General features: G+C 38.8%; 4 protein-coding genes across 7 annotated transcripts in view; all 4 read right to left on the bottom strand.

The window, feature by feature from the left end:
* Nucleotides 1–42,230, bottom strand: part of arhgef19 (Rho guanine nucleotide exchange factor (GEF) 19) — a 79,995-nt gene extending 37,765 nt beyond the window's left edge. The window contains exon 1 of the mRNA XM_062054538.1: nt 42,004–42,230. The gene's annotated coding sequence lies outside the window, so the exon portion shown is untranslated. The remainder of the gene's footprint in view (nt 1–42,003) is intronic.
* Nucleotides 42,231–66,807: 24,577 nt separating this feature from the next.
* On the bottom strand, nt 66,808–91,924 carry plekhm2 (pleckstrin homology domain containing, family M (with RUN domain) member 2). Of its 4 annotated transcripts, none has more exons than XM_062054534.1 (20): nt 91,307–91,924; nt 84,166–84,272; nt 83,942–84,051; nt 83,775–83,874; nt 81,279–81,366; nt 81,028–81,202; nt 80,524–80,583; nt 78,011–78,287; nt 77,152–77,937; nt 76,995–77,064; nt 76,476–76,566; nt 76,174–76,238; nt 74,420–74,508; nt 74,124–74,256; nt 73,848–74,038; nt 72,768–72,833; nt 71,829–71,988; nt 71,551–71,730; nt 71,307–71,423; nt 66,808–68,718 (listed from the first exon to the last, which is right to left on the bottom strand). In XM_062054534.1, the coding sequence occupies exons 1-20, from the start codon at nt 91,364–91,366 to the stop codon at nt 68,581–68,583; spliced, it is 3,063 nt and encodes a 1,020-aa protein (XP_061910518.1). In that variant the 5' UTR covers nt 91,367–91,924; the 3' UTR covers nt 66,808–68,580. The 4 variants fall into 4 exon arrangements, with proteins under 4 accessions (XP_061910518.1, XP_061910519.1, XP_061910520.1 ...); XM_062054535.1 differs by having other exon boundaries at nt 78,011–78,284; XM_062054536.1 differs by lacking the exon at nt 80,524–80,583 and having other exon boundaries at nt 91,307–91,923.
* A 1,169-nt stretch (nt 91,925–93,093) lies between these two features.
* Nucleotides 93,094–110,116, bottom strand: ddost (dolichyl-diphosphooligosaccharide--protein glycosyltransferase subunit (non-catalytic)). Its single transcript, XM_062052246.1, has 11 exons — nt 109,855–110,116; nt 103,617–103,727; nt 103,452–103,538; nt 103,279–103,382; nt 103,088–103,182; nt 102,569–102,662; nt 102,213–102,361; nt 98,891–99,038; nt 98,699–98,819; nt 98,490–98,596; nt 93,094–93,611 (listed from the first exon to the last, which is right to left on the bottom strand). Exons 1-11 carry the CDS (start codon nt 110,069–110,071, stop codon nt 93,462–93,464), a joined length of 1,383 nt encoding a protein of 460 aa, XP_061908230.1. The 5' UTR covers nt 110,072–110,116; the 3' UTR covers nt 93,094–93,461.
* A 4,440-nt stretch (nt 110,117–114,556) lies between these two features.
* On the bottom strand, nt 114,557–134,442 carry zbtb17 (zinc finger and BTB domain containing 17). Its single transcript, XM_062052245.1, has 15 exons — nt 134,221–134,442; nt 131,524–131,754; nt 131,265–131,444; nt 126,753–127,085; nt 126,578–126,667; nt 125,689–125,936; nt 124,318–124,460; nt 122,363–122,663; nt 122,198–122,285; nt 120,499–120,615; nt 120,299–120,419; nt 120,051–120,181; nt 119,702–119,962; nt 119,461–119,550; nt 114,557–115,321 (listed from the first exon to the last, which is right to left on the bottom strand). The coding sequence occupies exons 2-15, from the start codon at nt 131,726–131,728 to the stop codon at nt 114,933–114,935; spliced, it is 2,697 nt and encodes an 898-aa protein (XP_061908229.1). The 5' UTR covers nt 131,729–131,754; nt 134,221–134,442; the 3' UTR covers nt 114,557–114,932.
* Between the last annotated feature and the right edge of the window lie 9,737 nt (nt 134,443–144,179).

Raw genomic sequence — 144,179 nt, 5'->3', positions numbered from 1 at the left:
AAAATGATGATGCTGTTACATGAACAAGGAGAACAGCATCTCATTTATTGCCATAGCAACCTCAAATCGTCTTGTTTAGTCTACTGTATAATACAGGTGGACAAGCCAGGACACTGTACACCAAGGTAATTACACTTTACAACTACAGGTGGAGCCCCGGTGAAATGACATGACTATTGTTTCTTATTTGTCCTTTAAATGGACACATCCTCTGCAAGGTGGTCTCCTCCCAAGCCCCTCTTACACAGCTCGTCGGTGGGTCAGTGAGTGCGGTGTGTGTGTGTGTGTGTGTGTGACGGACCGACTGGAGGGTCCTCACAGTGTGGTGAGAGCTGTGGTGTGTGTGTGTGAGATGGTACTTAAGTTGGTCACATCAGCACACTAATTGCTAAGCAGTGGACTAAAGAGCTCAGCATTGTCTGCACACAGCAGACATGACATCATTCAGATTCACGCGTGGAAACTCAGACCTCACCGGCTTTGAAAAGTGCCATTTTTTCCATTGAGACAGCGATGGGATGAGACGCACCCTTAAATAACAAGTGCACGTGTGCCTGCATGCAATATAAAAAATATACAGCAGGATAAAAAGTACTTGGCATGAAAACAAGCAAAGTGAATTGATATGAAATAAATTACAATGGAATAAAACAAACATTAGATTGAACTCAGTGATGCCATATGGACTCAATTATATATTTTGCATACAGTTAGAACAACAATATTGTGTTCTATATTTCATTTATATTGTTTTTAGCACACTGGCTGCAATCTAGGAATTGTTCCTTTCAAAGAGCCGTTCAAAAGACTGTTAGAGTTAATTTTTTTTAACTGTTTTTATTATAATTAAGGAAGCAATCACGAGTATCAGTTATACCATAAAATGAGATCAGGAATATTTAATTCACACAAATATCACTCTACTGGTGGGAATTATTCTGAAATATTGGCTATATATACTGTACATTTTTTAAATAGTTTTCATTTTAAACTGGAAATAAGGCGGTGCCATATTTCCATGCTTCGGCAGTGACAAGTTAGAATTTTCCCTCAACTAAACAAACGTGTAGCATTTTAACAATGTAGAAGAAAATACACAAATAATATGTTAAAAATAAAAGGCACTGGTAGATATAAGAAGTATAAATAAAACTACTAATAATGAAAAATTGTACTACCACACTGCAAAAACTGAAATCTAAGTAAGATTAAATATCTCAAATAAGGGCGATATTTGCTTATTTTCTGTCTGATAAGATAATTCTTCTAACTAAGCAGATTTTATGTTAGAGTGTTTTACTTGTTTTAAGGGTTTTGGTCCTAAATGATATCAGTAAGATATTACAGCTTGTTGCTGAGATTTGATGAGCTATATTGAGTAAAACATGCTTGAAACTAGAATATCAACTGATGCAAAGCTGTGTCATCAACACTCACAAGTATAAAACTACTTTTTTAAAGTAATAATTTCTTACTTCAAGCATGAAAAAAAAAATCATGGTGCCGAGCGCATATCATTATGTCAAGATAATGGCACTAGCATTTACTTCATTTAAGAATATTTTTCAACATATTGAGCAAAAAGGACCTTTTAATTTTTTTTCTACCAAGAAAAGTGCACTTGTTATTAGTGAGAATATACTTATTTTAATGTATTTTTGGGTTCATTGAGGTTAGCTAATTTTACTTGTTTTGGAAAGTCTTGACAAGCCAAATTTTCTTGTTCTATTGGCAGATAATTTTACTTAGTTCAAATAAAATGCCCCTAATTTTTGTATTTTTTTTTTCTGGTTTTTGAACACTGACTTTTTGCAGTGCATACCTGGTGTGTGTGCTTGAATACCGGTAACTACTATCCTTTGGAATAATGAACCCGAAAAGTAAATAAAAATAAATAGATTAAAAAAAAAAAAAAAGTAAATACAATTAAAAATAATTATAATTTTAAAATACATATTTGTTTATATGTAAAAATATTAATGTTTTTTTTGTTGTTGTTTTTTTTAGGTTAAAGTTTAGAATAGTGGACACGAAAAACATATTCAAACAAAAATAAAGAAAAGAAAAAATAAGTACAACTATTACATAATAATAGTTTTAAGACACATATATTCCACTATTTTTATATGTCTAAATATAGATGTTTTTTTTAAACATAATCCAATTGCTGTTCAGTTTTCTTGAACTCTGACTCCTTATCTAGTCCAGTTGCCAATGTGGGCAATTGCAGACGCAAAATATGCATGTGCATTAAAAAAAACGGCTCACAGCTGGGAATCGGTTGTCATCTATCGTTCACTTAAAAGAGCCGTTCAAAAGACTTGATTTGTTCGGGAACAACCCATCTGTACTGCAATCACAAAACTTACAAAGTTGACTGGACATTTACTTCTTTTTTTTGTGTTTGACCAACATAATGCATGTATAACAAAAAAACAATCCTTAATCCAATTATTTATGTACCATTTTTCATTTAGTAGCATTCCTAAAATTAGGGATGTCCGATAATGGCTTTTTGCCGATATCCGATATTCCGATATTGTCCAACTCTTTAATTACCGATACCGATATCAACCGATACCGATATCAACCGATATATACAGTCGTGGAATTAACACATTATTATGTCTAATTTGGACAACCAGGTATGGTGAAGATAAGGTACTTTTTAAAAAAATGAATCAAATAAAATAAGATAAATAAATTAAAAACATTTTCTTGAATAAAAAAGAAAGTAAAACAATATAAAAACAGTTACATAGAAACCAGTAATTAATGAAAATTTGTAAAATTAACTGTTAAAGGTTAGTACTATTAGTGGAGCAGCAGCACGCACAATCATGTGTGCTTACGGACTGTATCCCTTGCAGACTGTATTGATATATATTGATATATAATGTAGGAACCAGAATGTTAATAACAGAAAGAAACAACCCTTTTGTGTGAATGAGTGTAAATGGGGGAGGGAGGTTTTTTGGGTTGGTGCACTAATTGTAAGTGTATCTTGTGTTTTTTATGTGGATTTAATAATAAAAAAAATAAAAAATAAAAATAAAAAATAAATAAAAAAACGATACTGATAATAAAAAACTGATACCGATAATTTCCGATATTACATTTTAGCGCATTTATCTCTACTCACAAGTATAAAACTACTTTTTTAAAGTAATCATTTCTTATTTCAAGCATGAAAAAAAAAAATCATGACTTTGACACAATTGTGTCTCATAATTAAAACAGACGACAGCCAAATGGACTTTGCTGTTTTATTTTCAATGAAACAATAGAAAATAGGTACTCATATAGTAGTACAGTTGGCACAGTACAGTAAACTGACAGTTAATATTTAAACATTTAACATGTGACATTTCTAACAATTTTGAACAGAAATAGTTCATGCACATTCAGATGAATTCTTCAAAATTACTGGGGGCGGGGCTGTAAATATTGCACTAATTGACTGAAAGAGCACGCACTTGGCGCGATGATGTCATGTTATCCATGGAAAAATGCATTTTTTAGACCATATGATTTGCCTGAGCGGCTAGGAGACCCCGAGAGTAACAAGCGGTTGCCTTGTTGCCTTTCCATTAAGAACAATACATTAGTTTTTAGTGTAAGTTTGCTGGTTTCAAGAAATGTAATGCCGAGCGCATATCATTATGTCAAGATAATGGCACTAGCATTTACTTCATTTAAGAATATTTTTCAACATATTGAGCAAAAAGGTCTCATATTTGTTTTTTCTATCAAGACAAGTGCACTTGTTATTAGTGAGAATATAATTATTTTAAGGTATTTTTGGGTTCATTGAAGTTAGCTAATTAGGGACCGAGTCCCTTTGGGACGGAGGACCCTATTGAATTTCTAGCGTTTTATTATTATACCGCCGCCTCTTTGAGCTGTAATTTGACCCCCTTAACATGCTTCAAAACTCACCAAAATGGACACACACATCAGGACTGGCGAAACTTGCGATCTAATCAAAAAACCAACCCCAAAACTCCAAATTGCGCTCTAGCGCCCCCTAGGAAGAAAACAGACAAAAGTGCCTCTAACTCCCAGTAGGAATGTCGTACAGACATGAAGCAGAAACCTCTATGTAGGTCTCACTTAAACCTATATTTCATACACTGACAACCCCCAGCAAAAATGAACAGGAAGTTTGCAATTCCCCCTTCAAAACAAAAGTTGTGTAAAAACAGTCACCTTTTTTCAAACATTATCTCCTCTGAGCGCGTTTGTCGTGTCGGCTTCCAATTAGCACAGGAGAGAGATTGAACCCTTCTGATTAAAAGTTGATGAAAGAGTTTTAATTACTGCTGCGGTTTGGATTTTATGAGCCCTCAAAGTCGGTCCCGTCCATCGCTGCTTGCAGCTTTAAATTTTTTACTTGTTTTGGAAAATCTTGACAATCCCAATTTTCTTGTTCTATTGGCAGATAATTTTGCTTAGTTCAAATAAAATAACCCTCATTTTTGTATATTTTTTTCTTGTTTTTGAACGCTGACTTTTTGCAGGGTAGTTGTTATTGCATCATGTCTTCATGACTTGTCTTGTATTCCCTCGTAGTCAAGATGACAAAATAGTTGATGTACCGTATTTTTCGGAGTATAAGTCGCACCGGCCGAAAATGCATAATAATGAAGGAAAAAAACATATATAAGTCGCACTGGAGTATAAGTCACATTTTGGGGGGAAATTTATTTGATAAAACCCAACTCCAAGAATAGACATTTGAAAGGCAATTTAAAATAAATAAAGAATAGTGAACAACAGGCTGAATAAGTGTACGTTATATGACGTTTAAATAACCAACTGAGAACGTGCCTGGTATGTTAACGTAACATATTATGGTAAGAGTCATTCAAATAACTATAACATATAGAACATGCTATACGTTTACCAAACAATCTGTCACTCCTAATCGCTAAATCCCATGAAATCTTATACATCTAGTCTCTTACGTGAATGAGCTAAATAATATTATTTGACATTTTTCGGTAATGTGTTAATAATTTCACACATACGTCGCTCCTGAGTATAAGTCGCACCCCCGGCCAAACTATGAAAAAAAATGCGACTCGTAGTCCGAAAAATACGGTAATAATAAATCAATGTCAGAAGACAAGTTCAAACATGTATGCTTAAATTCTAAATTTGCACCCCTAAATCTGATGTTACTGTTGCAGTAGAATACAGAACATAGATAATAAAATAAGGTGCAGGTTATTTGGCAAAGCATTCAAAAAGTCCAATAAAGTATTTGAATGAGCTTCATTCGAAGAAAGCCTGCAGCTGCACTTGAGTTACAATCCTGCTAAATATATAAAATGTCATGTTCCTGCATTTTTTGTCGGATTAGAGTTGCGAACATGGCTGAGTGAACTCAGGTCGGTGGAGTGTGTGTGTGGGGGGGGGGGGGGGTGGCGGGGCTGGGTAAGCCCCTCTTCCTGCACTGACTAGTGAGACAGGTGAGGACCCCCGGAGGCTACAAGAGGAGGCGGGCAAGAGGCTGGGTTACCTAAATGTTCACACATGGCGCTGCTCTTCCCCTCGCAGCCTGGGGGAAATGTACCCACAACCTTTTCTTCCCAGACTGACACACAAGGAACACTTGATTGTGCGTTAAGTGTGTGTGTGTGTGCGCGTGTGTGTGTGTGTGTGTGTGTGTGTGCGCGTGTGTGTAAGTTGCTCTGTGGTTAGGACGGAGAGAGACAGGAAGTACAGAGACACTCCTTTGCAGCAGACAAACACAAATCTCTCATTTAGGATAGCCGGAAAAAATGGTGACCATCTCACGGGTAAACGACAAAAAAAAAAAGTTAGGACCTTTGACCTGAACACACACACACACACACACACACACACACACACACACACACACACACACACACACACACACACACACACACACACACACACACACACACACACACACACACACACACACACACACACACACACACACACACACACACACACACACACACACACACACACACAAGCCGGTCTCTTCTTCCACCATAACAGGAATGCAGACAAACACACACAACGGAGCTTTTGACAACCTGAGAGAGAAATAACCTGATCTTAATGGCGGTGCTTTGTCGTAAATCGCACAAATTCTACACACAAGTGTATACATTAAGATTTAACAGCTGTAAACAATTTTTTAAATTTTTTTTTGTAAAAGATCAAATTCCACATTGCTCATCCCTGAGTCATTCTAACTGGATGTCATTCATTTTACTGTAGTTTTACTCCAATAGGTGAATACTAGAGATGTCCGATAATGGCTTTTTTGCCGATATCCCGATATTGTCCAACTCTTAATTACCGATTCCGATATCAACCGATACCGATATATACAGTCGTGGAATTAACACATTATTATGCCTAATTTTGTTGGGATGCCCCGCTTGATGCATTAAACCAGTGGTTCTCAACCTTTTTTCAGTGATGTACCCCCTGTGAAAATTGTTTTAATTCAAGTACCCCCTAATCAGAGCAAAGCATTTTTGGTTGAAAAAAAGAGATAAAGAAGTAAAATACAGCACTATGTCATCAGTTTCTGATTTATTAAATTGTATAACAGTGCAAAATATTGCTAATTTTTGGTGGTCTTTCTTGAACTATTTGGAAAAAAAGATAGGTTTTTATTTATATTTATAAAGGATTTATGAATTGTTGCTATTTTCAGAATATTTAAAAAAAATCTCACATACCCCTTGGCATACCTTCAAGTACCCCCAGGGGTATGCGTACCCACTGCATTAATCAATGTAACAAGGTTTTCCAAAATAAATCAACTCAAGTTATGGAAAAAAAATGCCAACATGGCACTGCCATATTTATTATTGAAGTCACAAAGTGCATTATTTTTTTTAACATGCCTCAAAACAGCAGCTTGGAATTTGGGACATGCTCTCCCTGAGAGAGCATGAGGAGGTTGAGGTGATGTATATTGTAGCGTCCCGGGGTTCTGGGTATTTTTTCTGTTGTGTTTATGTTGTGTTACGGTGCGGATGCTCTCCCGAAATGTGTTTGTCATTCTTGTTTGGTGTGGGTTCACAGTGTGGCGCATATTTGTAACAGTGTTAAAGTTGTTTATACGTCCACCCTCAGTGTGACCTGTATGGCTGTTGACCAAGTATGCTTTGCATTCACTTGTGTGTGTGAAAAGCTTGGTGATTATTCAGTCAGCTGTTTATTGGTGGTCACTTGGTGGTCACTTCTTTCAGTGCAAGGAAATTGTATTCTTTTTTGTCTTTTAATATCCTTATTTTTACACGTGTTTCATTTTGTACATATGTTATTTCAATGATCATGCTATAATGCGATTGGAAACACTAAATTGGCCCTAGTGTGTGAATGTGAGTGTGAATGTTGTCTGTCTATCTGTGCTGGCCCTGTGATGAAGTGGCGACTTGTCCAGGGTGTACCCCGCCTACCGCCCGAATGCAGCTTAGATAGGCTCCAGCACCCCCCGCGACCCTGAACGGGACAAGTGATAGAAAATGGATGGATGGATGCTATAATGCAGTGTTTTTCAACCACTGCGCCGCGGCACACTAGTGTGCCGTGAGATACAGTCTGGTGTGCCGTGGGAGATTATGTAATTTCACCTATTTGGGTTAAAAATATTTTTGCAAACCAGGAATTATAGTCTGCAAATGATGTGTTGTTGTTGAGTGTCGGTGCTGTCTAGAGCTCGGCAGAGTAACCGTGTAATACTCTTCCATATCAGTAGGTGGCAGCAGGTAGCTAATTGCTTTGTAGATGTCGGAAACAGCGGGAGGCAGGTTGCAGGTCAAAAGGTGTCTAATGCTTAAACCAAAAATAAACAATAGGTGAGTGCCCCTAAGAAAAAGCATTGGAGTTTAGGGAAGGCTATGCAGAACGAAACTAAAACTGAACTGGCTACAAAGTAAACAAAAACAGAATGCTGGACGACAGCAAAGACTTACAGTGGAGCAAAGACGGCGTCCACAATGTACATCCGAACATGACATGACAATCAACAATGTCCCCACAAAGAAGGATAACAACAACTGAAATAATCTTGATTGCTAAAACAAAGTAGATGCGGGAAATATTGCTCAAAGGAAGACATGAAACTGTTACAGGAAAATACCAAAAAAAGAGAAAAAGCCACCAAAATAGGAGCGCAAGACAAGAACTAAAACACTACACACAGGAAAACAGCAAAAAATACAAAATAAGTCACGGCGTGATGTGACAGGTGGTGACAGTACACCTACTTTGAGACAAGAGCTATATTGATGCATGCTTGGTTATGGTTTAAAGTCATATCCAACAATTGCGACGACGACTTTTTACTGTCAACTGAGTTGAGTTTTTTAATGATTTCTGCTGGTGGTGTGCCTCCGCATTTTTTCAACGCAAAAAATGTGCCTGGGCTCAAAAAAGGTTGAAAAACACTGCTATTGCTATAATGTATGTCAAGTTAGAACAAAATGAAAGAATGTTTTATTGAACTGAATAAAAGCATAGGCAGACAATACAAGTGGAGCAAAGCCAGTGGAAATGTCGAATACATTTTCTACTATATTTGCTTTACTTGAATTATTTTGAGATAATGTTGCCTTGACTCAGTAGGACAGGGCTGTCAACTTTGTTTTAGTAAAGGGGCTGCATGGAGGAAAATCTATTCCCACGTGGGCCGGACTGGTAAAATCATGGCATGATAACTTAGAAGTAGAGACAACTCCAGATTGTTTTCTTTGTTTTACTTTGGCCAAAAATAGAACAGGCACGTTCTGAAAATGTACATATTACAAATAATCCTCTTGGCAAAACCCTTTAAGTTACATGAAAATTCTGAGGGAAAAAATGGTGCAGTTTCAAAAACACCATGAAGAACACAATGACCTTAGACTTTGCCTCAGTGTGTTTACAAAGCCAATAAACTTTTCTGTTTAGCATTCTCATGTTGGCAGTTCACCATTAAAGACGTGCTTGGAAAAGCGATCGAGTGTTTCCTCGAACCGCTGAATTGGTGACATCCGCAACTGCCACAACACGTTAATTTATCATCTTTCAATTATTACACTTATAATATGAACAAAACAATTATCAAAATGACACCATAGCCGAAATCAAGGTAACATAACTACAAATATTACCAATGTGAACATGGTAGATTTAAGCTTAAAATACAAATAGAACAAACAAATGTAGAAACACACATTTTTACAATGGAGTTCGGGGTGCGCATCGCACCGTCAATTAATTGCTAGCGTTGCATGGAACTCTAACTACAAAGATGATGGTCATGTTGACTTAAAGGCCTACTGAAACCCACTACTACCGACCACGCAGTCTGATAGTTTATATATCAATGATGAAATCTTAACATTGCAACACATGCCAATACGGCCGGGTTAGATTAGTAAAGTGCAATTTTAAATTTCCCGCGAAATAACCTGCTGAAAACGTCTCGGTATGATGACATTTGCGCGTGACGTCACGGATTGTAGCGGACATTTTGGGACACCATTGTGGCCAGCTATTGAGTCGTCTGTTTTCATCGCAAAATTCCACAGTATTCTGGACATCTGTGTTGGTGAATCTTTTGCAATTTGTTTAATGAACAATGAAGACACCAAAGAAAATAGCTGTAGGTGGGAAGCGGTGTATTAGCGGCCGGCTGCAGCAACACAAACACGTAGCCGGTGTTTCATTGTTTACATTCCCGAAATATGACAGTCAAGCCTTACCATTGGCCTGTGGAGAACTGGGACAACAGAGACTCTTACCAGGAGGACTTTGAGTTGGATAGCAGATAAATGTACATCAATTTGAGAGTGTTTTGAGACAATAACTGTCTCTCAGCTAATTGTCGTGTTTTAAGTTGCAAGCAAACATTTGAGTTACAGGCCTCCCCGCCATTAGTTGGCGCAGCAAATGTCACAGTGAACCCCGTAAGATCCGACCAACACATCAAAACATTAATTTATAGCTAGAAATCGACGGAACTTTGTTTTTCAACTGTGGGGAGGAAGAAAATGTGTGTGAAGTACAGTGATTGGAAGAAGGAACGGATAATATCCATTGAATTAAAGAAAGAAATCATCGAAAACATGACAGAGTGTGTAGTTGACTCGGTGAAGCAGTTGGAGCGTATCACTGCTCGTCTGCTAATGCGTCTAACGGCAGCCAAGTATATTAAATCATATCTAAACGGCGGTCGTTTATCCATAAAAATATGGAAAAGCTGCTGATGGTGTGTTTGACATATTGATAAAGATACACTCTCCAAAGTAAACTGTGTACATTATTATTACATTACATCATAAAGCTACTGTAGTTGTTTCTACTACATTTTATTGTATTGTTTATATACAACATTTCTTATCTAATAGTTGTTGTTTTTTTAAAGGCATGGTACGTGTGGAAATTGGGAGGTTTTTTAGGGGGGCATGCAATGATTAAATGGCTTTCAATTAATTTCTATTGGGAGACGTCGATTTGAGATACAAGTGAGTTAAGGGCTCCGTCACAGAACCAATTAAATTAAAGTTCTACTGTAAGAACGTATTTCTGGCTTGTGGGAAGACATTCCACTGCAGAAGAAATAAAATGTTCTATTGTATATCAGTGATACATTTATTTATTCCTCACTTGGTCTCAGTTCAAATAAAACCAAAGGAATGTCATGAAGCCGATGTAAAACACAGTCGTGGTATTGTGGTAAGCGTGTCCTGGCTGGTCCACAACCAAAATATTGCAAATGTCAAAATTGCGTGATGATGGGGTCGTCATGGCAACAACAGACCTGTGACAAACATCAACACAGCTGACAATTGAAGATCCCCTTACTGTTGCTTTAATTTGGATTTTTGATTTTTTTTTTATCCCGCTCTTTTTGCCTCAATAAAATAAAGGTTGGATGGATGGATGGATGAATGAATATTGATGTGCATAAAATGTGATTAGTTTAGCAGGAGACTAAAGAGAAGGGTTGTAGGATAGAACATTTGAAGCCAAGTGTCCTTAAACGCATCATATCATGACAACAATTACAGTCTATGACCTATGTGTCAAAGTCAAGGCCCGCGGGCCGGATCTGGCCCTTGAATAAATGATCTATGGCCCCCGGGATGATATTTGATTAGTATTAGAACCGGCCCGCAGGCCACAGCCGCCTGCTGCTGTTTTGCACGCACCAATACTATAATTTTCAAAATGGGGTCCCAGGGACACCATCAAGTCATAAAAATGGGGTCCCACAGTACATTTTTGGGGTCCCACTTTTTTGTAAGCGTTTTGAAAACAAATGATAAATGTATGCATTATCCTGTTATATCTCACATTCTATATTGTGTTTTGGAAAAAGGTTGTCATAAACGTTACTTAAAGGCCAACTGAAAGCCACTACTAGCGACCACGCAGTCTGATAGTTTATATATCAATGATGAAATCTTAACATTGCAACACATGCCAATACAGCACAGTTAGATGACTAAAGTGTAATTTTAAATTTCGCGCGAAATAACCTGCTGAAAACGTCTCGGTATGATGACGTCTGCGCGTGACGTCACGGATTGTAGCGGACATTTTGGGACACCATTGTGGCCAGCTATTAAGTCGTCTGTTTTCATCGCAAAATTCCACAGTATTCTGGACATCTGTGTTGGTGAATCTTTTGCAATTTGTTCAATGAACAATGGAGACAGCGAAGAAGAAAGCTGTAGGTGGGAAGCGGTGTATTAGCGGCCGGCTGCAGCAACACAAACACAGCCGGTGTTTCATTGTTTACATTCCCGAAAGATGACAGTCAAGCTTTACCATTGGCCTGTGGAGAACTGGGACAACAGAGACTCTTACCAGGAGGACTTTGAGTTGGATACACAGACGCGGTACTGTGAGTACGCAGCTGCGGCTTCCAAACATTTGATCGCTTGCCCTTACGTGCGTGCCGCTATGTGCATGTGACGTACGTAACTTTGGGGACTTTGGGGAAATATATGTGCTGTATGAACTTTGGGGAGGTGAACGGTACTTTGGGCTGTGGGATTGAGTGTGTTGTGCGGGTGTTTGAGTTGTATTGGTGGGTTATATGGACGGGAGGGGGGAGGTGTTTGTTATGCGGGATTAATTTGTGGCATATTAAATATAAGCCTGGTTGTGTTGTGGCTAATAGAGTATATATATGTCTTGTATTTATTTACTGTTTTAGTCATTCCCAGCTGAATATCAGGTCCCACCCGCCTCTCACAGCATCTTCCCAATCTGAATCGCTCCCACTGCCCTCTAGTCCTTCACTCTCACTTTCCTCATCCACGAATCTTACATCCTTGCTCAAATTAATGGGGAAATCGTCGCTTTCTCTGTCCGAATCGCTCTCGCTGCTGGTGGCCATGATTGTAAACAATGTGCAGATGTGAGGAGCTCCACAACCTGTGACGTCACGCTACTTCCGGTACAGGCAAGGCTTTTTTATCAGCGACCAAAAGTTGCGAACTTTATCGTCGATGTTCTCTACTAAATCCTTTCAGCACAAATATGGCAATATCGCGAAATGATCAAGTATGACACATAGAATGGACCTGCTATCCCCGTTTAAATAGGAAAATCGCATTTCAGTAGGCCTTTAATTCATTAACAAAAAATAATACAAAAGAAAACACATTTGTATGCATATGTAAATGTATTCAGTTATAAACATTCATTCACTTTCTTCTTTCCTTCATGGATATAAACTTTACCGATGTCTGTATTTTTTGTATATTTTTATTGTAATATTTTCAGAATGTGTTTGTTCTATTTTTGGTCAAAGTAAGACAAAGAAAACCATCTGAAGTTGTCTTTATTTTTTTGTTTTAATGCCATGATTTTAATAGTCTAGGGATGTCCGATAATGGCTTTTTGCCGATATCCGATATGCCGATATTGTCCAACTCTTTAATTACCGATACCGATATCAACCGATACCGATATCAACCGATATATACAGTCATGGAATTAACACATTATTATGTCTAATTTGGACAACCAGGTATGGTGAAGATAAGGTACTTTTTTTTAAAAATGAATCAAATAAAATAAGATAAATATATTAAAAACATTTTCTTGAATAAAAAAGAAAGTAAAACAATATAAAAACAGTTACATAGAAACTAGTAATTAATGAAAATTTGTAAAATTAACTGTTAAAGGTTAGTATTATTAGTGGACCAGCAGCACGCACAATCATGTGTGCTTACGGACTGTATCCCTTGCAGACTGTATTGATATATATTGATATATAATGTAGGAAGCAGAATATTAATAACAGAAAGAAACAACCCTTTTGTGTGAATGAGTGTGAATGAGTGTAAATGGGGGAGGGAGGTTTTTTGGGTTGGTGCACTAATTGTAAGTGTATCTTGTGTTTTTTATGTTGATTTAATAATAAATAAATAAATAAACCGATACCGATAACAACCGATACAGATGTATACAGTCGTGGAATTAACACATTATTATGTCTAATTTGGACAACCAGGTATGGTAAAGATAAGGTCCTTTTTAAAAAAAATAAAAAGATAAAATAAGATAAATAAATTAAAAACATTTTCTTGAATAAAAAAGAAAGTAAAACAATATAAAAACAGTTACATAGAAACTAGTAATTAATAAAAAAATTAGTAACATTAACTGTTAAAGGTTAGTACTATTAGTGGACCAGCAGCACGCACAATCATGTGTGCTTACGGACTGTATCCCTTGCAGACTGTATTGATATATATTGATATATAATGTAGGAACCAGAATATTAATAACAGAAAGAAACAACCCTTTTGTGTGAATGAGTGTAAATGGGGGAGGGAGGTTTTTTGGGTTGGTGCACTAATTGTAAGTGTATCTTGTGTTTTTTATGTGGATTTAATAAAAAAACAAAAAACAAAAAAACAAACAAAAAACGATACTGATAATAAAAAAACGATACCGATAATTCCCGATCTTACATTTTAACGCATTACATCTCTATAATAGTCCATTTGCACAGATTTTCCTCCATGCGGCCCCTGAGCTAAAATGAGCTTGACACCCCTGCTCTATGAGGAACTTTTTCTTAGAAGGGATTCAGTTTTTCCGTTCATATTCAGGCTCAGAATAAATTGTTGTTTTGTTTTGCACTTCTTTGCTTTCCTTTCCTCCCCAGCTCCACTTTCCCCATCCTTCCCTTACCAAGGTGAGCACTGGCGGTTCGGGCTAAGCTTTTATTATCTGGACAGGTAAGGACACGCCATCCATGGGGGCCGCTCGCTGTTTTGAAACGTGAGCGGCTAAAAACAAAGCAAAAGTAGAAGGCGTTATGACCAAGTCACGATCTAGTGAGGAGTGACAAAGTATATGATGTCCCACGCCAAACTCGCCCAAATTCCAAGGCTGAAACTAAACACCCCTGCCTGGTATGTGCACTGAGACTAAACATTTAGTGCAAAGAAACATTTCATTTCGCATGAGCGCAAATGTCAGACAGGTGTGTGCAGTCAGTGGCGTGACGCGCCATCGCCTCGGGCCTCGAGATGTGCAAAATATTCAATCAAAAAATAAACACCGGCGTGTGCTGAGGTCTTCGCACACCTCCTTACAATCGAAGGCATTATTAGCGCCGTGCTCACCGGGAGGGCCTTTCAAGTTCACGTCCTGTGTCCACGCACGAGACACTTTTCCACATTCCCGAGCTGACTCGGCAAACACATTCCTCTCAAATTGAGGCTAAAGTAGGACACAAACAAAGAAAGTGGCGCGCACGCGTGCAGGAGTGCTGCTGTTTAGGCCACACGCAGAAACCAGGAAAAATGATCTGCATTAACATTTCATGATTCTAGGATTGTGGCAGTAATGTGTGTGTGCGTGTGTGTGTGTGTGTGTGTGTGTGTGTGTGTGTGTGTGTGTGTGTGTGTGTGTGTGTGTGTGTGTGTGTGTGTGTTGTTGTACTTCTACACCTCTTGAGACATCAACCAGGAAAAGTACCTTCCAAATGAGGACAAGTTAGGACCAAAATCATGGTCCCAATCAGAGGTGGGTAGGGTAGCCAGAAATTGTACTCAAACCAGAGTACTGTTACTTTAGAGATGTATTACTCAAGTAAAAGTAAGGAGTAGTCACCCAAATATTTACTTGAGTAAAAGTAAAAAGTATGTTGTGAAAAAAACTACTCAAGTACTGAGCAACTGATGAGTAACCTGTTCGTTTAATGATGACGGCAACAAATAACGCACAAAAACATAAAGATAGCAATGAGCAAATTCAGAGCCAGGAATATCGCTTATGCCTGGTTCACACCAACGGCGCTTGCCGCGCTTTAAAGCGCCGTCATTTGGAAGAGGTGCTACGAACGTTTAGCAACTAAAACAATAATATATATTAAATAATAATACATTAACATAAAAAATTTAAGGCAAATTGAGCCATAATAACTTAACAGCTCCATAGGCTCAGTAGGCAGATATTACAAAGGAAAATAACAAGTTAGCCTTTACGAAAACCATAAACTGATAGGTGTGGACTGCACCTGGGAACACACTGATTGGTGTTTCTATGCATGCGTGTGTGTGTGTGTGTGTGTGTGTGTGTGTGTGTGTGTGTGTGTGTGTGTGTGTGTGTGTGTGTGTGTGTGTGTTGTTGTATTTCTACACTTCTTGAGACATCAACCAGGAAAAGTACCTTCCAAATGAGGACCGGAGAACAAGTTAGGACCAAAATCATGGTCCCAATCAGAGGTGGGTAGGGTAGCCAGAAATTGTACTCAAACCAGAGTACTGTTACTTTAGAGATGTATTACTCAAGTAAAAGTAAGGAGTAGTCACCCAAATATTTACTTGAGTAAAAGTAAAAAGTATGTTGTGAAAAAAACTACTCAAGTACTGAGTAACTGATGAGTAACCTGTTCGTTTAATGATGACGGCAACAAATAATGCACAAAAACATAAAGATAGCAATGAGCAAATTCAGAGCCAGGAATATCGCTTATGCCTGGTTCACACCAACGGCGCTTGCCGCGCTTTAAAGCGCCGTCATTTGGAAGAGGTGCTACGAACGTTTAGCAACTAAAACAATAATATATATTAAATAATAATACATTAACATAAAAAATTTAAGGCAAATTGAGCCACAATAACTTAACAGCTCCATAGGCTCAGTAGGCAGATATTACAAAGGAAAATAACAAGTTAGCCTTTACGAAAACCATAAACTGATAGGTGTGGACTGCACCTGGGAACACTGATTGGTGTTTCTATGCATGCGTGTGTGTGTGTGTGTGTGTGTGTGTGTGTGTGTGTGTGTGTGTGTGTGTGTGTGTGTGTGTGTGTGTGTGTGTGTGTGTGTGTGTGTGTGTGTGTGTGTGTGTGTGTGTGTGTGTCTATGAGGCTGCAGTGCGTTAGTAAATGTCGCCACACGATGTACATTTGACAGTGATTCATAGCAGGGAAGCTAACATCAGCCTAAGGTGACAGCCAAAATATCTACTAACGTTACTTACCGCGATGTGCTTCCTCAAATTTGACGTTGAGTTCATGTAAGCTTAAGCTTGTTTGCCGCTGAAACTTTATGTGCAGTTAATCATGTGACCGCCTGGCTCTGTTTAATTGGTGAAACGGAGTCAAACGTCACCAGTGACTGTATTTGATTGGTGAAATGTAGGCATGCGATAGATCCTACTTTGAAGGTCTGTCTGACAAACCAAAACAAACAAAGCGTGCATTAACAGATCGATACAAATCAGTAGCGAGTAGCTATGGAGCGGAGTAAAAGTAGCGTTTCTTCTCTATAAATATACTCAAGTAAAAGTAAAAGTATGTTGCATTAAAACTACTCTTAGAAGTACAATTTATCCCAAAAGTTACTCAAGTAGATGTAACGTAGTATATGTAGCGCATTACTACCCACCTCTGGTCCCAATACAAAAGAACCATTGCATCTAATAGAGAGCCAAATACTAGAGTCCGTGAACATTGCTCCAAAGTCAGGCTTTTTTGTTGATTTAATGTGCATACAAAAGTAAACATTTACAGGTGCAAATTAAAGCAGTAATATATGTTAAAACAAGACGGCAGCTAAAGAAGGACCTCCCTATTCATCCCCGAAAAAACCCGCCAGGTGAACGACTTCCGGTGAGGACGTAAGACAACCCACGTCCCATATGTGACCGTAGGATGAACAAATACACGACGGTACGAAGACTACGGTGACCATTAACAGTTAGCTTCTACAGCTGGGTTGCCCAAAGTGCGGCACAGGGCTCATCTGCGGTCCGTGACTCGTTTGTCATCGGCATTAAGCACATTACGAAAAATAGAGATCTCATTTGCACACCTGGTGGTGAAATCTATCAAAATTAGGGTGGTCCCAAAAAGGAGGGATTTTTAAAATTGACTGTGTGTCGGTTTTAAAAGTGCTCCCCCCTCTGGTCAACATATGAAATAACAAGTGTGTGTAACAAATTGAAATGTGCTCCCTTTGGCCAAAATGAATAAAAAAAAATAAAATAAAATATCTATATAGAGACATACTGTAATAACGAAGTAAATGATGAAGATTAAAAACCATCAATTTTCTACCGCTTATTCCCTTCGGGGTCGCGGGGGGCGCTGGAGCCTATCTCAGCTACAATCGGGCGGAAGGCGGGGTACACCCTGGACAAGTCGCCACCTCATCACAGGATTAAAAACTAATTACAAACAAAAAATTCAACAACAAAAAAACTAAACTAAAAGCAGTCTTTTTCTCACAATGTGTCGACTTCTTTCTTATAAAATTGGGAACAATTTCTCATGTTCTTTGTATGTCTGTAATATTGCAATATTTTCTCGTAAATTATTACTTTATGTAAAATTATTACTTTTTAATGCAAAATGATGACATTTGTCATATAAAATTATGACTTTTATCACAATGTTGCCCTTTTTTTTTGGTTCTTGTAAAATAGGGAAATTTTTGGAGTAAAATGATGACTTTTGTCATAATTTTGCCAAGTAAAATTCAGATTATTATTATAACATTGCCAACATTGTTAACGTTTTGTTATAAAATTGTGACTTTTGTCGAGTAAAATTACGACTCTTTTCCTAGTGGTTAGAGTGTCCGCCCTGAGATGGGTAGGTTGTGAGTTCAAACCCCGGCCGAGTCATACCAAAGACTATAAAATTGGGACCCATTACCTCCCTGCTTGGCACTCAGCATCAATTGTTGGGGGTTAAAATCACCAAATGATTCCCGGGCGTGGCCACCGCTGATGCTCACTGCTCCCCTGTGGGGGTGAGTCAAATGCAGAGGATAATTTCACCGCACCTAGTGTGTGTGTGACAATCATTGGCACTTTAACTTTAACTTAATAAAATTGCCAACTTTTTAAGCTTTTCTTGTCTGTTATTGAGTAAAATTCCAACTTTTATCATAATTTAAGACAAATGTTCCGTTTTTCTTGTCAAATTTTGACTTGCGTTGAGTAAAATTACGACTTTTATTATAATACCGCTAAAGTTCTACGTTTTTCCTTGTGAAATTGTGACTTTTTTTCTCGTGAAATTCCAACTCATTTTTCACAACAAGCTTTTTTATATTTGCATAGTATGTATATATGATTAATGTTGCAAATACAAATCTTTATATATCTAGAAAGGCTGGTCCCAAAGAGGGAGGCATTTTTGCGGAGGTCTCAAGAAGGTAACAAATACAGGAATGTGCGTGTGTGTGTGTGTGTGTGTGTGTGTGTGTGTGTGTGTGTGTGTGTGTGTGTGTGTGTGTGTGTGTGTGTGTGTGTGTGTGTGTGTGTGTGTGTGTGTTTTGCAGGCCCATGCAACATTAGCTGGGCTGGGTATGTAAGAGAGGTGTGCAATAAGGGTGCGGTTCATGATGTTGGATCTCTTCCCACCTGCACACACACACACACATACACACACACACACACACACACACACTTTACATACACACAGGAACACACACAGAGTGGCAGGTGACGAGGCAGGTGTTCATCAGACACACATTTTAAAAGGGGTGGAATAGTCTACGGTAGAATCTCCAAATTAGAACACAATCTGATGGGTGGTTGACTTCTGAGTCGGTCTAATTGAAAAATATTTTTACCAGAGGAATAATGTAAGATGAAACTAAAATAATAGAAATTAACGCTTTAAGCCAGAGGTGTCCAAAGTGCGGCCCGGGGGCCATTTGCGGCCCGCAGCTAATCGTTTACCGGCCCCCCACACATTCTGCAAAAATTGCAAAATTGATAGTATTGCAAAAATTAAGAAAAACATTAAAAAAAGTGGAATGAGGTGAAATCTAACGAGACAAAGTTGCAATGCTGACACAAAGCTGCCATGCAGGCTGTTTTTTTTCTTCTTTTGTCTTTGTTTATTTTTATTTTTTTTGCCATTGCTCAAAAAAAAAAGACAAAAAATCTCTGTTACAATGAATTATTACTTAAAAAATGTCACTTTAAAATGTTTTATGTGGAAAAAATATTGCATATATTGTGTGGTTGCCATAAAAAAAACATCAAAGTTTTATTTGACAAAAGAGCGTAATACAAACAAAATAATAGTTCAAACGTAAAATCGACAGATATATCTGAAGCTGATCTCGTAATTTAAGTGTTAAAAGTTAAAAAAAAAAAACTAATTAAAATGTATCACTTTATGAGTGGGGGACCTTTTGGATCCATAATATATTTAGTAGGATTTTATTTAACATTTCATTGTGATTACTCAAAAATATTAAAGAATTAAAATCAATGGTGTCCTGCATTATTGATCTTTTAGGGCTCTAATTACTAAATACTGCATATTTCAGTTTTACTATAAAAAACAAAGTTGTCTTTGACAGAAAAGGCATTAAACATTTTTTTTTTTTTTTTACTTTATATCAACTTGAAGTTGATATAGAGATTTACTGTAAGCGTTAAACAAAAAATAATAATAATTTGACTTATTTTTTACATTTTAATGACCGAGACCCTTTATGGTCCCCGGAAGCCCTAAAGGTTAAAAAAAATAAAAAAATCCATATATTTTGTTAAGGTTTGAAAATGAAAAATATCAAAATGGCCCCCGCGTGCTTAAATTTTTCCGTGTGCAGCCCTCAGTGGAAAAAGTTTGGACACCCCTGCTTTAAGCGCAGTAAAAATGTGTGTTGGCAAGCTTTTTATTTAAGACATTGTAAGTTGTATTTGTGGTTCTATGGTTATTATCATACCCTGGATGGTCTCGCTCTATGGCGCACAGTTGCCAAAGTTTAAAATGTAATCCTTTAGGTTGGGGGTATCTACTTTTTGTGCATTAAAGATGCTAAAAGCAGTTCAAAGTAGGTGAATAAATGCCAAAATATATGAACACATCCACTTCTTAGTTTGGTGTTGCAGGTGACAAAGCAAATTAGTTGGGACTAGGGATGTAATGATATCAAACTCACACGGTACAATATCATCATGATAGGGCAGGGGTGGGCAATTAATTTTTACCGGGGGCCGCATGAGCAACCCGAGCACTGCTGGAGGGCCACATCGACAATATTTCAATTAAATTTTGCTCAATATTATTTTTGATATATACCGTAAGATAAATAATAATAATAATAATAATAATTAATAATAATAGTAATACTTCAACATAGTGTGTGTAACAGCATTCCATGACTAATATAAATAAATTAACATTAATAATAAATGACAGTAAAATAAGCACATGTATGACTGAGGAGTCATAGTGTAACTTTGTGTGATGTTTGAGTTGTCCGACTTTTTGTGTGGCCATAAACGCACCAGTGGTTTAGTGCTATGCGTGTTGGTGACAGATGACAAGTTGGTTTTGGCCTGGTTTGTACGGCAGAAAATGACTAGTTTTTCGAGATAGAAGTGTTTTACTCATGTTTTTGGTGTGGTTATGTCCGAATATAAACAGTTTTGCTCAATAAAGTGATCGATATAATTCCTGTCCTCCAAGCATCTGGATAGACGTTACAATAATTGAACGGTGTTCAATTGAACGGTGTTGACGAACACCGTTAGGGCCGCTTGTTGTCACTGTCACTCAAAGTTGCATTGCAAAATTACATAGAATAAATGTTTATTTTGTTTAGAATTCAGATGGGATTTGATTTGGTGCGCGGCATATATTTGCTGTGCGCAGCGGACGCTTGAGCAGTGCGCAATTGCGCAGGCGCGCACCTTAGAGGGAACGTTGCTTGGCAGTCCATGTCTTGTTGGAAACACGCCATTCGTCATCAACTTTTCTCTTTTTAGCGTCTCGGGTGTAAACCGTGCATCACTTGTCGCTGCATGTGCACTTTCACTCGCAGGTTACACACGGACATACGCTCATAAATAATACTTTTCAAAATAAAAGCAGCACAGTTGTATTGCGTGCACGACATAGATGTTTTTTCAACTTTATTTTGTAATTTGTGATTGCAGTTGTTCACATTCACTCACAATCACGCACACGCATACGTCCACACGGAAGTAATACAAATAACAATTTTCAAAACAAAAGCAGCACCGTTGTATTGCACACTCGACATAGATACTTTTTTAAATGTATTTTGTAATTTATAATTGGCCTCACGCGGGCCGGAAAGGGACGCACAAAGGGCCGGATGCGGCCCGCGGGCCGCAGAATGCCCAGGTCTGTGATAGGTTATAATTGTGGTATTCAAATAAAATAAAGAAACCTTGGTAAAAACAAAATGGCTGAGTGTGTAAAAATGAAATGGCAGGAAGGAAAAACTCACTTACTGTAATGCAGTGCTTCTTAAATATTTTCTCTTACGCCCCCCCAAGGAAGAAGAAAATCTAACAAGGTTAATACAGTTCGCTTCTCCTTTTTCCCCTCCATTTATCTGCTTTCTTTTGTATTTCAAGTTATCATTACATATATGTATTGTTGCATTTGAACAATTGTATTGTTGATAATAGAGGTAATTACTGTTATTATTCATGATCAATACTGCTATTTCTATTGGTATTTGTATTGCTCCATTTGTAGTGTAATAACGTTCATTGTCATTTCTGTGTTATTAATATTTACTTCACTTACAGCTTTTTCGCTATCACTTTTACTATTTGTTAGGGGTGTAACGGTACGTGTATTTGTATTGAACTGTTTCGGTACAGGGGTTTCGGTTCGGTTCGGAGGTGTACCGAACGAGTTTCCACACGGACATATTAAGTAGCGTTCCGCACGTTGTGTAAACAATGCACACCGAGGCACAACACAAGGCATGCTAGCAGCTAACGGGCTACGATAGACTGACCATACGTCCTCTTTTCACCGGACATGTCCTCTTTTGCGGAGCTGTCCGAGCGCCGTTTCTTAAATGCCTCAAATGTCAGGCATTTTGAGTTACGGTTGCGTGTATTTTCTATGTACGTTCAGGGTTAAGAAGGGGTTAAAAACAAAACAAATTGTGCGCGCAGCAGCATTGGTGAGGGAGGGGCAGAGACAGAGAGAGAGAGAGAGTTATGATAAACGTGCATGCGTCGCCAGGCTCTGCTTTTTATCAATAGATTTATCACATTTAATTTTTTATTATCTATAGCAGGGGTGTCAAAAGTGTGCCCCGGAGGCCATTTGCAGCCCACAACTAATGCTTTAAAAGGCCCACGGCACATTCTAAAAATACTATTAAAATAAACAAAAACATAAAAAAAGTGAAATAAAAAAGCTTAAAGGTGAAATGTAATTTAGAAAAAGTTGCAATGTTGACTAATAAAACAAAGCTGTTTTTTTTTTTTTTCAAACTGTCATTGCTCAAAACATAATATTGAATCACAATCAATGTTATTATGAATTATTGACCTATCCAAGGTTCCGATTACTTCACATCAAATATTCCACAAAGAAAAATATTTTTGTTGGAAGATTTTGCAAATTTGGTAAATAAATAACCAGAAAATTTACACTACCGTTCAAGAGTTTGGGGTCAAATTGAACTGTCCTTATTTTCAATGAAGATAACTTTAAACTAGTCTTAACTTGAAAGAAATACACTCTATACATTGCTAATGTGGTAAATGACTATTCTAGCTGCAAATGTCTGGTTTTTGGTGCAATATCTACATAGGTGTATAGAGGCCCATTTCCAGCAACTATCACTCCAGTGTTCTAATGGTACAATGTGTTTGCTCATTGGCTCAGAAGGCTAATTGATGATTAGAAAACCTTTGTGCAATCATGTTCACACATCTGAAAACAGTTTAACTCGTTACAGAAGCTACAAAACTGACCTTCCTTTGAGCAGATTGAGTTTCTGGAGCATCACATTTGTGGGGTCAATTAAACGCTCAAAATGGCCAGAAAAAGAGAACTTTCATCTGAAACTCGACAGTCTATTCTTGTTCTTAGAAATGAAGGCTATTCCACAAAATTGTTTGGGTGACCCCAAACTTTTGAACGGTAGTGTATATTTTGTTGTTTTCTTACTGTACCGAAAATGAACCGAACCGTGACCTCTTAACCGAGGTACGTACCGAACCGACATTTTTGTGTACTGTTACACCCCTACTATTTGTACACATCCTATTTGCTGATGCTGTTCTGTTGTTGTTTTTGTTGTCTCTCTGTCTTGTCCCCGCAATTTCCCCCTCTGTCTTCCCTTTTTTCTCTTTCTATCCCCTCCTCCTCCCGCCCAATAATAATGTAAATCCATTTAATAAAGTCAAACACAAATAAGACAACAAAGAGAGGTATTCCACAATTCTCTTTTGTAAAGTAAATATGTACAGTAAATATGGGCATGTATGTCAACAATATGATTTGCCTGAGTAGTTGGACAGGACGGAAAAAAAAAGATCATTTAAGTATTTTTTTTTTTACATCGCAGAAAGTTTCCTAGACACCTATAGTGGCAGCTGGAATAATCATAGAGGATATTTTGCGGTCGGAAATGTCCAATGTCCTAGTTTTCTGGAATGCAGCATTATGGTGAGGGGACACAGCGCCCCCTGTCTCTCTGGCATATGCTGTGCGTGTATGTGGACGTGGCTATAATGTAACATACAGATGTGTCCGAGATCCAGATGCTGTGTTCAAGCCAGCTAGGAAATCAGACAATCCACTGAGGACAATATTTGCTCTGGCATTAACAGCCAGACGGCCCACAAACTTAAACATGACACATCATTTCGTCATCAACATGGCAGACAGTCATCTCGGTTGACCTTATCAAAGCTCGACTTTCAGGTAGCTGCTGATGAGTCACAAAGGTGTTTAATGACCCACAACAACCTCATTAGGCTGCCTGTTGAACGTGATACATGTGCTCATGAAGCCATGTCAACAAACCCACATTTCCACATGAAGCCCTTACTTGTGGATCCCCCTGAACTCGGTCCCCTATTAAAATATCACAGCGGCGCTGAGTGAGCCGCGTACAGTTTTTTAACAAGCGCCAGTGCAACATACCCCGGACATGCGCTTACCTGCCCCGCTGTGCTACAGCTCCTTGCTTTGCACTGTAACCATCACGTTGGTGCTGACTTTTCACACAGACGCTGCAAAAAAGGCGACACGTGCAAGCAGGAACTTCTCCCTCACATGGAATATATTACTGAGGGGAAGAAAAAAAGGGTGCACGCGTCATAAGGCCGACACTATTTTTTTTTAAAAGAGTAAATAGTAAGAAATATACAGACATTGTTTGTATATTGGCAGATTCCTGCAACTTTATATTGTTTTTGCTAATCTTTATGTCATAATAAACATTCTGTGTTGCATGTGCATCTCACAAGCACAAAACTGAAAAAACTATCCAACATACACTACCGTTCAAAAGTTTGGGGTCACCCAAACAATTTTGTGGAATAGCCTTCATTTCTAAGAACAAGAATAGACTGTCGAGTTTCAGATGAAAGTTCTCTTTTTCTGGCCATTTTGAGCGTTTAATTGACCCCACAAATGTGATGCTCCAGAAACTCAATCTGCTCAAAGAAAGGTCAGTTTTGTAGCTTCTGTAACGAGCTAAACTGTTTTCAGATGTGTGAACATGATTGCACAAGGGTTTTCTAATCATCAATTAGCCTTCTGAGCCAATGAGCAAACACATTGTACCATTAGAACACTGGAGTGATAGTTGCTGGAAATGGGCCTCTATACACCTATGTAGATATTGCACCAAAAACCAGACATTTGCAGCTAGAATAGTCATTTACCACATTAGCAATGTATAGAGTGTATTTCTTTCAAGTTAAGACTAGTTTAAAGTTATCTTCATTGAAAAGTACAGTGCTTTTCCTTCAAAAATAAGGACATTTCAATGTGACCCCAAACTTTTGAACGGTAGTGTAAGTCAATACAGTAAACCCCTTGTTTATTGTGGTTAATTCAGTTCAGTTTCAGTTTATTTGGAATATGCATACGATACAATTTAATGCATCACATATTTCCACTTGTTTCATTACAGCACGTCCAAAAAGGAGTAGGAAGAAGCTGAGCTTATTTAATCCTACCCCTTTTCAAACATAGCAATTTTATCCTATTTCCTTGTTCTGTGTAACAGAACAGTAAACAAATAAATAATAAATAAATATTATATCATAGGAAGTAAAGAAATATTAAATACATAAATAGAATAGAATAGAATACAATAAAATATATCTTTGTTGTCATTGTACAACGAAATTGCAAGCAAACTAATTTACCGTATTTTTCGGACAATAAGTCGCAGTTTTTTTCATAGTTTGGCCGAGGGTGCGACTTATACTCAGGAGCGACTTATGTGTGAAATTATTAACACATTACCGTAAAATATCAAATAATATTATTTAGCTCATTCACGTAAGAGACTAGACCAGGGGTCACCAACGCGGTGCCCGCGGGCACCAGGTAGCCCGTAAGGACCAGATGAGTAGCCCGCTGGCCTGTTCTAAAAATAGCTCAAATAGCAGTACTTACCAGTGAGCTGCCTCTATTTTTTAAATTGTATTTATTTACTAGCAAGCTGGTCTAGCTTTGCCCGACATTTTTAATTCTAAGAGAGACAAAACTCAAATAGAATTTGAAAATCCAAGAAAATATTTTAAAGACTTGGTCTTCACTTGTTTAAATAAATTCATTCATTTTTTTTACTTTGCTTCTTATAACTTTCAGAAAGACAATTTTAGAGAAAAAATACAACCTTAAAAATGATTTTAGGATTTTTAAACCTTTTAAATTCCTTCCTCTTCTTTCCTGACAATTTAAATCAATGTTCAGGTAAATTTATTTTTTTTATTGTAAAGAATAATAAATACATTTTAATTTAATTCTTCATTTTAGCTTCTGTTTTTTCGACAAAGAATTCTTCAAACTTATTATGATTAAAATTCAAAAAAATTATTCTGGCAAATGTAGAAAATCTGTAGAATCAAATTTAAATCTTATTTCAAAGTCTTTTGAATTTCTTTTAAAATTTTTGTTCTGGAAAATCTAGAAGAAATAATGATTTGTCTTTGTTAGAAATATAGCTTGGTCCATCCATCCATCCATCCATTTTCTACCGCTTATTCCCTTTGGGGTCGCGGGGGCGCTGGAGCCTATCTCCGCTACAATCGGGCGGAAGGCGGGGTACACCCTGGACAAGTCGCCACCTCATCGCTTGGTCCAATTTGTTATATATTCTAACAAAGTGTAGATTGGATTTTAACCTATTTAAAACATGTCATCAAAATTCTAAAATGAATCTTAATCAGGAAAAATTACTAATGATGTTCCATAAATTATTTTTTTAATTTTTTCAAAAATATTCGAATTAGCTAGTTTTTCTCTTCTTTTTTTCGGTTGAATTTTGAATTTTAAAGAGTCGAAATTGAAGATAAACTATGTTTCAAAATTTAATAGTCATTTTTTTCGTGTTTTCTCCTCTTTTAAACCGTTCAATTAAGTGTAAATATCATTAATTATTAATAATAACATAGAGTTAAAGGTAAATTGAGCAAATTGGCTATTTCTGGCAATTTATTTAAGTGTGTATCAAACTGGTAGCCCTGCGCATTAATCACTACCCAAGAAGTAGCTCTTGCTTTCAAAAAGGTTGGTGACCCCTGGACTAGACCATGGGGTTTGGTGGTAGAGGCAGGGGCGCCGAAAAGGGGGGGTAAAGGAGATGGATTCTAGGGGCCCATGATGGAGGGGGGCCCAGAGAGGCCCCTAATGATGATGAAATTATAATGTTGCCGCTGTGTTGGCGGCCCTGTAAAGATTATTTTCATGGGGCCCAAAATCCCTAGCGGCGCCTCTGGGTAGAGGGGTGTATATTGCAAAACGGAAGAGTTAGGGCTCCATGGGATTCTGGGTATTTTTTTTGTTGTGTTTATGTTGTGTTACGGTGCGGATGTTCTCCCGAAATGTGTTTTTCATTCTTGTTTGGTGTGGATTCACAGTGTGGCGCATATTTCTAACAGTGTTAAATATATTTATATGGGCACCCTCAGTGTGACCTGTATCGCTGTTGGCCAAGTATGCTTTGCATTTACGTGTGAGTGTGTGCGGGCTAAACCCGCACATATTTTCGGGCCGGCACGTTGTTGGAATAGATGAAAAGCAGACGTGACGACAGCTCGTGGAGGACAACTTTGTTTGATAATGAAGGTTGCCTCAGCTCAAAGCCTGAGCCCCGACATTAATGAACTAGCATCCAAGAAAAGATGGCAGGTATCTGGCTTGGGCACATCAGATTAGATCAGTGTGTTGCAAACTAAGCAGTTTAAAGTCCTGAATGGTTGGTTTATTCATTGTTTTATTTTCAAATTTAATTGCCTGTGGAAAAAGTTAATGTTGATATTTACCTCAGAAGGCTGCAAATAGAAAAGAGGCATTACATTTTTATTTAAATTGTATTTGATATGCCATTGATATTTTTTAATTATTATTATTGTTTGAAACTCGATTTTGCATGTCTCTATAAAGTTATATAAGCCTTGCTTGTTCAATATTCAATGCAAAAACTTGTTTGGGTCCCTATTAAAAGGTTAATTTGTTCAACCTTGGCCCGCGGCTTTGTTCAGTTTTAAATTTTGACCCACTCTGTATTTGAGTTTGACACCCCTGGACTAGACGTATAAGATTTCATGGGATTTAGCGATTAGGAGTGACAGATTGTTTGGTAAACGTATAGCATGTTCTATATGTTATAGTTATTTGAATGACTCTTACCATAATATGTTACGTTAACATACCAGGCACGTTCTCAGTTGGTTATTTATGCCTCATATAACGTACACTTATTCAGCCTGTTGTTCACTATTCTTTATTTATTTTAAATTGCCTTTCAAATGTCTATTCTTGGTGTTGGGTTTTATCAAATAAATTTCCCCCAAAAATGCGACTTATACTCCAGTGCGACTTATATATGTTTTTTTCCTTCTTTATTATGTATTTTCGGCCGGTGCGACTTATATTTCAAAAAATACGGTAGTGCAAATTCATTATGACACATAAAAAAACATAAAAACATGGTACTCGCATAAATAAATAAAAATAATACATACAATACCAAGCACACAGTCATTCGTTTTTATGCCTTGTGTTCAGCGACACTATTGCGACTAATAATCTTTATCGAATTAAAAAAAAAAAAAAAGGGTTCAAGATGTTAATCATGATTCTTGTTCTGTGTACTTGGTGAACACTTGTAGTTTGAACAGTCTCTTAAACTGAATCATATTGGTGCTTTGTTTGATTTCTTTGCCTAATCCATTCCATAATTTAAATCCACATACTGATATGCTAAAATAGGGTTCCAGATTTCTGCTAAATAGGTTATGAATGATATATTTTCATAGTTAGAGCATAAAAACATGTTTATGACCTTCTAAATACGTTTTTTTTTTACACTATAGACGTGAAATACCCTTTAGTCCAGGGGTCCCCAAACTACGGCCCGCATCCGGCCCACCAGCGTCCAAAATCAGGCCCGCGGGAAGTCCCAAGTATAAAAAATTTTTTTTTTTTTAAATAAAAAAATTCTGTCTTTTCTTATCCACTTGTACCGCTTGCTACTCACGGTGTGTCCTAGACGCTCAGGCAAATCATATTGTCTAAAAATGCATTTTCTCATCGATAACGTGACATCATCGCGCGCGCGGAAAGTGCGCTATACATATATATATATATATATATATATATATATATATATATATATATATATATATATATATATATATATATATATATATATATATATTAGAGATGTCAGATAATATCGGCCTGCCGATATTATCGGCCGATAAATGCTTTAAAATGTAATATCGGAAATTATCGGTATCGGTTTTTTTATTATCGGTATTGTTTTTTTTTTTGTTTTGTTTGGTTTTTTTTGGGGTTTTTTTTATTAAATCAACATAAAAAACACAAGATACACTTACAATTAGTGCACCAACCCAAAAAAACTCCCTCCCCCATTTACACTCATTCACACAAAAGGGTTGTTTATTTCTGTTATTAATATTCTGGTTCCTACATTATATATCAATATATATCAATACAGTCTGCAAGGGATACAGTCCGTAAGCACACATGATTGTGCGTGCTGCTGGTCCACTAATAGTACTAACCTTTAACAGTTAATTTTACTCATTTTCATTAATTACTAGTTTCTATGTAACTGTTTTTATATTGTTTTACTTTCTTTTGTATTCAGGAAAATGTTTTTAATTTATTTATCTTATTTTATTTTATTTTAAAAAAACAACAACCTTATCTTCACCATACCTGGTTGTCCAAATTAGGCATAATAATGTGTTAATTCCACGACTGTATATATCGGTATCAGTTGATATCGGTATCAGTAATTAAAGAGTTGGACAATATCGGAATATCGGATATCGGCAAAAAGCCATTATCGGACATCCCTAATATATATATATATATATATATATATATATATATATATATATATATATATATATATATATATATATATATATATATATACATATATATATATATATATATATATACATATATATATATATATATATATATATATATATATATATATATATATATATATATATATATATATATATATATATATATACATATATATATATATATATACATATATATATATATATATATATATATATATATATATATATATATATATATATATATATATATATATATATATATATATATATATATATATATATCTACACAGCCCGGCCCCTGACCAAATTGTTTTAACCCAATGCGGCCCCCGAGTCAAAAAGTTTGGGGACCCCTGCTTTAGTCAATACAAATTCTCCCTCTTCCCCCTTCGTCTTAACTCTTAGAACAGTGGTTCTTAACCTGGGTTCGATGGAACCCTAGGTGTTCGGTGAGTCGGCCTCAGGGGTTCGGCGGAGGTCAAGACACACCCGACTCATGGTGTAAATACAAACTTCTCCCCATCGGCGTATTACGGATACGGCAACAGCTGACTGGTTTGCAGGTGTGTAATTTGTTGTGAGTTTATGCACTGTGTTGGTTTTGTTGTTTGAACAAGGTGATGTTCATGCACGCTTCATTTTGTGCACCAGTAATAAAACATGGTAACATTTTAGTATGGGGAACATATTCACCATTAATTAGTTGCTTATTAACATGCAAATTAGTAACATATTGGCTCTTAACTCGTCATTATTAAGTACTTATTAATGCCTTATTCGGCATTGCCTTAGTATAACCCTAACCCTCTAACCCTGACCCTAACCCTCTAACCCTGACCCTAACCCTAACCAAATAACTCTAAATTAAGTCTTTGTTACTTAGAATATGTTCCCCATACTAAAGTGTTACCAAAAACATATAACTTTGTCTTGAATTTGAAAAAAAAAACATTTTACTTTTCACTAAAGAAGGGTTCGGTGAATGCGCATGTGAAACTGGTGGGGTTCGGTACCTCCAACAAGGTAAAGAACCACTGCCTTAGAATCTAGTGCCATGGCCAGGTGTTAAAAATGCGCCCCAAGGAATTTGGAGGGCGCTCGAGTCTCGCTACGTCATCAACCCTCGCCGTTTGCCGGCAGTGACGTGAAGCCGGTGCGACAAATGTTTATTATTAAGATGCCGTCGCACGAGATATTCGGTTTAGTTGGGTTCTTTGGCATTGTGACATTGTTTCTGAAGCAAGTGAGTTGACGCGTGTGCCGGTGGAAGAAAAATGCAGCCAAAAGTTCTGCCGTTATACGTTGGTCTCACGTGTGTTTCCACACACAAAAAAAGGGCAAATGGTGATAAATAATGATCAATTTTTAAGTTAATTACTTACAAAAAATGGGACCCATTACCTCCCTGCTTGGCACTCAGCATCAAGGGATGGAATTGGGGGTTAAATCACCATAAATGATTCCCGGGCGTGGCCACCGCTGTTGCTCACTGCTCCCCTCACCTCCCAGGGGGTGATCAAGGGTGATGGGTCAAATGCAGAGAATAATCTCGCCACACCTAGTGTGTGTGTGTGTGACAATCAGTTGTACTTTAACTTTAATTTGTATATCTTTGCTATCTGCCATCCTTTTCAGCAGGCATAGTGTAATGTGGGAGACTTCTCCTCCCCCTCCATATCTAGGGAGGCTCCCGAGCTCACTTCGTTTTGAGGGCTTACAGTTGGCCCTTTCCCTCACCTGATGGAGAAATCGAACACCACTTGATCGGCGTGAATGCGTACAACCAAGTGTCAAGGGCTAAGACAAGGGATAAGAATTCTACGGAGTCCCTAAAGGGACATGGGGGAAATGGGTTTTTTTATAATTTATTTTTTAATTTTTTATTTTTTTAGACATGTATCTCGTGCACACGAGAAACTTTTTATAAAGTTATAAAAAAAAAAGTTTTTTAAATTATTAATTTAAAAAATTTTTTTTTTAGAACTTTATAAAAAGTTTCTTGTGCGCACGAGAAACATGTCTAAAAAATAAATAAATAAAAAAATAAAAAATGTAAAATTATAAAAAATAAAATTTCCCCCATGTCCCTTTAGGGCAGGGGTCACCAACGTGGTGCCCGCGGGCACCAGGTAGCCCGTAAGGACCAGATGAGTAGCCCGCTGGCCTGTTCTAAAAATAGCTCAAATAGCAGCACTTACCAGTGAGCTGCCTCTATTTTTTAAATTGTATTTATTTACTAGCAAGCTGGTCTCGCTTTGCCTGACATTTTTAATCCTAAGAGAGACAAAACTCAAATAGAATTTGAAAATCCAAGAAAATATTTTAAAGACTTGGTCTTCACTTGTTTAAATAAATTCATTATTTTTTTTTTTACTTTCCTTCATATAACTTTCAGAAAGACAATTTTAGCGAAAAAATACAACCTTAAAATGATTTTAGGATTTTTAAACACATAAACCTTTTAAATTCCTTCCTCTTCTTTCCTGACAATTTAAATCAATGTTCAAGTAAATTTATTTTTTTATTGTAAAGAATAATAAATACATTTTAATTTAATTCTTCATTTTAGCTTCTGTTTTTTCGACGAAGAATATTTGTGAAATATTTGTTCAAACTTATTATGATTAAAATTCAAAAAAATTATTCTGGCAAATCTAGAAAATCTGTATAATCAAATTTAAATCTTATTTCAAAGTCTTTTGAATTTCTTTTAAAATTTTTGTTCTGGAAAATCTAGAAGAAATAATGATTTGTCTTTGTTAGAAATATAGCTTGGTCCAATTTGTTATATATTCTAACAAAGTGCAGATTGGATTTTAACCTATTTAAAACATGTCATCAAAATTCTAAAATTAATCTTAATCAGGAAAATTTACGAATGATCTTTTTTTAATTTTTTCAAAAAGATTCGATCTAGCTAGTTTTTCTCTTCTTTTTTTCGGTTGAATTTTGAATTTTAAAGAGTCGAAATTGAAAATAAACTATGTTTCAAAATTTAATTGTAATTTTTTTCTTGTTTTCTCCTCTTTTAAACCGTTCAATTAAGTGTAAATATCATTAATTATTAATAATAACATAGAGTTAAAGGTAAATTGAGCAAATTGGCTATTTCTGGCAATTTATTTAAGTGTGTATCAAACTGGTAGCCCTTCGCATTAATCACTACCCAAGAAGTAGCTCTTGGTTTCAAAAAGGTTGGTGACCCCTGCTTTAGGGCCTCCGTAGAATTCGGATTGAGCCTTATACTCGTTGTGTCCTTGGGCGGGACACTTCACCCTTGCCCCCGGTGCCGCTCACACCGGTGAATGAATGTTGAATGAATGATAGGTGGTGGTCGGAGGGGCCGTTGGCGCAAATTGCAGCCACGCTTCCGTCAGTCTTCCCCAGGGCAGCTGTGGCTATGAAAGTAGCTTACCACCACCAGGTGTGAATGAATGATGGGTTCTACATGTAAAGCGACTTTGGGTACTTAGAAAAGCGCTATATAAATCCCAGGTATTATTATTAAGGTGCTGCCTGAGGCTGAGCCAATCAGTGGCCACGACAGCTGCAACGATTCATCGACTAAGAAAAAAAAAAAGGATCCATTGGTATTTTCTTTCGTTTTTCAATAGTAAATTAATATTGAAAGTGTAAAAGAAAACACATTTTTGGGTGTAATAATAGATGATACATTGGAAATCTCATGTAAAAAATATATCACATATAGTAGCAAGAAACACACCAATAATGAATAAAGCAAAACATGTTCTAGATCAAAAATCACTTCATATTCTTTACTGCTCACTAGTGTTACCATATCTGTGTTATTGTGCAGAAATATGGGGAAACAACTACAAATGTGCACTTTATTCACTAGCTGTGTTACAAAAAAGATCAATTAGAATAATACATAATGTTGGATATAGACAACATACAAACACTTTATTTATTAAATCACAATTATTGAAATTTAACGATTTGGTGCACTTGCAAACAGCTAAAATTATACATAAAGCAAACTATAACCTGAATGAATGTACAACAATTCTTCTCAACAAAAGAGTGGAAATAGAACTTAAGAGGAAAATCTCATTGAAAACATTTGTATGCTCGTACAACACTTAAAACCTTTAGTATATCAGTATGTGGAATGAAATTATGGAACGGATTAAGCAAAGAAATCAAACAAAGCACCAATATGATTCAGTTTAAGAGACGGTTCAAACTACAAGTGTTCACAAAGTACACAGAACAAGTATTATGATGAAGATCTTGAACCCTTTTTTTATTGAGACAAAGATTATTTATGTATTTAATATGTGTATGCTTACTATGGTATATTATTTATTTATTAGTTATTTGTTCACTGTTCTGTTACAGAGAACAAGGAAATTGGATAAAATTACTACGGTATGAAAAGGGGTAGGAGAGTATATGTAGAATATATTTATATTATTTATATATCATATATTATGTTATTTATTATTATTCTTGTCTAGTGTGAGCGAACTGTGGTGCTGAATTTCCCCCAGGGATCAATAAAGTACTTTCTATTCTATTCTAAATAAGCTCTGCTTCTTCCTACTCCTTTTCGGACGTGCTGTGTTGAAACAACTGGAAATGTGTGATGCATTACATTGTATCGTATGTATGTTCCAAATAAACTGAACTGAACTGAACTGAGTCAAATACGTGGATATTGTTTCCACAAGACTGCTCCAATAGAGCACGCACGAGAGCGGTGTATACCTACTGGTGATGCACATCACACTGCCGGTGATGTGGCCCGGGTGTGTGTGTGGCGAAGACAGCAAAGTGCCGATTAAAGTGAGATGTCCCATAGAACAACGACGACAAGGTGGAAAGAGAGCAAAGGGCCCATAGAAGACGGGAGAGAAGTTTTTCGATCATTTAAAAGTGAAAAAGACAGGACATCGGGGTGAAATGTTCGCACTGTCAAGTAGCGCTGGCATTGATGATGCAACACGTCACCAGAAATCATCCTGCATATTTAAGAACAGCAAACAAGCAGAAACAAGGTAAAAGTCTATTTTGGCAGCGACTGCATCTTATACAGAATGTTTAACTTGCATAACATGAGGGCATGTGAATACATGTTAGCATGTTTAAGCTAACGAGTTGTTCCAAAAATCAAAGACCACTCCTCCAATGTACATCTTTTGAAATGTGTATGTGTTCAATTATTGAATACATTGTCACTCTATGTATCAGAGTCTTTTTGTCTGGTTCTTTATTATCTATAACCTGGTTTTGGGCTACACATGTCCGTTTTTTTTGTTTGTTTTTTACTTTAAGTAATTTATAGTATAGTGATGCTCCCATAGCAAAAGTGCAATTTCAATATTATGTACATTTATGATAAGAAAAAAAAAAGGTCATTAGAAAAATCCTTGTTTATTTCAACTATTTTCCCTAAATAAATAAATGTATTTATTTATTTATATATATTTATTTATCTTATATATATATTTATATATTATTTATATATATTTATTTATTTATATATATTTATATGTATTTATTTATCTTATATATATATTTATATATATTTATTTATTTATATATGCACCTTATTGCTTTTTTATCCTGCACTAACATGAGCTTATGTAACAAAATTTCGTTCTTATCTGTGCTGTAAAGTTCAAATTTGAATGACAATAAAAAGGAAGTCTACGTCTAAAAGATGCATTGAGGCTAAAAAAAAGTGAGTTTTACTCAATTAAAGGAACAAATTGAACAATCCATTACTCATTTGCTAAAATAATCCATAGCTGCAGCCCAAATGGCCACGATATTGAACAGTGCGCTAATATTATTAGCGCAAATACATTTAGCAAAAGAGATACAATGTTTTATTGTCGCACATTATTTCCAAGCTTTATTGTAGCGTCCCGGAAGAGTTAGTGCTGCAAGGGGTTCTGGGTATTTGTTCTGTTGTGTTTATGTTGTGCTACGGTGCGGATGTTCTCCCGAAATGTGTTTTTCATTCTTGTTTGGTGTGGGTTCACAGTGTGTCGCATATTTGTAACAGTGTTAAAGTCGTTTATACGGCTACCCTCAGTGTGACCTGTATGGCTGTTGATCAAGTATGCCTTGCATTTACTTAGGTGTGTGTAAAAGCCGTATTTATTACGCGACTGGGCCGGCACGCTGTTTGTATGGGGGAAAAGCGGACGTGACGACAGGTTGTAGAGGACGCTAAAGGCAGTGCCTTTAAGGCCCGCCCCCAATATTGTTGTCTGGGTGGAAATCGGGAGAAATTCGGGAGAATGGTTTCCCCGGGAGATTTTCGGGAGGGGCACTGAAATTCGGGAGTCTCTCGGGAAAATCGGGAGGGTTGGCAAGTATGAGCCACACAAACTGTTGTTGTGGGCCACACGGAATGATGTGGTGGGGCCATATAAAATGGTGTGGTGGGCCATATAAAGTGGGTTTGTGGGCCATATAAAATGGTGTGGCGAGCTATGCAAAATAATGTGGGGACACACAACAAAATGACACCGCTGCAGCCACATAAAATGATGTGGGTACACAAAATAATGTGGTGGACCACATGAAGTGATGTGACAGCCCACTAAAACTGTTGTGGTGGGCCACACAAACTGTTGTGGTGGGCCACTCGAAATGATGTGGCGGACCCTCAAGATGGTATGGCGGGCTACGCAAAATAATGTGGTGAGACACCACAAAATGATGTGGTGAGACACACAAAATGATGTGGTGAGACACACAAAATGATGTGGCTACACAAAATAATGTGGTGAACCACATGAAATGATGTGACAGTCCATTCAAACTGTTGTGGTGGGCCACACAAACTGTTGTGGTGGGTCACTCGAAATGATGTGGCGGACCCTCAAGATGGTATGGCGGGCTACGCAAAATAATGTGGTGAGACACCACAAAATGATGTGGTGAGACACACAAAATGATGTGGTGAGACACACAAAATGACGCGGCGGGCCACATAAAATGATGTGGCTACACAAAATAATGTGGTGAACCACATGAAATTATGTGACAGTCCACTCAAACTGTTGTGGTGGGCCACACGAAATGATGTGGTGGGCCATGTAAAATGGCGTGGTGGGCCGTATAAAATGGCGTGGTGGGCCATTAAAATGGTGTGGTGGGCCATATAAAATGGCGTGGTGGGCCATATAAAATGGTGTGGTGGGCCATATAAAATGGCGTGGTGGGCCATATAAAATGGCGTGGTGGGCCATATAAAATGGTGTGGTGGGCCATATAAAATGGCGTGGTGGGCCATATAAAATGGTGTGGTGGGCCATATAAAGTGGGTTTGTGGGCCACATAAAATGGTGTGGCGAGCTATGCAAAATAATGTGGGGAGACACACAAAATGACGCCGCTGCAGCCACATAAAATGATGTGGGTACACAAAATAATGTGGTGGACCACATGAAGTGATGTGACAGCCCACTAAAACTGTTGTGGTGGGCCACACAAACTGTTGTGGTGGGCCACTCGAAATGATGTGGCGGACCCTCAAGATGGTATGGCGGGCTACGCAAAATAATGTGGTGAGACACCACAAAATTATGTGGTGAGACACACAAAATGATGTGGTGAGACACACAAAATGATGTGGCTACACAAAATAATGTGGTGAACCACATGAAATGATGTGACAGTCCATTCAAACTGTTGTGGTGGGCCACACAAACTGTTGTGGTGGGTCACTCGAAATGATGTGGCGGACCCTCAAGATGGTATGGCGGGCTACGCAAAATAATGTGGTGAGACACCACAAAATGATGTGGTGAGACACACAAAATGATGTGGTGAGACACACAAAATGATGTGGCTACACAAAATAATGTGGTGAACCACATGAAATGATGTGACAGTCCATTCAAACTGTTGTGGTGGGCCACACAAACTGTTGTGGTGGGTCACTCGAAATGATGTGGCGGACCCTCAAGATGGTATGGCGGGCTACGCAAAATAATGTGGTGAGACACCACAAAATGATGTGGTGAGACACACAAAATGATGTGGTGAGACACACAAAATGACGCGGCGGGCCACATAAAATGATGTGGCTACACAAAATAATGTGGTGAACCACATGAAATTATGTGACAGTCCACTCAAACTGTTGTGGTGGGCCACACGAAATGATGTGGTGGGCCATGTAAAATGGCGTGGTGGGCCATATAAAATGGCGTGGTGGGCCATTAAAATGGTGTGGTGGGCCATATAAAATGGCGTGGTGGGCCATATAAAATGGTGTGGTGGGCCATATAAAATGGCGTGGTGGGCCATATAAAATGGCGTGGTGGGCCATATAAAATGGTGTGGTGGGCCATATAAAATGGCGTGGTGGGCCATATAAAATGGTGTGGTGGGCCATATAAAGTGGGTTTGTGGGCCACATAAAATGGTGTGGCGAGCTATGCAAAATAATGTGGGGAGACACACAAAATGACGCCGCTGCAGCCACATAAAACGATGTGGGTACACAAAATAATGTGGTGGACCACATGAAATGATGTGACAGCCCACTAAAACTGTTGTGGTGGGCCACACAAACTGTTGTGGTGGGCCACTCGAAATGATGTGGCGGACCCTCAAGATGGTATGGTATGACACAAAATGATGTGGTGAGACACACAAAATGATGTGGTGAGACACACAAAATGATGTGGCTACACAAAATAATGTGGTGAACCACATGAAATGATGTGACAGTCCACTCAAACTGTTGTGGTGGGCCACACGAAATGATGTGGTGGGCCATGTAAAATGGCGTGGTGGGCCATATAAAATGGCGTGGTGGGCCATATAAAGTGGGTTTGTGGGCCATATAAAATGGTGTGGCGAGCTATGCAAAATAATGTGGGGAGACACACAAAATGACACCGCTGCAGCCACATAAAATGATGTGGGTACACAAAATAATGTGGTGGGCCACATGAAATGATGTGACAGCCCACTAAAACTGTTGTGGTGGGCCACTCGAAATAATGTGGCAGAACCTCAAGATGGTATGGCGGGCTACGTAAAATAATGTGGCGAGACACACAAAATGAAGCGGCTGGCCACATAAAATGATGTGGCCAGCACAATCTGGCCGCCAGGCCTGGAGTTTGACACCTGTGATTTAAAGTGTGAAAGTGGTGTGGTGTGGTGAATCCCCCGTCACACTAACTGCTCTTTTAGTGGTCACGTAAGTCATGTCAGATAGAACAGGAGTCTCCTGCCTCCATCAGTGCTAGAGCTACTTTGACAAAAAGGAAAAGCGAGGCCAGCTACAGCATTTGTGTTGTATTTATATTGATTGATTGATTGATTGAGAAGTGTATTGACATATTTAAGAATTGAATCCATGTAATGCTTTAAAAAGGCAAATGGATGGCACAAAAAGACAAAAGGCTTGTTTCCATTGTGGTCCTATAAATATTCCTCACATTTGATACATTCAATAATAAAATATATATAACCTATAACATGTATATATAAAAAATACGTTAAAAAAATGGATAAATGATGTACATATACACAGTATACATGTCAGGTGATTTAAAAAACAATATATACAAAAAAATGGGGGGGTATATACACTATGTACATGACACTATGTACATGACTATGCACATGTTGACTCCACACTGCAAAAAGTCAGTGTTCAAAAACAAGAAAAAAATAAATAAATTAGGGGTATTTTGTTTGAACTAAGCAAAAGTATCTGCCAATAGAACAAGAAAATTCGGCTTGTAAAGACTTTCCAAAGCAAGTAAAATTAGCTAACTTCAATGAACCCCAAAATACCAAAATAATAGTATATTCTCACTAATAACAAGTGCACTTTTCTTGGTAAAAAAAAAAAGAGACCTTTTTGCTCAATATGTTGAAAAATATTCTTAAATGAAGTAAATGCTAGTGCCATTATCTTGACATAATGATATGCGCTCGGCATCATGATTTTTTTTTTTCATGCTTGAAGTAAGAAATTATTACTTTAAAAGAAAGTAGATTTATACTTGTGAGTGTTGATGACACAGCTTTGCAACAGTTGATATTCTAGTTTCAAGCATGTTTTACTCAATATAGGTCATAAAATCTCAGCAACAAGCTGTAATATCTCACTGAGATCACTAAGGACCCTTAAAACAAGTAAAACACTCTAACATAAAACCTGCTTAGAGAGAAGAATTATCTTATCAGACAGAAAATAAGCAAATATCACCCTTATTTGAGATATTGAATCTTACTTAAATATCAGTTTTTGCAGTCCAAGAGTGTGCAAAACAGAATGAGAAAATATATGCACCGTATTTTTCGGAGTATAAGTCGCACCGGAGTATAAGTCGCACCTGCCGAAAATGCATAATAAAGAAGGAAAAAAACATAGTATAAGTCGCACTGGAGTATAAGTCGCATTTTTTGGGGGAAATTGATTTGATAAAAGCCAACACCAAGAATAGACATTTGAAAGGCAATTTAAAATAAATAAAGAATTGTGAACAACGTTCCCCAAACAATCTGTCACTCCTAATCGCTAAATCCCATGAAATCTTATACGTCTAGTCTCTTACGTGAATGAGCTAAATCAGGGGTCACCAACGTGGTGCCCGCGGGCACCAGGTAGCCCGTAAGGACCAGATGAGTAGCCCGCTGGCCTGTTCTAAAACTAGCTCAAATAGCAGCACTTACCAGTGAGCTGCCTCTATTTTTGAAATTGTATTTATTTACTAGCAAGCTGGTCTCGCTTTGCTCAATATTTTTAATTCTAAGAGAGACAAAACTCAAATAGAATTTGAAAATCCAAGAAAATATTTTAAAGACGTGGTCTTCACTTGTTTAAATAAATTCTTTTTTTTTTTTTACTTTGCTTCTTATAACTTTCAGAAAGACAATTTTAGAGAAAAAATACAACCTTAAAATTGATTTTAGGATTTTTAAACACATATACCTTTTTACCTTTTAAATTCCTTCCTCTTCTTTCCTGACAATTTACATCAATGTTCAAGTAAATTAATAGTTTTTATTGTAAAGAATAATAAATACATTTTAATTTAATTCTTCATTTTAGCTTCCGTTTTGTCGACGAAGAATATTTGTGAAATATTTCTTCAAACTTATTATGATTAAAATTCAAAAAAATTATTCTGGCTAATCTAGAAAATCTTAGAATCAAATTTAAATCTTATTTCAAAGTCTTTTGAATTTCTTTTAAAATTTTTGTTCTGAAAAATCTAGAAGAAATAATGATTTGTCTTTGTTAGAAGTATAGCTTGGTCCAATTTGTTGTATATTCTAACAAAGTGCAGATCGGATTTTAACCTATTTAAAACATGTCATCACAATTCTAAAATTAATCTTAATCAGGAAAAATTACTAATGATGTTCCATAAATTATTTTTTTAATTTTTTCAAAAAGATTCGAATTAGCTAGTTTTTCTCTTTTTTTTTTCGGTTGAATTTAGAATTTTAAAGAGTCGAAATTGAAGATAAACTATGTTTCAAAATTTAATTGTCATTTTTTTTCGTGTTTTCTCCTCTTTTAAACCGTCCAATTAAGTGTAAATATCATTAATTATTAATAATAACATAGAGTTAAAGGTAAATTGAGCAAATTGGCTATTTCTGGCAATTTATTTAAGTGTGTATCAAACTGGTAGCCCTTCGCATTAATCACTACCCAAGAAGTAGCTCTTGGTTTCAAAAAGGTTGGTGACCCCTGAGCTAAATAATATTATTTGATATTTTACGGTAATGTGTTAATAACTTCACACATAAGTCGCTCCTGAGTATAAGTCGCACCTATGAAAAAAACGGCGACTTATAGTCCGAAAAATACAGTACACTGTAACCACTGTTTGATGCTTCGGAAAGTTGCTGGGGATCAATTTTGGTTCAGATCAGCGAGAGGTTGAGCCGAGCCATGATTTTATGGCAGTTTTAAAATGGAAGGTCTGTATGACAGGAACTACAACAAAAGTGTCCTGTCATTGGATCCAGTCAAGGCAGAGTTGCAGTAAACATCCTTCCACCCTTTGGCAAGCTGCAGTACAAGTAGCTCACCCTGCCAGGGAGGCTCATGCAAGCATTTGTGCAGCTGCAGCACATTAACCAGAGAGCAAATATTGTGGGATGCACGTGTTCAATACCTCATTGGTGTGAGCGGCCCAGTGCGTGCTGGATGGAGACCAGCAGGGACAGTGTGAAGGTCCACGCCAGTGAAGGCTCAGCCTGAAGAGCTCCGATATCCATTCTGGCCTTGTGTTCCTCACAGATTCTTCTTTTTCCTTCCAACTTGCCCTCCTCCTCTGGAAAAACACCAAAAAACAGAGGTTGATAACCAGCCAGCTACTCACAATGCACATCTGACTGTCTAACTAAGCTTCCTTCCTCCTCACTCCTTTCCCCTTCTTCCCTCCCTCCCTCCCCCTCTCTCTCTCTCTCTCTCTACTGTTGTCCTCTCATTCTCCTCCCCCTCTCCCACCCTCCCTCCCACATTTTACTCAGGTGCTGCACACATTTGCATACATGCTGTCTATTCCATTCATCTACTGCAGAGCTGGGCAAATATTTTGACTCGGGTGGCCATATTGAGAGAAAAATGTGTGTATAAATCATATAGGGCAGTGGTCCCCAACCACCAGTCCGGGGACCGGTACCGGTCCGTGACGCACAGAAATATTAATTAATTTACAAACCCCGTTTCCATATGAGTTGGGGAATTGTGTTAGATGTAAATATAAGCGGAATACAATGATTTGCAAATCATTTTCAACCCATATTCAGTTGAATATGCTACAAAGACAACATATTTGATGTTCAAACTGATAAACTTTTTTTTTTTGTGCAAATAATCATTAACTTTAGAATTTGATGGCAGCAACACGTGACAAAGAAGTTGGGAAAGGTGGCAATAAATACTGATCAAGTTGAGGAATGCTCATCAAACACTTATTTGGAACATCCCACAGGTGAGCAGGCTAATTGGGAACAGGTGGGTGCCATGATTGGGTATAAAAGTAGATTCCATGAAATGCTCAGTCATTCACAAACAAGGATGGGGCGAGGGTCACCACTTTGTCAACAAATGGGTGAGCAAATTGTTGAACAGTTTAAGAAAAACCTTTCTCAACCAGCTATTGCAAGGAATTCAGGGATTTCACCATCTACGCTCCGTAATATCATCAAAGGGTTCAGAGAATCTGGAGAAATCACTGCACATAAGCAGCTAAGCCCGTGACCTTTCATCCCTTGGGCTGTACTGCATCAACAAGCGACATCAGTGTGTAAAGGATATCACCACATGGGCCCAGGAACACTTCAGAAACCCACTGTCAGTCACTACAGTTGGTCGCTACATCTGTAAGTGCAAGTTAAAACTCTCCTATGCAAGGCGAAAACCGCTTATCAACAACACCCAGAAACGCTGTCGGCTTTGCTGGGCCTGAGCTCATCTAAGATGGACTGATACAAAGTGGAAAAGTGTTCTGTGGTCTGACGAGTCTACATTTCAAATTGTTTTTGGAAACTGTGGACGTCGAGGAAAAGAACCATCCGGATTGTTATAGGCGCAAAGTTGAAAAGCCAGCATCTGTGATGGTATGGGGGTGTATTAGTGCCCAAGACATGGGTAACTTACACATCTGTGAAGGCGCCATTAATGCTGAAAGGTACATACAGGTTTTGGAGCAACATATGTTGCCATCTAAGCAACGTTATCATGGACGCCCCTGCTTATTTCAGCAAGACAATGCCAAGCCACGTGTTACATCAACGTGGCTTCATAGTAAAAGAGTGCGGGTACTAGACTGGCCTGCCTGTAGTCCAGACCTGTCTCCCATTGAAAATGTGTGGCGCATTATGAAGCCTAAAATAGCACAAGGGAGACCCCCGAACTGTTGAACAACTTAAGCTGTACATCAAGCAAGAATGGGAAAGAATTCCACCTGAGAAGCTTCAAAAATGTGTCTCCTCAGTTCTAAAAAAAATTATGTAGAACGTCCGGCGGGCTGGATTGAAAATCTTAATGGGCTGCATGTGGCCCGCGGGCCGTATTTTGCCCAGTCTGATCAGGGGCCGTACTTATCAAGCTTCTTAGAGTGCCATTTTACACTTAAGTCCTGAGAATTTGCGAAATTTAGTCCTACTCTCAAACTTAAGAATACAAGCTTTTTATCAACGTTCTTAAGTCTAAGAATCACTCCTACTCTCCACGATATTTAAGAGACCTTCAGAGGTGTCTTAAGTGGTTAGGAGTTGCCAGCAGGGGATGGCACTGAGGCGAGAGAGACGTGCGCGAACGTTCAGGGAACGGAACAATGTTTTGTTTTTTTTTGATGACGAGCAGCTGATCAAACGGTATCATTTAGACAGAGCGGATATTATTTTTGTCACAGATTTAATACTTTTCGATTCCTTGTTGATTTCTGCATGTGTCTGCAGTGGGCTAGTATATATAGAGCCACCCACACCAGTTTCAAATTAGTTGCCTAATTAATGAATTGGAAAGAAAATGTTATGACAGTAGCGTATGTGTGTGGCCGTGAGGTGAGTGACGTCAGTGAGTGTGTGGGCGATAGAAGAGAGGGAGCGGTAGCGTGAGTGCCGGCGGGGACTAGTTTGTTTTGTATTATTTTGTAGTTTATTGTCAAAATATACACTCCCATTGTCCACTTAAATATTTCCAAGATATTTCTTTATTCTTAGACAACGGATTCCCTTCCGTGATTGGTCATTTCTATGGACACAGAAATGACGTCACCTAAAATTGCGTTTACGGCACATAGTAATGTCGTAATTCAGCTCTGAGTGTGACACTTAAGATTCAGTCCTACACTTCGCTGAAAGTGTGAGTAAGACGCTTGATAACTAACTTTTAAGTGCAGCTTTCAGCGAAGAATTTATTTACTCTTAAGTCAACTCTTAGCAGACTTCTTAGGAGTAATTCTAAGAAGCTTGATAAGTACGGCCCCTGATCTACAGCCATTGTTGACCAATTCTGTAGAAAGTAGTCAGTGTTGAGCAAGTCAAGTCAAGTCAAGTCAACTTTATTTATATAGCACGTTTTCAACAACTTTTAGATTGAACCAAAGTGCTTTACAGGTTAAAAAAGCATGGAGACAAAAACCCAAAAAACAAACAAAGACCATAAACAATGAATGTGCTAAACAAGATAGTGCAAATGCAATACGGTAAAAGGGGTCGAATAAAAAGTTTTAAAAAAAAATTTGCAGAATAAAAATAATAATAATAAAAGTGCGACAAATTGAAAAAAAAATACAACTAAAGCGAAGGGGTGGGAGGGACTAGAAATGGGCGGACTCAGCTCGGGTCAAAGGCCAGCGAGAAGAGGTAGGTCTTAAGCACATAAACAGTGTACATAATTAGGCCACCTCCAGCTTGGTATCGATGCTGCGTGTGCATCATGTGAGCGTCTGAGTGCTTCCAGCAGCCAGCTGGTGACCGCAGTACATACCTGTGCTCGCTGACATGTACTAACTCCCTCTTCCTGCGGGCCATGGCGGAGGAACGCGCAGCAGTCAGTCATGAAGGTATAGCCGACGCTCAGGGAAGGGCGGGGGGGGGGGGGGGGGGCTGTTACGGACAACGAGAGCGGTTGAAGTGAAGAAAGAGTGGAGGATAAAAGGCAGGAGTTGCTCAAGGCCATGGACGCTGGTGAGGAGGGAGAGGAAGAGGGAAATCATTAACCAGCACCTGTCTGTCACCGCAGACCAGTGGTTGTCAAACCTTTTTCCCCCGAGTACCACCTCAGACAAAAATTGGCTCTCCAAGTCCCATCATAGCGGCCAACATTAAATTACTGTAGTGTAGAAGACCTAAGTATTCATTAAAAACAAGGCACAGGTGTTATTTACAAGTGTATTTAATATGTTTGGCCACTGTAACATTACACACATTTTGATGAGTAACACTGTGTTTGTATGTAGGACTAGGGTTGCAAAATTCCGGGAATATTCAAAGTTGAAATATTTCCATGGGAATTAACGGGAATTAATGGGAATAAACATTGAATGCCACATGCTCGATCTTGCAATATGATTATTAGCTAAAACAACCTGATTTAATGCAAATTCAGTAGAATTTCAACCCTGCACGGTGCATTCCTCCATCCCATGTGCAGTGCATTCTGCCATCACATGCACAGATAATTCCCAGCACGCAACAGCAGGGCTATTGAGGCCACACTAGTATTTGAGCCCAAGGACTTCATCCAGTCAGGTAAGTGTTGGTGATATTACTGGGGTAAAAATATTTGATCTATGGTATTTAAGTTTAGTAGAGGTGTAATTGCTTGTTACTCTATGACTGTAGACTACTCCAGCAGATGATTTTGGGGCCAATATCTCTAGCTAGCTAGGTTTATGTACCACCACAGTCTCATAATGAACCGGAAATATTTCTCCGTTAGCCGTGATGCTAATTTTCTCTATGTTAAATCCCATTCATTTATGCTAACAAACAACATTAGTGATCCGAATTGACCTTTTTTGTGATCTGTAAAGTTAGCAAACACTCAATCAAAACGTGTAGTTTCCTCCGTCTTCTGTTCTGCTAGCCATTCTGTTGTCATACAAGAATGTAGGTTATAGTTTAGTTATAGTGAGTGTTCATTTATTCATCGAGCCTATTTCTATTCATTTGTCCATCAGTAAAATATTTTTAAAGACTACTCCAATTGTTTAGCTGACTATTTATATATGTGTGTGGCATTGCATTAGTGTTTTACAAGAATAAATAAATATAGAAAAGTCTGATAATATCGGCCTGACGATATTATCGGCCGTTAAATGTTTTAAAATTTAATATCGGAAATTATCGGTATCGTTTTTTTATTATCGGTATCGTTTTTTTTGTGTTTTTTTTTATTAAATCAACATAAAAAACACAAGATACACTTACAATTAGTGCACCAACCCAAAAAACCTCCCTCCCCCATTTACACTTATTCACACTCATTCACACAAAAGGGTTGTTTCTTTCTGTTATTAATATTCTGGTTCCTACATTAATATATCAATATATATCAATACAGTCTGCAAAGGATACAGTCCGTAAGCTGGTCCACTAATAGTACTAACCTGTAACAGTTAATTTTACTCATTTTCATTAATTACTAGTTTCAATGTAAATGTTTTTATATTGTTTTACTTTCTTTTTTATTCAAGAAAATGTTTTTAATTTATTTATCTCATTTTTTTTATTTTTAAAAAGGACCTTATCTTCACCATACCTGGCTGGTTGTCCAAATTAGGCATAATAATGTGTTAATTCCACGATTGTATATATCGGTATCGGTTGATATTGGTATCGGTTGATATTGGTATCAGTAATTAAAGAGTTGGACAATATCGGAATATCGGATATCGGCAAAAAGCCATTATCGGACATCCCTAAATAAATATAAACAGAATAATGCCACGTATACCATCTGATGTGTGGAGACATTTCACCCCGACCAATGTAGGCGGAAAGGCTGTGTACATTTGCAAATACTGTGCAAAGACAGTGTTTCCCACACATTCATTTATTTGTGGCGGCCCGCCACGAAAGAATTAAGGCCGCCACAAATAGATTTTTTTTTTGGTTTGTTTTGGGGGTTTTTTGTCCAGCTTCTCAGGCAAATCATATAGTTGATGTAGATGCCCATATCGGCTGTTCAGATTTACTTTACAAAAGAGAAGTGTAGGATCAAGATTTTTGGAGCTCTTTGATCAGTGGATCAGATGTTTGATGAAGCTCTGTGTCTATCTACCACCACTACTGTTTTCTGTTTATTTGTTACTGACTGTGGCAGGACACCTCTGCCTCTGTTTCACTTTATGTTGCTGGTAAATAATATGGTTGTAGTAGTAGGCTAAAGTTCAATTATTTAGTATGCACTAATTAAAGGGGCAGAGCTTTAAGAGAAATTTTAGCTTTTATACTTTTATAAGATATATTTTTTGTAAGAACCACAATTAAAAAATATATTTCAGTGAATAACTTAATGTTCAAATCTGTATATAAATATGAACATAAAGTGTTGTAATTATATTGTAAAAGGATGGATGGATGGATGGATGGACGTTTAAAACAAAACTGTTATTATTAATTAGTAAGTATACATTTTTTGAGCCTTTTTAGAGAAAATCATATCATTGTAGTACATTATGCAAATTACTCGATGATGTCATGGTGACCACGCCCATAGCCACGCCCCCACCGCCACAGGTATCTTGGCAGTTTATGGGAAACACTGAAAGAGCTACGTCAAAAATGCCCCAAAGATGCATTTATTATTGGGCACTTGTCTATAGACAAGTGCCCAATAATAAATCATTATTGTAATTCCCCATTAATTCCCATGGACGGTGTCCAACTTTGAATAATCAAAAAATGGTCAATATTTCCAAACTTCCCGAGCTTAACTTCCCGTGGTAAATTTCCGTAAATTTCCAGGAAACTTTCCACCCCTTTGCAACCCTATATAGCAGGAGTGTCAAACTCATTTTAGATCGGGGGCCACATGGAGAAAAATCTACTCCCAAGTGGGCCGGACTGGTAAAATCACGGCACGATAACTTCAAAATAAAGACAACTTCAGATTGTTTTCTTTCTTTAGAAATAGAACAAGCACATTCTGAAAATGTACAAATCATAATGTTGTTGGGTTTTTTTACACTTGCATGTTGCGGTTGATAGTATTCTATCTTTATTTTTCGTTATTTATACTTTCTGAATGATAATGTTCATTGGTCAACTCATTGGTGTTAATATTCAATCTATAAAGATAAAAAATAATATCAAAATCAAATTACAGGATGTTATTAATGTAGTTTGCTCATTTTCCTCGACTGGTGCTCTAACATGTGGTTTTTTTTTTTTTTACATATGTAGCATCATCTACAAAGATACAAATAATTGCTATAGCGACATCTAGTGGACACATTTAGAACGGTTTCTTTTATTCAAAAATTCCGGCTCATTTTTATACTTAGCAAACTCATACCGCGGGCCGGATAAAAGCTGTTCGCGGGCCTGATCCGGCCCTCGGGCCGTACGTTTGACACCCCTGCTATATAGGACAATAAAACACTGTACTTTAATCAAGTGATTCTTTGGCGTACCACTCGATGGAGCCCGTGTACCACAGTTTAAGAATCACTGCCTTAGAACTTTTGCACTCATCTAACCATATATCAGCTGTGAAACCGTGGTATCATCTGCATTAGTACACACTTTCACATACTGTGTGTGCACACATGCACAATCTAAGAAAGACCTGGGCAAAATACGGCCCACGGGCCCCATGCGGCCCGTTAAGATTTTCAATCCGGCCCGCCGGACGTTCTACATATTTTTTTAGACCTTTAACATCAAAACTGTCGCCGCCATTATGATGTGCAGTGCTGTCTTGAACTATAGAAAGTATTTCAATGGTTGAAATCTGCGCTTTTGAGTGTTATAGGAGTTATTACGGTAATCTACGTCACAGCAGCTCAGACGAGGAACAAAGCAGAGTGGGCGGGGTTTGTTTTCAGAAGCGCGTGCGTCAGAAACAGATGCGGAAGCAGATTTTTACGTGATAATATATCATATTGTAGGTGTTTATTACACCTTGCCTTCATATTTTGCTGTTTGTTGCATTTTTGTTGTTTTTTTGCTTGATTGTAAAAGATACACAACTATCGAGGAGCTGGTCTGAGAAGTAAAAGAGGAACGACGTTCAGGGGGTGATCAAGGGTGATGGGTCAAATGCAGAGAATTATTTCGCCACACCTAGTGTGTGTGTGACAATCATTGGTAACTTTAATATACAGTATATATGTCAAATATATATATTGTATATATATATGACCTTCCTTTGAGCAGATTGAGTTTCTGGAGCATCACATTTGTGGGGTCAATTAAATGCTCAAAATGGCCAGAAAAAGACAACTTTCATCTGAAACTCGACAGTCTATTCTTGTTCTTAGAAATGAAGGCTATTCCACAAAATTGTTTGGGTGACCCCAAACTTTTGAACGGTAGTGTATATACTGTATATATATATATATATATATATATATATATATATATATATATATATATATATATATATATATATATATATATATATATATACTGTATATATATATATATATATATATATATATATATATATATATATATATATATATATATATATATATATATATATATATATATATATATATATACTGTGTATATATACATGTATACATATCTACACATATGTATATAAATAAATATATGTTTATAAATATTTATATATAATAAGTCTTTTTTCCCAATGCTCAAATCTTAACTTCAGATCTATTGATATAAAGTTGGATTTATTTATTTTTTATACCTTTTATGCCTTTTTTGTTCAAGAAAACCCTGTTTTTACGGTAAACACGACATATCTAACATTTTTCCCCAAACAGATAAAAGTGGAATAATTGATGTGAAGTAATTGGAGCCCTAAATCGGTCAATCATTCATAACATTGATTTTAATTCATTATTATTTATTTTACTAATGACAGCTTAAAAAAAACTAACATTTTCAGGGATCTAAAAGGGCCCCACTCATAAAAGTCTCTAAAAAAAAGTTAATAAATGATTCTGTTTTTTACTTTAAATCTATCCATCGATTATAAGTATTTATCATTTTTGTGTGTGTTTGTTTTATGCCCATATTGTCATAGAAAACTTAGTTTTTATGGCAAACACAAAATATGCAACGTTTTCCCAAAAAAAATATTTCAAAATGGAATATTTGTTACAAAGTAGTTGAATTCTTAAGTCAATTTATATCAACACTGATTTTAATTCATTACTTTTCTGAGCAATGACAGTTTTGAAAAAAAGCCAGCATGGCACCTTTGTTTCATTACATTTCCCCTGTTTGCTATATTTTCCACTTTGTATTTTTTTGGAATGTTCAACGGGCCGTTAAAAAATTAACTGCGGGCCGCAAATGGCCCCCGGGCCGCACTTCGGACATCACTGCTTTAGACAATAGATCAGTGGTTCTTAACCTTGTTGGAGGTACCGAACCCCACCAGTTTCATATGTGCACTCACTGAACCCTTCTTTAGTAAAAACTAAAATGTTGTTTTTCAAATTCAAGACAAAGTTATTATATGTTTTTGGTAACACTTTAGTATGGGGAACATATTCTAAGTAACAAAGACTTAATTTAGAGTTTTTTGGACATGAGGGGAACATATTCTAAGTAAAAAAGACTTAATTTAGAGTTATTTGGTTAGGGTTAGGGGGTTAGGGCCAGGGTTAGAGGGTTAGGGTTATAATAAGGCCATGCCGCTTAAAGGCCTACTGAAAGCCACTACTACCGACCACGCAGTCGGATAGTTTATATGTCAATGATGAAATCTTAACATTGCAACACATGCCAATACGGCCAGGTTAACTTATAAAGTGCAATTTTAAATTTCCCGCTAAACTTCCGGTTGAAAACATCTATGTACGATGACGTTTGCGCGTGACGTCAATCGTTGAACCGGAAGTATTGGTACACCCTTGAATCCAATACAAAAAAGCTCTGTTTTCATCGCAAAATTCCACAGTATTCTGGACATCTGTGTTGGTGAATCTTTTGCAATTTGTTTAATGAACAATGAAGACTGCAAAGAAGAAAGTTGTAGGTGGGATCGGTGTATTAGCGGCGGACTAGAGCAACACAACCAGGAGGACTTTGAGATGGATAGCAGACGCGCTAGCCGCCGACCTCACATTCCTCCGTCTCCGGGCCGCCAACCGCATCTATGATCGTCGCTCCGTCGATTGCTGGAACGCAGGTGAGCACGGGTGTTGATAAGCAGATGAGGGCTGGCGTAGGTGGATAGCTAATGTTTTTATCATAGCTCTGTGAGGTCCCGTTGCTAAGTTAGCTTCAATGGCGTCGTTAGCAAAAGCATTGTTAAGCTGGAAAGCATTAACCGTGTATTTACATGTCCATGGTTTAATAGTATTGTTGATTTTCTGTCTATCCTTCCAGTCAGGGGTTTATTTATTTTGTTTCTATCTGCAGTTAAGCCCGATTCTATCACTTTAGCTCCGTAGCTAAAGAGCTTCGCCGATGTATTGTTGTGGAGATAAAAGTCACTGTGAATGTCAATTTCGCGTTCTCGACTCTCATTTTTCAAGAGGATATAGTATCCGAGGTGGTTTAAAATACAAATCCGTGATCCACGATAGAAAAAGGAGAAAGTGTGGAATCCAATGAGCCAGCTTGTACCTAAGTTACGGTCAGAGCGAAAAAAAAATACATCCTGCACTGCACTCTAGTCCTTCACTCTGACGTTCCTCATCCACGAATCTTTCATCCTCGCTCAAATTAATGGGGTAATCGTCGCTTTCTCGGTCCGAATCGCTCTGACTGCTGGTGTAAACAATGGGGAAATGTGAGGAGCCCTTCAACCTGTGACGTCACGCTACTTCTGGTACGGGCAAGGCTTTTTTTTATGAGCGACCAAAAGTTGCGAACTTTATCGTCGATGTTCTCTACTAAATCCTTTCAACAAAAATATGGCAATATTGCGAAATGATCAAGTATGACACATAGAATGGATCTTCTATCCCCGTTTAAATAAAATAATTTCATTTCAGTAGGCCTTTAAAGCATTAAGTACTTAATAATGACTAGTTAAGAGCCAATATGTTACTAATTTGCATGTTAATAAGCAACTAATTAATGGTGAATATGTTCCCCATACTAAAGTGTTACCATGTTTTATTATTGGTGCACAAAATGAACCGTGCATGAACATCACCTTGTTCAAAGAACAAAACCAACGCAGTGCATTAACTCACAACAAATTACACACCTGCAAATCAGTGAGACTTCAGCTGTCGCCGTATCCGTAATACGCCCGATAGGGAGAAGTTTTTATTTACACGACGAGTTGGGTGTGTCTTGACCTCCGCCGAACCCCTGAGCCCGACTCACCGAACCCCTAGGGTTCGATCCAACCCAGGTTAAGAACCACTGCAATAGATGGATATAGACTTCCTAAACAGGTGAGTTAAAGACAGTAGTATAGATTTCAGGTATTAAAGTAGTTACCTGAGATCCAAAGCTGTTCCAATTTCCTTCAGTTAGATTGGGCCATAGAAAGAAAAACATGCAGGACAGAGGACAAGGTTAGTCACAGTTTGCTGCAGCACGTGACTGATTTGCAGCTGTCGGCCAGCATTAAACCTTTCTTTCAATTGCTATGTGCTGCACAAGTATTTGGGATATTTCAACATGTGTCTTCCACCTACATAAATGGAGGGAAAACAGGGTTTTTTTTTATGCTGGTAAATGTGTGCATTGAAATCTATGTCATGAGAAGACAACTATATTGTAGCAATTGAACTTCCACTTTCGCAATTTCTCATTTGGACTGTAATTGTGCTTTTGATCCACTGCATTGGTCCCAGTGAAATGAGTCACGACAGGATAAGCATTTAATTAGGAACAAAGTCTATGAGTTGTGTCACCTGGCCAGACGCCACGTTTATGTATCACGTTGCAGAGCTGCAGGCTGGAAAAGTCTTAAAGATGTGGAATCTGATGAGGGAAAATCAAGTGACAGGTTTAATGCCTTTTTTATGTGATGAGGTCAAGTTCACCATCAAACCTGTCATGACAAAAACTAAACATGATAACCATTTTGAGGTTATAGTTTATTGGCAAGGGGTATTTTTTGTGATTGTTTTATATGCTGCTGAACACACATGCATTTCCCCAGGGCACATTAATAAGGTATATATAGATGTATTTTTTTTTTTTTAAAGGAATGTATAAAACATATTTGAATAATTGGAGTCTAATACTCTTATTGCATTAGTGTACATGGCATAGTGCAAAACATTGGTAACACTGCCCTCTGCTGGTTGAATTGGAGAACACACAGACACTGTTAATATAATCCTGATGCTGTATTCTTTCTTGTAGAGCAGGGGTCACCAACGCGGTACCCGCGGGCACCAGGTAGCCCGTAAGGACCAGATGAGTAGCCCGCTGGCCTGTTCTAAAAATAGCTCAAATAGCAGCACTTACCAGTGAGCTGCCTCTATTTTTTTAAATTTTATTTATTTACCAACAAGCTGGTCTCGCTTTGCTCGACAATTTTAATTCTAAGAGAGACAAAACTCAAATAGAATTTGAAAATCCAAGAAAATATTTAAAGACTTGGTCTTCACTTGTTTAAATAAATACATTATTTTTTTTTACTTTGCTTCTTATAACTTTCAAAAAGACAATTTTAGAGAAAAAATACAACCTTAAAAATGATTTTAGGATTTTTAAACACATATACCTTTTTACCTTTTAAATTCCTTCCTCTTCTTTCCTGACAATTTAATTTAATGTTCAAGTATTTTATTTTTTTTATTGTAAAGAATAATAAATACATTTTAATTTAATTCTTCATTTTAGCTTCTGTTTTTTTGACGAAGAATATTTGTGAAATATTTCTTCAAACTTATTATGATTAAAATTCAAAAAAATTATTCTGGCAAATCTAGAAAATCTGTAGAATCAAATTTAAATCTTATTTCAAAGTCTTTTGAATTTCTTTTAAAATTTTTGTTCTGGAAAATCTAGAAGAAATAATGATTAGTCTTTGTTAGAAATATAGCTTCGTCCAATTTGTTATATATTTTAACAAAGTGTTGATTGGATTTTAACCTATTTAAAACATGTCATCAAAATTCTAAAATTAATCTTAATCAGGAAAAATTACTAATGATGTTCCATAAATTATTTTTTAAATTTTTTCAAAAAGATTCGAATTAGCTAGTTTTACTCTTCTTTTTTTCAGTTGAATTTTGAATTTTAAAGAGTCGAAATTGAAAATAAACTATGTTTCAAAATTTAATTTTCATTTTTTTTCGTGTTTTCTCCTCTTTTATACCGTTCAATTAAGTGTAAATATCATTCATTATTAATAATAACATAGAGTTAAAGGTAAATTGAGCAAATTGGCTATTTCTGGCAATTTATTTAAGTGTGTATCAAACTGGTAGCCCTTCGCATTAATCACTACCCAAGAAGTAGCTCTTGCTTTCAAAAAGGTTGGTGACCCCTGTTGTAGAGTAACACTTCTCACTATACAGAACTTTATTGAAAACAATACACCTGCTCAGGGCAAAGGGTGAACCCATATTGATTTTTTTTGTTTCACTGTTAACAATTGAATACATTAACTTGAAGTTGAAATAACACTACAAACAGTTTTGTTTTTGTCAGCCTTCTCATTCTTCACCCGCAGATGATACTCCAGCTAGTACTTTATGAATAACGATATGATACTAAATGCTGTAAATATATAAATAAATATGCTGTAAACTTCACAAAACCAGTGAAGTTGGCACGTTGGGTGAATCGTAAATAAAAGACAAAATACAATGATTTGCAAATCCTTTTCAACTTACACAATTGAATAGACTGCAAAGAGAAGATACTTCTTGTTTGAACTGAGACAAAAAAAAATTATTAGTAAATAATCATTAACTTAGAATTTAATGGCAGCAACACATTGCAAGAAAGTTGGCACAGGGGCATTTTAACCACTGTGTTACATGGCCTTTCCTTTTAACAACACTCAGTTAACGTTTGGGAACTGAAGAGACCAATTTTTTAAGCTTTTCAGGTGGATCCCATTCTTGCTTGATGTACAGCTTAAGTTGTTCAACAGTCCGTTGTGGTATTTTAGGCTTCATAATGCGCCACACGTTTTCAACGGGAGACAGGTCTGGACTACAGGCAGGCCAGTCTTACTACGAAGCTACGCTGTTATAACATGTGGCTTGGCATTGTCTTGCAGACATAAGCAGGGGCGTCCAGGAAAAATACCTTACATGGATGGCAACATATGTTGCTCCAAAAGCTGTATGTACCTTTCAGCATTAATGGTGCCTTCACAGATGTGGAAGTTACCCATGTCTTGGGCACTAATACACCCCCATACCATCACAGATGCTGGCTTTTCAACTTTGCGCCTAGAACAGTCCGAATGGTTCTTTTCCTCCTTGGTCCGGAGGGCACGTCCAGTTTCCAAAAACAATTTGAAATGTGGACTCGTCAGACAATAGAACACTTTTCCACTTTGTATCAGTCCATCTTAGATGAGCTCGGGCCCAGCAAAGCCGGCGGTGTTTCTGGGTGGTGTTGATAAATGGCTTTTGCTTTGCATTGCAGTTTTAACGTGCACTTACAGATTTAGCAACAAACCGTAGTTACTGATAGTGGTTTTCTGAAGTGTTCCTGGGACTATGTGGTGATATCCTTTACACACTGATGTCGCTTTTTGATGCAGTACCGCCAAAGGCATCCAAGGTCACGGGCATTGCCGCTTACGTGCAGTGATTTCTCCAGATTCTCTGAACCTTTTGATGATATTACGGACCGTAGATGGTGAAATACCTAAATTCCTTGCAATAGCTGGTTGAGAAATGTTGTTCTTAAACTGTTGGACAATTTGCTCACACATTTGTTGACAAAGTGGTGACCCTCGCCCCATCCTTGTTTGTGAATGACTGAGCATTTCATGGAAGCTGCTTTTATACCCAATCATGGCACCCACCTGTTCCCAATTAGCCTGTTCACCTGTGGGATGTTCCAAATAAGTGTTTGATGAGCATTCATACTTTCTCAGTCTTTTTTGCCACTTGTGCCAGCTTTTTTGAAACATGTTGCAGGCATCAAATTCCAAATGAGCTAATGTTTGCAAAAATTAATGTTTTCCAGTTCGAAGGTTAAGTAACTTGTATTAGCAGTCTATTCAACTGAATATAGGTTGAAAAGGATTTGCATATCATTGTATTCTGTTTTTATTTATGATTTACACAATGTGCCAACTTCACTGGTGTTGGGTTTTGTACATTGATTGCATGATTTAATTCCACATTATTTCATTTTGACATTGAATTCATCTAGTTCATATAAAACAAAATGCTGATATGTTAAATGTACACTTCTCTGTACATTTAAAAAAAAGTTCCTTTACCTTAATTCAGTGTAATACTAATAATAATAATAGCGCAATACGCATTTAAGAAATGATTTTGACAGGTCATATACACTACCGTTCAAAAGTTTGGGGTCACATTGAAATGTCCTTATTTTTGAAGGAAAAGCACTGTACTTTTCAATGAAGATAACTTTAAACAAGTCTTAACTTTAAAGAAATACACTCTATACATTGCTAATGTGGTAAATGACTATTCTAGCTGCAAATGTCTGGTTTTTGGTGCAATATCTACATAGGTGTATAGAGGCCCATTTCCAGCAACTATCACTCCAGTGTTCTAATGGTACAATGTGTTTGCTCATTGGCTCAGAAGGCTAATTGATGATTAGAAAACCCTTGTGCAATCATGTTCACACATCTGAAAACAGTTTAGCTCGTTACAGAAGCTACAAAACTGACCTTCCTTTGAGCAGATTGAGTTTCTGGAGCATCACATTTGTGGGGTCAATTAAACGCTCAAAATGGCCAGAAAAAGAGAACTTTCATCTGAAACTCGACAGTCTATTCTTGTTCTTAGAAATGAAGGCTATTCCACAAAATTGTTTGGGTGACCCCAAACTTTTGAACGGTAGTGTATATATTTGTGAAAATATGTAAATCAGTTATTTTCAAACTTTGGTACGCGGGCTCTATCTGCAGGGGCGGATTAAGAAATTTTGGCCCCCTGGGCCTGACATGGTCTTGGCCCCTCAACCCCCCGCGCGTGTGGGCGCACACACACGCACGCACTATGCAAGAAATACTGTATACTGTGAACAGACATGCACACTGTACTGTACAGAAGAGTGCACATACTGCACACACACTATTAGGTATACCACACAGACACTGACAAGCACAGGTTTCACACAGACACAGGGGGAGGGGATAAATGGCCTAAAAATAAACATTTTTGAAAATGATTACGCCCACTTCAGTGATGGTGCATTGGGTCATTTGAGAGATATTATGTATTGGAAGTTGGTAGCTATCATGAAATAAACCCCCCAACCCACCCAAAAAACTAAATCGGACATGATTTTTGCCCCCTTTTCCTCCCTTCTATCATTAAAAATAAAATAATATCTTAGGAAAACACATTGGCATAACGGCAGCTGTGCAGCAAATTGAGGCTCAAAGTCTGTATCTATTTGTGGTTAAGCTTGAGGAGAAGGAGAAAGGTAAAATGATAACATGCATCGGAGAGCACCACAAAGAAAGGTGTAGGCCAGTTCATGGTACAAGGGCTGCATGCAGGTCAAGATAGCCCATTTCCAAGAATGCTATAGTGGCTGGACAGGCACTGGACATGTCCTGAACTCAGTGTCAGACGTGGCTGCCGAATACTTGGATGAAGTGAAGCAGCTGACAGATCTCATGCTGCCCCATCTGAAGACTGTCCTGGCCAGGCAGAGGATGGATGAGGAGACCTTCCCAATGGACCCTGTCAGTGAACAGGCTAGTAACATTGATGGCACCCCTGTGCACAACATTGGGATGGAGAGACAATGTGGCAAGGTGGACTACAAACTGAAGAAGTTGGGCACACTGAACGCAGTCAATAGGTCAATAATTTTACAGAAGAGCCAGGAGCTTCAGAGGTTTCAAGGCAGCAGCACAAGCAAAAAGGGAGGTTGAACTCAACTGGAGTAAATTCATGAAGGCAAAATTCGAGAGTAGGGCAGATGAGAAACAAGAGATGGCTCAAAGAAAGGAGAGCAAGAGACTAGACATGCTGGACACACTGAAATCTTTTGATGGCCCCTTCACGATAGTGGGGAAGTTGAAAAGTTCCTTGTGGATGAAAGTCTGCACAAGAATGCAAAGCTGCAGAGAATGAAGCTTGAGGTTCAGTTTGCCAGAGAAAGCACCAAGCTTCTGCCTAAAGTCAATCCTATCTTCACAATCCAGGTGACACTTCCCAGAAATGGCAAAAGTGCAATTCTCCAAGTCATAATGGATACTTAGAATTTTATGGTGGTGGTAAGTATTCATGAAAACAGGTAGCCTAACATTAGTGAATGGGTGAATTCTGGAAATAACCTAAAAATCTTACACAGTGCACCTTTAAGCAAGGGGTTTCTTTCGTGCTTTCAATTTTGCAAAATCATCCACCACATCATTGAAGTCCAACTCTCTTGTCAGCTCACTCTCAATTGCCATTAGAGATAACGCATGTAATCTTTTCTGAGTCATTCTTGTGCGCAGCTCATTTTTTACTCTTGACAAAAGAGAGAATGAGCGTTCTCCCTCACAGTTACTGACCGGTAGAGTGAGAAAAATCTGTAGCGCAATGTATGTATTAGGAAACGTAGGCTGTAGTCCAAAATGTATTATTGTTTTGAGCAGTCCTGAAGGGGTCCTCTCCTCATCAGTGTTGTTGAGCTGTATAAAAGATTTGAACTGTATAAGCTCCTGTCCAAGACTTTCATTGAGGTCAGATGGGTATGATTCAGTGAGAATCTTGGCCTTGTGAAGGACTGAAGCATTGGACTCTGTATCCAAAGAGAAAAGGACACTGAACAAATTGTTCAGATGTTTGTAGGCCTCCAGACGGTGATTAAGGCTTGAACTCAGTTGATCAATAGAGGCAATAAATGTCTCTATTTGAAACAGTTGCCTTCCCTCAAGCACAACATCTGGGGATGCTGATTCATCAGCAAACTTTTTACGTTTCCTCGTCCGTTCAGCCCTGTAAGATGGGGTGCCACCCAACATGTTTAAGGCTTTCTGCTCAAAATGATCAAATAGATCTCTTTGGGAGAGAACAAAGGTGCGCAGAGATTCCAGCAATCTAACTGCTGTACCAAGGTCCATGTCTGCTTTTTGAAGTTGCAGACTTGTGGCCTGAAATCTGGAAAGAACAGTGTCCCAAAAGCCTGCCATGAAGGCCATCTCAAGTGAATCCAGCTTCCGCACTAGACTGTCAGCTTCAGTTCGTGTGTCTCGTTTCTCTGTGTCATCAGTGGAAATAACCTGTAGTGCTGCTTTTATTTTACTGTAGTTCTGCCACAGTGCTTTGGTAGATTCTGCACGGCAACTCCAACGCGTGTTGGATAAAGCTTTAAGTGTGAGATCTATGTTGGAATTGCCAAATACCCTGTCCCATCGGTGTGTGGATGCAGTTGTGAAGTTGTAAATAGACTGAATCAAGTCAAAATACTTAGAGACTTCATTTCCACATCTGTCAATGCTGTTGACTCCCACCAAATTCAAAGAGTGAGCTGCACATGGAATATAGTGTATTAATGGGTTGCTTTTCTTTAAGTGAGCCTGCAACCCATTATACCTCCCTGACATGTTGCTGGCATTATCATAAGCCTGCCCCCTGCAATTTGACAGCTCTAACCCTAGATTTTCCAACACAGACATGACACAGTTAGCCAAACTTTCACCTGTATGGCTAGTAATGGGCTCAAAACCCACAAAGCGTTCAACAACACTGCCCTCTTTGCTAACAAAACGGAATATGAATGTCAATTGGTCCACATGAGATAAATCTGGGGTTGAATCCACAATGATAGAGTAGTATTTGCTTGCTTGCAGTTCATCTGCTATAGCCTGTTTGGTTTTTGCACCCATCAATTCAATGAATTCCTCACAAATGGTGGAGGACAGATATGAGGTATTACCTCGACCCATCTGCCCAAACTTTCTGATGTGATCCTTTAGAAAGGGATCAAATTCAGCCAGGACCTCCAGAATACCAAGGTAGTTCCCATTGAGAGGAGACCCTAACGATTCATTTTTACCCCTAAATGCAAGGCCCCTTTCTGCAAGGAATTTAATGACTGCAACAACTCTTTGTAACACCTGCCTCCAATAGCTGCTCTCTGCCTGAAACTGTTTGAACAGGTCTGCATCAACTGTGGCACCTTTGGCGCGGTTCAAGACTGCTTGCATGCAGGTTATGTGCTAAGCACTTCGCTCATGTTCACCAAATCTTTCTGAGTGTTTCCAATCACAATAGCCTGTCACAAAAGAATGCGTTTTTGGGGAAAACAGTTTGCATGCAAAGCAGTAAACATTACCAGTAGAGGGAGAGTACATCAGCCACTCTCTTTGTACTCGTTGTCCATTGGGCAAGTGTGAAGTAAAATGTTCATTGTTTAGGCATCGGGTTTTGCCTCCTAGCCCACTGTTCCTCACAGAAGCTGGATAATGGCTGTGACGGTTGTGAAATGATTTTGCACCTCTTTGAATAAGAACTTCCTTCATTGACTCAGTGAGGGTCTCAGCCCATTTAGCGGGATCACTAGGTAGAGTTGTCACTGTAGATGGTGTTGAAGAAAGATTCAGCTCATTTTCTATGCTGTCCAGAGGTGCAGTGACCTCACATTCATCCGAGCAACTGGCTACTGCTGAATTGGTTGAATCATAAGCATCAGAAGCATTTGGTTCAGTGTCTACACTTGTAGTGGTCTCAGGATCTTGGGAGCTACATGCTAGCTCAGGTGCATTGCTAACCTTAGCTGAATTTGCAGTAGCATTTATAGAATTGCTTTCAGCAGATGTCTTTGTACTGAAGAAGCTGGAGATATTTGGAACACTCTCAAGTAAAACTGATTCCTTTTTTTTCTTTTCTTGCTGAATTTTTTTTCTAGCTCCTCCACTTAAACGTTTATGATCCATATTTCCCTTCTTTCTTTGCACATTGGCTCTTTGCCTATCACAACAGATAAACCAACTATGTGTGTGTGTGTGTGTGTGTGTGTGTGTGTGTGTGTGTGTGTGTGTGAGTTTGTTTGTGTGTTTATGATCGGTGCTGCTTCCTTCAAGTGTGTGAGGTGATTTAGAAAACTAGCAACCCAGCATCAACACTCCAAAGCAGAGAATAACAGCTTACTAGCATAGACAATTGAGAGCAGAGAATCAACTGATTCGTCTGATAGACAGCAGGAGAGCAGAGTGGTCAGTGATGATCGAATCAAGAAAATGTCTAAATGGCAAGGGAACAGACTGATTTGTACTGAGGAGAAAGAGAGAGAGAGCCAATTACAGTGAAATATATTCCAAAAGAGCCAAGTGACTAGCTGAAGGCAGGGACAAATGCCTTGGAGTGACCAACAAGAGTGCAAAGTACCAAATGGCAAAATGTGGAAAGACCAACAGGCAGATCTGCTTTTACCTCTTATCTTCACAACCAAAAAGTTGCTAAATGATGTTTTCAGTCGCTAGCCAGGTATGGCCAAAAGACGCGAAATCTAGCGGCAAAGTCGGTCAATCACACTGACAGTGAAACAAATATTTTGAAAAGATAATAATTGTACACCTTTGTGCACTTTAGTCTTCTATCTAAATATTTTCACAAAGGACACCAAGGCAGCTTGCTAGCTATGATGGGAGCAACAATGTCTGATAGACAGCAGGAGAGCAGAGTGGTCAGTGATGATCCAATCAAGAAAATGTCTAAATGGCAAGGGAACAGACTGATTTGTACTGAGGAGAAAGAGAGAGCCAAGTACAGTTAAATATATTCCAGAGCCAAGTGACTAACTGAAGGCAAAGACAACAGCCAGATACCTTAGCAGAGACCAACAAGAATTCAAAGTACCTAATAGCAAGATGGCGAGACCAACACAATAAATTGTATTAGGATTTAATTTATTAACGTTAATCTTAACAGCCAAAAAGTTGCTGAATAATGTTTGTAGTCGCTAGCCAGGTATGCCCAAAACAAGAGTCGCTAAACCTAGCAGCAAAGTTGCTTAATTGCAACACACTCTAGGATTCAGGGGAATTAAGGATAATAAAGATATTAATTGTACAACTTTTTGTACTTTTTTTCTAGTTTTTTGAGTCGCCAGCCATGTATGGCCAAAAGTCGCTAATTGAATGCCAACGTTGCTTAATCGCCAACACACTGGGACTCACTGAAGGACTGACTGAATAAAAAAGATAATTAAGATAATTGTGTACTTTTCTCTTCTGATATTTTCTCTAAGGACCCCAAGCTATCTGCAAGCAGCAATAATGTCTGACAGACAGGAGAGCAGAGTGGTCAGTGATGAATGGCAAGGGAACAGGCTGATTTGTACTGAGGAGAAAGAGAGAGAGAGAGCCAATTACAGTGAAATATATTCCAAAAGAGCCAAGTGACTAGCTGAAGGCAGGGACAAATGCCTTGGAGTGACCAAGAAGAGTGCAAAGTACCAAATGGCAAAATGTGGGAAGACCAACAGGAAGATCTGCTTTTACCACTTATCTTCACAACCAAAAAGTCGCTAAATGATGTTTTTAGTCGCTAGCCAGGTATGGCCAAAAGACGCGAAATCTAGCGGCAAAGTCGGTCAATCACACAGTGAAACAAATAATTTTAAAAAGATAGTAATCGTACAATGTCTTGTACTTTTGTCTTCTTTCTTAATATTTCTCAAAGGACACCAAAATGTCGCTATCTGCAGGCAGCTTGCTAGCTATGATGGCAGCAACAATGTACCTTAGAGTGACTGACCAACAAGAGCTCAAAGTACCTAATGGCAAAATGTGGAGAGACAGACACAATAAATTGCATTAAGATGAAGAGAACTGTTGCTATTATTAATCTTAACATCAACCAGAAAGTCGCTAAATGTCACCAGCCAGGTATGGCCAAAAGTCGCTTAATTGGCCACACACAGTAACAGAGAAACTAACAAAAAAAAGATCATAAAGATAATAGTTGTACAACTGTGTGTACTTTTGTCTTCTTTCTAAATATTTTCCCAAAGGACACCAAAATGTTGCTATCTGCAGGCGGGAGCGTGCCTATGTTCCCCGGGTCCTATGTTCCCCGGGTCCTATGTTCCCCGGTTGTTCCTGGGTCTTTGTATGCGACCGGGGAACTTAGGACCCTTTTTCTAAAAATGGGTCCTATGTTCCCTGCATTGTATCTGGCGAAATTGCGAAATTGTGCCCTGACCAAAACCATCCCTAAACCTAACCTGTCACAGGGCGTTGTGGAGCACTTTTTTTTGGCGAAATTGTGCCCTGACCAAAACTATCCCTAAACCTAACCTGCCACAGGGCGTTGTGGAGCACTTTTTTGGCGAAATTGTGCCCTGACCAAAACCATCCCTAAACCTAACCTGTCACAGGGCGTGCGGCAGCAGATAGAGCAACTCAAACGCGAACTTCCTTCCTTCGACAACTTAAACGCGTCTCTGTCATGCGTGTCTGCGTGCGTCTTACTTAGTCGCGCATTGGAAGCAGCGGGGAACATAGAACCCTTTTCTGGAAAAAGTGTTGTACGTTCCCCGCAGCGGGGAACATAGAACCCTTTTTTTTAAAAAGGGTCCTTAGTTCCCCGGTAGAGGGGAACATAGGACCCGGGTAACATAGGGACGGGGAACATAGGGATGACCCGCTGCAGGCAGCTTGCTAGCTATGATGGCAGCAACGATGTCTGCCAGACAGGAGAGAGTGGTCAGTGACGATCGAATCGAGAAAATGACAAAATGGGTCAAAGACCAAAAAGTTATTAACTGACAGCAGTGACAAATGTCAGACTGTAAACTTTCTCGAAAGAAAAGGACAAAATGGGAAGATGCTGATAATAACAGCAAAATGGAAAATATAAGAATTTCCAAGTAATGCTCAACTCAAGTGTGTGTGTGTGTGTGTGTGCGCGCGTTAAACTTCTTGTTGAATGATTTCAAATTATCTCTGAGTCTGAACTGAGGGAAAGGAAACCAAATTTTGAGCAGTCTCTCACGAGTTCAAAATACCAAATGAGGAGATTCTAAAAGAACAGACCGGTTTATGAAAGACTTGATGGGGGAGGGGCACAGCTAAGAATACTTGAGTGAGATTCTGTGATCCAAATTCGAGATAGAGCTTTTTGATAATGATAATTTGTCAGAGTAAGGTTGTGTAATCAAAATTTGAGAATGAGCTTTGTCAATCAATCAAGAATATTTGCATTAAGTTCTGTGATCAAAATTCAGAAACAACCTTTAATAATTGATAAAGAATATGTGAGTGAGGTTGTGTGATCCATCCAATTTGAGAATTAGCTTTGATAATAATGATTGAGAGCCTCTGGCCCTCTGTGGATCATGGCCGCGGGGCCAATTTTGCCTGGCCCCTTGGGGCCTCTGTGGGTCGTGGCCGCGGGGCCAAGTTGGCCTGGCCCCTTGGGGCCTCTGACCCTCTATGGATCGGGGCCAAGTTGGCCTGACCCCTCGGGGCCTCTGGCCCTCTATGGATCATGGCCGCGGGGCCAAGTTGGCCTGACCCCTTAGGACCTCAGGCCCTCTGTGGGTCGCGGCCGCGGGGCCAAGTTGACCTGGCCCCTTGGGGCCTCTTACCCTCTATGGATCGTGGCCGCGGGGCCAAGTTGACCTGGCCCCTTGGGGCCTCTGGCCTTCTGTGGCTCGTGGCCGCGGGGCCAAGTTGGCCTGGCCCTTTGGGGCCTCTGGCCTTCTGTGGGTCGTGGCCGCGGGGCCAAGTTGGCCTGGCCCCTTGGGGCCTCTGACCGTCTATGGATCGTGGCCGCGGGGCCAAGTTGACCTGGCCCCCTGGGGCCTCTGACCCTCTATGGATCGTGGCCGCGGGGCCAAGTTGGCCTGGCCCCTTGGGGCCTCTGACCGTCTATGGATCATGGCCGCGGGGCCATGTTGGCCTGGCCCCTTGGGGCCTCTGGCCCTCTGTGGGTCGCGGCCGCGGGGCCAAGTTGACCTGGCCCCTTGGGGCCTCTTACCCTCTATGGATCATGGCCGCGGGGCCAAGTTGGCCTGGCCCCTTGGGGCTTAAGATTATTATTTTTGCAAAAGTAGTTTTGCTTGGGTCGCGGCCGCGGGGCCAAGTTGGCCTGGCCCCTTGGGGCCTCTGGCCCCTTGGGCCTGGGCCCGGTAGGCCCGGTCATTAATCCACCTATGTCTATCTGGTGGTACGCCAAAGAATCACATGAATAAATATTGTAATGTCACTCGAGCCGTTATTAAAGGTTTATCAGTCTTCAATAGAAGTCGTTACAATCTGACTAGGCCATTTGACACCAAAAAAAACAAATGAAGACACAAACAATACAGTCTTATGCCATCATTTCTATCAGTGTTACTGTTCAAACAGTGTGTAATGTTACAGCGGTCAAAAATGATAAATATACTCTATTTTTTTTTAACTCTGCCTTGTTTTTGATGAATAATTAGGCCTACTACGCTATTGTATCTTAATGTTAGTCATTAAGATGGTACTTGGAGAGCCAAGTGTTTTCTAAAGTGGTAAATGGTGAAAAAATTTGAAAACTACTGGTCTAGATTATAGTTAAGTGTACTTAACTCAACTTTTTGTACCTTTCTATTAGAAGTGGGAATCTTTGGGCACATGATTCGATCCGATTTCGAATCTTGGGGTGATGATTCGATTCAACAAGATTCTTGTAATATATTAATTGGTATACAAATGATAAAAACTTTCAAAACCGGTTTCAGGTTACAAAAGCTCCTCTTGGCAAACATTTACAATTTATGAACAACAATTAAAGTATGTTAGTCAATCTAGTAAAAGAAAATAGAGCAACCCAATCCCAGCTTTACAATATGAATCATGATAGAAATGTACAAAGCAATAGAAAAGACAAATACAATACTAAAATAATAGGGAAACCAAAAATTCAATAAAGCAACAGTATCAATAATAATAATATCAATAACAGTTGTTTAATCTTTTTAATCTAAAAATGTATTTTTTTTTAAAATAAATAAATAATTGATTTAGAATTAGAATAAATAAAATTTCCTTTTTGATTTGTATCGATTTTTTTGGAGCACCCATACTTTTTATGGAGTAATGTATGAGTGTTTTAATTGCAGACACATATTTTATTGCTGTAGGTTACATTCCTTGGTTATGCAAAACTAGTGTCACAGTCTTACACATGCATCATGTTGATGTACTGTAGTACTCTTTGTTCTGCTCGGACAGAGGAGTTAGTGCACAATACTACCACACAATTGTTGTTTTGTGCATTTTTCTGTACTTTATTCTGTTCCGCCTTTTCTTTCAAAAGGTTACTCCCCCCCAATCATCACCACAATAAACAGTATAAAAACCTCTAGACATGCACATCTTTGTTCTGTTTGCTCTATTTACAACCCCATAAAACATGATACACCTTTTACTTGAAGGATATTTTCAATAAAAAGAGGAATCAAAAGGCGCTTTTTTTCTTCTTTTTTTTTTCCAGAGGATCACGGAAATGATGTCACTAATCATTGGCCAGCAATGTGTCGCATACAACACTGACTTCATCGACTTGACATCTGAGCACATTCTACACTCTACTTAAACTTGGAAAAAATCTTTCAAGTAAGTCCAACCTGCATCTATCTGTATTATATTTACTTAACTTTTTTTTTTTTTAATATATCACAGTCTAAAAACATCTGACCTCATAGCAATCTCAACTCATGTTTCTTTAAATAAAACTTCAGGCAACCTGCTGGAGAAATGCACATTTTTTGCTGACATGAATTATAATAAGTTATTTAAAATGAGTATGAATACCTTATGTAGACACTAACCTTGCATGTCTTCTTTCATTCATTCATTTTCTATCGCTTTTCCCTTCTGGGGTTAATACACAAAATCCCTCTTCTATACTCCATTGCAAATACAATGTCTATGGAAATAAAAAGAGACTTATAAAACAGCAGCAAATTAAAAAAGGGGGGGGGGAAATGGTGAATAAAGGATGTTGAGTACCGCTTTCACCTGAGATTAGCATTTTTTGTAAAAGGGCTATCAAGTGGCACTTGGAACGATTTAAAGCACTTGACATGACAGGACTTAGATAAATATAAGTGAAATTAATGTGCTTAATGTGCGTGTGTTGGGTTGGCTTTCTGCCTGTTGAGAATTAATGTTTTTTTCTAATGACCAACAACATAAAGACAAAAACTATACAAAAAATAACCTCAGTGACTGTTTAGAGGTTTCTGTGAATTGTGCAGTGTAAGGCAACTACTAAATATTACAAAAAAATAGTGCTTCATTTCAACATCCTGTTTAGCCAAGGCTGTCACACAAAGGCAACATTGTCGCTGCAAAGGAATCCTAATGTCTACACTGAGCCTCACAATGACAGCTGCATTAAGGACACACACCACATGTGATGGTAGCCGACACTACAGTACAAATACAAGTCTGTCGTACCGTTAGTCAAAACAATGTGCAAGCGTTCACAAGTGAGAGAAAAAGGCGAGTGTGTTGCTCTCATCTCAAGAACGACAACAAAACATGGTGGTTAAAAAGCCAGATGCATGAAAAAAATGTGTAACAGTGCAAGTGTGATGCATACAGAGGTGTCTCTGCAGCCGTTAAGTTATCATGGGTAAATATGCAGCGCTATACAGTTGAGTGGGGATGTGTGACTACAGTCAACAAGAGTATAATACGCACAGGAAGAATGGAAATGGATGTGACTTTTCTGTGCAGCAAGCACCTATGCCAGACAATTGTGTGTCACGATGAAGTCATTTACAATACTGCGTTCACTTTCGTAGATGCAAACTCATTAACAAGTTCATTCCATCCATTAGGTAATAACAGCAACACTTTCTTGTGCTGCTACAGACAAGAAAGGTTCCATCAATGGAACCAAGGATCCACCATGGGTTCCTCTGTGGTCTTTATCTTTAGTATTTCAGCCGGTACTGTCCTTCACCTATTCTGAACTCATGTCAGGGTGGTATCACTGACAATCGTGTGCGTGTGTGTGTCAGCACCACGGCTCACGCTGCGCTCGGCCTCGGGCCAAACTGTCTGCACGCTGCCAGGCGCTCTTCATCAAAGCAAGAGCTTCACTGCAGCGCTTCTGCACTGACGGCTCCGTCACCTCTCTGTGGGGAAGGGCCACCTGTTGACAGGGACAACATGGTAACAATTGGACAGTGTGGGGAGGGGACTTAGTAATTAGAATTTTACTAGGGATGTCCCAATCAATATTTTTGGCCTCTAATCTTGATACGATCTTTTTGCCTCACACCCGTTTTCGAGTCCCGATCCCATACTTTGACAACAGATTATAAAACTGAAAATGTTTTTATAGCAAGTAACTAAAGTAAACACAATAACACATTTTTATAAAGCTTATATTTTTCAATTTTGAATTTGCTGGTATTGTTTTGAATCAGAGGATGTAGTTATGGCTGGTATTGGATGTTGCATACAATTGTTTTAATTGTGGGGACGGCGTGGCGCAGTTGGGAGAGTGGCCGTGCCAGCAACCTGAGGGTTCCTGGTTCAATTTCCACCTTCTACCAACCTCGTCACGACCGTTGTGTCCTTGAGCAAGACACTTCACCCTTGCTCCTGATGGATCGTGGTTAGCACCTTGCATGGCAACTCCCGCCATCAGTGTGTGAATGTGTGTGTGAATGGGTGAATGTGGAATTAGTGTCAAAGCGCTTTGAGTACCTTGAAGGTAGAAAAGCGCTATACGAGTATAACCCATTTACCATTTAATAAAATAAAGTGGTTTATGCACAATATCTAAGCAAAAACAAAAATTAATGGCTCTCATTGAAATAATTTATTCCTGGGCTTGAAGTCTTTCTGTGTGGAGTTTGCATGTTCTCCCCGTAAATGTGTGGGTTCTCAACGGGTACTCACACCTCCAAAGACATTTGGTTGATTGGCAACACTAACTTGGCCCTAGTGGGTGAATGTGAATGTTGTCTGTCTATCTGTGTTGGCCCTGTGATGAGGTGGCGACTTGTGCAGGGTGTACCCCGCCTTCCACCCAGGTGCAGCTGGTATAGGCTCCAGCCCCCCTGTGGCCCCAAGAGGGAAAAACGATAGTAAATGGATGGATGGGTTTTGCTCTCAAAGCCTTCCTCTATCCAAAACCTTACTCCCTCAGTTTGTAAACAATAACAAAAACAACCAAAAAAGTTGTTTTAAATTAAACAAAAGGAAAACTATTGATGTTAACCAAACGTTTTCTACTGGGGGGGCCGCCATTTTTATATTTTGTATATTTCATATAAAAACCAATACAATAAATAGTGTTTTTTAACCTTAAGGCTCCCCTCAAGTTTGGTCCCGAGGACCCAGATGGGTCTCAGTGGTAAAAATAAGTCATATATATGTATAGATATTATTTTGGGGTTTTATTTAACGCTAACAGTAAATCTCTAGATCAATTTCAGGTGTACAAGTCGGTATAAAATGAATTTTTGTTTTTTAATGTTTTATGACCTTTCTGTCATAGATAACCCTGTTTTTACAGCAAAAACATAAAATATGTATTATTTTTACCACAAAATATTTTTAAGTGGAATATTTGGTGAAGTAATTGTAGCCTTAAATAGGTGCATAAAACAAACATGATGGATTTGAATTAATTTTTTGAGCAATGACAGTTTAAAGAAAATCCTACAAAGATTCTTGGGGAACCAAAAGGGCCCCACTTCTAAAATTGTTAAAAAATAAGTCACACATTTTTCCAAATAGTATTTTTAGAATGTGCCGCGAGCTGTCAAAAAATGAGCTGCGGGCCGCAAATGGCACCCATTTATACACTGATACTACACAAAGTGTCAATAGTATCGAAGTCTGGATCACCCACCCCAACTTTACATGAAAGCTTTAGCAGTCAGCAATCTTAAAAGCAACTTTGTGATATGGATTCGTTGCAACTTGGTCTCAAATTAGAGCCGGTGTTCTTGCAAGACACACAGCCTCCTAGAATATATGCACACTCCTGCAGGTGTGTCACAAAGAATACAGAAATGTAATTGTGTCTTCCTGAGCGTACATTCCCTTTGAAGGAATCTTTACCATGAGTACAATGTTTAGCCATGTACACACTGGGACACAGCTTACTTCATTAAGTATTTGGGTACAATGTTTAATACCACAATTTCTTGACATAAGTATGTTATTCAAGACAGAGTTAGAAGTTTGCACTTCATTGATCTCAATGTCGGAGATTATTTGCATGCAAAATGTGCAATGCTACATGTTTGTTCTCAAAAGTATTATATTCAAGCAGAAATATACTCTTACGATAATTTAATTCTTTGAAAATTATTCTATAAAAAGTTCAATTTACATCTGGTCTTAAAAGAACAACATTTTACACATTAGAATTTTGCCATGAGTAAACTACTTGTTTTTGATTAAATAAAAAACAAACTCGTTTTGAATTATCTCTGCCATTTGTATTCAAGTGTTTCTTTAAATAGTGGGGGGAAAGAAAATCATAAATCAAATTTTTGGGGAACAAATCGGGGTTTTTATTTCTATGCCAAATAGCCCAGGCCGAGTAGGTCTTTCTGCTCTTTACTGGCCAGGAGTCATCCAGACTAAATCATGGCATCCTATTGCAACTGGCATTTGTGGCACCCCCTAAAGTTGGGCTTAAGAGGTCTTGCTAGCACACACGTAATAGCCTCAAACTTTGAAAATCCTTCGACAACATCAGCCTGTATTCTCTCTTACCTCGAATATGCTTCTCCATGCGGTGTCCAACACCTGCAGTAGCCGATCCCGCTCCTCACATCCACTGAAGTACAAGACCCACGGCGGGAGGAAGTGGTCTCGGTCTGCGACAAACTCCTGCTCACAAGATGGAAGGACAATCAAAAAGCGTCAAGTGAGGGAATTTTGTTAAGTCCTTAATGAAAATTAAGTATATAATTAGTGGGGACACATTTTAAGTTAGTGAACCACAAAATGCACCCACAATGACGCAGTACTCCATGGCGGCCTCCACGCTGACGGCCATGATATCACAGATGTCGGCGCTGCCCAGCGAGCGGAAGAAGCTGGTCTGGCAGTCTTGATGGCACGTCAGCAGCTTACTGTCCGTCACTACCAGGCAACATGGGATACATGGGGTGGGGGCCACACCCTGAGGGATGACCTTTAGGGAAGAAGATTTCAGTTACATCTTTGTTTGGTGGGTTCTAATCGATGCGTTGACCACCGTGTTAAAAGATGTGAGCTAAATTTGACACTTACTCCTTTAGAGACAGACTGGCAGAGCAGCTGCATCCAGTCGGCCATGTCCTGTTCGTTGTTGGCACTGAGTTCCAGGGGGGGGCGCTCTGTCAGGATGACTTGGAACGCATGAGGACGCTCTGTGCTGTGAGAGCGACGGCAGCCTCCGCAGTATTCTCCACTGATGGAAGATTGAGCGGACATGACAGTCGTTTGGGAAATACCTGATATGGGTTATTTGTAGTGGTACAACGGTTTTTGTAAATAATCCGTTCCAAAAGGTCAGACGAAAACCGAAGCAAATATTTCCACAAGTAATAACGTAAAGCCAATTGAAGCCCAACATAGTTACACAAAACTAATTTAATAGAGAATAATTATAGTTTTACACGCTTAAATAAATGCAATATGCATACAAATGACACGTAAAAAGGATTAAAAAAAACAATTAAAATTGCTTTTCGCCCTATTAAAGACTTGTTGACAAAGACAACAAGGAGCAGTAAGGGACTAAGGGGAAGAGAGTCACACAGATGCCATACCGTTTCTCAGCTTCTTTATCAAAGTGATGGCACTTGTGTTATTCTATCCAAGAACGCACAGACGTGTGCTCATGCGACTTTATTTACATTAACTGATGATTTCACACGCATGTGCTAAACCGCTCTTTATGGCACAACACGTCACACTGTCGAGATTATGCAAACCCACAGCAGTATGCTACAAGACATGACGCCAGTATGCTACACAACTTTCTTAAGCTAAATGGTGGGTTATTCTGCAGCAGTACTACAGTAAATAACAAAAGCCACATTTTTTTGTTCAGGCACTTGACTTCTTAGAATGATATTCTGGCAAAATAGTTTTGGTAATTTTTTTTTTTTTTTAGAAAACCAAATCATACAGAAATTCAAGGCATACAAAAACCTAGGTACCACTGTATTAGGTAATAAAACTCACCCCATAGTAACTGAGAGCACAGGCGTCCCATCGGTTCTTTCTGCATAGAGGTACAGTACGCCATTGCTAAAAGAAGGGGAGAAAACCACAGTTATATTATACATTCAATGTTAACCTTTGATGTACTTACAAACCAGCATACTCAGATGTTCATACTGTACTCAAAACAACCAGATCAGCTATATGAGCCATGTGACAATGCATTATGTAATATCAGGATCAGAAATACTGGGGGCATAATGGTGCAATTTGTAATAATGTAATAAATGTTCACCTCATTATTCAGTAATCTGCTGCATTTTGTAAACATTTTCCAAAGGTTATAACATTATGCAGGTGCTGCACTTTTTGTTAAAAGTAACAATTAGGTGCATTATGTACTAAACTATCACATTTGATGCTTTAATTTAAAAAAACTATTACAGCAGCACAAAAAAATTACACCTTCATTCAATTCATTTTAAAAATCTTATACGATGTTTTATTCATATTTTGACAATACTATACTATACATGATAATAACAATATAAAACACGAATATATATGAAACTGAAAAATATATTTTTCCATCAATGACTAATTGCATGTTGTTGTATTTCCAAAAATGGGATAAAACTAGTATAGCATTATCATAACATAATACATATTGTATGAGTGTATGTCTTCCAGCATTTCAGTGCACTGGTCATTTTCATGTCAGTAATACTTTATCAGTGTAGCTTTTGACTCTTGCTTGCAATCACATCTTCAATTATAATCAATAAAGATGCATTTAATTTAAAATTGCTCAAATATAAATCATACTATATTCTTGAAATGAATCAAATGATCAAATGTTTCGTGCTTCTGTTCAATTTGATAGTTTATTACATAATACACCAAATTATTACATTTTATTTATAAAAAAAAAAGTGCAGCACCTATTTGTAATAAGTTTTGCAATATCTAACAAGTTATTACACAATGCATTGAAGTTTATAACAAATGCTTTTAAGAATTGTATTACATAATGAGGTGAACATGTATTACATTATTACATAGTGCTCCATTCTTACATAATGCGTTGTTACAAGTCCTTACCTGAGGACGAGGTAGCAGCTTCTCCACAGTTCCTTGCCCAGGTATGTGGATCCCGCCCTGTACTGCACCACCCCTTCCTTTGTGCTGGAAGGTAATTTTTGGTTTGGAGCGTCACCTTGGGGAGACAGGGCCACATCCATGGGATCCTCCCAGTGGACCAGTGAATACAAATGTATGAAAACTTCAGGAACCTAAAGTGTAGGGAAACACCAATTAACCACTCCTTTAAGGCTTTACCAAATAAAAAAGAAGGCCATTGGAGACGTCTTGTTTTACCTCACAGTGAGATTCTTGGGAGATAAACTTGGTGAGAGCAAGTTTTTCCATGGTAGCATCAGTCAGGATGGAGGGGTATGGAGGCTCACGACAACCTTTCACCATGGCTGTCTTTAGAACCGACAAGAACCATCTGAAAGCAGAGAAGAGAGTCAAGAGATGACGTGCTGAGGAGATAATCCCTTGCTGCCGTTTGTTTCAGATGTTATAAGACATACAGGATATATGCTGTGTTCTAAAATACATTTGAAGGAATTATGATGGAACGATAGACAGAGATGCTTGAACACACTCACAAAGTCAAAGAGGCATCAGCTGTGTCCAACAGGAACTTCCTTCTTCGATTAGTGCAAACTATGGTCACTGTCTGTTGATCAAGTCCGACCTAAAACATTACATGAAAAGTAATCACAGCATTAACTTGATTTGGTAACGTCTAGTTATCCTTAGTGGCCTTAAAGTGTACCAAACAGTGTGTAAATGTCAATTAAGCAAAACACAATGTGTTTTGCATGAACATTCAGGCAAAAAGTCAGAAACTGCTGCTGTGATTCACAAGTTACAAAATGTTTTTTCCACAACACAGATGAACTACAACCTCATTTGACAAGTTGGCTTTACAGGATACAGACAGCTTAAAAGGTGCAGTTTGTAACTTGATCAAAACATTTCTAAACCAAAAAATATAAAAAAAGAACACCACCTTTTGTAACCATTAGTGGTTTAACAAGAACATATATATTTAAAAACGTTTATTTTTCACAATTGTTAATTATATAAATTAAAATTATCTGGCGCTCAAGCTTGTCAGTAATCTTTAGTGGCCTTAAGGTGTACCAAACAGTGTGTAAATGTCAATTAAGCAAAACACATTGTTCAAGCAAAAAGTCAAACTGCTGCTGTGATTGTGTGGTTGCACACAAGTTACAAAATGTGTTTGCCACAACACAGATGAACTACAACCTCATTTGACTAGTTGGTTTTACAGGATACAGACAGCTTAAAGGTGCAGTTTGCAACTTGATCAAAACATTTCTAAACCAAAAAATATTTCAAAAAAGATCACCACCTGTAGATTCCTAATAAAGCCTTAGTTTGACGCTCCTCTGCTTTCTCCTGTTCCTCTTGATGCGGCAACAACAAACAAAACTCCAGACGCTCCTCTTCGTTTTGTATAGTTTACTTGTGAATTTAATCATTCAAAAACGTAAAACAATAACGATGTGGGAACAAATGAATGGAAAAATAAAGCAAGTTTGCTACAACAAGAAAGAGTTAGAAAAAGTAAGAGTAAGGTAAAAAAAAACTGTGTGGCTCGATTCCCCCATATCTGACTGCCATTACCCACAATACATTGTGTCCAAAACCATATTACCACACAGATCCTTCCGCCATATATGCAAATAAACAGTATGTCATCAAATTATTTGGACAAATGTAATAATTACAAATAAAGTGTACCTTATAATTATTCTAAGCATGCAAATAAAGTAAATAGTCCCATTTTGGCTGAATAAACATAAAGCACCTTCCATAAAATGTAAATTAACTTAAACATCATTTAGGCTCCTACACCACTGTTACCATTAGTAGTTTAACAAGAACATATATATTTTAAAATGTCTATTTTTCACAATTACTAATTATATAAATTAAAACTGCTTCTCAGCCCGAGGCAGTTAATCTGGCGTTCAGGCTTGTCACTTATCGCTGCCTTGTCCACACTCACATGTGTGTTCATTTAGGCAAAAGCGGTCCCAGAGAAGCAACTAACAATTTGCAGTCATGTGTTTGTTATGATAGGCTATACATTCAATGGTAGCTAACATTAGCTAGACAAATGGCTATCGATAGCTAAAAACACACAAAGCTGATGCACATGTGTGGGATTAGTTACATTATTACGTGTTAAAAGCCTTAAGAGGGCGGGATCATAGATGCAATGCTTACAACACTTTGGAAATTTAGCGCCCTCTAGGAATCAGCATCAAGGTTGCAAACAGTCCCTTTAAAAATGCAAAATCGAACATTTTGCAGAAGAAGATCTTACTGAAAGGTAGTCGAGCTCATTGTATGAAACAGCCTCTTCCACAGTGTAAGGCTTCTCTGCAGCACCTGTGGAGAACATTTTGTTTTAATCCCAGAAAACTGCATAGATATTCTGAGAGAAAGGCATAACAGCAAACGTAAAACATTTGTCTTAGAACTGAACTGTCTCGGTGGTCACACATTTCGGATTATTCTCAGATTTTGATCATTTTATTGGGGATAATCACATAAAGTATTTGGAAATTGGCAGGAATAGGGGGAGTAAGCCATAGCTAAAACATATGTATAGTGATTACTACTGACCTTTCCTAAGCAGGTAGATGTAACAGTCAGTCAGCAGCAGGTAAAGAGGCTGCAGGTCTCCCTCCATATGGCCTGTACTCATCCTCACCATCTAAACATGCAAGGAATATTGTACATGACATAAACAATAGGTGCTACAGATTCAGCAGAAATGCAGTGCACAATATTGACAGCGCATGAAGGTAATATCAGCAGGTGGGCTATCAATGCTTGCAATGAAACCATTCTAATTAGAGTTAAATTGTCTTTAAATGATTCTGAAATAGGGTGAATATTATAATACGAAGCTAAATAAATGAGTCGTGTTAAGGAGCACAGCTTGGAGCAAATTGAAACTAACAACACTTCCACTGAACCACCAAATCCAAACGATTTATTCAAAAGGCAAGTGTGAGGCTATTACATAATACAATAAAACATACAAAGAGCATTAATCTAAAAAGTGAGGAAGACTTACTCATGCACTTAATAAAATTGCAATAAAAAAACCCATCAAACTGAAACAGATATATTAATTACCCTAAACAGCTTCTCCTCATTTTCTCTGAATACATGGATCATGAGGAGTAGTAAGTGGTTGTTGTCCACCCTAAAACACACAAACAATAAAAACACAATCTGCAAATCCCAATCAGTAAAAACAACAAATAAATTATAATATGAGGTAATTCCTTACTTAAACTCTGCCGGATGAGAGATTTCTGGAGGACTATTCTTCTCCTCTCCTACTTCTGTATCATCAGAAGTCATTTTACAATTTTCCGTACTATTTTCACCCTGTTTCTTCAGGTCGGATTCCTGTCCTGCTGGCGCTGTTGCCTCTCCTTGATCTTCATGGCCACCTGATAGAGTCTGTGACTGGCTTTGCTCTGTAGCGTCATGGTAGCCACTACCTGTGGGAGCAGAGCCTGCACTGTTGGGGGTAGGGCAGAGTAAGTCTTGAGTTGCTGAAGAGGCCTGCAGGATTGAGCTTGTGGCAACAGCGTCAGGGCAACGCTCTCCTGAGGCTGGGTCAGGAGGCTCGCCCCCAGAATCCTCTCGAAAGGGCTGCTGAGCAGGAGGCTCTGGTCCCCTTTCACCTCCTTGTTTCTCTGTCTCATACTTGGGGTGGTCCCAGACCTCTTCTCCATCCATAACACCATTAAGTCTGTCCATGACATCGCGGAGGGGCTGGCCAACACTATCCATGGAGGTGTCGGTCATCTCAGGAAGCCTGAGCAGGGCTTCCACACTGTCCTCGTCATGTTCCTCCACCACCTCTGTTCCGGCCCTGCTCCTCCTTGCTTCCGTTTCACAGTCAATGTTGATTACAGTGCAGTTCAAATAATCTACATCCTCTGAGCTGTGGAAGGCATTGTCCATTTCTATGTGCTCAGATGATAAAGAGTTGTGGATGCTGCTGATGGAATCTGTGGAGCTCTTCCCACGTCGTTTCTTGCCCGATCTCCTTCTTCTTGCCATTCTGGACACCAAGGAGGGATTCAGCCACAAGTGCATACAAATAGAACATGAGCAAGCAACTCAGTGTACTGTACCGAATGACTTCCAGCTCGTTGTTGGTTCTCTCACTATCATCTCCAGCAGTGGTGACGTGACAGCGAGATACATGAACCGGCGTCATGTCAGCGGAGGTGTAGGCGTCCGAGTCCTCATTGAAGGGGTTGTGTCTAAATGTGGGACTGTGTGGAGATAGGTGAGCGCCCCCCTTCACCTTAACAGTGCCGGCCGTTAAGACCACAGAGTCACTGATGACGGTCAGGGGATCGGAGCCACTGGACCTTGGGCAGCTCGCCTGGTCGGTGAGGTCGCCTTCTTTCATGGAAGGTGACAGTGAAAGACTGAATTAGAACCAGCGAAAATTTTACATATTTTCTTTAATCGGTGCAGAAATACACAAGACACTTTGGCACTGACTTCCTGTTAGACAAAAGAGAAAATTGTTTGTATTTGACATGACAGAAGCCTTGTGTATTTCTACATCACTATTGAACAACAATGACCAGTTAGGTATTGCATTATTATTAAAGCTCATCAGCAGGGACAATACAGAAGACAAAACGAGAAGACATCAAGTAGTTACACAAGCAGCAGTGACACACGCTTAGTTCAAGCATCAATGCTGTAGTTTGAGCGCAGGCTTATGTCATTATAGTTAAGGGAAAAACAGCAAAGTTGCTGTCCATCTGAAAACATATGTTGTATCCAAACCACCAAAGTCACGTACTGTATCAGGTACAATACAGTGAAGTACACTTTGTGAAATATTTTTTTCAGCCAAGTACCAGCGAACCTGTATCTGATTTATTCTTGTCCAAAACAGTGCTCATCTGTACTGGCTTCCCCCCCCCCCCCCCTTTTATATATATATATATATGTATATATATATATATACATATATATATATATATATATACAGTACAGGCCAAAAGTTTAGACACACCTCATTTCAATGCGTTTTCTTTATATTCAAGACTATTTACCTTGTAGATTGTCACTGAAGGCATATATATATATATATATGTATATATATATATATATATATATACATATATATATATGTATATATATATATATATATATATATACATATACATATATATATATATACACACATATATATACATATATATATACACACATATATATACACACACACATATATATATATATATATATATATATATATATATATATATATATATATATATATATATATATATATATATATATATATATATATATATATATATATATATATATATACACATATACATATATATATACACACATATATATACACACACATATATATATATATATATATATACACAGCCATACATGCATATTAGTTTGTAAAATAATTGATATTTATCATTTATAAAGCAACAATAATAAAATACAGCACTTTGGGAGGATAGTTATTTTGTGTGCACACAACTTTATTTGTAATTAAATTAACAATTTATTTGTTGAAAATTGCATTATTTTATGTGTGTTTAATTCTAAATATTAAAAAAAAAGGCAGTACAGATGAGCGCTGTTTTGAACAAGAATGTGTGAATGGTTGTCTGTCTATGTTGGCCCTGCGAAGAGGCGGCCATTTGTCCAGGGTGTATCTTGCCTTGCACTCGAGCGCAGCTGGGATAGGCTCCAGCCCTCCCGCGACACCGAGAGGGACAAGCGGTAGAAAATAGATGGATCGATGAATCAGATACATAGCTGGGTTAATGGGTACTTGGCTGAAAAATATATTTCACAAGGAGTAGTTCACTGCATTGCACTTGATAGGTGGATTTGGTGGTTTAGATACAACCCATATTGTTTCAGGTGTATAGTTACTAAACTATCCATTTATACTATTTGTTATTTTATCATAATTATTTTGTTACCCTAGAGTGCCTTCCAGTGCCGTAAGTGGTACCTGGTCTCATGTGGAATAAGGCATATTTGCTATAAAAAAAACTAAGGATGTGGAATCTCTTGCTGATGATTGTCTTTGCTCACACTACAATGTATTGCAAAATCTAGCCCAGTGTCACAAAACACAACAATAACAAGTGGACAGAACAAAGACAGGTACAGTAGACAGACTGGACAAAACGAGTACAGTACAAGTGGCATCCACATGTGTCCCACTGTGTTAAACAAAAAATTACAAATAAGCATTCGGATGGAGTATCATGCCTGAAAAACAGCCTGCACTGGAAATTGCCAACCTAACTGTACTGGATAACAGTACTAATAATAATAATAATAATAATAATAATAATGATGATGATGATGATGGTGTTATAGTTACTGTATTTAAAATGTCAAGTCGTTCTAGAAGTAAACAGTACATTGTTTAACAAAGCAATTGGCACAGTTCAAATCAAAGCTACACATTCATAATACTTCAATCATTATGACTTCCACTTAAATCTTTTCCTCTGCCTTTGTTTTTTGCATACCAAAGTGACATAGTAAGTAGTGTTTAGTGTACCCAACATATAGCAAGCACAAACAATTGTGGGACCATGCCAAAGGGGAGGGTTAACTAATGTCCAACCTTCCCAGTCTGCACTTGGCATTGCCTGCAACACGGGGAAGATGTCACCGAAATCATAATCTAAAAAAAGGAGGAATAACATTAAACATTAGGGAGAGGTGTTGTGAAGTCACCACAGAGGAGGTTGAGACAGCAAAATAAAATAAAATACTACACTATGGTATGGGATAAAACAAAAGAAAACCAACAAAAAAATGGTGGAATGTAAATCATTGTGAACAGTGATGTACCCATCAGGCTCCACAGCTGCAATGATCTACGCACTCTGCTGTCCGACACAAGTGCTTACTGGCTCACTCAGCATGCTATTAAACTGACATCAGTGTACACTTTTGTTCCAAATCACGTAGGTGTGAGTACCTACTTCCTGTGCATTTTCTTCTCTATTCAATGAGTTGTAATGTTGTGTTAAGTGTTCATTTCAAGACCAAAAATCATATGAGCCAGTAGGGATGGTAAAGTCAAGCGGAGTTACAAATTAAGTGAAGGGACAATGCAGCTCACCTTCACTAGAGGGAGCGATGGCACTGTCATCCCACTCCAGGTTGGTGGAAGTCAGGGAGGTGAAGGAGTGCAGGGATAAACTGTCCGAACTGGGCAGCCTTTCCTCAAAGTCCAACAAGTTGTGTGGTTTGTAGTAGTCTGGCATGTAAGGGGCCACGTCCAAATAGGGCACATCCTGTAACAGCAGCAGCAAACATTGTTGGTTAGAGATGTGTTACAATTTGTTAGAAAAATATGAAATAGATGCTGACCAGCTCCAGATCAAATCGAATGAACTCCAACCCTGCCACCAGTGTGAGGAAGAGTGTGAGGTGGTCATGACTGCACACCAAAGCATTTCTGTAAATAAAGTTCACAGAATTTGTCAAACTTATGACAAAAGGGCTGATTTGACAAGAGCAACATTTTTGAAAGGTCCCACACTAAAGTAACTTTCAACTATTTCCAATAAATCCTCAAAGGTCCATTAATAGTGTATTGGAAGTACGTCGCCCAATATCTACCCAATGCTTTGGACAGTAACTACTACTGGGAACACACCGTTTTGTGTAGCTTTAATGCTAATAAGATAGTCTTTCCATTCCTGTCTTCGACAGAGTGTGTTTTTACATTTACCGTACACTTGACCAACGCAATAAATGCCATATATCACATAGAACAATGAAACATGAAAGAGTGGGAAAGGAGGTCACAAACGTTAGCAACACTAGCATAATTATGTGAGCTACAGTGCTAACATTACGATCACCTTTTAACAGCAATGTCATGCCTGGTCGCTGAAGAAAAATGAATGAATCAATTTAACAGCACCCACATCTGCAGCTGAATGACAGACAGTTGGCAGAGCTCATGGTTTGTTTTTAAGATGTGTAGCAAAGCCTGCTTGACTTTAGGACTTTACCTCCTTGCAAAAACAGAGTTAAAATTATAAATATATTAGTAGCGCTCTGAGAGATTAAAACGTAACAATACTTCTCGTTTAAAAAAAAGCTGTCTCGCGGACAGAACACAGTCAGAATTGTTCTTTTTTAACACTAAGAATACTAATGGATTTGAGTTATTAAACACTTTCTAGACATTCAAAGCACTTTACAGTGAAAACCCATCTTCCATTCACTCTACATTCACGTGATGATGGTGTAGCAAGCTACATTAGGAAGATGCATGTCAGTTTAGATTTTAGCAAGGGATTTGAACCTCACATTAAGTGCTTTGCGTACACTACAAACCGGTAACTAGCAAACAGCGCTAACAACCAGAGCCAACCTCGGCACTCTAGTGCGGCCGCTCTCCTTTATTTGAGTTCCACAGCCAACACAGCATGTGTATGTCCAAGCAGGCTAAACTGTCAATCATGGACGCTGAGACGCAACACAAAAGAGCTCCGCACAGACCATTTGAAGACCTAGCAAAGCTCTTCAAAAAATAAATTTCATTATATTTACTTTATTTGAATTCTTATAATTTTTTTTATAATTTTTCATACTAATTTTGTTTGCCAGTCAGGGGCCCTTAGAATTGTCTCCACTCTACCACCCTACAAGGCGCCCCTGCTTAAAATGTATGTTAAAATCTTGTTCTCGAGAACCCAATATGGTGATTCGTCTCGTAAGATGATCACACCCCTATAGCTTGTATTCCGTCACGTGACTTCTTTGCAAAAGTGAAAAAAAGCGGTGGTCAACCAAGCCAAGATGGCTGTTGTGCAGCAAGCAGCATGCAAACTATTTGAGTATGCAAAGGGCCTATAGATCTTCGTGCAAAAAGCCGATACGAGCAAAAAAAAATCTAACTATGCAATAGAATAGATCCCTATACTTTATTTAAAAAAGATTTGTTGAGTGATATCAAGGATTATCCGTCGGTGGAGTGGACTTCCCAGACATATCAAACTATCTTGTGCTCCAGACACCATTCTACACGACAAAACAGATGAAAACTTGGAAAAACATGGAGGTCTACAATTTCTTTGTGTGTGGCTGGGTCAAGGAAATAGGTATCAAGACTCTCTCGGATGAATCATGCATTGTTTTTGCTCGGTTAAGGTTGCATTTTATGTTTTATCGTTCCGTCCGAGGACGTTTCCATGTAAACAAACTAGCACCCGACAATTGACACCCGTGACATCCATTTAACAAACTAACAATTACTAAATCATCGCCATATTTGGTGATGATTATATTAGTCTGACACATTTGTGTACAAAATAAACAAGAAGGGAGACATAGAAGTACATTTCCTAACAAAGTATCATTGACCATGACATTCTGGTTTCTGTTTGTTAAAAATAAAATACAAACAATATCAAGATAATACATCAATGGGAAATACTAAACGAGTCAAGTATAATAAAAATATATCAAATAAACTTAACGAAGTTGTCAATGCAAACTTGTGCGTTCTTTGGAGTGGAGTGCGTGCCACTTTGTTGTTGTAATTTCCTAAAATGTTTCTTGATTTCCTCTCAAAATGTTTATCCTTTTCGCGGTTTGTACAGCCGAAAACAACACAAGCATAGGACATTTTGGTTTGAGAAAGGCACAATGGCGCCAAGTACCCATTGACCACCACCTATATTTAATTAACCGGACCTGACGTCATTTAAATCCAAGCAATACTGTATATTACTGTTATTGCATCAACAAACAGTACATTTTGCATATTATGGGTCCTTTAATGCACTGTAACTTGTGTCGGAACATAGAGCAAATAAACGTGTCATGTAATGACATTACTAGAGGACTTACTTGAAGTAATACTTCTGTAGCAGTCCTTGGTTCTCTTGGAAAAGACGCAGGTAGCTCTCTAAAGAGCTCTCACTCAATGCCAGGTATAACCAGGCCCGACCTAGAAGCAAAGTCAACAAATAATGCTTATTCTAATAATCTAATCTTCCCAAACATGAAAGACTCACTTCGACCGAGGTTTGTGGCTATGTGCTGAAGCTCATCAATCTGACGGACAGCCTCGCTCCTCGTGAAGTGAAGAACTAGAACCCAGTAGCCCGAGGAAATATCCTGAAGCCTTAAATGGAGAAAACAATCAACATATTGTTTGTATGCACAAACCATAAGTCAGATGATTTGGAATATATCCATCATGCATAAATTTTGTGTAAAAATAGATCAACAGTCTTACCCATACAAGAGAGCGTGATCAAGATGCTCGCACAGCCGCTGTAGAACACGATCATGATTTCTGATGGCTGGAGTCTCATCTTCGCATGCTGCAAAGTAACTCTGCAACTGTAGAAAGATATGATTTGTATGAATGTTGTTTACAGATAAGATATTTAAAACCACAGATATTGTAAAATTAGGGATGTTCCGATCCGGTTTTTATGCTGCCTGTTCATAAGTGAGATCAGCAAATACCAATACTGATACCGATCACATAAGCTGGAGATTTTTGAATTTACTGACAGCGTAACAATATCTACATATTATTTAAAGGCCTACTGAAACCCACTACTACCGACCACGCAGTCTGATAGTTTATATATCAATGATGAAATCTTAACATTGCAACACATGCCAATACGGCCGGGTTAGATTAGTAAAGTGCAATTTTAAATTTCCCGCGAAATATTTTGCTGAAAACGTCTCGGTATGATGACGTTTGCGCGTGACGTCACGGATTGTAGCGGACATATTGGGACACCATTGTGGCCAGCTATTAAGTCGTCTGTTTTCATCGCAAAATTCCACAGTATTCTGGACATCTGTGTTGGTGAATCTTTTGCAATTTGTTTAATGAACAATGAAGACAGCAAAGAAGAAAGCTGTAGGTGGGATCGGTGTATTAGCGGCTGGCTACAGCAACACAACCAGGAGGACTTTGAGTTGGATAGCAGACGCGCTACCGTGAGTACAGCTTTGGCTTCCAAACATTTGATCGCTTGCCCGTCCGTGCGTGCCGCTATGTGCATGTCACGTACGTAACTTTGGGGAAATATAATGTGCTGTATGAACTTTACGGAGGTTAACGGTACTTTGGGCTGTGGGTTTGAGTGTGTTGTGCAGGTGGTTGAGTTGTATTAGTAGGCCTTTAAACTAGTTCCTTATTTTAGTTTATTAAATACAATTGTTTGATCATAACAAAGTCAATATTACACAATGATTAAACAAAAGCAAAAACTACTACTGTATCTACTACTCTTTTAAATCCTTTGGTTTTGCCCTCAAAGTTCTCCTGAGTCTAAGTGATTATTATTATTGTAACAAAAACAAAAAGAAAAGATTTTGAGAAAATAAAAATATCGCCCTAATCACTGTAGTATCATTGGTGTCAACACCATCAATTTATGGATCGATCCACCCTCCTCTTACATGTCGTGTACTGACTGTGACAATGCTGACAGACCAACAATTGTTATATTATCCTCTCTCTAGACTCTTATTAATCTACTTGTTGATTTCCTGTTAATATCTGCTTACTTTATGCTGTAACGTGGTTCCACTTCACGAAGCACTTATTTCTTCTGTTGTTTAAAGTCAGCTTAGCGGTTAGCTTAACATGTTTAACCTTGTCCTCTAGTGATAATGATATATGAGATAGTAAGAAATGCTGTTTATTTTCCGTAATGGGGGAGATTATTAGTTTACAGAAGCGACTCCCCACTGTGTATGGAAACTGAGGGTGCACAAAAAAATGTATTCACATTTGGATTATGATTCTTATTCATTCCGACTCTATATCTATTAAAAATGTTCAAAAACCGATATTAAAAAAAATGCACACACATTTATAGGCCATCTCCATGGAAACAGAAGGAGTTTTCTAACCTGCAACTTAGAATTATGATACCAAATAATACATTGCGAGAAACAGTTTGAATCGAGAATTATGTTGAGTCGAGAATTGATAGTGAATCAAATCATCACCCCAGGAATCGGATCGAATCATTAGGTGCCTAAATATTCACACGCCTAATGGAGACAAATAATTAGCTGCTAGCCGCTTGTCAGTCAGGGGCTATAGATAAATACGATGTTAGCCAAAGGGGATCGCTTTCGTGATCGTCATTAACGTAAATAGTCTGATACTGACCGGTGGCCAATACATCGGCACATCCCTATCTAAAATGTTACATTTTTATATGAAGTATTATATTTAGGAACGTATTTGTATTAAAGACAACCTTTCCTTATCTTTTTAATGGATTTTCAATGTTTTCAAGAAATGCTTAGTAATGACAAGCAAACGTTAACAATATATAGACTAATGAAAGAATACAATTAATAATAATAGAGAAAAAAATTATATACAAGCCATTGAACAAAGTAATTGGGACTTAAAACATGTAAGAATGTTAGGGAATATAATCATTCTCAGAAATGATCGCCTTTTCAGAACTAATCCCTAAACTTTTGCCAAACGTTTCTGCAGGACAATAAACCTACAGTTCAGCAAAACAACAACAAAAGCTGCAAAGTTTATGATGTGACCTCAATCCACTAGTGAAGGCCACAATAAGGCAAAGCAAAACATATGCATGCTAAACTGATTACAGAAAGGTTAATCATTTAAACTAGTGGATGTGATTGACTTATCAATTTGTCAATTTCTACTAACATAATTGGAATGTCCGAAGCTCTAATGCAGGCTTATAATTCATAAGTGTGTCTCATTGCGGCCCACACTCAAGTTTGAAACCTTTACAGTCTGGATTCTAAAAAGTAGGCTTTGTTTATCACTATATGACACAGAACAATTGCATAAAATGTATATTTTCACAGTAATTAAGATGCCATAACAATAATTATAAATAGAACACATTGATTTCATGTTGTTACGACATATGTGGGTTAACAAAAAATTGAGTGTCGTCTGAATTGAAAACAAAAGCATAACACTTTAAGGCAGACCTGGGCAAATTAAGGCCCGGGGGCCACAAGCAGCCCGTTAAACTTTTCAATCTGGCCCGCCGGACATTCCCAAATACTTTTTTTGCTCTTTAAGATGGAAACTGTAGCTGCAATAATGATGTGCAGTGATGTTTTCAAATTAGCGTAAGTCTTGAACTATACAAAGTATTTCAATGGTTGAAATCTGCGCTTTTGCATGATATACTAGTTACCATGGTAATCTAATTAGTTACTATGGTAATCTAAGTCACAGCAGCTCAGACGAGGCACCAAGCAGTGTGGGTGGGGAGCGTTTCCACAGAGTGTTTCCAGAGCGGCCAGCCTGAAATGCGGGTGTCAGGGACAGACGTGGAAGGAGATTTTTACAACAAAGTTCTAAAGCTTAGTGATGTATCAGATAGTAGGTGATAGTAGGTGTTTGTTGCATTTTTGTTGTGTTTCGCTTTATTGGAAAATATGTCGATCGAGAGGGGGTGTACGTTCATATGTTGTCAATATTCAGTGTTTTATTGTTCATAGTAATATTGTAAATCCCACATTCTTTATTTCCATGTCGCATTCAGTAAAAAAAATTTTAAATTCCATTCCATTTTTTAAGGCGGTTTGTCATAATGTTTTCTGCATTCAATCAGACATTATTGTGAGTTTTTGTATTAGTGTTCCGAAAAATCAGATATACCGGCCCCCAGACACATTTTTTCTCTAAATTTGGCCCCTCGAGTTAAAATAATTGCACAGGCCTGCTTTAAAGTGAGGTGGACCAATGAAGGGGAGGCCCAGCTGCTTAAGAAACATAAAGAATAATATTTTCAAAGGTGCTAATAACTTCAGTTCTATTTAGGGATGAACTGACTTTTAGTTGCTAAGGTGAAGGTGTAAACAAAGACACAAAAATGCTTGAGATCAGTGGTGTGCCGTCAGGGCCAGCAAGGCCTTCTCTGCTGGCCTAACATAACCAGAGATCATGATCATAATTAAAGATACAAGTATTTTTTTTATTTACTTTCCCTAAATATCTAAAAGTATTCATATTCTCTTTATGTCATATTATGCTCCTTGCAGCGCTGTTGTTTATAGGTTATTGAGTTGTTATCCAATCAGAATTCAGCTAGTTTATGTTGCCATGCTGTACCAAATCTGCCAAGAGCCTTCAGAATCAACAATGCGGGCGTCCATGCACTGTAAGTGAACGGACACAAACATTTGACAGACAGTTGCGATAGCCAATCAGATCGCCAGTGGTTGTCAGTAAGGCCTTCTAGCTGGCTTAAGGCAGATATACAGTTGTGCTCATAAAGAGAATATGAATGATAACACAAAAACATTTCTTCCACTCATGCTTAATGGTTGTGTTAAGCTATTTATTGGCAAACTGTGTTTACTCTTTTTAAATCAAAATAACAAAAGAAAGTACCCAAATGACCCTGATCAAACATTTACATACACCAGTGACTTTGATCTAATAACATGCACAAAAATTGACACAAACAGGTTTGAATGGATAATCAAGGTTCCAATCCTCACCTGTGACCTGTTTGTTTGTAATTAATGTGCGTGTATAAAAGGTCATTTAGTTTCAGGGCTTCTGACAGACCATTGCATCTTTCATCCAGTGCTGCACAGATGTTTCTGGATTCTGAGTCATGGGGAAGGCAAAATAATTGTCAAAGGATCTGCGAGAAAAGGTAATTGAACTGCATAAAACAGGAAAGGGGTATAAAAAGATATCCAAGGAATTGAGAATACCAATCAGCAGTGTTCAAACGCTGATTAAGAAGTACAAAATGAGGGATTCAGGTAGACCAGCAAAGATTTCAGCCACAACAGCCAGGAAAATTGTTCAAGATGCAAAGAAATACCCACAAATAACTTCAGCTGAAATACAGGACTCTCTGAAAAATGGTGGTGTGGCTGTTTCAAGATGCACAATAAGGAGGCACTTGAAGAAAAATGGGCTGCATGGTCGAGTGGCCAGAAGAAAGCCATTTCTGCGCAAATGTCACAAAGTATCCTGCTTACATTACACCAAACAGCACAGAGACAAGCCAATGTTTGCCAATAAATAGCTTCACACAACCATTAAGCATGAGTGGAAGAAAGGTTTTTGTGTTATCATTCATATTCTCTGAAGAATGGCCAAGAAATCATAAATTCTCCCAGGGTATGTAAACTTATGAGCAAGACTGTATAGTGATGGTATTTTGAGAGGTAATCGTTGAAGTCGGACATCACCGAAGGCCTAGGTGGGAAACGCACGGCCCGCCACTGCTTGAGATAATACAAACCCTGTTTCCATAAGAGTTGGTAAATTGTGTTAGATGTAAATATAAACGGAATACAATGATTTGCAAATCCTTTTCAAACCATATTCAATTGAATGCACTACAAAGACAAGATATTTGATGTTCAAACTCATAAACTTTTTTTTTTTTTTTTTGCAAATAATAATTAACTTAGAATTTCATGGCTGCAACACGTGCCAAAGTAATTGGGAAAGGGCATGTTCACCACTGGGTTACATGGCCTTTCCTTTTAACAACACTCAGTAAACGTTTGGGAACTGAGGAGACACATTTTTTAAGCTTCTCAGGTGGAATTCTTTCCCATTCTTGCTTGATGTACAGCTTAAGTTGTTCAACAGTCCGGGGGTCTCCTTTGTGGTATTTTAGGCTTCATAATGCGCCACACATTTTCAACGGGAGACAGGTCTGGACTACAGGCAGGCCAGTCTAGTACCCGAACTCTTTTACTATGAAGCCACGTTGATGTAACACGTGGCTTGGCATTGTCTTGCTGAAATAAGCAGGGGCGTCCATAGTAACGTTGCTTGGATGGCAACATATGTTGCTCCAAAACCTGTATGTACCTTTCAGCATTAATGGCGCTTTCACAGATGTGTAAGTTACCCATGTCTTGGGCACTAATACACCCCCATACCATCACAGATGCTGGCTTTTCAACTTTGCGCCTGTAACAATCCGGATGGTTCTTTTCCTCTTTGGTCCGGAGGACACGAAGTCCACGGTTTCCAAAAACAATTTGAAATGTGGACTCGTCAGACCACAGAACACTTTTCCACTTTGTATCAGTCCATCTTAGATGAGCTCAGGCCCAGCGAAGCCGACGGCGTTTCTGGGTGTTGTTGATAAACGGTTTTCGCCTCACATAGGAGAGTTTTAACATGCACTTGCAGATGTAGCGACCAACTGTAGTTACTGACAGTGGGTTTCTGAAGTGTTCCTGAGCCCATGTGGTGATATCCTTTACACACTGATGTCGCTTGTTGATGCAGTACAGCCTGAGGGATCGAAGGTCACGGGCTTAGCTGCTTACGTGCAGTGATTTCTCCAGATTCTCTGAACCCTTTGATGATATTACGGACCGTAGATGGTAAAATCCCTAAATTCCTTGCAATAGCTGGTTGAGAAAGGTTTTTCTTAAACTGTTCAACAACTTGCTCACGCATTTGTTGACAAAGTGGTGACCCTCGCCCCATCCTTGTTTGTGAATGACTGAGCATTTCATGGAATCTACTTTTATACCCAATCATGGCACCCACCTGTTCCCAATTTGCCTGTTCACCTGTGGGATGTTCCAAATAAGTGTTTGATGAGCATTCCTCAACTTTATCAGTATTTATTGCCACTTTTCCCAACTTCTTTGTCACGTGTTGCTGGCATCAAATTCTAAAGTTAATGATTATTTGCAACAAAAAAAAAAGTATCAGTTTGAACATCAACTATGTTGTCTTTGTAGCATATTCAACTGAATATGGGTTGAAAATGATTTGCAAATCATTGTATTCCGCTTATATTTACATCTAACACAATTTACCAACTCATATGGAAACAGGGTTTGTACGTTTTTTCAAGAAGTATCAGGGATTTCGCAACTGTGTTATATTTTCTAAAGGGAGCTCACTGCACCACACTTTAAAAAACCCTGTGTATTAAAAACGGCATGGCAGCTGTTGTTCCATTGTGCAAGTGTACCTCATGTTGTTGTGGCCTGGTTTAGGAACTTCAACAAACATTAACAGGCTATTCACAATGTTGTCTAACGTGTTATGGATGACTCCGCAACAGAAATGTGCAATAAAGGAAGTGGTCTCTAAAATAAACATGATGTAAACATGCGGCAGTTGCGTTGAACGCATATATGCCGCAGTGGGACAACACTGATGCTTGATGAGCTCATAACCTTTGCACAAACTATCACATACTAGGTTAGATAGGTTTATTAGAACAGTAAGTCCGTGTAAATATTAGCAAACATGGGTAGGGTTGGGCTTCTAGACGACAACACAGTGGCTGGTGTAGTTGCCCTTCTTTGACGGACAACCATTTCAAAACCACGAACATGACTTAAATGAAGTGACAGTGTAATAATTACCGTGATGACAAATATCTTACCTTCTTGACGGATAGAGAGATATTTTCCAGAATTCGGTCCTTGACTTTGAGTTGATCCATCACTGCCGTTGACGCTCACTGACGCCTGTCAGCTGACCCCAGCTCGCTCGACTCAAGCTAACGGCGCCTTAGCTTAGCTTAGCTTAGCTAGCTACCGCTTGGACTAAACATTTGCGACAACCCAAGTAATAAACTGAATGACAATGTTGTTGTTTCGCAGACTATTACATTTACTGCCGTACAACCAGAACGTATATACAATATTACACTTACACTATAACACTACGATATTTACAGCATTAGCCACTTGACGTTTAGACAACCGGCAACCAACAATAACAATTAGCCGAAATAGTTCTCTCCCCGAGGTCAAGATTTCGGTTAATGAGACTTCACATCACTTCTTATTTATAATTCATTTAAGTATCTTTTTCGCCTTAAAAAACATTGAAGTGACTGGCAGCTAACTAGCGCTAACTTTTAATACAGCACGGCTCTCCAGTCAATACATACGTCACTCACAGGAAACAGGAAGTCGACATCTTGTGAGAGCCGCGTTCTGTCGAATTTTGCAGCTTCCTCTATAAAAAGCTACCAGTTGCGTAAATCGATAGAGGTCTATCCAACACCACTGAGCATGCGTACTCATGAGCATCAACGATCAAGTGTTCCTCGAACAAAACAATTAACATCGACTTGTAGACGTTATCACCCGCTACATGTAGCGTCTTTCGTCATAACCCCGACCAACAAAAAATATTGTTTTAACTACTTATTACTAGGGCTGCAACTAACGATTAATTTGATAATCGATTAATCTGTCGATTATTTAATTAATATTCGGATAAAAGAGACAAACTACATTTCTATCCTATCCAGTATTTTATTGAAAAAAAAACAGCATACTGGCACCATACTTATTTTGATTATTGTTTCCCAGCTGTTTGTAAATGTTGCAGTTTATAAATAAAGGTTTATTAAGGGGCGGCATGGCGTAGTGGGTAGAGCGCCCGTGTCAGAAACCTGAGGGTTGCAGGTTCGCTCCCTGCCTCTTACCATGCCGTTGTGTCCTTGGGCGGGACACTTCACCCTTGCCCCCGGTGCCACTCACACCGGTGAATGAATGATAGGTGGTGGTCGGAGGGGCCGTAGGCGCAAATTGGCAGCCACGCTTCCGTCAGTCTTCCCCAGGGCAGCTGTGGCTACGAAAGTAGCTTACCACCACCAGGTGTGAATGAATGATGGGTTTTTAACATGTAAAGCGACTTTGAGTACTTAGAAAAGCGCTATATAAATCCCAGGTATTATTATTATTATTAAAAAAAAATTTAAAAAATGCCTCTGCGCATGCGCGTAGCATAGATCCAACGAATCGATGACTAAATTAATCGGCAACTATTTTTATAATCGATTTTAATCGATTAGTTGTTGCAGCCCTACTTAGTACTATACATATTAGCCCTTGACAATATTAATATTTAAAAATGTTTAATGTAAACAACCCGTGGAAGAACGTCGTGGCCGTGGTTTGTACGTGACGTCATATTATGTGGCACCACAGTCGTGAGTCTACTGTATCTGTGGCTTTTTGATTGATTGTAACTTTTATTAGTAGATTCCGTACAATTGACCACTAAATGGTAACACCCAAATAAGTTTTTCAACTTGTTTAAGTCGGGGTCCATGTTAATCAATTCATGGTAGGCAGTATAGTTTATGTAATAGAAACACTAAAATAGTCACATTAAAGTACAATTAAAATGCCTCCTGGTCAGAAATAATGTCACTTGACAGTTGGAATGTCAATAGTTTATTGTTAAAAAAACAAAAAGAGACTGCAGGTAAATTATCAGTTGGCATAATTTTGTTCAGTGCATGTGGCGACCACCATAATAGTGAAATAAGGGCCAATCATTATGTGTGAATGACATTCCTGCGCTCGCTTCAGATCATTTTTTAAAATGGTTTACCAACCAAGTACAAACATGGACATTTTGTGTTCAAATAAAATGAAAAGGAAAAACATCAGCACAGTATTTTAGTGTCAAGACCCAGTTACTTGAGTCCTCCCAGCCCAAAACAAACTGCATTGCCCCCAAACTCAATTTCCAAGTTGCTTTCAGAAGTTCACTGGGGTTTTTGTACTCCCTGCCATCTAGTCAAACTTTTCCTTCTCTTTCATGTGCAGGAATACAATGCTGAAGACGAACAGTCCCGACATCATGGAGAAGACGCTGGCATAGTACGGGAACGCGGAAGGGATGAAGCGCTCATATTGAGTGTGCTGCAGGGGCCGCACGGACACCTGTGGTACACAAACAATAGTAGTACATCAAGACTTTGGGATACTGCACAGCCTACAAACACTGCATAGAAAAAAGATAGGTAAGACACACGATGACGCATGCAGTGTCCTTTTTTTACGTCAATTAAACCAAAACAAAACTGGAAAACAAAAGCCTTAGGCTCCTGTATTTACTTTAAAGGCCTACTGAAATGAATTTTTTTTATTTAAACGGGGATAGCAGATCTATTCTATGTGTCATACTTGATCATTTCGCGATATTGCCATATTTTTGCTGAAAGGATTTAGTATAGAACAACGACGATAAAGATTGCAACTTTTGGTATCTGATAAAAAAAAGGCTTGCCCCTACCGGAAGTAGCGTGACGTAGTCAGTTGAACATATACGCAAAGTTCCCTATTGTTTACAATGATGGCCGCATGAAGTGAGAGAGATTCGGACCGAGAAAGCGACAATTTCCCCATTAATTTGAGCGAGGATGAAAGATTTGTGGATGAGTAAAGTGCAAGTGAAGGACTAGTGGGGAGTTGAAGCTATTCAGATAGGGAAGATGCTGTGAGAGCCGGGGGTGACCTGATATTCAGCTGGGAATGACTACAACAGTAAATAAACACAAGACATATATATACTCTATTAGCCACAACACAACCAGGCTTATATTTAATATGCCACAAATTAATCCTGCATAAAAACACCTGCGTGTTTGTTATGCTAGCTCCTAGCTCCTCTGCTAGCTCCTAGCTCCATAGAACACGCCAATACAATTCAAACACCTGATCAACACACACCATCACTCAGCCCAAAAGACCGTTTACCTAACCCAAGGTTCATAAAGCTTATATATTTTTAAAAAGTTACGTACGTGACGCGCACATACGGTCAAGTTATCGAATGTTTAGCAGCCAAGGCTGCATACTCACGGTACCTGATATTCAGCTGGGAATGACTACAACAGTAAATAAACACAAGACATATATATACTCTATTAGCCACAACACAACCAGGCTTATATTTAATATGCCACAAATTAATCCTGCATTATAACACCTGCGTGTTTGTTATGCTAGCTCCTAGCTCCTCTGCTAGCTCCTAGCTCCATAGAACACGCCAATACAATTCAAACACCTGATCAACACACACAATCACTCAGCCCAAAAGACCGTTCACCTAACCCAAGGTTCATAAAGCTTATATATTTTTAAAAAGTTACGTACGTGACGCGCACGTAGGTACGGTATGTGTTATGCTAGCTCCTCTGCTAGCTCCTAGCTCCATAGAACACGCCAATACAATTCAAACACATGATCAACACACACAATCACTCAGCCCAAAAGACCGTTCACCTAACCCAAGGTTCATAAAGCTTATATATTTTAAAAAAGTTACGTACATACGCAAAAAAAAGCCAAAGCTGCATACTCACAGTAGCACGTCTGCGTCTTTGTCATCCAAATCAAAGTAATCCTGGTAAGAGTCTGTGTTGTCCCAGTTCTCTACAGGCGTCTGTGTATCCAAATCAAAAGTCCTCCTGGTTAGAGTCTCTGTTATCCGAGTTCTTCCATCTTGACTGCATCTTTCGGGAATGTAAACAAAGAAGCGCCGGCTGTGTACTGTTGTTGCTGACTACGTTCGAAAAATACGTCCATTTCGCACCGACAACTTTCTTCTTTGCTTGCTTGGCTTCCTTCTCCATAATGCAATGAACATGATTGAAACAGATTCACGAACACAGATGTCCAGAATACTGTGGAATTATGAAATGAAAACAGAGCTTTTTCGTATCGACTTCAATGTGGAAGGCATACCCGTGTTCGCCGGGCTACGTCACGCGCATACGTCATCCTCAGAGGCGTTTCGAACCGGAAGTTTAGCGGCAAATTTAAAATGTCACTTTATAAGTTAACCCGGCCGTATTGGCATGTGTTATAATGTTAAGATTTCATCATTGATATATAAACTATCAGACTGCGTGGTCGGTAGTAGTGGCTTTCAGTAGGCCTTTAAAGGCCTACTGAAAGCCACTACTACCGACCACGCAGTCTGATAGTTTATATATCAATGATGAAATCTTAACATTGCAACACATGCCAATACGGCCGGGTTAACTTATAAAGTGACATTTTAAGTTTCCCGCTAAACTTCCGGTTCGAAACGCCTCTGAGGGTTGACGTATGCGCGTGACGTCAATCATTGAAACGGAAGTATTCGGACACCATTGAAGTCAATACGAAATAGCTCTGTTTTCATCTCATTATTCCACAGTATTCTGGACATCTGTGTTGGTGAATCTGTTGCAATTTGTTCATTGCATTATGGAGAAAGAAGCTGAGCAAGCAAAGAAGAAAGTTGTCGGTGCGAAGTGTCTATTTTGCGAGGGAAGTCAGCAACAACACGTACACAGCCGGCGCTTCTTTGTTTACATTCCCGAAAGATGCAGTCAAGATGGAAGAACTCGGACAACAGAGACTCTAACCAGGAGGACTTTGATTTGGATACACAGTTGCGATAACGTGAGTACACAGCTGCGCTTCCAAACATTTGATCGCTTGCTATAACTAGCTCGAGCTAGTAGCTAGTAGCTAGGAGCTAGCATAACAAACACCTAGGTGTTTTTATGCGGGATTAATTTGTGGCATATTAAATATAAGCCTGGTTGTGTTGTGGCTAATAGAGTATATATATGTCTTGTGTTTATTTACTGTTGTAGTCATTCCCAGCTGAATATCAGGTCCCACCCGCGCGCTTCCAAACATTTGATTGCTTGCCAGTACGTGCGTGTCATGTACGTAACTTTGATTAAATATATAGGCTTTATGAACCTTGGGTTAGGTGAACGGTCGTTTGGGCTGAGTGAGTGTGTGTGTTGTGCAGGTGTTTGAATTGTATTGGCGGGTTATATATACGGGATCCCGTCCATATTACCCGCTCGAGCTATAACTAGCTCGAGCTAGTAGCTAGGAGCTAGCATAACAAACACGCAGGTGTTTTTATGCGGGATTAATTTGTGGCATATTAAATATAAGCCTGGTTGTGTTGTGGCTAATAGAATATATATGTCTTGTGTTTATTTACTGTTGTAGTCATTTCCAGCTGAATACCAGGTCACCCCCCGGCTCTCAGAGCATCTTCCCTATCTGAATAGCTTCAACTCCCCACTAGTCCTTCACTTGCACTTTCCTCATTTAAAAATCTTTCATCCTCGCTCAAATTAATGGGGAAATTGTCGCTTTCTCGGTCCGAATCTCTCTCACTTCATGCGGCCATCATTGTAAACAATAGGGAACTTTGCGTATATGTTCAATTGACTACGTCACGCTACTTCCAGTAGGGGCAAGCCTTTTTTTAATCAGATACCAAAAGTTGCGATCTCTATCGTCGTTCTATACTAAATCCTTTCAGCAAAAATATGGCAATATCGCGAAATGATCAAGTATGACACATAGAATAGATCTGCTATCCCTGTTTAAATAAAAAAAAATAATTTCAGTAGGCCTTTAAGGTAAGGACACATTTTATTCAAGAGGAGATTGAGTGCAGAAAAAAATTTGACCAATAAGGATGGGTACATTTCACATTTAAATCGATATGGTACCTATTCCCGGTACTTGGGAATTGATACTGGTACTCAACGTTACCATTTTTCATACTTGTGTTATACTAAAAATAAAATAGATTATTTAAGATAATGGTAACTGTGCTGTCCACTGGTTATATTTTCATTTTGTACACTTCTGAGTCTCATTTGCAAGTATTATATGGTAGACTTTGCATGCAAATCCAAGACGTTAATGGCAGTAGTGTATAGACTACAGTGTGCTGCCTATTCAGGAAGTTGCTTTTGCCATCAATTTGAATCTACGGTAGTCTTTTGTTGCACCCTAAAAAGTGCTTGTATTGTACTTATCACACACCAGCTGTTTGTAACGTGAATCTTAGTTGAAGTTTTCATTACCATATTTGGATGTGTTGAAATTGCAATGTAAAATCGCTAAAGTAGCATGTCTATAGCAAATCCAATGTAAATGAGCATTTAATATCTGATGCCAATATGCACTTTTATGCTGACGATACAATTATTGATTGCGCTGGATCATCTCTAGAACGGACTGTTAATTCCCTGCAGAAAGCTTTTGTTGCTGTGCAGGAGTCACTTATTTACTTAAAACTGGTTCTCAATGGTGACACGACACAACTTATGCTGTTCTCCAAACATAGGAAGGTGCCTCAAACTCCCCCGGTAGTGTCCACTCTTAAAGGGAATATCATAGATGTGGTGCATGAATATAAATACCTTGGTGTTTTAATTGATGACTCTCTCACTTATAAACCTTTTATTGATAAACTGGTTAAGAAACTAAAACTTAAATTGGGGATTTTCTTCCGTAATAAGATGTTTTTCTTTTGGTGTAAAAAAAGCACCTTGTCTCTGCCACATTTGTATCTGTGCTAATTATGATTTTTTTTTATATATGAATAAAATAGCATTGAGCTAACTCATTTTAGAAATCGGGGCCTTACTGTACGGAAAATTGCAACATTACATAGAGGCAGTCCGACTGAGTCCATATGCCATCCCAGTCTGCCACTAGACATGATGTCACTCGCACCGTTTGATTATACGTGAATCGATACCGGGTAGTACCGACATAATTCGGTTGGTGCTTATAAAAGAACCTAACTGGGTACTCATCCCTATGGACCACTGCAGCAAAAGTGGAGACTATGGAGTGTAATCCTGCAGTATACAGTTAAGGCAGAGCAACAAGCTAATGTTAGCCTAAGCATTCATTAAAGAGATGTATCATGTAAATTCATTATACTGTCTTCATGTTAATGAAGGTTGCATGCACACATGAGTGTTTGTCTGACTGTCTGACCTGAGTGGATGAGTACAGGTGTGTATATCCCAGCCGGTTGTAGTCCACCTTGAACTGGAAGACTCCGTACACGTCGGGCAGCTTGAACTGGACGCTATATTTCCCACCTTGTGAGGAAGTACAACAAATAAAGTGCATTCAATTTCAAATCCTAATGATGATACCTTTTTAAAATCTAAGCAATACAATGCTGCTTAAACTAACTGTACCGTTTTTCTTGAGGTAAGTCCTGACGAAGGGGTCAATCCTCACAAACTCCAGCTGAATGTCGTCACCATTGAAAGGAACCCAACGGCCCTCAAAGAGCATCTCAATGACAACACTGTACTCCTGCGAGGCCAGTATAGTTGACATTAACCCAGTTCAGCTTTTTTTTTTAACATCTTAGTCAATTGACTCACCACAAGATCGGTGACGGTGTAAGCTGCAGGGGGAGTGGTCTCGCCCACGGGATGATGGGTAACAGCACCCACCCTGAGGACACCGGCCTCTTTGAACACCCAGCGGGAGAGAGCCTCGGCCAGCTCCTTATTGCCGGTCTGCTCATATCTACAAGAAACAAGGAAATGCACTCGTTTGAATGCTTGATCTAGTTTGGACAGTTGGAGGCCACCTAATATGATTAGGTTCATATAGTATGTGATAACTGGCGGTAAATGTTCACGTGTGTGTGATTTCACTGCATTGATCAATGGCAGATTTAGTGATCCACATACAATACAACAAAATATCTAAAAATACATCACAACAATGTGCGCATATAACATCACTTATACTGAGATGTTGTTCAGCCTAGACCCGGGCCGTCAATAAATCAATTAACTGAACTTGATAATTTTTCCGGCATCCATAAATTGCCATGTTTGTGTTTTCTTTGCTTTAAAGCAAGGTGCAAGAGGGTTCACTGAGCATCGCTCTCTCATTAGGGATGATACTCGAAACCGGTTTTCCCGGTTGTTCGATAAGAAAAGAACCGAGTCCTCGGACTCGAATCCCTTTTTGAGAACCGGTACCCGTTATCGAGACCACTATAGTAAAGAAAAAGAGTTGGTTCTTTATTCGAATCCCTGGAATCCAGTCCCGACCAGAAATGTTCCGTGTGACATCACAAGAAATGACGTCACGTAGCTCAGTCATTAGGCGCAGATAGCGAAAGCAGGAAAACAATGGACCGGAAAAATCGCTCCAAGGTGTAAAAGTTCAAAACAAAAAGGTATAATCCAATGAATAACTTTACTGAAAGATTTGAGCAGGGTACAAACACATGACATACACTTTTACAACCAACCAGAAACATAGCAACCAGGCTAGCAACGCACCTCCTTTACGGAAGCTGTCGCAACGTTCTTAAAGCAACCGCAGCACATACATATATATACAACATATCTCCCTTTTTGAACTTTTGTTTTTCTTTCCTTGTAAACAAAAAAAAAAAAAATCACACTGTATATGTGTTGTCTGTCTAATTATAAATAATGCAGACGAGGCGTGTTGGCTGAGTTCTTGACGTTTACTTTCACAGCGCGCTCATAACCTCATTCTTAGCTGCCGGGTGACGACATGCAACAACACTTTTCGTGGCTACCGCGCATGCTCGTCACTCCCGTTGCATGCTGGGTAGTGTAGTAGTTATTTTCCCTAGCTCATAACATCACATCTTTCCCCCTATAAAGAAACATTTTAACTCAAAGTGTATTTCTTTTTTAGCTTTAACTTTTCATTTTTTAGGATTGTAACCACATTTGCAAACAACTTTTCTCTTCATAGAATTTTCTTTCAATAAAGAAATAAAGTGCAAAAATGTCAAAGCATCATAACAAACAGTTATGTCAAATAGCAGCAGAAGTGCACTTTTTGGAGAGCTGTATTATTTTCAGTTTTGTGCCCAAGGGACTGATTTTATTTAACACTATATTATTATTTATACACCTATAGTGATCACAGAGACAGGTTGTTTTTGTGTTACTGTATATATTTGTTTTTCTGAAAAATCCCACTTAATATACTTTGGGTAACAACAGTCAATATTTATTTATTTTATTTTATTTTTTTAGGGGGGTAACAATCAATATTTATTTATTTATTAGATTTTATTTTTTTCTTATATACCGGTAATAAAAGAGAGCTTTTGTTAAACCAAATATTGTGTGTTTTTTTCCATATACAACAACCTATCTGGACTCGATAAGAGAATCGATAAGGAATTGGTTCGATAAGAAGATTCGATAAGAAGATTCGATAATAGGCTCGAACTCGATAATTTCTTATCAAACATCATCCCTACTCTCTCAGCACCTGAACATGTTTACTCCATAGCAGAATTAAATGGCCGGAGTGAATCCTCTTGTGAGTCATCCACAATCTTTGTCTCTGTGGGCATAGGCGCGACAGCACACACGCTCAGATTTGTTAGAGAGTGATAGCCAAAAAAAAAAAAAAACAACTGTCAATTGCTCAAGATTAATATTTATTTAAGTGCAATTTTTGGTAACAGACAGTCCATTTTATTTTTGCTAGTTTAAAGTTTTTACCTTGCAACTACAATGGTGAAAAATGAATCTAATGAGAGTAAGTGAAGTATAGTGAAGTATATTTATATAGCGCTTTTCTCTAGTGACTCAAAGCGCTTTACATAGTGAAACCCATTATCTACCGTATTTTTCGGACTATAAGTCGCAGTTTTTTTTCATAGTTTGGCCAGGGGTGCGACTTATACTCAGGAGCGACTTATGTGTGAAATTATTAACACATTACCGTAAAATATCAAATAATATTATTTAGCTCATTCACGTAAGAGACTAGACGTATAAGATTGCATCGAATTTAGCGATTAGGAGTGACAGATTGTTTGGTAAACGTATAGCATGTTCTATATGTTATAGTTATTTGAATGACTCTTACCATAATATGTTACGTTAACATACCAGGCATGTTCTGAGTTGGTTATTTATGCGTCGTATAACGTACACTTATTCAGCCTGTTCTTCACTATTCTTTATTTTAAATTGCCTTTCAAAAGTCTATTCTTGGTGTTGGGTTTTATCAAATAAATGTCCCCAAAAAATGCGACTTATAATCCAGTGCGATTTATATATGTTTTTTTTCTTCTTTTTTATGCATTTTCGGCCGGTGCGACTTATACTCCGGTGCGACTTATAGTCCGAAAAATACGGTAAGTTACATTTTTAAACCAGTGTGGGTGGCACTGGGAGCAGGTGGGTAAAGTGTCTTGCCCAAGGACACAACGGCAGTGACTAGGATGGCAGAAGCGGGGATCGAACCTGGAACCCTCAAGTTGCTGGCACGGCCACTCTACCAACCGAGCTATACCGAGTTCAAATTGATTGCGTTTTAAAGGGTTACTTGCAATACTACCATTATTATTATATTAGAATTACATTAGTGCTGAATTTGGCGTAAAAATATTGATGACAAGAATATTGTTTGTCGGCACAATATATTGGGCCCAGGCCCAGTTCAGCCATTTGGTATGACTTTCAAAAAATACTACAACCAGACTACAGTACCACAGTAAATGTTTTGTATAGCTGCCATTAAATTACTGGCTGCACAAGGTTGCACTTTGCTTATAGTAACCTTCATTCAAAGATCCAAACCCTTAGTTAGCCTTTTTTTATTTCAATTAAGCGATCGGTGTGCAAGGAGTACAATGTAAAGTTGTGATACCACAAATAACAAATAATAGGATGAGCCAGGGCTGACCTTTCAGATCCAGGTGTGGCTTTCTGCACTGCGGAGTTGAAGAAGGCATCACTAAAGAAGTCCAATGAGCCACTGAAAACCACTCTGGCGTTGTTTCTTGCCTGAAGGCCGGCAATCAGCAGGGTATTTTTGCCAACAGCATGGGGGTACTAAGGAGAAACACACAAAACATCCATTATATGAAACAACACAAAGTATATTTTCTAAATGTCAAAATATAAATATTTCATTTAGTCACTGTTTAACAGTAAGTGCAGTATACTGCCTGCATAAAGGAAAGGAAGCACTTCATGGAGGGCATTAATACGGACACGTACACAAAATATTACATTGTATTGCACATTGAGTGTAGTTACCTGAGAAATGGGTCTGTCGGGGAAGAAGGAGTAGGCTGTTGACGAGCCGGTAAGAATGTCCAGAACCAGAGGGTTGTCAGGGTCAGCCACCATGCTGGGAGACCAATCGATGATATTACTACATATTCATTGTTATTAGTTCAATTACAAGAGACACTCTGAATTGTAATGGATTACACATTTACTTTCACCAGAGACTTAATGGGTAAGATTAGGGAAAAATAAGCAAAATATTGCAGTAATGTGTTACTTTTGAAGAACATTACACATTTATTACACAAAACATGAATTTGTGCTATCATTTATACAGAATGTTTCCTGTTTAATGTCGTCTGACTCACAGCTTTGTTTGGATGTATTGTAGTTTGGTGCCTATATTTTTCATCTGAATTTGTATACTAGAAAGTGTAATTGCTAATGAATTTTCACAATCACCCCCCCAAAAAAATGAGTAATACGGTACTTGAATTAGGTCTCTTGCCAGAAAAAAAAAAGCCAATTATGACCTTTCTTACTTACGCAACGCCCTTAAACAAAACTGGTTTATTTGTGGGTTCGCCAACAATAGTGGGAGCTTTCAGCATGTTCTCTGGGTCAGCAACAATCAAGGTGTGCTGGAGACAAAAATGAGACAATATGGGTAAATAACGATGTAAAATGACAGTAAGACTGGATTGACGCAGCCTGATTCACAGCTTTGTGCCGCTTACCTCTCCAGGATCAGACATATCGTAGTTGTGGTGGTCGATGACGGCGGTCTTTTCCTCATCGAACTCGATGCCACACTCGCTTCCCAGCTCCCTCAGAGGGTCACCTGAGGAGGATGGGCGATTATTCATTCACGGCCTTTTAGAACAAATCAAATAAGTGGAGGTGAACTGACCAATCTCAGAACTGGCAGCAACCAAGACGTTTCCTCCGCCATCAATGAAGGCTGTTATTGTCTCCACGTTTATACTGCCTCCAAAGTCTGCAAATCAGCACTAATAAATGATCTGTTTCAATAGTAAACAATCAGTCGATTTAGAGGGACAAATGCTAAATGTACCCTCAACTGATGGGGCAAAGATGACCAAGTGGTCGAAGGGGAATTGTCCATATTTGATGAGCGACAGTGAAGGGTCGTCAGCTGTCTTGAATACAAGATCAAAGCCACGATCTGAAAAGCAAAGACAGGTTAACAACCATATCAAATCAAATCAAATTAATTGTCAAAAACACGGTATAGGAGTGTAACAATTAGTTTTGACAACGATTCAATTCAGAATTTGTGGTTGCCGATACAATTCAGGGACAATATTTTTCTACAACGATACAATCCGAAAGGATACAGTGAGTTGAAATCGATTCAGTAACTTTTTAGCCAAAAAAAATAACCAGTCCAACTATTAAATAAATACTGGCTACTGGAAACTACAGGTGAAGTTTCCTGTATTCTTGTTGTTTCTTGTAAGGGAATTAGGTATGAATGAATTATCAATACAAACGAACAAGTAAAAAACATTTAATGACCAATTCATTTACATATTTTTAAATAAAGTGGAACCAACACTTTAAGTTGAAATAACAAGAGGAAACATTTTCTGCTCTTATTTTCCATTTTCTACCGCTTGTCCCTCTCTGGGTCGCAGGGGGTGGCTGGAGCCTAACCCAGCTGCATTCCGGCGGAAGGCGGGGTACAACCTGGACAAGTCGCCACCTCATGGCAGGGCCAACACAGATAGACAGACAACATTCACACTCACATTCACACACTAGGGCCAATTTAGTGTTGCCAATCAACCTATCCCCAGGTGCATGTCTTTGGAGGTGGGAGGAAGCCGGAGTACCCGGAGGGAACCCACACATTCACGGGGTGATCATGCAAACTCCACACAGAAAGAACCCAGGACCTTCTTATTGTGAGGCAATAGCACTAACCCCTCTTCCACCGTGCTGCCATATTCAAGAAATGTTCAATAAAAGTACAGTAACCAACATTTTAACAGTAGACTTACCTGCTACTTCATTTTTATTCAACATAAAATAAAACAATGTTACTATAAAAAAGTGCAACCAACATTAAGTTTAGGTTGAATTAGCTTATTAACCTGCTGAGATATTTACTGTTTTTGACATAAAAATGAAACAAATACAAAATGAATTGATAAAAAAAATTAAGTGCAAACAAATCTCTTTGGGTTTTAACAATGGTTTTAACTAGGGATCAACCGATTATCGGCACCAATATTAGGCATTTTGATGTAATTCGATATTGGCCTTTTATCGGCATCGGCTAATTTTTAAGTACCGGTACATAAAAAATATATACGACAGAAAAACATCAGAAGATACAATGTATACACATATGATACCAGTATTTTGTATTAAAAAATATATCTCTTACAGTGTTTCCCATAAACTGCCAAGATACCTGTGGCGGTGGGGGCGTGGCTATGGGCATGGCTATGGGCGTGGTCACCATGACATCGAGTAATTTGCATAATTTACTACAATGATATGATTTTCTCTAAAAAAGGCTCAAAAAATGTATACTTACTAATTAATAATAACAGTTTTGTTTTAAACGTCCATCCATCCATCCATTTTACAATATAATTACAACACTTTATGTACATATTTATATACAGATTTGAACAATAAGTTATTCACTGAAATATATTTATTAATTGTGGTTCTTACAAAAAATATATCTTATAAAATATAGAAGCTAAAATGTCTCTTAAAGCTCTGCCCCTTTAATTAGTGCATACTAAATAATTTAATTTTAGCCTACTACTACAACCATATTATTTACCAGCAACATAAAGTGAAACAGAGGCAGAGGTGTCCTGCTACAGTCAGTAACAAATAAACAGAAAACAGTAGTGGTCAAATACAAATAAGGCAACAAGAGAAGTATCCTACACTTCTCTTTTGTAAAGTAAATCTGAACAGCCGATATGGGCATCTGCATCAACTACCGTAATTTCCGGACTATAAGCCGCACCTGACTATAAGCCACACCAGCTAAATTTAGGGGACAATACAGATTGCTCCATATATAAGCCGCACCCGACTATAAGCCGCAGGGTTTTGATGTGTAATTAGCGTAGTATATAGGGGTTCCTGCTACCACGGAGGGGATTGTCGGGACAGAGATGACTGTTTGGGAACGCAAAGCGTCCCATTTATTAACTATAAATCTTTCAATCATTCAATCAAACTTTCACATCTTTGACATGGCGAACAGCATTCGTGCAGAGTACAAATAATACAACGGTGCAAAGTAATACAAAGTGCTCGCCTGTACGTTATCAAAATAACCAGCCTACCGGTACATGAAAAGTCAGTCTTTAATCATTGTGTCATCGTCTTCCTCCTGCGTACTAAAACCACCGAAATCCTCTTCGTCGGTGTCGGAGAAGAACAGGCCGTAAATAAGCCGCACCCTTGTATAAGCCGCAGGGACCAGAACGAGGGGAAAAAGTAGCGGCTTATAGTCCGGAAATTACGGTATATGATTTGTCTGAGAAGCTGGACAGGACAAAAAAAATATACATATATATATATATATTTTTTTTTTTTTTTTATTTGTGGCGGACGTAATTCTTTCGTGGCGGGCCGCCACAAATAAATGAATGTGTGGGAAACACTGTCTTATGATACGTAAAGAAGAGCAGGCAACCGTTTGTTTCTGTAAGATTGAGGGGAAAAAATATCAACCATCTTAAAAAATGTCTCACAAATTGAGAACAGAAAGTGAAAGTATGTGTTAATAATTGCTATGGAGGGGGGAAAAAAGTAAGATTAAATATGTGTTGCTTCTTCCTGCTTTTTTCTCGGACGTGGGCAAAGAGAAATAAAAATATGTGATGTATCATATTGAAACTGTATACATGGTGGAAATATACTTTCACCTACCAACCAACCAACAAACCAATATTTCAGGGTTCCTTACAAGGTATGAAATCCATATACTGCTACAAAACTGATTAGCTAGCAAGTGATTGTGATGTAGAAAAATCTGCTATCTTTACCAATTTTCTGGATATTTCCTATATTTTGAAATACAAATGATAGACACACGTAATAGAAGGTGTATGTGAAATTCAATTACAACATTAGCACCGCACAAAACTGGTTTGACGTTTCCTAAAAAAAAGGGTAACAAAACAAAAACAAAGCCTTGTCCAGCTGTTTGCTGACATACACTATTCATGTTTTGCAAAATTTTACTGCAAATTAATATAATCTCCAAATGATGGTTATCGTCCTCCTTAACTACTAATTCCAATTGGTATCGGTTGTAGCCCTAAAAAAACCCATCAGTAGCTCTTTAGTTTGACGTGCTAGTACTCTCATTTTAAAAAACAGCTACGATGGCAGAGAAAAGTCACAACAAATGCAAACACCACAACACAATAACAACAGCTATAAGCCAAAACACAACAATACAAAGATGGAACTTATGTGACAGTGGTCAAGTTTCAACAACTTACTGACTTCCTGAGATGGTAAGTTGAAAACGGTGTAATGAACTAAGTTGGAAATGTAAGTGAAGGGTGACCACGTTTTCAGTCATAAATAAATGTGGTTACTTTGTAAATAATACTAATATACTATGTTCAGGAAGTTTGTCGCTGTAACTTGCTCCGCGGTCACTTCCGTCGTATCTCTCACATCCTTTGTAGCTTAAAGTTGTGTTGCGGCTTTATATTATTGTGTTGTGGCGTTTGTAAACTTCGCTTTTGCAAGCGTGCTGTAGCTGAAAGTTGTTGTGTTGTAATTAATGTTATTGTCTTGTCGGGTTTTCATTTGTTGTAATATTTCTCCTCCACCGCTATCCGCCATTCTTGTTTTGCCGACTGATGGCGATGACGTCATAGACGGGAAGACAGACTTGAAGAACGTTTCACGTCCTTACCATTAAAAGTGTCAAACTTGATATAAATCTGCCATTCTTAAATCCAATGTTTTCCTTTTCCTAGAACGGATCAAATTGATCCACCTCCTTTTAAAACAATGTCGGATCGATAACTATCTTTCAGACCTGCCAAGCACGGATCGATGTAAATTCGTCTAAGGCAGGGGTCGGCAACCCGCGGCTCCGGAGCCACATGCGGCTCTCTGACCACTCTGATGCGGCTCAGCTGCATACTTGCCGACCCTCCCGATTTTCCCGGGAGTCTTCCGGATTTCAGTGCCTCTCCCAGGGCAAAAATTCTCAGATTTTCACCCTAACAAAAATAATAAGGGCGTGCCGTGATGGCACAGCATTTAACGCCCTCTACAACCTGTACAAACAGCGTGCCAGCCCAGCCACGTGTTGTATGCAGCTTCTGCTTGCACACGTAAGTGACAGCAAGGCATACTTGGTCAACAGCCATACAGGTCACACTGACGGTGGCCGTATTAAACCACTTTAACACTGTTACAAATATGCGCCACACTGTGAACCCACACCAAACAAGAATGACAAACACATTTCGGGAGAACATCTGCACCGTAACACAACATAAACAACAGAACAAATACCCAGAATCCCATGCAGCCCTAACTCTTCCGGGCTACAATATACACCCCTGCTACCACCAAACCCCGCCCCCCCCACACATCAACCCCCCCCCCCTCCCCTCTGTTCGTCGGTTGAGGTGGGCGGGGTTTGGTGGTAGCGGGGGTGTATAATGTAGCCCGGAAGAGTTAGGACTGCATGGGATTCTGGGTATTTGTTCTGTTGTTTATGTTGTGTTACGGTGCAGATGTTCTCCCGAAATGTGTTTGTCATTCTTGTTTGGTGTGGGTTTACAGTGTGGCGCATATTTGTAACAGTGTTAAAGTTGTTTTATACGTCCACCGTCAGTGAGACCTGTATGGCTGTTGACCAAGTATGCCTTGCTGTCACTTACGTGTGCAAACAGAAGCCGCATACAACACGTGGCTGGGCTGGCACGCTGTTTGTACAGGTTGTAGAGGGCGTTAAATGCTGTGCCATCACGGCACGCCCTTATTATTGTTGTTAGGGTGAAAATCGAAGAATAGGTTAGGTTAGGTTTGGTTGGTATCAGCACTTCGGTCATCAACAATTGCATCATCAGAGAAATGGACATTGAAACAGTGTAGGTCTGACTTGGTAGGATTTGTACTGCAAATAGTGGACATAGAGAGATCAGAAAGCATAAGAACAAGTATATACATGTGATTATTTATATTTGATTATTTACAATCCGGGGAGGTGGGATGTGGAAGGGGGAGGGTGTTAGTTTAGGGTTGCAGTAGCCTGGAGGTGTTCTTTTAGTGTGGTTTTGAAGGAGGATAGATGCACTTTCTTTTACACCTGTTGGGAGTGCATTCCATATTGATGTGGCATAGAAGGAGAATGAGTTAAGACCTTTGTTAGATCGGAATCTGGGTTTAACGTGGTTAGTGGAGCTCCCCCCGGTGTTGTGGTTATGGCGGTCATTTACGTTATGGAAGTAGTTTGACATGTACTTCGGTATCAGGGAGGTGTAGCGGATTTTATAGACTAGGCTCAGTGCAAGTTGTTTTACTCTGTCCTCCACCCTGAGCCAGCCCACTTTAGAGAAGTGGGTAGGAGTGAGGTGTGATCTGGGGTGGAGGTCTAGAAGTAACCTGACTAGCTTGTTCTGGGATGTTTGGAGTCTAGATTTGAGGGTTTTAGAGGTGCTAGGGTACCAGGAGGTGCATGCGTAATCGAAAAATGGTTGAATGAGAGTTCCCGCTAGAATCTTCATGGTGCTTTTGTTGACCAGAGAGGAGATTCTATAGAGAAATCTCGTTCGTTGGTTGACCTTTTTGATTACCTTGGTGAATATAATCATCATACTGCTGTGATTATATGCATCAAGTGTTCATTCAAGGCTAAGGCAAAATATCGATATATATCGTGACATGGCCTAAAAATATCGAGATATTAATAAAAGGCCATATCGCCCAGCCCTAGTCTGATTGGCTCTTGCTGAAAGTCGACGTTGAAAGCTGTATGACGTGGTAAGTGTTTTTTGTGTGGCACAATACAAATAAGACAGATACAAGGCAATACATTACGTTTGTAAAACTAAACCTTGCAATTTGTCAAAACCTTCAAAACTAAGGAATACAGTTTGACAAGCGAGCATAACAAAGCTAGGCTAATGTTAGCATCTCCTTCCGCCAGCCCGAGTATAAGACGAACATCAAAGAGTGCCGACATAAGAGCTTGCGGTTGATGTCTGTGCCTCAATGTAATAAAGTGGTCAAACAACAATGTAATAAAAGTAATCAGACATATTGGATGCGTACTGTACCTGCCAGACTACGGAAGAAGATTGAATGGGTGTCTCTGATGTTGAGGTTGTCGAGCAGGACCAGCGTCTTACCGTCGGCCGAAGCACAATGCAACAACGAGGCTAACGAAAGGAAGAAAACTATTCTGCTCGTCCGCATTAACGTCCCGCTGCGTGTTTTGGACGAAAGCCTCGAAGGAGCCCGGGTTGTCGGCATGCTTGCAAACGACGCGGCCATTATGCTGTGGAAGAAGACGTCAGCATAGTACGCCGTGTACCTTTGACCCCCGTGAAGCAACCAATCAGAAGGAGGAACGCGTCACCTCCACCAATGGGGGCCCACTTCCGGTTGAAGTTGTCACCATTTCTGGCCATATGTTTTTCCATTGCAAATTCACTACCGTACTCACAAATATATATTATTTCAGGCATCGTTAGACATTTTGCATGTTTGGTTAAGGAATTATGATTAAATAACTGTCATATTTAGTATGCCAGTTATACTGTCATATTGAAAAAAAACACATTTTTGTGTTTGCAGACCTCACAAAAGCACATGTTTCTAGTAAAACTTACAAAGATACATTATTTCAGGCATTATTAGACATTTTGCATGCTTGGTTTAGGAGTTCTGTTTAAATAACTGTCATATTTAGTATGACAGTTATACTGTCATATTGAGTAAAAAGCAAATTTTTGTGTTTGCAAACCTTACAAAAGCACATGTTTCTAGTAAAACTTACAAATATACATTATTTCAGGCATTATTAGACATTTTGCATGTTTGGTTTAGGAGTTCTGTTTAAATAACTGTCATATTTAGTATGACAGTTATACTGTCATATTGAGTAAAAAGCAAATTTTTGTGTTTGCAAACCTTACAAAAGCACATGTTTCTAGTAAAACTTACAAATATACATTATTTCAGGCATTATTAGACATTTTGCATGTTTGGTTTAGGAGTTCTGTTTAAATAACTGTCATATTTAGTATGACAGTTATACTGTCATATTGAGTAAAAAGCAAATTTTTGTGTTTGCAAACCTTACAAAAGCACATGTTCCTAGTAAAACTTACAAAGATACATTATTTCAGGCATTATTAGACATTTTGCATGTTTGGTTTAGGAGTTCTGTTTAAATAACTGTCATATTTAGTATGACAGTTATACTGTCATATTGAAAAAAAAAACACATTTTTGTGTTTGCAGACCTTACAAAAGCACATGTTTCTAGTAAAACTTACAAAGATACATTATTTCAGGCATTATTAGACATTTTGCATGCTTGGTTTAGGAGTTCTGTTTAAATAACTGTCATATTTAGTATGACAGTTATACTGTCATATTGAGTAAAAAACAAATTTTTGTGTTTGTAAACCTTACAAAAGCACATGTTTCTAGTAAAACTTACAAATATACATTATTTCAGGCATTATTAGACATTTTGCATGTTTGGTTTAGGAGTTCTGTTTAAATAACTGTCATATTTAGTATGACAGTTATACTGTCATATTGAAAAAAAAAACACATTTTTGTGTTTGCAGACCTTACAAAAGCACATGTTTCTAGTAAAACTTACAAAGATACATTATTTCAGGCATTATTAGACATTTTGCATGTTTGGTTTAGGAGTTCTGTTTAAATAACTGTCATATTTAGTATGACAGTTATACTGTCATATTGAGTAAAAAGCAAATTTTTGTGTTTGCAAACCTTACAAAAGCACATGTTTCTAGTAAAACTTACAAATATACATTATTTCAGGCATTATTAGACATTTTGCATGTTTGGTTTAGGAGTTCTGTTTAAATAACTGTCATATTTAGTATGACAGTTATACTGTCATATTGAGTAAAAAGCAAATTTTTGTGTTTGCAAACCTTACAAAAGCACATGTTCCTAGTAAAACTTACAAAGATACATTATTTCAGGCATTATTAGACATTTTGCATGTTTGGTTTAGGAGTTCTGTTTAAATAACTGTCATATTTAGTATGACAGTTATACTGTCATATTGAAAAAAAAAACACATTTTTGTGTTTGCAGACCTTACAAAAGCACATGTTTCTAGTAAAACTTACAAAGATACATTATTTCAGGCATTATTAGACATTTTGCATGCTTGGTTTAGGAGTTCTGTTTAAATAACTGTCATATTTAGTATGACAGTTATACTGTCATATTGAGTAAAAAACAAATTTTTGTGTTTGCAAACCTTACAAAAGCACATGTTTCTAGTAAAACTTACAAATATACATTATTTCAGGCATTATTAGACATTTTGCATGTTTGGTTTAGGAGTTCTGTTTAAATAACTGTCATATTTAGTATGACAGTTATACTGTCATATTGAGTAAAAAGCAAATTTTTGTGTTTGCAAACCTTACAAAAGCACATGTTCCTAGTAAAACTTACAAAGATACATTATTTCAGGCATTATTAGACATTTTGCATGTTTGGTTTAGGAGTTCTGTTTAAATAACTGTCATATTGAGTGTGACGATTATACTGTCTTATTGAGTAAAAAGCAGATTTTTGTGTTTGCAAACCTTACAAACGCACGTTTTTAGTAAAACTCACAAAGATACATGGATCCAGGCATTATAAGACATTTTGCATGTTTGGTTTAGGAGTTATGTTTGAATAACTGTCATCTTTAGTAAAAAGTTGATTTCTTTAAAGTGACAATGTAAACATTGGGTGTAGCAAGTGAAAAACATGTACATTTTTGTGTCTTTCAACTTTTACTTTATGAGCAGCTGTGTCATCTACAGGGGACATTTTTATATCAGTCTGGAAAATGCTGTTTCTCAGAAAAGTTAAATATACCTTTAAATGTAAATACCTCACAAATTGTTTTTTAGCTTCACTGGCTACAAATATATTTTCAGGGTGGCGGTTTATGAGTTGACGACACATGCCTTCCACCCGAATGCAGTTGGATAGGCTCCAGCCAGATTCGTGTCAAACTATCCTCCATCTAGCAACTGGTGTCCAAAGTGTGGCCCGGGGCAAATTTTTTAACAGCCTGCCGTACATTTTAAAAGTAACACTGAGAGGGACAAGCGGTAGAAAATGGATGCATGGCTTTACAAAAAACCCCAAAAAACAGTGGAATAAAAGAGCAAACAGGTGAAATGTAACAAGAACATTTTGTAATATTGACACTAATCTACTTAAGCCTTGAAAGTAAAAAAAAATAAATAAATATATATATATATATATATATATATATATATATATATATATATATATATATATATACATATATATATATACTTTTTTACTTTCTCCTGAGGATTGAGGAAAACCCCTCATGAAACAGGCCTGTAGAGATGAAATAGTCTTGTGATTTTTCCCCACACATACATACATAAATATATATATATACATACATAAATATATATATATATATATATATATATATATATATATATATATATATATATATATATATATATATATATATATATATATATATATATATATATATATATATATATATATATATGACTTATGTTAACACTTTTATGAGTAGGGGCCTTTTGGATCCTTGGGACTTATAGTTCCAATTGTCATTGTTCAAAAAACAATAATGAATCAAAAGCAATGTAGTTATGAATTATTTACATATTTGAGGCTCCATAAAATACTCCATTTTGAAAAATGTTTTGGGGAAAATATTGCGTTATTTTGTGTTTTTGCCATAAAAAAAATGGGTTTTTTTGGAACAAAAATTCCATCCATCCATTCACTAAAATTGAGGAGAGCCTTAATGGTCGTAATATATATTGTATTGGTTTTGAAAGTGAAAAATATAAAAATGGCCCCTGAATTCTTAAAATTTTTAGTGGGCGGCCCTTCATGCTCTCTGGCACTCGTCGAAGGCGGACGCACCCTTTTCCCTCTCCTGCTTGTTTATTTGTTTTGTCTGGTTTAAATTTCTTGTTTCCTCTTTTTGGACTGCTCTCTAAAATCTAAACAATCGATCAACTTGCCTCTCAATGAAATTGACAAGATCTCGGGCTTGGGAGAAGCTGTCTGTCCTGATGGAACAGTTGTTGCTAAACACGACATGGCAGCTGTTCAAAGGGCCGGATGCCTGCCCCCTCACCTCTCATTGCAAGTCTTGAGTTGTATGTCGTAATATGTATATGTGCTTTGCTATGGGGTTTTTCCTCTCACTCTAGATTGGGAACCCCCAATGAAGCCCAGTATGAGATTGACTTTTTTTTACTCATCCTCCCCCAGCGTCTACCCTTTTTCCCACCTTTTACGAGGCGTCGTGAGTGGCAACCCATCAACGTTCCTGTTCTGTAATCCTGTACAATGTTTGTCTAATCTTGAATGGGTTTGTGGTGAAAATGACATTAAAAATGACAATAAAGACCATGTCATAGTGGAAAAAAGTTTGGACACCCCTGGTCTATAACAATTGGACTTATTAGGGTCAGCCTATTCCAGCTGATTCTGGATGAGAGGAGTACAGCCTGGACTGGTCATTATAGTCAATCACAGGCCATGTAGACAAACTATTTAAACTCATTCACACATACAGACAATTTAGACTCCAATTTACCTACCATGCATGTTTTTGGGACAAACACACACAAGAACGGGGAGCAACATCCAACTCCATTCAAAAGTGTTCCAAACTGTAATATTTTGACAGTGTAGTAGAAGTGCTAACCACTTGTCCATCTTTAACTTTACTGTACTACAACAAAATGCTTTTAATAGGCGTACAAGCAGCAATTATTGTTTATTTACACACATGATTACCTGTTTTTAACTTCTAACAGATGAGTTAAGACTTTGGGGCGTAAAAATAAATACTAGAAAGAAATAATAACGTACATACAATGCATGAACAAATTACAGTTTTAGGAAAATACATTAAATATTGTGACTCTAAGAAAAATGTACATACTGAATATAAACTGAGTACCACGGGGAAAATAAGACATATACTTTTCTTCAATGCATAATTTGAGTGTAAATATGATATACGACAAGGCAGACTCTTCATCATTTGGGACATCTAACAGTGTTGTATCTGTGCTTTAAAAGGAAAAGTACCCTTTAAAAATGCCTAGACCTAAACCTCACACACAATTAACTCAGTCTCACCTTCAACTTTTACACCCGTCTGGATCCCACCCAACACTTGTCCGTCCTCTCCCTTCTTCCCAAGAATCACCGTTGCTTCCGTTTGCGGTTCTGCCACAATCCCCTCCTCTGCATCCCCTTCTTGGCCACGGAAGATGAGGCCCCCTTCCTGGATCACCGGTTCAGCGGTGGGTGTCCAGGCCGTGGTGGTCTCCCCCTCAGCAGTGGTGATTGTGGTGTACTGGTAGAAGTCGGAGTCTGCTTGAAACATGACCAGGGCCTGGGCTGTGTGGATGCGTACATGCTGTGCTAGCGAACTGGCATCCAGGAATTTATCACCACACGAGTCGCAAGCGTAAAGTATCTGGGTGTTGGGGTCTGGGAAAAGAGGAAGCATGCAAAGTGAGCAATGGTTTTATCATCTTAGTTAATTTGTTTACTGTCTTTGAACCTTAAAATATATTTTTGTGCCATTCTGTTTTGTCGTTTTGTCATCTTGTTCAATGATTCTATCTTTTGACAAAATATATTATTTTGGGGTTTAGAAAAAAGAAATACAATCAGCCTTAAATGGCAAAGCTACACAAAATAGTACACTTTTGTTTTTATTGAGAAAAAAAAAATCCTAATCACTGAAAATTAAAGGCCTACTGAAATGAATTTTTTTTATTTAAACGGGGATAGCAGATCTATTCTATGTGTCATACTTGATCATTTCGCGATATTGCCATATTTTTGCTGAAAGGATTTAGTATAGAACAACGACGATAAAGATTGCAACTTTTGGTATCTGATAAAAAAAAGGCTTGCACCTACCGGAAGTAGCGTGACGTAGTCAGTTGAACATATACGCAAAGTTCCCTATTGTTTACAATGATGGCCGCATGAAGTGAGAGAGATTCGGACCGAGAAAGCGACAATTTCCCCATTAATTTGAGCGAGGATGAAAGATTTGTGGATGAGTAAAGTGCAAGTGAAGGACTAGTGGGGAGTTGAAGCTATTCAGATAGGGAAGATGCTGTGAGAGCCGAGGGTGACCTGATATTCAGCTGGGAATGACTACAACAGTAAATAAACACAAGACATATATATACTCTATTAGCCACAACACAACCAGGCTTATATTTAATATGCCACAAATTAATCCTGCATAAAAACACCTGCGTGTTTGTTATGCTAGCTCCTAGCTCCTCTGCTAGCTCCTAGCTCCATAGAACACGCCAATACAATTCAAACACCTGATCAACACACACAATCACTCAGCCCAAAAGACAGTTTACCTAACCCAAGGTTCATAAAGCTTATATATTTTTAAAAAGTTACGTACGTGACGCGCACATACGGTCAAGTTATCGAATGTTTAGCAGCCAAGGCTGCATACTCACGGTACCTGATATTCAGCTGGGAATGACTACAACAGTAAATAAACACAAGACATATATATACTCTATTAGCCACAACACAACCAGGCTTATATTTAATATGCCACAAATTAATCCTGCATAATAACACCTGCGTGTTTGTTATGCTAGCTCCTAGCTCCTCTGCTAGCTCCTAGCTCCATAGAACACGCCAATACAATTCAAACACCTGATCAACACACACAATCACTCAGCCCAAAAGACCGTTCACCTAACCCAAGGTTCATAAAGCTTATATATTTTTAAAAAGTTACGTACGTGACGCGCACGTAAGGTACGGTACGTGTTATGCTAGCTCCTAGCTCCTCTGCTAGCTCCTAGCTCCATAGAACACGCCAATACAATTCAAACACATGATCAACACACACAATCACTCAGCCCAAAAGACCGTTCACCTAACCCAAGGTTCATAAAGCTTATATATTTTAAAAAAGTTACGTACATACGCAAAAAAAAGCCAAAGCTGCATACTCACAGTAGCACGTCTGCGTCTTTGTCATCCAAATCAAAGTAATCCTGGTAAGAGTCTGTGTTGTCCCAGTTCTCTACAGGCGTCTGTGTATCCAAATCAAAAGTCCTCCTGGTTAGAGTCTCTGTTATCCGAGTTCTTCCATCTTGACTGCATCTTTCGGGAATGTAAACAAAGAAGCGCCGGCTGTGTACTGTTGTGGCTGACTACGTTCGAAAAATACGTCCATTTCGCACCGACAACTTTCTTCTTTGCTTGCTTGGCTTCCTTCTCCATAATGCAATGAACATGATTGAAACAGATTCACGAACACAGATGTCCAGAATACTGTGGAATTATGAAATGAAAACAGAGCTTTTTCGTATCGGCTTCAATGTGGAAGGCATACCCGTGTTCGCCGGGCTACGTCACGCGCATACGTCATCCGCAGAGGCGTTTCGAACCGGAAGTTTAGCGGCAAATTTTAAATGTCACTTTATAAGTTAACCCGGCCGTATTGGCATGTGTTATAATGTTAAGATTTCATCATTGATATATAAACTATCAGACTGCGTGGTCGGTAGTAGTGGGTTTCAGTAGGCCTTTAAAGGCCTAATGAAATTATTTTTTGTAATTTAAACGGGGATAGCAGATCCATTCTATGTGTCATACTTGATCATTTCGCGATATTGCCATATTTTTGCTGAAAGGATTTAGTTTAGAACAACGACGATAAAGTTCGCAACTTTTGGTCTCTGAAAAAAAAAAGCCTTGCCCCTACCGGAAGTAGCGTGACGTAGTCAGTTGTTCACCTCCTCATATTTTCCTATTGTTTTCAACGCAGCTAGAGCAATTCGGACCGAGAAAGCGACGATTATCCCATTAATTTGAGCCAGGATGAAAGATTTGTGGATGAGGAACGTTAGAGTGACGGACTAGAATGCAGTGAAAGACATATCTTTTTTCGCTCTGACCGTAACTTAGGTACAAGCTGGCTCATTGGATTCCACACTCTCTCCTTTTTCTATTGTGGATCACGGATTTGTATTTTAAACCACCTCGGATACTATGTCCTCTTGAAAATGAGAGTCGAGAACGCGAAATGGACATTCACAGTGACTTTTATCTCCACAACAATACATCGCAGAAGCTCTTTAGCTACTGAGCTAACGTGATAGCATCTGGCTCAAATGCAGATAGAAACAAAATAAATAAATCCCTGACTGGAAGGATAGACAGAAGATCAACAATACTATTAAACCATGTACATGTAACTACACGGTTAATAATTCTCAGCCTGGCAAAGCTTAACAATGCTGTTGCTAACGACGCTGAAGCTAACTTAGCAACTTAGCAACCGGACCTCACAGAGCTATGATAAAAACATTAGCGCTCCACCTACGCCAGCCAGCCCTCATCTGCTCATCAACACCCGTGCTCACCTGCGTTTCAGCGATCGACGGCGCGACGAAGGACTTCACCCGATCACAGATGCGGTTGGCGGCTAGCATCGGTTGGTGGCTAGCATCGGCTAGCGCGTCTGCCATCCAAGTAAGTCCTCTTGTTGTGTTGCTACAGCCAGCCGCTAATACACCGATCCCACCTACAACTTTCTTCTTTGCAATCTCCATTGTTCATTAAACAAATTGCAAAAGATTCACCAACACAGATGTCCAGAATACTGTGGAATTATGAAATGAAAACAGAGCTTTTTGTATTGGCCTCAATGGGGGAGCCATACCTCTGTTCTACTGGCTACGTCACGCGCATACGTCATATCCAAAGGAGTTTTTCAACCGGAAGTTTAGCGGGAAATTTAAAATTGCACTTTATAAGTTAACCCGGCCGTATTGGCATGTGTTGCAATGTTAAGATTTCATCATTGATATATAAACTATCAGACTGCGTGGTCGGTAGTAGTGGGTTTTAGTAGGCCTTTAAATTTTTTATAATAACTGTGTCTCTCCTATGATGTAAGAGCCATGTCTGTATGTTAATGTTTTTTCCCAATAAAAATAAACAGTGACACTATGTAATCAATTATACTAGCCTTCCCAAGGATCGGAAGCTCACACATACAGTTTAATAAATATTTGAGATTTATATTTCAGACTAAAGGAGTTTTAAAAACAAAATGTTGTGGGAAACAAAATGTACTAAAAAAGCAGTGAGAGAGCAGACCTCTGCCAGGCCCATCTAATAGTAAAAAATGATTTGATAAAAACCCTGTATGTAGACACGACATCCCGATCACCCACAATATCTCATTTGACATTTCTCGAAAGTTTAATGAAAATTCGCCTATAACCTTTTGAGTTATGTTACTAACAGATAGACAGACCTCAGTCAACTGAAGAATAAATTCAATTGTCATGTCCAAGCATGTTTGTTTTGTTTGTCGTTTACAAAAGAGGCTGCAAGAGGGTTCACTCTTTGCATCTGTTATAGCACTTGGGGGCGTGAACCCTCTGGTCAAAGATCCACTCTCTTTGGATGGAGGCGACTTTAAGGCATTCTAATTCAAGCGTTAGAACACAATACACTTAACTGTATGCCATAATTAGTATTTTGTTTGGACGTTGAGATATGCATGTTGAGTTATCCTCTGAAGTTGCATTTACAGGGAGCTTTGTTCCTTGTAATCGTACCTGCTTCTTGCACTTTCACTACCGCCTTGGTAATTTCTGCTTTCAAAGCTTCTGTTTGATCAGCACACACTGGTGCCTCTACTGGTACAACTGTAAACAACACAACAACACATTCATGTCTCCAGCTACTTCACACAGATCAAAACAACACACAGTATGTTAGGTTCATGCAAGACTCTAAATGACCATTAAGTGTGAATGGTTATCTCTATGTGTCAGTCCTGCTCTAAAACATCCTGACCTGTTAGCTGAGTTACAGCGTTGCCCGTCAGGGCCTCCGTCGCCAGGGTGATAACGTCCTCGCTAACAGTTACTATGTTGATCTCGTTGTCGGAGGTGGATGCCTCAGCGCAACCGTCGGCACCCTCGTCGGTGCTACCATCAGCTACACCCAGCGACTTCATGCCAGCCTTACACTGGTGGACGGTTTTGACATGAGAGCGCAGGTTGTCTACGCGGTTAAACCCCCTGCCGCATTTATCGCACAGGAATGGTTTCTCCCCTAAAGAGGAGTGAACAGTCAAGTCAGGTTTGTGGGGAACAAGAGCAAAATAAAAGTGCTCCAATCAAATGAATGCCACACTTCTTACCAGTGTGAATGATGATGTGCTTTGAAAGGTCTCCCACATTGACAAAGGCCTTGTTACACATTTGACACTGGTGAGGGCGGACATTGTCATGGTGGCGAATGTGATTGGCCAGTTGACTGGACTGTACAAACCTGCCCAGGGAGAAACAAAAGATGTGATGAGTCATGTTATCAGCTAGCTATTAGATTATTTTTGTCCTTTTAAAACGATACAGTAATGATATTTAGACGCTCTTTTGCCAGGCTGACCTTTTACCACAACGGTCACACACAAAGGGTTTCTCTCCAGTGTGCTGCCGAACGTGTGCAATGAGGGAGCTGGCCTGTGTGAAGGCTTTGCCACAGGTGAGACAGACACAAGGTTTTTCCCCTGGAAGACAGACAGTGCCATTATGAAAGGAAAATAAGCCCTACTGTACGTGTCCTGGATCTTAATGTCATCAAATTACCAGTATGAATGCGTTCATGCCGTTGCAGAGCCCCTGGGTCGCTGAAAGCCCTTTGGCAGTGCACACAGACGTATGGTTTCTCCCCGCTATGGACCCGTGTATGTCGCTTCAGATTTCCTGAAGAGAAAACATGTATACAGGTTTGAATTATTGTCCTCATGAGATTCAGCAGATAGTACTGTGGTGAAAAAAGCTTGCTTTTTGCTACAGCGTTGAGTTTTGATTCAGTGAATGTCCATAAATAAACCAGCCTCATAATTGAAGCATCAGTGTGTGTAATAGGAGTGTGTTAGAATAGTAGACTATTTGATGATTCAATTCGAAGGAGTCTCAAAAATCAACCTAACTGTTACGGCGCACGCGCAGTCTGCTTTTCCCCCTTGTGTGGGAGCACCTAGAAGCTCCACTGAAAGCGCCGCTAGACACGCCCCCGCGGTCTGCGCACACGCGCCGCCACAGCCTGAGGCAATCTGCAATTAACGCACCTGGGACTAATGAAAGGCGACAGGATAAAGAGCCTCGCCGCTGACTTCTCCTCGTCGGAACGTAGCCCTGTGTACAGTAAGCTTCGCGTCTCTGACTTCCCTCCTGCTCTCTCTCGTTTGCTTGTCTCCCTCGTGCCTCGTCCTGATTGTCCTTGTTGTCTCTTGTCCCCCACAGCCCTCCGTGTCTCAGCTTCTGCTGTGCGCTTCTGCTGCTGCTCTTTCCCCCTGGACCTTGATTGCCTTCCCCGATCCTCGACCCCCACACTTGGACTTCTGGACGCCTCTCTCCTGCCCCACAACCCTGCTCGGACCACGGACCTCTTTGCTTCTTCCCCTCTGGGCTTGATTGCTGCCACATCCAACACGCACTCCAACAAACCCTCCGGTATTTACATTTACGGTTAATTTCCACACATAGTATTTCATTCACACACATAGTAGCATAGACACCCCACGTAATCATCCATCCATCCATCCATTTTCTACCGCTTGTCCCTTTTGGGGTCGCTGGAGCCTATCTCAGCTACAATCGGGCGGAAGGCGGGGTACACCCTGGACAAGTCGCCACCTCATCACATGGCCAATACAGATAGACAGACAACATTCACTCTCACATTCACACACTAGGGCCAATTTAGTGTTGCCAATCAACCTATCCCCAGGTGCATGTCTTTGGAGGTGGGAGGAAGCCGGAGTACCCGGAGGGAACTCACGCAGTCACGGGGAGAACATGCAAACCCCACGTAATCATCAAGTGCTCAATAAAACCCGTTGAGCTTGATCCTCTGTTGTCGTGCCGTCTCCTTCCCCCTTGTCGACACATAACACTAACAGTCCTATCGTTGAGTATTAAGCCCTAAGTTGAGTGCCTGACGACAGGACTTTGACCAGTTCTCTTAGGCAGGAGGCCTCCCTCACTGCTTCCTCCTGGAAACGGTAATGATCCATTTGCAGATTCACACACAAAAATCTTGTTACGACTCTGAGTTTAATTTAACGTTTTGCCCATAGTCGACTGATATGAGCAAAATTTAACATATCAGTTTTGACTACATGAAAATCATTAGTGGAAGACAACCCCAGTGTGTATTCTTAACTTTGTGTTAAGTATGCTTTGTTCCTTACTGTTAGGCTTTGGGGTATAATTCTGTCATGCAAACAGGTGGCTGTGCACATGCATGACATGATCATAGAAATGTAACAACACGTCTTACCCGAGGTGGTAAATTGTTTGCCGCATTCTCTGCACATGAGGGGTCCATCTTTAATGTGGATTTTTAAGTGAGCCTTGAGATTTCCAATCTAAACAGACCACACCACAAAAAAAATGAGGACATCCAATATTTGATCCTATCTACTAGCGTAACTGGTACCTTTACCTGATTGAAACGTTTTTCACAGTGTGGACACTTGTTGCCCTTGTTGGCGTCGTGTGTTTCCAGGTGCCGCATCTTGGCGGTGGGGTCGGAGAAGGCCTTGTCGCAGTAGTCGCAGTGGTATGGCTTCAAACCGCTGTGCACCAGCCGGTGGCGCTTTAGGTTACCTGATGTAGTGAATAGCTTCCCGCACGCCTCGCAGCTGTACTTCGCCTCTCCGGTGTGTCGCTTGCGGTGCAGGTTGAGCAGGCTGATCTGCCGGTAGCTCTTTCCACACGTCGAGCAGCTGTATGGTTTAAGTGGGCTGTGGGAGGGCAACGATGCCATATTAGTTTTCCTGGAAGAACCGCAGCACTCACGGAGAACAGAATTGTGCAAAATTCCAAATTGGATGAAGAATGTCTCCCATATTCCAATTTCATTCCAGGAATTTATATTGAGGTTTCAAACACAAAGTAGAATTACAAGTCCAAATGGTCATTCATTTTGATGTATTCAACAATCAATTACCCCCCACAAATGCTAAACTCATTCACGACATTTAACACTCTCTGTATTTTGTTTGTGTTGTCATACTAGCTCAGGGGTCACCAACACGGTGCCCGCGGGCACCAGGTAGCCCGTAAGGACCAGATGAGTAGCCCGCTGGCCTGTTTTAAAAATAGCTCAAATAGCAACACTTACCAGTGAGCTGCCTCTAGTTTTTAAATTGTATTTATTTACTAGCAAGCTGGTCTCGCTTTGCTCGACATTTTTAATTCTAAGAGAGACAAAACTCAAATAGAATTTGAAAATCCAAGAAAATATGTTAAAGACTTGGTCTTCACTAACTGACAAAGAAACAGATAACAGATTTGGTGTCCAGTTCAAAGTGTGACATGATTTATTTAAAAATTTGACAGTTGACTTTTGTATTTTACATGAGTTATTATTTGTACAAACATGGTGCAAAGTAATTCATGATTTGTTAAAAAACGTTAGTGGCTAGCTAGTAAAAATGGGATATTGTGATTTCACAAGACTGTCTTAGAAGTGATCATTTGAAAATGTTCAATTTGAAAAATGTGCACTTAGAGAAAATATAAAAATAAAGTGTTGCATATTGATATTTATCTGTTTCTATATATATTTATTGTGAGAAATCATTAAGATGATCAGTGTTTCCACAAAGATAAATATCATTAATTATTAATAATAACATAGAGTTAAAGGTAAATTGAGCAAATTGGCTATTTCTGGCAATTTATTTAGGTGTGCATCAAACTGGTAGCCCTTCGCATTAATCAGTACCCAAGAAGTAGCTCTTGGTTTCAAAAAGGTTGGTGACCCCTGTACTAGCTGCTAACATGCTAACATTTCAGAATCAGAATCAGAATAGTTTTATTGCCATTGTTTGAGAACGGGTTCACAAACTAGGAATTTTTCTTGGTGCAATCGTGCAACATAAAACACATATAACACATATTTGGTAATAAAAAGAGCTGTAACTGAGCTATCAGATAGACTTAGATTTAGCAGGTTAGCCAATATTAAGGTGAAAAATTAAAAGCCATTGATATTTATATGACATATTGCTACCAAGCTAGTGAATTTTGTAGTGTTAACCCTAGATTCAAGTCTTGAACATTATTACTTTCAAATGATCAAAAATGGTGGAAAATATTTCACTTTCCAGAGTGTTTTATTTATCAAAGTATTCCAAATGGATTGCATTCATGTTACTTGGCTGTCAAGAATTTGCAGTTGCAAATAATTTAATTCCACTTCAAATACAATTGCAATTCAACGTCCTTGCTTGCCATCTATTTTGCCAATAATGGCTGTGACAATGACTAACTCTATACTGGTATACACCGATTCAGGTTTTCTTTCTACAGTATTTCTTCTTGAGAAAATACAAAAATGGTTGTTGTAAAGTGAGGGGTGCACCCACTAATATTGTCTGAAATATTGCTGACCTGTGCGTTTTTTCATGAGCTTTACAGGCCGCCGGGTCAGAAAAGGCCTTGTTGCAGTCCCGACACTTGAAGGGCTTCTCACCCGTGTGAATACGCATGTGTCTTTTGAAATTCCCAGTGTGTGTGAATTTCTTGCCACAGTCCTTCGAAAACAAGACAACATATTTATATTGAACGATAAAACAAGTGAAAGTACTGTAGGAAAGGGATTCATGAGGCCCAATTGGTTACGGTTTACCTGACATATGAAACAACAAATTGGGTGGTGCACTATCCACTTTAGCTGCCAGATGGCAGTAGGGTGTTAAAGTTAAAGTCCCAACGATAGTCACTCACACACTAGGTGTGGTGAAATTATCCTCTGCATTTGACCCATCCCCATGTTCACCCCCTGCGAGGTGAGGGGAGCAGTGAGCAGCAGCGGTGGCCGCGCTCTGGAATCATTTTGGTGATTTAACCCCCAATTCCAACCCTTGATGCTGAGTCCCATTTTTTTAGTCTTTGGTATGACTCGGCCGGGGTTTGAACTCATGACCTTCCAGTCTCAGGGCGGACACTCTAACCACAAGGCCAGTGAGCAGGTCTAAAGGTTTTGGGGCTATTCCAACTTTGACCACAGCGTCAGTAGCTATGTAGAGTGGTGCTTTCCATCATTTTCAGCAGACCCATCCATCCATCCATCCATCTATCTTCCTCCGCTTATTCGAGGTCGGGTCGCGGGGGCAGCAGCCTAAGCAGGGAAACCCAGACTTCCCTCTCCCCAGCCACTTCGTCCAGCTCCTCCCGGGGGATCCCGAGGCGTTCCCAGGCCAGCCGGGAGACATAGTCTTCCCAACGTGTCCTGGGTCTTCCCCGTGGCCTCCTACCGGTCGGACGTGCCCTAAACACCTCCCTAGGGAGGCGTTCGGGTGGCATCCTAACCAGATGCCCGAACCACCTCATCTGGCTCCTCTCGATGTGGAGGAGCAGCGGCTTTACTTTGAGCTCCCTCCAGATGGCAGAGCTTCTCACCCTATCTCTAAGGGAGAGCCCCACCACCCGGCGGAGGAAACTCATTTCGGCCGCTTGTACCCGTGATCTTGTCCTTTCAGTCATAACCCAAAGCTCATGACCATATGTGAGGATGGGAACGTAGATCGACCGGTAAATTGAGAGCTTTGTCTTCCGGCTCAGCTCCTTCTTCACCACAACGGATCGATACAGCATCCGCATTTTCAGCAGACTGTATTGTAAAATGATTAACCTCACCCTATTCCTCTTCCTCTGACGCGAGATGCACCCAGGAATGGGGCCACACGAATCCCTTACCTAATCTATGCTAACAGACACTGTTTGCATTGAAATGATCATTGTATTCTGTGCACTTCTCACCTCACATTTGTGCGTCATAGAGCTGTAAGGCTTCGATTCGGATCGATTGGTGAAACCAGTGGAGTGAACCAGTTTCTCCTCTTCCTCATCGCCCGCTTCCATTGGCTGATTGGTGTCTTCTTCAGTTGCCATGTCTTCCCCATCGGTCTCATCCTCACCTTCATCCTCCTGGTCGGGTCTGGTCTCTTCAGTCGATTCTGTCATCTGCTTGTCTTCGTTTTTTGTCCCCTCATCATCTGTGTCGTTGTCTTTTAGCCCGCCAACAGAAACATGGTATGAAGTGACTTGTTATCCGGATTACAAATAACTAAAACGTATAACAACAATAATACCGTATTTTTCGGACTATAAGTCACAGTTTTTTTCATAGTTTGGCCGGGGGTGCGACTTATACTCAGGAGCGACTTATGTGTGAAATTATTAACACATTACCGTAAAATATCAAATAATATTATTTAGCTCATTCACGTAAGAGACTAGACGTATAAGATTTCATGGGATTTAGCGATTAGGAGTGACAGATTGTTTGGTAAACGTATAGCATGTTCTATATGTTATAGTTATTTGAATGACTCTTACCATAATATGTTACGTTAACATACCAGGCACGTTCTCAGTTGGTTATTTATGCGTCATATAACGTACACTTATTCAGCCTGTTGTTCATTATTCTTTATTTATTTTAAATTGCCTTTCAAATGTCTATTCTTGGTGTTGGGTTTTATCAAATACATTTCCCCAAAAAATGTGACTTATACTCCAGTGCGACTTATATATGTTTTTTCCCTTCTTTATTATGCATTTTCGGCCGGTGCGACTTATACTCCGGAGCGACTTATACTCCGAAAAATACGGTAGACAAAAAAAACCAACAACATCGACTGCTTACCAGGTGGGAAGTTTCGCCGAGGAGGTTTTCTAATTCGTCTCCCACGGAAGCTTGTAAAAATAGGGGTGGTGACAGATTTGATAGGTGTATCTGGAAGACATACAGCTGATGTAATATGATGACGTATTAAAGCAGCCAAAGCACACTAGCATGACAAATATAACCATGTACTTACGGGGTGTGTAGTCTCCATCAGAGCCGTCATCCTGCATCGTGGAAGCCTCCTGTGCAGCGCCATCCACCTCTTTTACAGGCATCCTCCTTTGAGCAGTGCTGGTTTTGGCAGGTTGTGCCTGACCTGGAAGGTTTTTAACGGGGTTCATCTCAGAAGCAGTCTTTTGTGTTTGAATGGAGACGTCTTCATTTTCTTCGGTGAGGTCCTGATCTTCCACCTGCTTGTCACTGTCTACTGTGGGGGTTGTGCAGGGACTTTGCTCTGCTTGTAACGCCGCTTCTGTTGGGTTACTGTCATGCTCCTCACTTGGCTGTTCTTCCCCTGTTTTTTCTCCTATCCAAGTAAAAAAAAATAATTTCGTTGAGTGGGCATAACATAATATATTAGTCAGTTAAAGGCCTACTGAAACCCACTACTACCGACCACGCAGTCTGATAGTTTATATATCAATGATGAAATTTTAACATTGCAACACATGCCAATACGGCCGGGTTAACTTATAAAGTGCAATTTTAAATTTCCCGCGAAACTTCCGGTTGAAAACGTCTATGTATGATGACGTATGCGCGTGACGTCAATCGTTGAAACGGAAGTATTCGGACACATTGTATCCAATACAAAAAGCTCGGTTTTCATCGCAAAATTCCACAGTATTCTGGACATCTGTGTTGGTGAATCTTTTGCAATTTGTTTAATGAACAATGAAGACTGCAAAGAAGAAAGCTGTAGGTGGGATCGGTGTATTAGCGGCTGGCTGCAGCAACACAACCAGGAGGACTTTGACTTGGATAGCAGACGCGCTATCCGACGCTAGCCGCCGACCGCATTGATGATCGGGTGAAGTCCTTCGTCGCTCCGTCGATCGCTGGAACGCAGGTGAGCACGGGTGTTGATGAGCAGATGAGGGCTGGCTGGCGTAGGTGGATAGCTTATGTTTTTAGCATAGCTCTGTGAGGTCCCGTTGCTAAGTTAGCTTCAATGGCGTCGTTAGCAACAGCATTGTTAAGCTTTGCCAGGCTGGAAAGCATTAACTGTGTAGTTACAGGTTCATGGTTTAATAGTATTGTTGATTTTCTGTCAATCCTTCCAGTCAGGGGTTTATTTATTTTGTTTCTATCTGCAGTTAAGCCCGATGCTATCACGTTAGCTCCGTAGCTAAAGTGCTTCGCCGATGTATTGTCGTGGAGATAAAAGTCACTGTGAATGTCCATTTCGTGTTCTCGACTCTCATTTTCAAGAGGATATAGTATCCGAGGTGGTTTAAAATACAAATCCGTGATCCACAATAGAAAAAGGAGAGAGTGTGGAATCCAATGAGCCAGCTTGTACCTAAGTTACGGTCAGAGCGAAAAAAGAGGTGTCCTGCACTGCACTCTAGTCCTTCACTCTCGCGTTTCTCATCCACAAATCTTTCATCCTGGCTCAAATTAATGGGGTAATCGTCGCTTTCTCGGTCCGAATCGCTCTCGCTGCTGGTGTAAACAATGGGGATATGTGAGGAGCCTTTCAACCTGTGACGTCACGCTACTTCCGGTACAGGCAAGGCTTTTTTTTATCAGTGACCAAAAGTTGCGAACTTTATCGTCGATGTTCTCTACTAAATCCTTTCAGCAAAAATATGGCAATATCGTGAAATGATCAAGTATGACACATAGAATGGATCTGCTATCCCCGTTTAAATAAAAAAAATTCATTTCCGTAGGCCTTTAATTACCTTGACTTCAACACAAGAACAGTTTTTGTTTATTCAATTAAAGGAGCCTTATTATGATTTTTTTTCAACATTTAAAACACTTTCTTGCGGTCTTTATAACACGTAATGGTGTTTTTTTGGTCAAAGTTTTTTGTTTTACAGACCATCTTTAAGCCGTTTTGTGGGCGGTCTTTATTTTCGTGCCGAAAGCCCTCCTCCACGACAAGCCCCCCTCAACTGCATCTTCTCCCCGTTAGCCATATTGTAGTTTTTAGCGCTCCCATATCGAGTATACTGACAAGTATAAGTTTGAACTAAACGCTACATTTTATAAGAAATGGCAACAGCAGATGATTTTAGTATGCATGTGCATGTATGAGACAGTCTGCTCCACAATAAGAGGATAGAGGAAAAAAAAGGAGCTTATTGACTACAACTGAATAAAAAAGGCAAACTCGCACAAAGCTCTTAAGGTACAACCTGTACCTTATGAGGAGATTTCCACAACTAAACCAAAATATGATACTCAAGTCTCAAATGGTTCGTTTGGAGGAAGTATATAGTAAGGCAGGATTGTTTTACAAATATCTCTGCTATGCCTCCATTGTTTAATTTTAAAATGTTGTACCAAATGCACAAAAACAGGTACCAATAGGTAAGAAAAGTGGGTTTTGCAATATAGGTTCCTGTTATGCTAAATATTATTTTCAATGATGTTCTCAAGAGTAATGTCTGTCCCAAAAGCCTGTTTTGAGAATCAAAAGTGTACGTTTTGGTATTTGAATTTTCTTCTCATAAATGGAAACTGAAAACCCCCACAACAATTGGTTTATTTCAATTTTGTTTCAAAATGCAAAAAAGAAGATTGAAAAATAAAGTGTTTTCTTTGTTGGTGTTCAAAAGTAATAACGAAATATTAAAAGAATGGTTTGATTTTCATTTTATATTTTATAAAAGAAAAATGAGAATCCCCAGTAAACAGAAACAGACCAAAACAGATGTTTTTTTTTTTTCCATTTGCAGACCCCAGAAGTTGTATTTTCAAAGTAAAAGCGGGGATAATTACTGCTGTACCCATGTGCCTGTGACTCTGGCTAAAACGTCTTTGGAGCCCTACACAGAAAATATTTTAGACATGGCCCGAGGACTGACTTTTACAGACATATCTACGAACATATCAACAGAAAGTGAAAAACTGACCAAAACGGATGCGTTTTCATATTCCGACACTGGAACCGGAAGTAGCAATTTTAAAGACAGGACCGCGGACTGTAAGAAAATCTGTACTATAGTGCGTGATCAGATCTCTTTTTGCCTCCACTTTCGTATGATATGTGTGTACAGTACATACAGTATATCTGGAGAAGTCACTTCTCGTTTTGCCATGTCTAAAATAATTTCTGTGTAGGGCTCCAAATACATTTCAGCCACGGGTACTGTAGTATCCCCGCTTATACTTAGAAAATAAAAACTTCCGATATCAGACTATGAAAAAACATCTGTTTTGTTTACTGAGGATTTAACAATTATAAAATGAAAATGTGAGCATTTTTTTATGTTTAGTTATTGCTCTTCAACACCAAAAAAGAAACATTTGATTTTATTTTTTGTGTTTTAATTTGCAATTCAAATTAATCAGTTGGTTTGGTTTTTTTTCAATCTCCATTTATGAAAAAAAAAATTCAAATACCAAAACATAAATCTATCAAATCAAATCTATTATCTTTACTTGTTCTCGGCGCTCAAACGGTCTCCTTAGTCATGGATACGATACTGCCTCTGATCCTCCCTTGACTATCTGAGCACACTGCAAAAACTGAAATCTAAGTAAGATTAAATATCTCAAATAAGGGTGATATTTGCTTATTTTCTGTCTGATAAGATAATTCTTCTCACTAAGCAGATTTTATGTTAGAGTGTTTTACTTCTTTTAAGGGTTTTGGTCCTAAATTATCTCAGTAAAATATTACAGCTTGTAGCTGAGATTTTATGACCTATATTGAGTAAAACATGCTTGAAACTAGAATATCCACTGGTGCAAAGCTGTGTCATCAACACTCACAAGTATAAAACTACTTTTTTAAAGTAATAATTTCTTCAAGCATGAAAAAAAATCATGATGCTGAGCGCATATCATTATGTCAAGATAATGGCACTAGCATTTGCTTAATTTAAGAATATTTTTCAACATATTGAGCAAAAAGGTCTCTTTTTTTTCTACCAAGAAAAGTGCACTTGTTATTAGTGAGAATATATTTATTTTAAAGGTATTTTTAGGTTCATTGAGGTTAGCTAATTCTACTTGTTTTGGAAAGTCTTGACAAGCCGAATTGTCTTGTTCTATTGGCAGATAATTTTGCTTAGTTCAAATAAAATACCCCTAATATTTGTATATTTTTTTCTTGTTTTTAAACACTGACTTTTTGCAGTGCACGCCCCGTGTACACACCTATCACTTTACTGGAGACAGCTTTGTAAAAAAGCAGGCTTGCCACACATGTTAAAATAAATCCTGAAACTTGGTTACCATGTATTTGTAGATCAATCACTAAATAGCACAGGAGAGTTTATTGGGAACACACTCTGTCGCAGACAGGCAAGGAGAAACACCGTTTATTAGTATTAAAGCTACAGACACACAAAGGGGCATGTTCCCAGAATTACTTACTAAAAGCACTTTTATACCGTCTAAATTCCAGCATCAAGGCTACATTTCCAATAGTGGAACCTCTTCTGAGAACTATTTAAAATTGGCGAAAAAGACTATAATATCAAACCCTTAAATACAGAAACAGCACATGTTTTCGGAGACTACTCACCCACGGCAATATCCAGCGTGAGAAGGGATGGCACTGGACTTGCCACTGACTGGTACATGGAGCAAGCGTTTATAATCTCTTGCATTTGCAGGAAGTTAGCAACTGCCATCACATCTTCTACATTCTCAGGATTCAAATTCAGCTTAGAGGTGTACATGAATTCCAGGATTTGGCCCAAACCTGCAATGGTAAACAGCACAATGAATATCATGCTTACATTGTATTTAACTAAATATTTCCAAATCTAGCTCGACCACACCTGCAGCATTACTAATGTCCAGATGCACCACGTCCTTCTGGTCTAAGAAGAGGGTGCGGAAGTAGACGCTGCAGGCCGCCAGTACAGACTTGTGTGCCTTAAAGTCAACTCCATCTACGACAAAGGTGCAGTCACACAGCAGGCCCTGCTTGCGCTGGTGGTTCAGCTGCTCCAGAACCTTCCCACTGTGCCAAGGGAACTCCATTGCCTGTCAAGGCTTTTTGACTTTGCCTGGGGAGGATGAAACTAAATCTGAGGATGGGCGAGACCATTTTCAAAGAAGTAAAAATTGAAGTTATTGATTGGTAATCCACCCATTTTACAAAATGCCTATACCAGCTTGACCTATGGACAATTTAGTCTCCAAATAACCTCACATGCATGGTTTTGGGATGTGAAAGCCAGGGAGAACATTCATTGGATGCATTAATAAATATATCTATAATAGTTTTAAAATATATAATGTACAAATGAGTATGAATTTATGTGTGTCATTTGGCATGACAAAAAGTAAGTTATTTATATACATTTGTACAAACCCCAAAACCAGTGAAGTTGGCACGTTGTGTAAATAAAAACAGAATACAATCATTTGCAAATCCTTTTCGACCTATATTCAATTGAATAGACTGCAAAGACACGATATTTAATTTTGGAACTGGTAAACTTTATTTTTTGTAAATATTGGGTCATTTGGAATTTGATGCCTGCAACATGTTTCAAAAAAGCTGGCACAAGTGGCAAAAAAGACTGAGAAAGTTGAGGAATGCTTATCAAACACTTATTTGGAACATCCCACAGGTGAACAGGCTAATTGGGAACAGGTGGGTGCCATGATTGGGTATAAAAGTAGATTCCATAAAATGCTCAGTCATTCACAAACAAGGATGGGGCGAGGGTCACCACTTTGTGAACAAATGCGTGAGCAAATTGTTGAACAGTTTAAGAACAACATTTCTCAACGAGCTACAGCAAGGAATTTAGGGATTTCACCATCTGCGGTTCGTAACATCCTCAAAAGGTTCCGAGAATCTGGAGAAATCACTGCACGTAAGCAATGATATTACGGACCTTCAATCCCTCAGGCGGTACTGCATCAAAAAGCGACATCAGTGTGTAAAGGATATCACCACATGGGCTCAGGAACACTTCAGAAAACCACTGTCAGTAACTACAGTTTGTCGCTACATCTGTAAGCGCAAGTTAAAACTCTACTATGCAAAGCGAAAGCCATTTATCAACAACACCCAGAAATGCCGCCGGCTTCGCTGGCCCCAAGCTCATCTAAGATGGACTCATGCAAAGTGGAAAAGTGTTCTGTGGTCTGACGAATCCACATTTCAAATTGTTTTTGAAAATTGTGGACCAAAGAGAAAAAGAACCATTCGGATTGTTATAGGCGCAAAGTTCAAAAGGCAGCATCTGTGATGGTATGGGGGTGTATTAGTGCCCAAGGCATGGGTAACTTACACATCTGTGAAGTCACAATTAATGCTGGAGCAACATATGTTGCCATCCAAGCAACGTTATCATGGACGCCCCTGCTTATTTCAGCAAGACAGTGCCACGTCACGTGTTATAACAGCGTGGCTTCAGAGTAAAAGAGTGGGGGTACTAGACTGGCCTGCCTGTAGTCTAGACCCGTCTCCCGTTGAAAATGTGTGGGGCATTATGAAGCCTAAAATACCACAACGGAGACCCCCGGACTGTTGAACAACTTAAGCTGTACATCAAGCAAGAATGGGAAAGAATTCCACCTGAAAATCTTCAAAAATTGGTCTCCTCAGTTCCCAAACGTTTACTGAGTGTTGTTAAAAGGAAAGGCCATGTAACACAGTGGTAAAAATGCCCAAGTGCCAACTTTTTTGCAATTATAAGTTAATGATTATTTGCACAAAAAAAAAAAAGTTCTCAGTTTGAATCTTGTCTTTGCTGTCTATTCAATGTATTCTGTTTTTATTTACGAATTACCCAACGTGCCAACTTCACTGGCTTTGGGTTTTGTACATGCATACTGATGCATCTGTAAATCACTTTGAATTGTCCTGTGTACAAAATATGCTCTACACAATAAACTATTTTTGTTCAGGGCTGAAATTGCTTGAAAGATTTGAGCAAAGTACCTTTAAAAAAATAATCTAAAAGGACTCTATGCCCTTTGAAAAATGAAGGACTAACTGCCAGGTTATCGTGTACCTGTGAAAGGATTGGACACTGACATTTTAAACATTTTAACATAAAATAAAAACATGTCTAATGGCACAACACAACAAAACATTGGCTAGAAATATGGCAAATTGTACCGAAAAGACAATAAAGGCAACCTCTGTTCCTTGAAGTTGATACCATAATAATATCTGCTAAGTAATACACAATGTTGAACCGATATGGCGATTAAGTATAGCAGTATAACATAATACAACATTACTATAAAACTTTAATACATATGCTAATATAAATGTTCAGAGGTGGCGAACTTCAACGGCAAAGTTTGGATATTATGAGTTTGACAGTGCACTATATCGATTGTAATGCCTCTATCCTTGCTGCGGTGCTATCAGGGATTAATTTAGCATGCCTAGCGAGGATGTTGTACGGAGACAAGATGGCGTACGCCGACATCATTGCTTGTTGTTTCCCAGGCTAACTCACCCCAAACGTCTTCGAAGCTGCGCCTTTTTAGCATAACATACTCACAGAACGGCGTGTGTCCGGCCGCCGCTTCGAAGCGACCTCAAAACGCTGGTCTGGCCGGCGTAACAAAGATATGGTCTCGGTTAAAGAGTAAACACTCGATCGAGTTTTTCGGCGATCGATCCTGTGCGGTTGACTTCGCTCACCGCCATCTTCCTCTCGCTGATCGATTGATAGGGCGGCTCTGTGTCTCTGCGCATGCGCGGTGTGCACCTACAGTGGCTGTATTAGACCACGGGGTAGTGCTCAAACACAAGTGCAGTTGGAGTCACCTAATTCATTGTGGTGGTCACTTTGTCACAGAGCTAAGGGTGTTATTCTTATTCAGTATAGAATTTAAATATAGTATAGTAATATACTATATTTATAGTCATAATATAATATATTCATAAATAAAGTCATGTGTGCTGTTGTTTTTAAGTACCCCTACTGCAAAAATGTTATATTTACTCCCCGTTTTAAACAATTTTTTTTGTTCCCCAAATAATTTTCTTATGTCAGTTTTCTTAATACAAACATATACACATATAATAAAGTAAATAAATAAAATATGAAAATAAAAACAATGAATTAAGAAGTTTTTTTACACAGATTATAACATGTAAAAACAAAATACATATAAAGAGGCTTACATATATCAGTTGAATGTCCACTTTCCTCAATCATATCAATTATGCCAAGGCAGGTACTTCTTAGGGGGTTGACTACAGTTTCAGGTATTCCAAGATAGGTCTCCACTAGAGATGTCCGATAATGGCTTTTTTGCCGATATCCGATATTGTCCAACTCTTAATTACCGATTCTGATATCAACCGATACCGATATATACAGTCGTGGAATTAACACATAATTATGCCTAATTTTGTTGTGATGCCCCGCTGGATGCATTAAACAATGTAACAAGGTTTTCCCAAAATAAATCAACTCAAGCTTGGCACTCAGCATCAAGGGTTGTAATTGGGGGTTAAATCACCAAAAATGATTCCCGGGCGCGGCTACGCTGCTGCCCACTGCTCCCCTCACCTCCCAGGAGGTGATCAAGGGGATGGGTCAAATGCAGAGGACAAATTTCACCACACCTAGTGTGTGTGTGACAATCATTGGTACTTTAACTTTAACTTTAACTTAAGTTATGGAAAAAAATGCCAACATGGCACTGCCATATTTATTATTGAAGTCACAAAGTGCATTATTTTTTTTAACATGCCTCAAAACAGCAGCTTGGAATTCGGGACATGCTCTCCCTGAGAGAGCATGAGGAGGTTGAGGTGGGCAGGATTGAGGTGGGGGGTAGGGGGTAGGAGGGGTGTATATTGTAGCGTCCCGGAAGAGTTAGTGCTACAAGGAGTTCTGGGTACTTGTTCTGTTGTGTTTATGTTGTGTTACGGTGCGGATGTTCTCCAGAAATGTGTTTGTCATTGTTGTTTGGTGTGGGTTCACAGTGTGGCGCATATTTGTAACAGTGTTAAAGTTGTTCATACGGCCACCCTCAGTGTGACCTGTATGGCTGTCGACCAAGTATGCCTTGCATTCACTTGTGTGTGTGTTAAAAGCCGCAGATATTATGTGATTGGGCCAGCACACAAAAGCAGTGCCTTCAAGGTTTATTGGCGCTCTGTACTTCTCCCTACGTCCGTGTACCACTCCGTACAGCGGCGTTTAAAAAAATCATAAATTGTACTTTTTGAAACCGATACAGATAATTTCCGATATTACATTTTAAAGCATTTATCGGCCGAAAATATCGGACATCTCTAGTCTCCACACATCACGAAATGTATGTAAGTTACCAGCAATCTCATATCTCAGTTTTTCAATGTGGAGGATTCCCACTAGCTCCCTCAACCAGGCTTCAAACTTAGGTGGTGAGTCAGATTTCCACCCTCTCAAAATGCATCTCTTTGCTATGACCATACCATAGGCCACCGCTGTTGCTAATATTTCCAGCCATCTTGTCTAAAGTGTTAGAAATGCCAAGCAAAGCAGTTTCAGGGTCAGGATCCAGGGTTACTTCAAGTAAATGAGAATATCATCTGAAAATCGAACTCCAGAAATCTTTTATTTTTAAGGGCATAGCCAAAATTGGTGTGCAAGTGTGCCATCTGATCTCTTGCATCTTTCACACAAGGGGGAAGTTTGGTGAAAGATTTTATGCAACTTAACCTTCGAGTACACTGTAAAAAAAAATTCTATTTTTATGGTTAATTCACTCTAAATTTCTACTGTAATTTTCCTATTTTTTTTAAATACTTTATAAAACTGTAGAATTGAAGACATTATCTGTAAATAAACAATCCACCTATTATTTTAAGTAATATGCCAGTAATGACAAACTATGTATATTTCTATTTTTTTACAGAAAAATACCAAATTAATTATGCATGGCATTTTCTGTTTTCTTAAATTACTTTCAAATTCATGTAACATTACAGTAATTATCTTTTATTAAATATGTAGCTTGTTATAAAAAAGTCTATGTCCATACTAACAATCTAACACAGGGGTGTCCAACTCAAATACAGAGTAGGCCAAAATTTAAAACTGAACAAAGCCACGGGCCAAGGTTGAACAAATGAACCTTTAACGTACTCTACGAGCTATCGTCACGTCCGCTTTTCATCCATTCTAACATCGTGCAGACCCAGTCACAAGATATGTGCGACTTCTGTACGCACACACGAGCGAATGCAACGCATACTTCATCAACAGCGATACAGGTCACACTGAGGGTGCCAGTATAAAAAACTTTAACACTGTTAGAAATATACACCACACTGTGAACCCACACCAAACAAGAATGACAAACACATTTCGGGAGAACATCCGCACCGTAACACAACATAAACACAACACAACAAATACCCAGAATCCTTTGCAGCACTAACTCTTCCGGGACGCTACAAAATACACCCCCGCTACCACCAAACCTCCCTTCCCCACACACACACCTTGTAGCGTCCCGGAAGAGTTAGTGCTGCAAAGGGTTCTGGTTTGGTGTGAATTCACAGTGTGGCGTATATTTCTAACAGTGTTAAAGTTTTTTATTCGGCTACCCTCAGTGTAACCTGTATCGCTGTTGATGAAGTATGCGTTGCATTCTAATGTGTGTGCGTGCAGAAGCCGCACATGTTATGTGATTGAGTGCTGGCTGGCTGGCTGGCTGGCTGGCGTTTGGAAGACTCCCGGGAGGATCGGTGGGCCAGCTTTAGTGTTAATTTGATATCGCCTCAAGGGCCAATTGAAATTACACGGCGGGCCAAATTTGGCCCGCGGGCCAGAGTTTGACACCCATGCTGTAGAATAAAAGCTGTTTGCATTGTCACTTTATTAAAGGTGGTTGATCTTAACAATTCAGAAAAAATCTGTAAAATAATGGTATTTTTCTGTGGAACTGCCAGCATTGTCTGATTGATTGATTGATTGAGACTTTTATTAGTAGGTTGCACAGTGAAGTATATATTCCGTACAATTGACCACTAAATGGTAACACCCGAATAAGTTTTTCAACTTGTTTAAGTCGGGATCCACTTAAATTGATTCATGATACAGATATATACTATCATATATACTATCATCATAATACAGTCATCACATAAGATAATCACATTGAATTATTTAAATTATTTACAATCAGGGGTGTGGAGGGGGGGGGGGTAGGATATGGACATCAAATAGTGGACATAGAGAGAGAGAGAGAGAGAGAGAGAGAGAGAGAGAGAGAGAGAGAGAGAGAGAGAGAGAGAGAGAGAGAGAGAGAGAGAGAGAGAGAGAGAGAGAGAGAGATCAGAAGGCATAAGAAAAAGAAAAAGTATCTGCATTTGATTGTTTACATTTGATTATTAGCAATCCGGGGAGGGTGTTAGTTTAGGGTTGTAGCTGCCTGGAGGTGAACTTTTATTGCGGTTTTGAAGGAGGATAGAGATGCCCTTTCTTTTATACCTGTTGGGAGCGCATTCCACATTGATGTGGCATAGAAAGAGAATGAGTTAAGACCTTTGTTGGTTCGGAATCTGGGTTTAACGTGGTTAGTGGAGCTCCCCCTGGTGTTGTGGTTATGGCGGTCATTTACATTAAGGAAGTAGTTTGACATGTACTTCGGTATCAGGGAGGTGTAGCGGATTTTATAGACTAGGCTCAGTGCAAGTTGTTTAACTCTGTCCTCCACCTTGAGCCAGCCCACTTTAGAGAAGTGGGTAGGAGTGAGGTGGGATCTGGGGTGGAGGTCTAGAAGTAATCTGACTAGCTTGTTCTGAGATGTTTGGAGTTTAGATTTGAGGGTTTTGGAGGTGCTAGGGTACCAGGAGGTGCATGCGTAATCGAAAAAGGGTTGAACGAGAGTTCCCGCCAGAATCCTCAAGGTGCTTTTGTTGACCAGAGAGGAAATTCTGTAGAGAAATCTCGTTCGTTGGTTAACCTTTTTGATTACCTTGGTTGCCATTTTATCACAGGAAAGGTTAGCCCAGGGGTCGGCAACCCAAAATGTTGAAAGAGCCATATTGGACCAAAAATACAAAAACAAATCTGTCTGGAGCCGCAAAAATTAAGCCATATTACATGTGTCATGAGATATAAATTGAATTAAGAGGACTTAAAGGAAACTAAATGACCTCAAATATAGCTACAAATGAGGCATAATGATGCAATATGTACATGTCGCTAGCCTAAATAGCATGTTAGCATCGATTAGCTTGCAGTCATGCAGTGACCAAATATGTCTGATTAGCACTCCACACAAGTCAATAACATCAACAAAACTCACCTTTGTGCACTCACGCACAACGTTGGAAGTGTGGCGGACAAAATGAGACAGAAAAAGTAGCATAAACCACGTCCTAGAAAGTCGGAGAAAGTTAAACATGTAAACAAACTATACGGTGAGTTCAAGGACCGCCAAAATAAGTAGGACAAAGCGGCGCTCGCAAAATACTCGAATGAGTGAAGCATATTTAATATAAACAGTGTGCTTTATAACAATTAGGGAGGTTTGTGTCATGTTTGTCCTCATACAGAAACCATACTAAAACAAAAAAATAGATTTTTTTTCCCCTCATCTTTTTCCATTCTTCATACATTTTTGAAAAATCTCCAGAGAGCCACTAGGGCGGCGCTAAAGAGCCGCATGCGGCTCTAGAGCCGCGGGTTGCCGACCCCCGGGTTAGCCTCTAGAATGGAACCTAGGTAGGTCACTTCATCAAAGGTGTTTGATCGTAATAATTTGGAAAAACTCTGTAGAATAAAGGTATTTTTCGGCAGAACTGTTTGCATCGTCACTTTATTAAAGGTGGTCGATCTTAATAATTTAGTAAAAATCTGTAAAATTACGATATTTTTCCGCAAAACGTTTCATGAAAATTTCTGTAAATATAATGTTTTTGATCATTATTTGGTTCACAATGTTTTACTTTAATTTTATGGTTTTCGTTTGGCAGCCGTAGCTGCCAGTAGATGACCGTTTTTTTTTACAGAATTCTTTTTTACAGTGTAGTGTAACCTGCGTATAACTTTGAATTGAATCAATTGTAACCTAGCATTGACTGAGCAATGGTGAATGTCATTTGGAGCTCGTTCCCATATCTCATCTTGGATAGTGATGTTGAGATCACTTTCCCATATTTGTTTAAATTTAATATCGTTTTTAACTAATTTTTGCAGGCTTCTCTGAAGTCATTCCCCCACCAGATTTGGCCCGCAGGCCACCAGCCACCAGCCACCATTTTCTAAAAAAAAATACCCAGAATGAGCATGATTACATGTTCAGTTCCCCTCAAGGACAATGTGTGGTTAAATGTGTTAAAAGATGTTAAGAAATTACTTGAAGCAATCGCATCCTCTTTCCCCTGGAAGCTTGTGAAAGCTGCTTGTTGACGTTCCTCGGGGTGTAAAAGCCTATAAAGGGATTGCAGGGGTCCTCTGAGCTGCCATGCGACTCCAGAAAATCCTATTGAGTGATTTCCTTTAGACAAAAAAAAAAAGCAGACATGCATACTGTTATTGTTCGGGGGTGGCGAGATAAGTCATTTGTGCTTCCGGTGCAGTTTGTAATTATTTTCAAACATATCTGTGGTTTATGTTTAGACACTTTGTGGGTTATTTTTCATACTGCAACAGCGTGCCGCCTCCAATTGTCAAATTTATACAACATCTAATTTAGGAATATGCTTGACCCCAAATATAATCTTACTCCAATTCACTTTTTCAAATATTATTGTTACACCAAATGTCAGCATTCCCTCTTCGTTACGTAATATTCCAATATGTACATCCTTTGTCGGCTAATTAGACGCTTTTAAAGGTGGGATCGTCTTGGTTGCTATGGGAACAAGACTCTCATCATATAGGCAAGGGGTGCTGTTGCCCGGGGTGATGTACTTAAGCAAACCCCCTTGACAAGACCAACAAGACAAACAGGTGCTGTGTGTGTGTGTGTGTTTGTGTGTGTGTGTGTGTGCGTGTGTTACTGTTATTGACAAAGCTAACAAGTTGTATATGTGAAAAGTGTATAGCTGTTTTCTTCTTCTTGCACTTTTGTCTATCTTTATATACCGTATTTTTCGGACTATAAGTCGCAGTTTTTTTCATAGTTTGGCCGGGGGTGCGACTTATACTCAGGAGCGACTTATGTCACGTAAGAGACTAGACGTATAAGATTTCATGGGATTTAGCGATTAGGAGTGACAGATTGTTTGGTAAACGTATAGCATGTTCTATATGTTATAGTTATTTGAATGACTCTTACCATAATATGTTACGTTAACATACCAGGCACGTTCTCAGTTGGTTATTTATGCCTCATATAACGTACACTTATTCAGCCTGATGTTCACTATTCTTTATTTATATTAAATTGCCTTTCAAATGTCTATTCTTGGTGTTGGCTTTTATCAAATAAATTTCCCCAAAAAATGCGACTTATACTCCAGTGCGACTTATATATGTTTTTTTAAAAGATGTCCGATAATGGCTTTTTGCCAATATCCAATATTCCGATATTGTCCAACTCTTTAATTACCGATACCGATATCAACCGATATACACAGTCGTGGAATTAACACATTATTATGCCTAATTTGGACAACCAGGTATGGTGAAGATAAGGTACTTTTAAAAAAATTCATAAAATAAGATAAGATAAATAAATTAAAAACATTTTCTTGAATAAAAAAGAAAGTAAAACAATATAAAAACAGTTACATTGAAACTAGTAATTAATGAAAATTTGTAAAATTAACTGTTAAAGGTTAGTACTATTAGTGGACCAGCAGCACGCACAATCATGTGTGCTTACGGACTGTATCCCTTGCAGACTGTTTTGATATATATTGATATATAATGTAGGAACCAGAATATTACTAACAGAAAGAAACAACCCTTTTGTGTGAATGGGGGAGGGAGGTTTTTTGGGTTGGTGCACTAATTGTAAGTGTATCTTGTGTTTTTTATGTTGATTTAATAAAAAATTAAAAAATAAAATAAAATAAAATAAAAAAACGATACCGATAATAAAAAAAACGATACCGATAATTTCCGATATTACATTTTATCGGCAGGCCGATATTATCGGACATCTCTACTCAGGAGCGACTTATGTGTGAAATTATTAACACATTACCGTAAAATATCAAATAATATTATTTAGCTCATTCACGTAAGAGACTAGACGTATAAGATTTCATGGGATTTAGCGATTAGGAGTGACAGATTGTTTGGTAAACGTATAGCATGTTCTATATGTTATAGTTATTTGAATGACTCTTACCATAATATGTTACGTTAACATACCAGGCATGTTCTCAGTTGGTTATTTATGCCTCATATAACGTAGACTTATTCAGCCTGTTGTTCACTATTCTTTATTTATTTTAAATTGCCTTTCAAATGTCTATTCTTGGTGTTGGCTTTTATCAAATACATTTCCCCCAAAAAATGCGACTTATACTCCAGTGCGACTTATATATGTTTTTTTCCTTCTCTATTATGCATTTTCGGCCGGTGCGACTTATACTCCGGAGCGACTTATGCTCAGAAAAATACGGTAATTACAAATGACCTTCTCAGAGGACAGCTATGTTAAAAAGCAGGCTTCCCTATACATCTTAAAATATCAATCAATCAATGTTTATTTATATAGCCCTACATCACAAGTGTCTCAAAGGGCTGCACAAGCCACAACGACATCCGCGGTACAGAGCCCACATAAGGGCAAGGAAAAAACTCACAACCCAGTGGGACGTTGATTTGAATGACTATGAGAAACCTTGGAGAGGACCGCAGATGTGGGTGACCCCCCCCCCCCCCCCCCCCCCCCCTAGGGGAGGCCGGATGCAATGGACGTCGAGTGGGTCTGACATAATATCGTGAAAGTCCAGTCCATAGTGGATCTACCATAATAATGAATAAAATAAAGCCTGAAGCTCTGCCAATGTTAGTCATTTACTGACGTGTGAGCTGTGAGTTTGATCATTTCATTTCTGTACAGTGAATAGGCTAATCTAGCATGATGCTGCTGTTAAAATGTGACTAATGTCAGCGTAGCACACATAGGGTAGCTATGCTCGTTGGTGTCCTTCTGCATCTATTACATTGGACAACTTTATGTACTCAAAAATAACCTATATATCCCATTATATCTTCCTTTATTCAATATTTAACTTGTCTGCAAACTACAATGGTACCTCAACTTCAGTTTTGAGATAAAAGCTTTCTTTGGACTAATTGTTATGCTTTAATGGTCAAACAAAAATGTGAGTAACAATCATCACCGCCATTAGTTGGCGTAGCAAATGTCACAGTGAACCTCGTACGAGCCTCCCAAAACACGTGGCATTACCCGCTAGCGTTAGCTTATACATAGAGATCGAAATAACTTTGTTTTCCAACCATGTTAGGGAAGAATGTGAGTGTTGGGACAGTGCTGAGAACAAGAAATGGATGATATTTATTGAATTAAAGAAACAAATCATCAAAAACATGACAGTGTATCGTTGACTTGGTGAAGCAGTTTGCATCATACTGAAGCAGAATGAGTGGATAACGCCACCCAAGAATGTTAAAATAATATCTAAACGGCGGACATTTGTCCATGAAAATATTAAAAAGCTGCTGATAGTGTGTTTGACGAAGAAGCAGCTGCAAGGAGATACCGTAGAAGTGAAGTGAAGTATATTCATATAGCGCTTTTCTCTAGTGACTCAAAGCGCTTTACGTAGTGAAACCCAATATCTAAGTCAGTGTTTTTCAACCTTTTTTGAGCCAAGGCACATTATTTTCATTGAAAAAATCCAGAGGCACACCACCAGCAGAAATCATTAAAAAACGAAACTCAGTTGACAGTAAAAAAGTCGTTGTCGCAATTGTTGGATACGACTTTAAAGCATAACCAAGCATGCATCAATATAGCTCTTGTCTCAAAGTAGGTGTACTGTCACCACCTGTCACATCACGCCGTGACTTATTTAGACTTTTTTGCTGTTTTCCTGTGTGTAGTGTTTTAGTTCTTGTCTAGTGCTCCTATTTTGGTATCTTTTTCTCTTTTTTTGGTATTTTCCTGTAGCAGTTTCATGTCTTCCTTTGAGCGTTATTCCCCGCACCTGCTTTGTTTTAGCAATCAAGACTATTTAAGTTGTTGCTATCCTTCTTTGTGGGGACATTGTTGATTGTCATGTCATGTTCGTATGTACTTTGTGGACGCCGTCTTTGCCCTACAGTAAGTCTTTGCTGTCGTCCAGCATTCTGTTTGTAGCCAGTTCAGTTTTAGTTTCGTTCCCTAAGCTTTAATGCCTTTTCTTAGGGGCACTCACCTATTGTTTATTTTTGGTTTTAGCATTAGATACCTCTTCACCTGCATGCTGCCTCCCACTGTCGTCTGCATATTGGGATCACGACAAACTATGTTCCGACATCTACAAAGCAATTAGCTACCGGCTGCCACCTACTGATACGGAAGAGTATTACACGGTTACGTT

This window comes from Entelurus aequoreus, linkage group LG07 (genome assembly GCF_033978785.1).
Source record: "Entelurus aequoreus isolate RoL-2023_Sb linkage group LG07, RoL_Eaeq_v1.1, whole genome shotgun sequence".
NCBI classification, from domain to species: domain Eukaryota; kingdom Metazoa; phylum Chordata; class Actinopteri; order Syngnathiformes; family Syngnathidae; genus Entelurus; species Entelurus aequoreus.
The sequence above is the reverse complement of the archived record's forward strand: the minus strand, read 5'-3'. Positions and strand labels throughout refer to the sequence as shown.

Coding starts and splice junctions, on each gene's coding strand:
- ddost (XM_062052246.1), bottom strand. CDS start 110,071: ATGGCCGCGTCGTTTGCAAGCATGCCGACAACCCGGGCTCCTTCGAGG. Junction 102,663..103,087: donor GTTTTGTTTAAGGGCGTTGC/GTAAGTAAGAAA, acceptor TTGGTCTCCCAG/CATGGTGGCTGACCCTGACA. Junction 99,039..102,212: donor GCCACACCTGGATCTGAAAG/GTCAGCCCTGGC, acceptor TGTTTCTTGTAG/ATATGAGCAGACCGGCAATA.
- zbtb17 (XM_062052245.1), bottom strand. CDS start 131,728: ATGGAGTTCCCTTGGCACAGTGGGAAGGTTCTGGAGCAGCTGAACCAC. Junction 122,664..124,317: donor GCTCATGAAAAAACGCACAG/GTCAGCAATATT, acceptor GCCCTCCCACAG/CCCACTTAAACCATACAGCT. Junction 120,420..120,498: donor GCATGAACGCATTCATACTG/GTAATTTGATGA, acceptor TCTGTCTTCCAG/GGGAAAAACCTTGTGTCTGT.
- plekhm2 (XM_062054534.1), bottom strand. CDS start 91,366: ATGGATCAACTCAAAGTCAAGGACCGAATTCTGGAAAATATCTCTCTA. Junction 74,039..74,123: donor CCCAAGAATCTCACTGTGAG/GTAAAACAAGAC, acceptor CCTACACTTTAG/GTTCCTGAAGTTTTCATACA. Junction 71,731..71,828: donor GCCAGTCTGTCTCTAAAGGA/GTAAGTGTCAAA, acceptor TCTTCCCTAAAG/GTCATCCCTCAGGGTGTGGC.